The following is a 122,768-nucleotide window of genomic DNA, read 5'->3' as shown; positions in this document are numbered from 1 at the left end:
TGATCCTATTTAATTATTTTTCTCACATCTTTAAAAAGAGTGTAATCTACAGAAACTCACAGGCAGACCTGGACTCAGATGCCAGCTACACCAGCTGCTCTTTGCAGGACAGAAGGCAAGTTACCCCACCTCCTCTACCCCGACAGCCTCGATTTCCACTTCTCTAAAATTCAGGTCGTAAAATCTTCCCTGCAGGACTGTTGTAAGAATTACAGTATCCTGTGGGCTGTGGATCAAATCCCAATAAAGAGTAGTCTTATTGGCACAGTGAATTTTGAGTTAGTGGTACTGTCAGTAACTAAACAAATATTTACATTCTCCCTTACCTGCAGAACAAGCTCACTGTGGCCATATGACCAAGTTCTGACCCAATTAATATAAATGGAAGTGTTTTGTGTGCTTTCTGGGAAATGTCTTTAAAGGGAGGGATATGCTCTTTACCCTTTCCTCCATCTGCTGGCAGGAATGCAGCTGTAATAGCTAGAGCATCAGCAGACATCTTGGACCATAGTGTAAAAGTCACACATTGGGGACAATGGGACAGCAAAATAGAGGGGCGCTGGGTCCCTGATGATTTGGGAAACTTCCCTACCAGCCCTAGAATGACACCTCTGAGTTTGCAGAACATAAGAAACAAAGTCAATAAGCCATTCTTATTTGAGGTGTTCTTATTTTCAGCAAAACTTAATCCTAATCACTACAAATGGTAAAAGAAATGGAGCTACTTTTGCTTGGAGTAGACTGGGGCTTTAAGACTTATTATCAGTTTTTAAATCTCTGAAAAGCTAACACATAAGTATATGCGTAGACATGTTATATGTTTTTGAAGGCAGAAGGAAGGTTCCTATGTAGAATTTATGGAGAGACAGATTCGAACTCAGCATAAGTGTCTCTAATAAAGGAATGGCCATTTTAAGTCATCCCACAGGCAACCATTCACTGAACTCTGCCAGGTACGGTCTGAATGTAATGGATTCAGGTGACTAAAGCACAGTCCTTAGCTTCAAAAAGCTCATCTAGACCACTGCTGCTCAAAGTAGCTGTGACAAAGGACCTTTTTAAAGAAAATATCCAACCCATCGAGGACTGATATTTTATAAAATACAACAAAAATGAATTCTTAGAAAAAGGAAATCAAGACATAAAAATATAAGCTCCCATTTTTATTATAAAACAGACATAAAATTATTTTCAAAGGCATAACTAATTTCAGTTTCTATGTTGACCCCTCATTGTTGGGTGACACTGGTGTATAGACCAGCACCAGTCACAGAACATACTCTGAGAAACACTGATCTAGACAAATGCAAGTTGAGGGCCATTCTATAAAATAACTGGCCTGTACTTTTCAAAAATGTCAATGTCATGAAAGACAAAGAAAGGCTGAACAGCTATTTCAGCTTAAGGGAAATAAAAGAGACATGACAAGTAAATGCAAAGCTTGATTCTGGATTAAATCCTAGATGACAAAAAAAAAAAAATTACTATGAAGGACAGTATTCAGACAACTGGTGAAATCTGAATATGGACCAGATGTTATAATAGATCAATAGTATTAGAATGTCAACTGAAAAAAACACATAACCTAAGAGTTGAGAATTATGTTTTATTCAGTGGACTTACTGAGGACTGAAGACCGGGAGACAGCCTCTCAGATAGCTCCAAGGGGCTGTTGCAAAGAGGTAAGGGAGGAACCAGGATATACTGTATAGGAGTTTTTGTGAAAAAACAACAACAAAAACAGGTAGTCAGAACATTAAAAGATTACCGTTAATTAAAGAAAACCAGACATCTCAGGTTAATGAATTTAGCACTTTTCTATGTATGGGAAGATGCAAGAATCTGGGCTCAATGAAATCATGCCTTTGATATGCACTTCAACCCTCTAAGGACTAGTATCCTGTTTATCTCCATCCTGAGTTCCCCTCAGGGTGCACTCTTGTGGGCAGCTATGATGGCTGATGGCTTGAGGGTAGCAACATCCTTTCTTTATTGAAATGGCAGACCACATCCTTTGTCCATAGTAACAACGTTAAATTTCCTGAATTTGATAAGAGGATAATTTTTTTTTTTTTGAGGATAATTTTTTTAAATTTAATTTAATTTATTTATTTATGGCTGTGTTGGGTCTTTGTTTCTATGCTAGGGCTTTCTCTAATTGCGGCAAGTGGGGGCCACTCCTCATCATGGTGCACGGGCCTCTCACCGTCACGGCCTCTCTTGTTGCGGAGCACAAGCTCCAGACGCGCAGGCTCAGTTATTGTGGCTCACGGGCCTAGTTGCTCCGCGGCATGTGGGATCTTCCCAGACCAGGGCTCAAACCCGCGTCCCCTGCATTGGCAGGCAGATTCTCAACCACTGCGCCACCAGGGAAGCCCCAAGAGGATAATTTTTATAAGACGGTTATTATAAAAGAATGTCCTTGTTCTTAGGAGATGCTCACTCACATATTTACAGTAAAGGATCACAATGTCTGAAACTTCTGAAATGCTTCAGTAAAAAAACTAAATTATACAGAGAGAAAGCTTGAAGGCAAATGTGGCAAGCTGCTAAGAACTGATATATCTAGGGGAAGGGCATACTAGAAGTAGCTGTACAATTGTTGCAACCTTTTTGGATAGGCTTGATAATTTTTTGTCAAAGTTAACAAACACACACATGTACACACAACTAAATGCAATGTGAGATCCTGGATTTGTTCTTAGCCTAGAAAAAGTGTATTAGTGGGATAATTGGCAAAATTTGCAGATTAGTTAGTAAAATTGTATTAATGTTGATTTCCTGATTTTAATAACTTTGTAAGATGTTAACACTTGGGGAAGCTAGGTGAAGGGCTTATGGGAATTCTTTGTACTATTTTTGCATGCTTTTTGCAAATCTGAAATGATTTCAAATGGAAAAGTTAGGAAATTTTAGTTAGCAAAGTTAGTAAAAGCTCACAGTCTAGAACTTTTAGAGTTTTTTCTCCAGACACTAGGAGGAAAAAAAAAATCATATAGTTGGAGAATGACAGAGCCAGGGTCCTAACACCCAGCCCCCAGTACTTTCCACTATCCCATTATCATGATTCTTTGTCACTGTGATATCTTGCTATTAAATGGTTCTTGAATTTAAGTGGAAATGTTTCCTACACATTACAAACACTGGTGTGTGCGTGCATGTAACTGAAGTAACATTTAAATGCTTACAGAGCCTTCATAACCTCAGTCAGGTTTCCTCCCCAGCATAGATTCTCTAACGTTGATTGGTTTTCCACATGATTTACCAGCAGTTCCCAAACTTGTCTGCACATTAGAATCACCCGAAGATCTTTTAAAAATTTCATAGCCCAGACTGCACTCCAGAAGAATGAAATCACAATCTCTGGAGGTGGGACACAAGAATCAGTATTTTTTGAAGCTCTTAGGTGATTCCAATATTGGAGACAAGCCTGGAAACTACTGTGATTTCCACTTCAATCCTATCACTGGAAGCAGGGCTGGATAAAAATCTACTAGGAAATGCTGGAGAAGAGGTCCCTTCCAGGTAAATGATCTTTAAGACCCTGAGGCTCTATGACTCTACAACGTTAGTGTTTCTTGTTTGTTTGTTTGTTTTTAGAAATGATAAATCACTTCATTTGAATTTAACATCTTATAAGAGTATGGAATTATTTAGGCAGAGTTACATTTTCTAATGTTTCTATGAATATATGAAGCACTTTGAAAAGTGGAAATATATTTCCCTGTATAAAAGTTGCTGCATTATGTTTATTCTCAAGTATTTTTGTTAGCTAACTTATTTCACCTCCAAAGTAAACACTCCGTAGATAATTAAGTTATGGCTATTGTGCTGTTTGGCATTTTTTAAACTGAGGTAAAAGAAAAAGGCTCAGCCATGTTACATTTACATACATGCATATAAGCATCTATCATGATGGTTGGAAACACACACACAAAAGAAATGTTTTTGCTCAATATCTAGTGTAGAAAATAAGTACGCTAGTGATACTATTAAAATAACAATGTAGGATATGTACAAATTACAAATTTTAATATTCTAGCCAAAATGTGCAACATTAGTGTTTTGCAAACAATCCATTCTTTCAACATTGTCAAATTTGTCTTTTTCCCCAGAAAATTACAACAAATATTACATATTTTTCTGATTTTACATTTAATATAATTAAATATAAACCTATACAAATGATGACTAGAATAATATTTTCCAACAAATATTGCACTGGAAGAATTCTTACAACATATAGTCAAAAGACAAATTCAAATATAACAAAGTTGAGCTTCCCTGGTGGCCAAGTGGTTAAGAATCTGTCTGCCAATGCAGGGCACACAGGTTTCAGCCCTGGTCCGGGAAGATCCCACATGCCGCAGAGCAACTAAGCCCATGCACCACAACTACTGAGCCTGTGCTCTAGAGCCCATGAGCCACAACTACTGAGCCCACAAGCCACAACTACTGAGCCCACGTGCCACAACTACGGAAGCCTGCATGCCTAGAGCCTGTGCTCCGCAACAAGAGAAGCCACTGCAACGTGCACTGCAACGAAGAGTAGCCCCTGCTCACCACAACTAGAGAAAGCCCGCATGTAGCAACAAAGACCCAACGCAGCCAAAAGTAAAAATAAAAATAAAATAAATAAATTTATAAAAAAATAACAAAGTTGTATAAACTCTCTGTTTTCCTAATTATCAAATTGAAATCCAATTATTTATTTGTAGTTTTAAAAATAGTCCAAAATATCTAAATAAGCCAAGAAGAATTAAACTGAGGATACTTCAAACTAATAAAATTTCTTTCCAAAGTTTAAAATCAACAGAACATGTCTGGCCACATATTTATAAACGCTTACTTTTTTAACTCATTTAAATTGAAAACTTTTCAAAATCCCCCAGAATTATTAATAACAAATAAAAGATATTTAAAATTCTGACCTCAGGGCTTCCCTGGTGGCACAGTGGTTAAGAGTCCACCTGCCAATGCAGGGGATGCAGGTTCGAGCCCTGGTCCAGGAGGATCCCACATGCCGCGGAGCAACTAAGCCCATGTGCCACAGCTACTGAGCCTGCTCTCTAGAGCCCACGAGCCACAACTACTGAGCCCGTGTGCCACAACTCCTGAAGCCTGTGCAACTGGAGCCCATGCTCCGCAACAAGAGAAGCCACTGCAATGAGAAGCCGGCGCACTGCAACGAAGAGTAGCCCCAGCTCGCCGCAACTAGAGAAAGCCCGCACGCAGCAATGAAGACCCAACGTAGCCAAAAATAAATAAATTAATTAATAAAAAAAATTCTGACAAAATAGGATATATAAACCATCATTATTAAATGGTTTTTAAAACATAATAAATATTGATAAAATATGGATTATGCAACACAGGTTTCCTTCATGAGAAAGAAAAGCAATAATGAAAACATGTTTTTTATGTTTTAATTTCAGAAGACAATTTTTTTCAAAAAACACAGGATAAATAATGGTCTTCCCTTCAGACCTGTTTTAGGCACAAGCTTACATATAAACACATATTCCTTCCAAAAATATGATCTTTCAATTAGAGGCTACATAAATTGGTACACAGACGGATACTTTGAAAGTTGCAAGGGCTTAGAACTTTCATTTGCTAATAGATCCTGGACTAACTGCTTCAGAGAAAGAAACACCTTCAGCAGAATGGGGGCTCCTTCCTCCCCCTTGGCTACAGCACTTCAGCCTGCAGGGCTCTTCCATTCTTAGGCCCTTAAACCAGATAGAGAGGGGCAGACCAAACTACCTGGAAGTCACCAGAAACATTCCAAATGTATGAAACAGTCACTCTGAGCATTAACTGGCTTCAAATTGTTGTCCTTAAAATAAAAGATTTAGCCTCTATTTTATCTTTTATATAAACCTTCTGGAAATTAATCCTGTTTTAATAAAATCACCTCTAAATCTTAATTAGTAACAGACTTCCTTAGAGAAAAGATTATTATTTGGGATTGTGAGGGAAGAGGAGAATTCATTTGAAAGTCTGGATAATAAGCCCCATGAAGCTGGTGACTATGAAACCTTAAGACCTCTAACAATGGTGCTACAACATTCTACATCCCTCGAAACTCTCCAATGATTAAGGAGGTGCATTAGAAATACAATAGTGGAAAAGTCAATACAACAGTAGAAAAATGGGAGAGTACTTAGAGAGGAACTTAATTAAAACTCAGATCATCCAGGCAAAAGTGATGATGAAACAATAAAATATGCTACTTCTCTTCTAATCAGAGATTGCCAAATTCATGTCCTGGTCTTTCTGTTCCAAAAAATACTTACTTTCCTTTATTAACAACTGTAAGATGGAAAATGTCTGTTGGGATGCACAAAGTATTTTTAAATACTATTATTATTTAAGGAGGGTATAAAAAAGCTAAAGAATTGGACAACGGACATTCACCACAATCTGGATGCTTTTGCTCTGTAAGCTGTTTCACTCTGTTAAAGGGAAGGACTCAGGAAATCTCTACTCATGAGTCAGAAACTTTTTTCAGGGTTAGAAGCACTCTCCACAGTGCTCAGAAACCACTCTAGGAAGGACTGCCTTCTTGCCTAACGAGCTCTAGAAAACCTGACTTTTCTGCAGACATAGTTTTCTTTTCCCCAAGATAAACCTTGACTCTCAATGAAACATACTAGAAATATCAAGAGAGTGAAAACACATACACATCAAAGGAAACAAGAAATGAATACAGAAAAAAAAAAAAAAGCAAAAAAAAAAAAGAAATGAATACAGGATTAGAACTGAGATTTAGTCAGGAAAAAGTTAAAATACAAATTCTAATACACATTACTCTATGCTATAGAACAAGAAGGAATCACTACACAAAGATATAGGAGTTTTAAATTGTTGTGTTTGAGGAAAATGCTTCAATACTACCATAAAAATGTTTAAAACATTAAGGGGCATGGCAAATATGTCTCAAAAAAGAAATAATCTATAAGACAACACTACTCTAATAAGGAAATATTTATGAAGTAGCAACACCAAGAAAAGAAAGGATAAAGTTCAAAAGTAAAGCAAACTCAAATCACTTTAACAAGTGAAGAGTAATAGTGGACAGCAAAATAGTTAAAGTCACATGGTGCAAAACAAATATAGAATGGCATAAGCTGTACATGTGTTACTTACTCCATACACAGGGAATCTAAAGTGAGGGTGAGGATTTAATTAAATGATACATATTTTCACATCACTAAAAAGGAGATGTTAAATGGACTAAAATTAAAAAATGACATTTTAATACAATGATTCATGGGAGATGGCAAAGAGAGCTAGTAGATGGAATTTTATTTTTTCCTCCCTTATTTTTAAAACACTCAGACAAGTTATAACTTTAAAATCATTATTCATAAAAATAAATCATTATTCATTAAAAAATTTCATGGAGTAGCAAAATTATAAGAATTGTAAAATGAAATATTTTAACACTTTAATTGCAAGATATATATTCATAATCCTGGACAGTCTTAGGAAACATACTTATTACTAAGGATAAAACAAAAGGAGCGGGAATCCCCTGGCAGTCCAGTGGTTAGGACTCGGTGCTTTCACTGCCATGGGCCTGGATTTGATCCTTGGTGGGGAAACTGAGATCCCACAAGCTGTGTGGTGTGGCCAAAAAAAAAAAGAGGTAAGAAAATTTGTACAGCAAAAGTCATATCTATTGCTTACAATAGATTGTAAACAAATTATAAACAAAACTAGTTAAAAATTTGTTAAAAAACAAAACAAAACAACTTGTTTACAGGCAGGCAGAGCTTGGAAGGCAACTGGAAGGGCGAGCCTATAAGTAAAAATACTGTCAAGGGCTGACTGACAACCAAGATGGTACATGGCATTCATCATCAAGAACATGACAAATATCAATTAAAATATAAACTAAATTTGTGAAAATTGTAGATATCTGTAAACATAAATGTAAATTTTTTTTCTACATAACTCTATAGGCAATATTTGGAAAAATCCCTGAATTTCTGAAATTAAATAAAAGGTTTTATTGGTTTTGTTTTGCTTTGCTTTTATCTCACTAAACAGTTTGGTAGTGCTGGTAACCATAAATCCAAATTTTTCAGTTTGGTGTCTTCACCACTTGCTGCTGCTGCTTGTTCTGGCTCAGTTCTTAAATTTTTTTAAGCAAGGTTACTAATGCATAACTAACTACTCAGCCATAAAAAAGAACAAAATAATGCCATATGCAGCAACATGGATGGACCTAGAGATTGTCATACTAAGTGAAGTAAATCAGAGAGAGAAAGGCAAATATGTGATTATCACTTATATGTGGGATCTAAAAAAAGGGTACAAAACAGAAATATTTACAGATGTAGAAAACAAACTATGGTTATCGGAGGTAAATGGGGGGAGGGATAAATTGGGAGATTGGGATTGACATATACACACTACTATATATAAAATAACTAACTAATAAGGACCTACTGTATAGCACAGTGAACTCTACTCAGCACTCTGTAATGGCCTATATGGGAAAAGAATCTAAAAAAGAGTGGATATATGTATATGTATATAACTGATTCACTTTGCTGTACACCTGAAACTAACACAACACTGTAAGTCAACTATACTCCAATAAAGATTTTTTTTAAAAAATGAAATAAATAAATAAATAAATAAATAAATAAATAAATTATAGCACTATTTAAGTAGGAAATAGATGGGCCCCTGGGCTGGACAGCTGGTGTTTTATCAAATGGAGCAAAACTCAAGTTTTGTCCTCAGCCAGACAAGAATGATGCCCGTTTCCCTTCCTCCATTGATATGGAGGGAATGAACTAGCAGTGGGGAACTTGTTGCAGCAAAAATAGAAGTGAGGGAATTCCCTGGTGGTGCAGTGGTTAAGGATCTGCCTGCCAATGCGGGGGACATGGATTTGAGCCCTGGTCCGGGAAGATCCCACATGCCACAGAGCAACTAAGCCCATGCACCACAACTACTGAGCCTGCACTATAGAGCCCGCGAGCCACAACTACTGAGCCCGTGTGCCACAACTACTGAAGCCCGCGTGCCTAGAGCCTGTGCTCTGCAACAGGAGAAGCCACTGCAATGACAAGCCCACACACTGCAACGAAGAGTAGTCCCCACTCGCCGCAATTAGAGAAAGCCCGCATGCAGCAACAAAGACCCAATGCAGCCAAGATAAATAAATAAATGTACAAAAACAAAATAGAAATGAGACTTTTCTTTTCTGATAAACAAGGAAAATAAGGAAACAATGACCAGGCTGGGGAAACAACATAAACAGGCCTGAAAGAGTTAAGCAATCTTGGTTATTCTTTAGCTGTTACTACTAACAAACACTTGTAGCTAGACATGTTCTTCACAAAGCTGATTACTCTGATTCCATATGAATTACCCTTTGCACCTAGCATTTCTTCTCTCCCTACACTCCCTTGTAGCACTCTTCATTTCAAAAAGAACATCACGGGCTGATAACTTCAGGGACACCAGACCTGGTTGCTGAGCTGCCTGATGCCAGCTTTGGCCATGAATCTGCAGAAGAAAAGAAATGCAAGACCTTAATTACTTTGAGCCTTATCACCTACCCCAGACTTCGAGCCCCAGGCTATATCACCTTTCCCTATTCCCCAGGGAAGGGGGGCACAGTTCTGGAGGCACTAGCCTGCTGTGTTTTCCCCTTTGTCAGGCAAAGATTAAAGCCATTTTTCTTGTTCCTCCAAAACTCTGTCTCCGTATTTCTTTCCGGCATCGGTGCACAGACAGCCAAGAGTTTTGGCATCACTATTTATAATAGCCAAGCAACCTAGGTGTCCATTAACAGATGAATGGATAAAGAAGATGTGGTATATATGTATACTACAATGGAATATTACTCAGTCATAAAAGAGAATGAAATATTGCCATTTGCAGCAACATGGATGGACCTAGAGATTATCATACTAAGTGAAATAAGTCAGAGAAAATATTATATGATATCACTTATATGTGGAATCTAAAAAATAATACAAATAAATTTATTCACAAAACAGAAACAGACTCACAGACATAGAAAACAAACATGGTTATCAAAGGGAAAAGGGGGGTAGAGGGATAAACTAGGAATATGGGATAAAAAGATATAACACTATGTACAAAATAGATAAACAGCAAGGATTTACTGTATAGCACAGGGAACTATATTCAATATCTTATAATAACCTATAATGAAAAAGAATCTGAAAAGTATATATACATATATAAATATATATGAATCACTTTACTGTACACTAACATAATATTGTTAATTAACTATAGTTCAATACAAAATTTTAAAAACTGAAAAAAAGTCACCTATTAGATCTAAATTGTTGGATTTTAATTAATTGATTAATTAACTAATTAAAACACGGGTAGGGAAAGACTGAAATCCTGCTAATGATATTGTGTTAAAAAAACAAAAAGCAAGGAAAAGATCCAATTTCCTTCAAATCTCATACCTTGAAAACAAGCTGTAATTACTGTCTTCCATTGTATCACCCATAGGAACTCTGCATTTTACCTAATACACCTTAGTTTCTCAATTCCAACAAAAAACAAATGAATTATTCAAGTATCAAGTTGAGACACCAGTGGTTAAGGGTAAAGATGATCTTCTCTAGCAGCTTTTTCAGGCGACAAAAATCTTGCATGAAAATGATGAAGGTCATCATCTAACTCTGCCTCTTTATCAATTTCTTCTTGATTCATTGCACAGCTATAAAACAAAAATTAAACTTTAGGCACTAACCAGAACTAGACTTGTCAATATTTCTCCCTAAAGAAAATACATTTCTTACCCCCTTTTATTAGCTAAACTATCTTAAAAGTCACATTATCACAAATATTAAAATTTCCTTTATAATTTTCCTCATGTGAAAAACAGATCTGCATTTAGGCTTATGGTAATACAAATCTGTTCAATTAGCATGAAAAAATGCCATTGTAAACAAATCTTGGTTAAAAAAAAAAAGTAGAGCCATATCTCAAAGGGTTTTTTACCACTACTTCTAAATTGCAGTTTCCTTTAGTGAGAGTCAAATATTCTAGAGGACCACTGTCTTTTAAAATATAATTTTAATTATATATATCTAAGTATACTATAAAATGTACATGCTTCATGAAAATTCATATGGGAAACAAAGTTCCAAATTACTTACACATATCACTAAGTCAACTAAACCAAAGACTTCTTAATATCTAAGAATATGAAGAAGAATGGGATAAATCAAACACAGGATGAATACTTTCTAACAGAGCTGGAAAAAATACTATTAGCAACTCTTTAAGAAAAAATCTTTACTCATAAATGCCCAATATTCATAAGAACTGGGATTCCTTATGTCCATAAATAATCTTAGGCTAACAATTCTTTTTTTAATAATATAAATTAATAATTTGCTGGAAACTGTGAGGTATGTCTACATTAATATCTGTCCATTATCTACTCATGCCAAAAAAGCATTTTAAAAAATTTCTCTAAGTTCTCCTCCAATTACTATTGGTTTTACTTGAATATATTTGACATATACCACTGTGTAAATTTAAGGTGCAAGATGTGTTACTTTGATATATTTAATATATTGTAATATGACTGCTGTTGTATTGATATTTGTCACATTTCATAAAAGTACCATATTATTGTCTCCAATTACTTTCTGATTTGACCCCAGTCCACCATCTAAAAAAATTTATCCTAGGTGAATCCCTGTCTTATCACAATACCGCTTACAGATAGAGTCATCAACAAAAGGATATCCCAGATCATTTAAAAATATTTCCTACAATTTAAACAACAGAGATAGGAATTCTTCTCCATCTCTAAAGAAACGTAGCATTACTCTGCTGAGTGATTTCTGTGGGTTTTTTTAAGCTACATATAAGCAGAACTTTTCTAGACTGCTATATTTAATTTTGGGATCCATGATTTAAGGAAAAAAATCTGAAGTGTTCGGAGGAGTATGCAATGATTATTTTAAAATTTGTAAAATGAGAACTAAGAGTTTTAAAAATTATTAATGTTAAAAGAAACAATGTAAATTTTTGAGGTATTACAGTGGATTTGTTCACTCAACAGCTTTAAACGTGCATTCCTGTACTACAGGAGTAGGAAATTAAATATTATTTCCCAACCTCCCTTGCAGCTAGGGTTCCAGATATGATTGGTCCAAACAATCAGATGTACTCACTTGAAACTTTTACTCAGAACTGAGTTACATGGGGAGAGAAGCAGGACATGAAATATCCATTTTTTGCTGACACAAAGCAAGGCAGAGGTGGTGTGGTTCTGGAGCTGGCAACTTCATGACTTCCTAATCTGGCAGGTGGCTTCCTGATTTAGCAGGCAGCTTCTTGATTGTTCCAAAAGCAGCAGCTTCTTTGGCAGCCCAGTCTCATGATGCAGTTCCTAGAAGCTCAGCCTAAGTTCCGTTCTTTCAGCCCTCCCAAAGATTCTGTGAGCTATCTATACACTGCTCCCCCATCAATCCCATTCTGTTTAGTAGCTGAAGATGATTCTATTACTTACAATGAAGAATCTTAACCTATACAGAATTTGGTAGCTAGAAGTAAGGTGCAGCAAGTAAAAGGATCTGAAAAATGGAATTGGCTTAGTTAAGAAGGTAGGGTTTGGGGCAGTGATACCTCGTGCCAACTGAGGTTAAGTTATCAGAGAAAATGGTGGTAGAGTTTCAGAATGCTAGCATGTGTGGGCTGCGTCTTGCCTCTTTCAGAAAAGTCCTACAGGAGAGATGTGGCTCGGGCTAAGGTGAGCAAGTCTGCAGAGATGGAAGGCAATATAGCTTTGCTGAGAGAACTGCTATGCACCAAATAAATTGATAAAGTCCCAAATCTGGAGCCCTGAAGAACTGAAAAAGTCAACTACCGTACTAACATACTCCAAACTGAAACAGTTATAAGTAAAGGTTCTGAGGAAGCTGCTAAAGCTTTCACAACCTTTCCAAGAACCTTCCCTTAAGAATTTTCTGCCAAGTAATGGGAGCCATCCTAAGGAAAAAGATCAGATTAAGACTGCTGTTATCCCACCCAAGCCTATAGTTTAAAACAATCCCAAGTGGGTACCATTCATTTAAGACCCAACGGGAGAAAAGAACACAGAGGTCAGCAAGTAAAAGATGAGGTTCTTTGTTAAATATGTCTTGACAAGATCTTTGTGGTTTCTCGTGGTAATAATTGAAGAAAACAGACCAGAAACTTACAACTTTTTAGGGAACTGTTTTGCCAAAAAGCAAAACAAAACAAAAACAAATAAAACCCCTAAACCTGGCCTGAAACAGCCTGTAACTATCTGAAACAATCCCAAGGCCCCAAACCCACAATAACAGGAAGTGAAGTGCGAAGACTGTCCAGCTTTCAAGAAGAGGACATTTCCCAATGCCCACTTGTGTCCTTGAAGGTTAATGGGCAATAAAAACATCCTAGAGGGCAATGCCAAGGGCCCCTGAGGACATTAGACAAGGGAGTTCCTCCCAGAAAGGTGAAGCAGGGGTTGCCTAATAGAAAAACCAAAGAATATATTTATGGACAGAGCAGAGAGACCTTGCTATTTTTGCCAAGCAGTATTTTTTTAATTGTTATGGAAAGATGACTGCTATGTTTCCTGTTTTCCCCTTTTCTAAAAGGTTGATTTTATTGCAGTTATCCTGTACCTATCCCATTATGCATATGGTGCTCAGGGGGCAGACATGTTGCTTTTTAGTTTGCAGATGACCAGAACATAAAAAAACCATATCCTAACCTGACGGAGGGGAGTATACTCAGATGTCATGGGCTTTGAACTACATGCAATAATAGATTGGGTTTTGGTGGTTTCCTTTTGAGGTGGGGGAAGTGAGCGTTTTCTGTTTCGGAAGAATGTACATAGATATTTAGGTAACCAAAAGGCTGTTTAAATTAAAGCTGTAAGTTGCCTACCAAACGTTCCCGCTTCTCTTCTTAAAGGGAATCCTTCCTAAAAGAATCCTAACTTTTAGCTGGTCCCATTGCCACATGGATTTCTCAGCTTCCCTAGCAGCTAGATGGCCATGTGACACAGCTCTGGCCAATGAGATGTAAATTCAAATGCTATGTGGTTCTCTGGGAAAATTGCATCAAGGAAGCTGATTCAACTGGGGGACGTTCCTTTTGTTGCCCTTCCCCACTGCCTCCAAGAGCCATCTTGGACCCTGAGCATGAAATAACTCGAGAATAAAAACTATGCACTGGGGAGAGCAGAGCAGAAAGATAGGAACCTGTACACCACCTACTTCCAGATTTCCTCTATGTAAAAGGCAAAAGTTCTTATTCAGTTTAAACCACCATTATCTTTGGGTTTTCTGTTATATGTAGCAAAACCTGATATTGAATGATAGAGTATAAAGCAAAAATGTAAACGAAAAATGACCTTAAGTGGTAGCAAGAGCTGTTTGGTAGAAGAATTTCTAGCAGTTAAGATCGCTGAAAGTAGGAAAAAGTTACCAACACACACTGGGGAATACTATGGTCTTCTCAGGAGAAGAATTATTAATATCAAAGAGCTTTTATTAAGACAGGGGATGATAAGCACCCATAAAAGAGTATTTACCTTTATGAATAAGAGAAAACAATTTATCTTAAAAGCAGTGGGTGGTGCTTTCTCACTTAAATAGTTACTAATAGTTTCATTAAATTATGGCATAAAGCCACTTAATTAAATCACTAAAGGAGAACAAAGGAAAAAGAAAAGAGGTACGAAAATGAGAGCAGGTATTGAGTTTGTTTCCTTCCTGGTTCTGGTAGACTTCAATCCTTAAACATCTGTGTCCAAAAAAAAAAAAAAAAATACGTTCTCATTTAAAAAGTATCTTCCTTTATTCCACATATGCTTTAAAATATTTATTGAGCAGAGGAAAAGGAAGGGAGGTAAAAAGATGACACACATGATGATGTAACAATTTTATTCTAAGTTCTGGTGGACTTCGGACTTTAAATGCCTGTCCAAAAAAAAGAAATATGCCCTCATTTTAAAGGTATCTTCCTTTATTCTGAATATTCTTTTATACATAGATATATTGAGTATTTGCTTTTTAACTATGTTTAGTTAATCACCGATTACAATTAAAAAACATGTTCTCTGATAATATCAATAATTGATTAGGAAGAATTATGAATAATACTGAAAAAAATCATTTCACCATGCATATGGCTATCAAATTATATAGCTTTTGAAATGTACTGATGTATAAAAATTTTAGAGGCTTTTTCATTTTTCTGTAACACAAATTGCTCTATTTCCATAAATAAACAGAAAATAGCACAGATATTAATGATTTGAAATTATATTTGTAATAAATGTGAATTTCTATTTATTCAATTTTTAAATTTCCTCAAACAAACAAACAAATAAACAAAATTACATACGTGGCTGGATCTTTGATTCTCCACCAGGCACTGATGGGGAAATTTCTTGTTGTAATTTTTTTTGTTCCATCTGCTGTAAAACCTAGTGAATGGAAAAAGAATGCCTTAAAAGTAAGCGTTATTTGATTTTCTCTGATATGTATGACCTTTGACAATGCACAACAAACTAACTGAAAATTGTTTTCCAAAATGGGATATTCATGTTCTATAATTTAGATTAATATTCAACAAGGAAGTTTAAAAAAAATGCAGTTTAAAAAATACTAAAATTTAAAATATGACAGCTAATTGAAATATATTACAAAAACAGAGGCTTGTAGCAAAGCCCCTAAAATCCTTTTTAATGCCACAAGCCTTTTTACTAAATATCACCTGATGGTATTCCAGCTTCTGAGCCTCAAGTTGGTCATGCTGACGTTGTAGCTCTTCTTTTTGTTTCTGAAGCTCATCTGCCTTTTTCTTAAGTTCAGTTTCTTGTATGGAGATAATATTTTCATATTCCTTCAGTTCTTCCTCTGTGAAGAACTGTTGTTGATCCAATGTCTAAAAGACAAAAAAATGAGAAAAGAATAACCTTAGAAAGAAAACAAAAAGGTCTGATTCAGCTTTAAAATTCTATGCTTAGCAAAGTACAAAAGAATATCTATAGTATTACATCTTTTGGGTAAGAAAGAAGGGGAAATAAGAATATATACACTTGTACTTATTTGAGCAAAAGATATAACAGGAAGGAAAATCCAGAAACTAATGAGATTGGTTACCTACAGAATAAGGGGAGAACTGGGTGGAAAGGACAAAGACAATATGGGAAAGAAAATCACACTCCTTTGAATATGCCTTTTTTGCACAGATTTGATTGTTGGAAACATATCAATGTTTCACATACTCAAAGAAAAAAAGAAAATAAGTAAAAATCCACGAGGACAGAAAACCTCTCCAAATTGAATACAAATAGAAACAAATAATACTTTTATTTTAAGTGAAATAATCCACAGAAGGGGGAAGGAAAAAAGAACTAACCCAAGAAACTTTTGATCACAGCATTTGGACTATATGCTGTTAGGCTAAAACAACAACAAAAACTGTAAACAAATACTAAAGTCTGGCTTTGCAGAGGCATCAATTAGCAATTCTGAAACTCTTTGTACGTCTTAGGATTGAACAAATAAATACAATATTATTGTGGAAAATGGGAGCCAGGCTTTGTATGAAATATGGAAAGAGAAAAAGAATGTTGTACTGGAAGAAGAAGTGTTAGATTGAAATTTAAGGAGATATCAGTGTGAACTCATGAGTTTTAATACATCTTGATAGCTAAATATATAAAAATGAATATAAATGTGTAGATGTGTCTATATACATATTGCATGCATGTGTGTATATATATACACACATACACATACTATAAATATATATATTATATATATATATATATATATTTTTTTTTTTTTTTTTTTTTTAATTCCTCAACTCTGTTACTTGATAAGGCCCAGAAGCAATGGCACACCAGTAGCAAGGAGCAAATCCACTGTGCAGATCCTGGACTGTAATATTGATCTCCACTAAAAGGAACCAGTGCTCCTCCGAAAAATGTCTGATTCCAGAGGTAGGGCAGAGAAAGAACAAGATGAGCCTTGGACACCTTATTACACTAAAAATTAAGGAAGTCCTCAAAGAATGATAGGGACATGCCTGAAGGACACAAAAGCCTGTCTGAGGAAACTCCTACTAGCCAAATCAGGGACAATTTGAACATCAAAAACAAATGATAGTAAGAATTCAAGTTTACTGAATAAAATAAGAAGCCAGGAGTCTACATTGATATAAACAACTAGAGAAGGGGGAAGGAACAGCTACAGTGGAAAGCCAAGGGAATATTGGCTTTTTCCACCTACAGCAGAAAGCCAACTAAGGAATGATTAGAAAATCACCATTTGTCAACAGTCACAGTAACAATTTATTCTGGCTAGATTCATCAATGCATGCTAAACCCCGTAGATAATGAGTCTCAAAGTATATCCCCAAAGACAATACCTTTTTAAAAAGTAGAGCAATCTCATTTTTTATTGGTGGAAATGTAAATTGGTACAATTCTTTTGAAAAGCACTTTTACAAAGTATATCAACAACCTTAAAAATATTCCCTTGGTCCTGGTAATGCTACATTGAGAACTTATCTTAGAAAATAACCCTGAACACATAAAAACTTCATATAAAAATGTGTTTATAGCAGCACTATCTTTTTAAATAACAATAAAAGAATGGAAATAACCTAAATGTCTAACCCTCAGAAAACAGTTAAGCACCTCCATAGTTATTAAAACAATGCTTACAAATAGTATTTGGGAATACTTTTGATATGACGTTGAGTGATTTTTTTTTTTTTAAGCTGACTTCTGATTCTGGCAGTATGGTGGGATAGACAAGATACTTTTCAAATTACAGAAGGTAAAACAGTAATTTTACAGTGGGAAAACCTGGTAGACACCACCTTAACCAAATAATCAAAGTTAACATTGGCAGTTATGGAAATAATCAGCAGCATATGATTCTTGATATGATGCACTTAGCATCACTTCAGTGATATTCCTATCCAAAGTAGGAATCATGGGCTTCCCTGGTGGTGCAGTGGTTGAGAATCTGCCTGCCAATGCAGGGGACATGGGTTCGAGCCCTGGTCTGGGAAGATCCCACATGCCGCAGAGCAAATGGGCCCGTGAGCCACAATTACTGAGCCTGCGCGCCTGGAGCCTGTGCTCCGCAACAAGAGAGGCCACGATAGTGAGAGGCCCGCGCACCGCGATGAAGAGTGGCCCCCGCTTGCCACAAGTAGAGAAAGCCCTCGCACAGAAACGAAGATCCAACACTGCCATAAATAAATAAATAAATAAAACTGTCAAAAACATTTCCCTGTGTAGACAGTTAAAAAAAAAAAAACAAACAAAAAAAGTAGGAATCATAAGGAAACAGCAGACAAACTCAAAATGAGGGACATTCTACAAAATAACTGGTCTGTAGTTTTTAGAAATATCAATGCTATGAGATACAAAGACTCAGGAACTGTTTCAGATTAAAGTAGACTAGAAAGACATTACAACTAAATCCAATGCACGATCTTGGATTTTCTTTTGCTATAAAGACCAATACAGGAAAAATTGACAAAAATCTCAATAAAATCTAGAGATTAGAGAATAGTATTGTGTGTGTAGCATTGATAATCTTACTGTGATTATGTAAATCTTTGCAAAAAATGCACACTCAAGTATTTAAGGTTAAAGCAGCATCATGTGCAACTTACTCTCAAAAATAATTATATATGTTATATATAAATACACACACACACAGATTAAAAATAGAGAAAGAGAGAAAAGGAGAGGGAGAAAGCAAATGTAGTAAAATGGGAAATCTGGATGAAAGGTATTCAGGAATTCCTTGTATATTCTTGCAACTTTTTGGTAAATCTGAAATTATGCCAAAGTGAAAAAGGTATATAATTATCTATTGATCCAGTTCACCAGAAGCACTCAAGGGAATTCATGTTCAAATAATCTTAGCATTCTTCTTCTTCACCAATGTCCAGAAATAGTTCAAATGTTAGACAAAAACTTACAACAAAAAAGAAGCTGATTTCTTTAACCTCAAACTAAGATGACCAATTGTCCCAATTTGTCCAGGATTGTCCAGGTTGTAACAAGGAAAAGTTCCGCATCCTGGGAAACTCCACAGTCCAGGTAAACCAGGACAGTTGGCCACCCTATCTCAAACTAAGTAAAAAGGTAATCTTTTTATTTTATATAGGAAAAGACAATGTTCTTTTTTTTTTTTAACATCTTTAATGGAGTATAATTGCTTTACAATGGTGTGTTAGTTTCTGCTTTATAACAAAGTGAATCAGCTATACATATACATATATCCCCATATCTCCTCCCTCTTGCATCTCCCGCCCATCCTCCCTACCCCAGCCCTCTAGGTGGTCACAAAGCACCGAGCTGATCTCCCTGTGCTATGCAGCTGCTTCCCACTAGCTATCTATTTTACATTTGGTAGTGTATATATGTCCACGTCACTCTCTCACTTCATCGCAGCTTACCCTTCCCCCACCCCCGTGTCTTCAAGTCCATTCTCTACGTCTGTGTCTTTATTCCTGTCCTGCCCATAGGTTCTTCAGAACCACATATTTTTTTTTAGATTCCATATATGTGTGTTAGCATATGGTATATGTTTTTCTCTTTCTTAGTTCACTCTGTATGACAGACTCTAGGTCCATCCACCTCACTACAAATAACTCAATTTCGTTTCCTTTTATGGCTGAGTAATATTCCATTGTATATATGTGCCACATCTTATTTATCCATTCATCTGTCAATGGACACTTAGGTTGCTTCCATGTCCTGGCTGTTGTAAATAGAGCTGCAGTGAATATTGGGGTACATGACTCTTTTTTTTTTTTTTTTTTTATTTATTTATGGCTGTGTTGGGTCTTCGTTTCTGTGCGAGGGCTTTCTCTAGTTGTGGCAAGCGGGGGCCACCCTTCATCGCGGTGCGCGGGCCTCTCACTATCGCGGCCTCTCTTGTTGCGGAGCACAGGCTCCAGATGCGCAGGCTCAGTAATTGTGGCTCACGGGCCTAGTTGCTCCGTGGCATGTGGGATCTTCCCAGACCAGGGCTCAAACCCCTGTCCCCTGCATTGGCAGGCAGATTCTCAACCACTGCGCCACCAGGGAAGCCCCATGACTCTTTTTGAATTATGGTTTTCTCAGGGTGTATGTCTAGTAGTGGGATTGCTAGGTCTTATGGTATTTCTATTTTTCATTTTTTAAGGAACCTCCATACTGTTCTCCAAAGTGGCTGTATCAATTTACATTCCTACCAACAGTGCAAGAAGGTTCCCTTTTCTCCACACCCTCTCCAGCATTTACTGTTTGTAAATTTTTTGATGATGGCCATCCTGACTGGTGTGAGGTGATACCTCATTGTAGTTTTGATTTGCATTTCTCTAATGATTAGTGATGTTGAGCATCCTTTCATGTGTTTGTTGGCAATCTGTATATCTTCTTTGGAGAAATGTCTCTTTAAGTCTTCTGTCCATGTTTGGATTGGGTTGTTTGTTTTTTTGATATTGAGCTGCATGAGCTGCTTGTAAATTTTGGAGATTAATCCTTTGTCAGTTGCTTCATTTGCAAATATTTTCTGCCATTCTGAGGGCTGTCTTTCATCTTGTTTATGGTTTCCTTTGCTGTGCAAAAGCTTTTAATTTTCATTAGGTCCCATTTGTTTATTTTTGTTTTTATTTCCATTTCTCTAGGAGGTGTGTCAAAAAGGATCTTGCTGTGATTTATGTCATAGAGTGTTCTGCCAATGTTTTCCTCTAAGAGTTTTATAGTGTCTGGCCTTACATTTAGGTCTTTAACCCATTTTGAGTTTATTTTTGTGTATGGTGTTAGGGAGTATTCTAATTTCATTCTTTTACATGTAGTTGTCCAGTTTTCCCAGCACCAATTATTGAAGAGGCTGTCTTTTCTCCATTGTATATTCTTGCCTCCTTTATCAAAGATAAGGTGACCATATGTGCGTGGGTTTATCTCTGAGCTTTCTGTCCTGTTCCATTGATCTATATTTCTGTTTTTGTGCCAGTACCATACTGTCTTGATTACTGTAGCTTTGTAGTGTAGTCTGAAGTCAGGGAGCCTGATTCCTCCAGCTCTGTTTTTCTTTCTCAAGATTCCTTTGGCTATTCGGGGTTTTTTGTGTTTCCATACAAATTGTGAAATTTTTTGTTCTAGTTCTGTGAAAAATTCCATTGGTAGTTTGATAGGGATTGCACTGAATCTATAGATTGCTTTGGGTAGTATAGTCATTTTCACAATGTTGATTCTTCCAATCCAAGGACATGGTATATCTCTCCGTCTGTTTCTATCATCTTTAATTTTTTTCATCAGTGTCTTATAGTTTCCTGCATACAGGTCTTTTGTCTGCTTAGGTAGGTTTATTCCTAGGTATTTCATTCTTCTTGTTGCAATGGTAAATGGGAGTGTTTCCTTAATTTCTCTTTCAGATTTTTCGTCATTAGTGTATAGGAATGCAAGAGATTTCTGTGCATTAATTTTGTATCCTGATACTTTACCAAATTCATTGATTAGCTCTAGTAGTTTTCTGGTAGCATCTTTAGGATTTTCTGTGTATAGTATCATGTCATCTGCAAACAGTGACAGTTTTACTTCTTTTCCAATTTGGATTCCTTTTATTTCTTTTTCTTCTCTGATTGCTGTGGCTAACACTTCCAAAACTATGTTGAATAATAGTGGTGAGAGTGGACAACCTTGTCTTGTTCCTGATCTTAGAGGAAATGGTTTCAGTTTTTCACCATTGAGAACGATGTTGGCTGTGGGTTTGTAATATATGGCTATTATTATGTTGAGGTAAGTTCCCTCTGTGCTTACTTTCTGGAGGGTTTTTATCATAAATGGGTGTTGAATTTTGTCAAAAGCTTTTTCTGCATCTATTGAGATGATCATAAGATTTATCTCCTTCAAGTTGTTAATATGTTTTATCACATTGATTTGTGTATATTGAAGAATCCTTGTATTCCTGGGATAAACCCCACTTGATCATGGTGTATGATCCTTTTAATGTGCTGTTGCATTCTGTTTGCTAGTATTTTGTTGAGGATTTTTGCATCTATGTTCATCAGTGATATTGGCGTGTAGTTTTCTTTTGTGACATCTTTGTCTGGTTTTGGTATCAGGGTGATGGTGGCCTCGTAGAATGAGTTTGGGAGTGTTCCTCCCTCTGCTATATTTTAGAAGAGTTTGAGAAGGATAAGTGTTAGCTCTTCTCTAAATGTTTGATAGAATTCGCCTGTGAAGGCATCTGGTCTTGGGCTTTTGTTTGTTGGAAGATTTTTAATCACAGCCTCAATTTCAGTGCTTATGATTGGTCTGTTTATATTTTCTATCTTCCTGGTTCAGTCTTGGAAGGTTGTGCTGTTCTAAGAATTTGTCCATTTCTTCCAGGTTGTCCATTTTATTGGCATAGAGTTGCTTGTAGTAATCTCTCATGATCCTTTGTATTTCTGCAGTGTCAGTTTTTACTTCTCCCTTTTCATTTCTAATTCTATTGATTTGAGTCTTCTCCCTTTTTTTCTTGATGAGTCTGGCTAATGGTTCATCAATTTTATCTTCTCAAAGAACCAGCTTTTAGTTTTCTTGATCTTTGCTACTGTTTCCTTCATTTCTTTTTCATTTATTTCTGATCTGATGTTTATGATTTCTTTCCTTCTGCTAACTTTGGGGTTTTTTGTTTTTCTTTCTCTAACTGCTTTAGGTGTAAGGTTAGGTTGCTTTATTTGAGATGTTTCTTGTTTCTTGAGGTAGGACTGTATTGCTATAAACTTCCCTCTTAGAAGTGCTTTTGCTGCATCCCATAGGTTTTGGGTCATTGTGTTTTCATTGTCATTTGTTTCTAGGTATTCTTTGATTTCTTCAGTGATATCTTGGTTCTTTAGTAGTGTATTGTTTAGCCTCCATGTGTTTGTATTTTTTACAGATTTTTTCCTGTAATTGATATCTAGTCTCATAGCATTGTGGTCAGAAAACATATTTGATACGATTTCAATTTTCTTAAAATTACCAAGGCTTGATTTGTAACCCAAGGTATGATTTATCCTGGAGAATGTTCTATGAGCACTAGAGAAGAAAGTGTATTCTGTTGTTTTGGGATGGAATGTCCTATAAATATCGATTAAGTCCCTCTTGTTTAATGTATCATTTCAAGCTTGTGTTTCATTTTGGATGATCTGTCCATTGGTGAAAGTGGGGTGTTAAAGCCCCCTACTATGATTGTGTTACTGTTGATTTCCCCTTTTATGGCTGTTAGCATTTGCCTTATGTATTGAGGTGCTCCTATGTTGGGTGCACAAATATTTACAATTGTTATATCTTCTTGGATCGATCCCTTGATCATTATGTAGTGTCCCTCTTTGTCTCTTGTAATAGTGTTTATTTTAAAGTCTGTTTTATGATATGAGAATTGCTGCTCCAGCTTTCTTTTGATTTCCATTTGCATGGAGTATCTTTTTCTATCCCTTCACTTTCAGTCTGTATGTGTCCCTAGTTCTGAAGTGGGTCTCTTGTAGACAGCATATATACAGGTCTTGTTTTTGTTTCCGTTCAGCCAGTCTATGTCTGTTGGTTGGAGCATTTAATCCATTTACATTTACGGTAGTTTTCAATATGTATGTTCTTATTACCATTTTCTTAATTGTTTTGGGTTTGTTATTGTAGGTCTTTTCCTTCTCTTGCATTTCCTGCCTAGAGAAATTCCTTTAGCATTTGTTGTAAAGCTGGTTTGGTGGTGCTGAATTCTCTTAGCTTTTGCTTGTCTGTAAAGGTTTGAATTTCTCCATCGAATCTGAATGAGTTCCTTGCTGGGTAGAGTAAACTTGGTTGTAGGTTCTTCCCTTTCATCACTTTAAATATGTCCTGCCACTCCCTTCTGGCTTGCAGAGTTCCTCCTGAAAGATCAGCTGTTAACCTTATGGGGATTCCCTTGTATGTTATTTGTTGCTTTCCCTTACTGTTTTAATATTTTTTCTTTGTATTTAAATTTTGATCGTTTGATTAATATGTGTGTTGGCATGTTTCTCCTTGGATTTATCCTGTATTGGACTCTCTGTGCTTCCTGGACTTGATTAACTATTATTTCCTTTCCCATATTAGGGAAGTTTTCAACTATAATCTCTTCAAATATTTTCTCAGTCCCTTTCTTTTTCTCTTCTTCTTCTGGGACCCCTATAATTTGAACGTTAGTGCATTTAATGTCGTCCCAGAGGTCTCTGAGACTGTCCTCAGTTCTTTTCATTCTTTTTTCTTTATTCTGCTCTGCAGTAGTTATTTCCACTATTTTATCTTCCAGGTCACTTATCCGTTCTTCTGCCTCAGTTATTCTGCTATTGATTCCTTCTAGAGAATTTTTAATTTCATTTATTGTGTTGGTCATCATTGTTTACTTGCTCTTTTTAGTTCTTCTAGGTCCTTGTTAAACGTTTCCTGTATTTTCTCCATTCTATTTCCAAGATTTTGGATCATCTTTACTATCATTACTCTGAATTCTTTTTCAGGTAGACTGCCTATTCCCTCTTCATCTGTTTGGTCTGGTGGGTTTTTACGTTGCTCCTTCATCTGCCGTGTGTTTCTCTGTCTTCTCATTTTGCTTAACTTACTGTGTTTGGGGTCTTCTTTTTGCAGGCTGCAGGTTCGTAGTTCCTGTTGTTTTTGGTGTCTGCCCCCAGTGGCTAAGGTTGGTTCAGTGGGTTGTGTAGCCTTCCTGGTCAAGGGGACTGGTGCCTGTGTTCTGGTGGATGAGGCTGGATCTTGTCTTTCTGGTGGGCAGGACCACGTCTGGTGGTGTGTTTTGGGGTGTCTGTGACCTTATTATGATTTTAGGCAGCCTCTCTGCTAATGGGTGGGGTTGTGTTCCTGTCTTGCTAGTTGTTTGGCATAGGGTGTCCAGCACTGTAGCTTGCTGGTCGTTTAGTGGAGCTGGGTCTTAGTGTTGAGATGGAGATCTCTGGGAGAGCTTTCACCGTTTGATATTACGTGAAGCTGGGAGGTCTCTGGTGGACCAATTGTCCTGAACTCAGCTCTCCCATCTCAGAGGCACAGGTCTGACACCTGTAGGAAGGAAGGAAGGGAGGGAGGGAGGAAGGAAGGAAGGAAACAATTAAAATTAAAAAAAATTTTAAATTATTAAAAATAAAATAAATTAAAAAGTAATAAAAAAAAGAAAGAAACAAAGAAGAGAGCAACCAAACCAAAAAACAAATCCACCAATGATAACAAGCACTAAAAACTATACTAAAAAAACAAAAAAAACAAAACAAAAAAATGGACAGACAGATCCCTAGGACAAATGGTAAGAGCAAAGCTGTACAGACAAAATCACACAAAGAAGCATACATATACACACTCACAAAAAGAGAAAAAGGAAAAAAATATATGTATCTATATAAAAAAAAAAAGGAAGAGAGCAACCAAATCAATAAACAAATCTACCAGTGATAATAAACTCTAATTACTAAACTAAGATAAACATAAAACCAGAAATAAATTAGATGCAGAAAGCAAACCCCAAGTCTACAGTTGCTCCCAAAGTCCACCAGCTCAATTTTGGGATGATTCGTTGTCTATTCAGGTATTCCACAGATGCAGGGTACATCAGGTTGATTGTGGAGATTTAATCCGCTGCTCCTGAGGCTGCTGGGAGAACTTTCCCTTTCTCTTCTTTGTTCGCACAGCTCCTGGGGTTCAGCTTTGGATTTGGCCCCGCCTCTGCATGTAGGTCGCCTGAGGGCGTCTGTTCTTCGCCCAGTCAGGATGGGGTTAAAGTAGCAGCTGATTAGGGGGCTCTGGCTCACTCAGGCCGGTGGGGAGGGAGGGGTATGGAATGCGGGGCGAGCCTGCGGCGGCAGAGACTGACATGACGTTGCAATAGCCTGAGGCATGCTGTGTGTTCTCCTGGGGAAGTTGTCTCTGGATCACCGGACCCTGGCAGTGGCGGGCTGCACAGGCTCCTGGGGTGGTGTGGATAGTGACCTGTGCTTGCACACAGGCTTCTTGGTGGCTGCAGTAGCAGCCTTAGTGTTTCATGCCTGTCGCTGGTGTCCACGCTGATAGCCGTAGCTCGCGCCCATCGACAATGTTCTATTTTCAATCTACTTTGTTTGGTACCTCTCAACCATTCTGTTCAAGATGTGTATGCACTCACTTATACACAGTAAACTATGGTATAAATTCAAATACTTTTCAGGAGCAATTTGACAGATATATTTAGAAACTAAAAAATGTTCATAAAACTTGAGAATAGTTCTATTCCTAGGAATTAATCCCAGGGAAATCATCACAGATGCCCCCAAATGCATGAACAAATGGATAGTCATCATAATGTTATTTATCCCAGTAAAAAAAAAATTAGAATTGACCCATAATGTCTGAATCTGGAAGAATGGCTGTATAAATTATGCTATAACCACACAACTGCATGCTAAGTGGTCATTTTTTAAATCGAGATTTTGAGACATGGCATTGGAAAATGTTCATGAAATATTGTTATATTTTAAAAAAACAGAATTTCACAAACATACAAAGTCATTTATATAGAGAATATATGAAGCCATTTAAAAAAATATATAGATATGAATTTATGTGTATATGTAAGCTAAAAATGGGACAGTACACTATTTATTCACTATATGCTATATATGCATATACTAAATATACAAACGATTTCCAAACTGGCATAACACAATGCATAATTTAAGTGTCTACCTCCAGATGGTAGAATTACATGTAACCTCTAATTCATACTTTAACTGTATCCGTATTTTTAATTTTCAAGAATGAACATTATTTTACACGTAAAAAAAGTACGATTTTAGAAAGATATAATTACATGCAATGTGACTACCAATAGGGATCAATTGTCCCAGCTTTGCAAGAAATCAAGTTCATTATTTTATAGTGACATTTTATATGAAAAGCCAAGATGGTAAAACTATACATGCAAACATAACGGCGAATAAAAGTTAAAAGCAGAATAGACTGATGTAGAATTTCTTGAACCATACATCCCGTTTCACGTAGGTTCTATTACCTCCCAGCTATCTGGCTCCAAGAATTCCTTTTTTTCTGTAGCTTTCAAAAACTCTTCTAGAGTCACCAATCGGTCTTTGTTAGTATCAACCTGATTAAAGGAAAATGTACATGTAAAATAAAATAACTCTTTCACATTATTTAGATACTAGAAATTCTTCTAATAGATGCTACTACATAAACATACAGCAATTAGGGTTAGCCTAACATCCATAGAAACTGAGGGACAAAAATCAAAACAGGACACTCAACATTATCCTAGAATCAGAAAATAGATAACTTTCTCTTCTATATAATTCAAATTTGAAAATAACTGATACCCCCAAAGAGCACCAAGTTTGAGTCTGCTGATATGACTGGGTAGACTAGTATTGCTTTCCTTACTCACCATACCTCCTTTCAAAGCCAAGTGCTTGGGCAAGAAAAACAATCTTTCCAGAAAGAAAACTGTTTTAGACAAGAGTAAAGGAGTTTAAGTTAAAACGCTCCCAACATTGTTTTCCCAAAAACAAACAACTAACTGAATCAGAGCGAAAGCTGACAACCTTTCCAAACCCTGTTTAATGGCTCTTCTAGACTATGGCAAATTCAGTTACAAAAGTGAACTCTGTGATGGCCAAAGAAATTCATTTGTTACTTGGAAGCCAGCACTCAACAAGAATCCCAATTTACCATGAATAGCTCAAATATCAGGTGAAAATCACTGAAGCAAAACAGTGGGCTTGGGGAAATTCCCTGGTGGTCCAGTGGTTAGGACTCTATGCTTTCACTGCCAAGGGCCCTGGTTCGATCCCTGGTCAGGGAACTAAGATCCCACAGGCTGATCCCACAAGCCACGTGGTGCAGCCAAAAACAAATAAACAAACAAAACAAAACAAAACAACAAAAAAGTGGGCTTAAGTTACCCTGCCTATGATGGCTATTTCAGAGTTTTCAGCTTAATAATGTGAACAAGAAATAAATACTTGTTGTGATAAACCATTAAGGTATTGAGTTTTTTAATTTCTTAGCAAAAACTAATACAGCATTTAAAATATCAAATAATGGACTACATTATTTTTTACTTCTAAAAGAATGTTTTACAGCATTCTTTTATATGCAGCAGCAGCCTAATATTTTAAAATATTTTAAAGCAGTTACAAAATAATTTTATTTACACTAAGGGAACCTACTGACTGTTCTGGATCAAAAATGCAAAATCCAATTAAATATCTATTATGTATATTTATTTTCCATTTTACAGTAAGATTTATTGCAAGAACTTGAAAAATCCACAGAAGTAACAGATAAACTTTTCAAACATACCTCATTCATTACATGTTCCCTCATTCTAAGCCTTTCTTCCTCCATTTCTACCATATCATCCTCTTCATTTTTGGGGTCATATACTTTCTCCAACTAAAAAGAAAAATTTAAAACCAACATAAAAGAAAGGAAGACAATAGAAGGAAAAAAGACAGAGCAAAACCACTGAATACTTAATGAACTCATTTACCTCTTTAGTAAATAGGGCTTCTAATTCTTGTTCATCTAGGAAGCCATCACTATTGACATCTAAAGTTTAAAAGTTACAAATGCAAAAACTGATTTTAATGCCTTAGAAAATTGATAGTTAAAATATAACTAATTACAAATGGTTTGCAAAAGTATTACTTAACATGAAGCATCAACATGCTACAGAAAAAGGTGTCTTTCTTTTTTATGAAGCCTCAGATCAGTCCAACTGATAACAATTCACTACTTATTCATAATTCATCGTAGTTATTTAGAAAAATATATATATTAACCAGTTTTTCCAAAAATATAAAGTGAAGCAATATGCTATAAGACTAAAAGTAAATTTTAATATTACAGTATAAAGTCCATTAGATATAACCTAGCTAGACACAGAAATGCCTTCATTTTACAGAGAAACTTGTAATAATCATATAATGACTCAAAAGTAAAAGCAAGTATAAAGACATAGCTACTGACCTAAAATATTTTATACTGCACACCAGCAATAAAGACTACTATACTACCCTAGAGGAAAACTCTAAATGTTTACTATCAATAGGACTCAATTAGCAAACCGTGGCAGAAATCAATTAAGAGTAAAGCATCTATAATTTTTCAAACAAAAGATATAAATATTAATATTGTATCAAATCTGTTACCATGTAATTTGAAAAATGTCTTGGGGTCAAAGTCATTAGGATCCAATCCATCAGCCTCTTCCCACACTTCTTTTAGTTGATCTTTGCTTCCCTGTGAATCAATTTTAAAAAAACCACTCAAAACAAACTATAATCTATGTATATAGGCTCAAAATAAAATATAAAATTGAAAAACTTTGCAGAATTAAGAATCAAGATTTTAAGTACTAATAACTTATAAAATTCTTCTATCTGGCACAAAGAAGTATCTTCATCTAACTATGGTTTTACAAAGTCATAATCCTTACTGGATGATTAACTTTGGGATGATTTTCATGCTTTCTCTTCATTTCTTCAAATTTAGATTCTTCTTCTTTTCTCTTTTCTTCATTCAGTGTTTTTAAATATTCTCTCCTTTCATGTTCCTTCATCATTTCATATTTTTTAAATTCTTCATGTCGAGCCTTATCATAGTGTTCCAGATCACTTGTAGCCTATAATGCAATATTTAAATTAAATAAGAAGATGTGCTTGAAAAATATAAACAAAGGCTTTCTTGCATATAACATACTCTCTAACAGAAGGTAGCATAGGAGGGCCAAACCATATTTGACTTCTGTTTTAAATTTTACCCTTCTATTTTAGTCATTATTATTCTCAGAGATGTAGGCATTCAAAGAAAGTAAAAGTTCAAAGCTAGCTTCAACTTTAGGAAGTTCCTCATAAGCAAGTAACATATAAATTTATTTTTAAAAGAAGAAAAAGGAAGGGACTGTATCAAAACTGTACAGTATAGAGAACTAGAACAGTTCCTAACGACTTAACTAAATCTAGTAACACCCAGGCTAGAACATCTAATTTGCTAACTTCATACAGTACATGAGAGGTCTACAAATTATAATCTAAAATCCCTGAGGCAGGATGTGTCTAAGAATTTTCTAGATTTTAGAAAAGACATATGGCATATATGCCATATCATATAACACCCCTGAAGAGTCTGTAACCAAACAGATTAGTACTTCCTTATCAAAATCTATAAATACTCACACTAAGTAAGCTAAATAAAACCTATAAATAGCCTTACTATAATTCAAGCCAGGTTTCCATTTTTATAGTATTTTGGATTTTGGAATTGTTGGCAAGGGATTACAGACCTGTATGTCCACATTATTATCTATACTAATAAGGGTTAAGCTATCTCCCTTTAAAGATATTCTAGAGAGTATGTAAAAGTTATACTACCACTTTCTGGAATTTAGTTGTCAAATTACAAAACCTCAAAGGCACAACAAAGATAACACATTTTGAAATGAGTCTCACCGCTTTGATTAGCATATCTAAATCTGTAGATTCAAACTTCTCAGGATTCAGGTGATTTAGATGATCAAATTGTTTTAGAAGAGCGTGGTGGTCTATGCCTGTATCTGAAAGAAAATGAGAAAACTGTAAACAATAAATTATTAGAAGCTAGAAACATTAATATAAATAATACATAAGAATAAGCATTCAGGGGGCTTCCTGGCGGCGCAGTGGTTGAGAATCTGCCTGCCAATGCAGGGGACACGGGTTCGAGCCCTGGTCTGGGAAGATCCCACATGCCACAGAGCAACTGGGCCTGTGAGCCACAATTACTGAGCCTGCGCGTCTGGAGCCTGTGCTCCGCAATAAGAGAGGCCGCGATAGTGAGAGGCCCATGCACCGCGATGAAGAGTGGCCCCCGCTTGCCACAACTAGAGAAAGCCCTCACACAGAAACGAAGACCCAACGCAGCCATAAATAAATAAATAAATAAATTTAAAATTGATGTGGTGATTTCCTTTAAAAAAAAGAATAAGCATTCATATTAATTCCTATAGGATTTTATAAGAAAATTCAAAGTTTTAGATTTAAAAGTTCATATTTTCTTTTAGAATATCGTACATATTGTTATTCTAGGCAAAGGTAATGCCCTTGAATCTAGAATGGAATAAAATTTAATGTGTACATTTTAATGTTATTTCAAGAAAGACTAGTTAGCTAGCAGTATAATTTACAGTAAAAACTTTTTCATTATTGTAAAAGTACCAAATTTCCTACTTTTAATTAGATAAACTCTAATATACTACCCTCACCAAAGGTCTAAGAAGAATTTCTTTCTTTTTTTTTTTATAAGAATTTTTTTTTTTTTGGCTGCACCTGGTCTTAATTGCAGCATGTGGGATCTTTTATTTGCAGCATGTGGACTTCTTAGTTGCGGCATGCGGATGCTTACTTGAGGCATGTGGGCTTCTTAGTTGTGGCATGCAGACTACTTAGTTGAGACATGCGGACTTCTTAGCTGTGGCATGCATGCAGGATCTAGTTTCCCGACCAGGGATCGAACCCGGGCCCCCTGCACTGGGAGCACAGAGTCTTACCCACTGGACCACCAGGGAAGTCCTAAGAAGAATTTCTAAAAAGAATTGCTCTAAAATTTATATGAAGGAACTATTTGTATGCTGCTCCAATTAATCCTTTATGGAACAATAAAAATCTAATTCAGTAAATTCATTTGATTATGACTTTTTTTTTTGGCTGCACAGCACAGCATGTGGGATCTTAGTTCCCCCACCAGGGATCGAACCCTCGCCCCCTACACTGGAAGCACAGAGTCTTAACCACTGGACCGCCAGGGAAGTCCCTGATTATGACTGATTTTTAAAGAAACATCATTTTCTTTGCAAAGAACTTACAAAAAAAAAAACAAGCTACAGTGTATTGTAGTTGAATGAGTGAAGCGATTCTGGACGATTTCAGTTGTATTATAGAACTGAGCAAAATATGTACATGTGTTGATTTGTTAGAAGTCAGGGTTCTCACTTAGGAAAAAAGAACATACAAACATGAAAATCATGGAAGGCAAGAAAGAAACTTGGGGAAAGGGGTGGGAATTAGTGCTAACTGTGTGAACTTATTATTTCTAAAACATACATATATAATGTGTACACATATATGCATGTATGTTTCACACATATATGCATGTGTATGAATATATATTTATATATATGTGTGTGCATGCATATGTGTATAGACATGCATGTATTTCCTATCTCTGTCCTATGGAAGTGTCAAGAAGAAAATATATCCCAGGAGTATTGAGCACACCTAGTGCCATCTCTTGGTCTGTAACATCATTTTGCACTAAAATTAAGAACCAGGAATCCTCAGAGAAATGGCTAATTCCAGGGCTAGGGCAGGGTATAAAGTACAGGATGAGCCTGGAACATATTGTTATGCCAGAAAGTAAGAAACAGCGAAATTTAGTTCAACTAAGCTTTCACTGAATTCTCAGTATGGCCCTGTACTAGAAGTTTTACTTATGAAGAAAAGATCTGTTACAAAACCTAGCCCTAAAGGATACGACCCGTCACTGAAATACATGAAAAGACACTTAGCCTCACTCAAAATAAGAGAAATACATATTAAACCTGCACAATTATACCATCTAACAGAGTGGCAAAACTCCTAAAGTTTAATGATACTTATAATTAGCAAGGCTGTGAGAAATTATTGCTGGTGGGAATGGGTATTGATCACCCTCCGTGGAGGTGGCAGTATCTACCAAAATTACAAATACATATATCCTTTGGTTTAACAGTTTCATTGTGGGGAACTTATCCTACAGATAATCTTACATGGATACATAGTGGTATGTGTACAAGAGTGTTCACTAGAAATAACCCAAATATCCATCAACAGGGAGGGGTCTGGTAAATAAATTATGGTATACCTATATAAGGGAAATCTACGCAGTTGCTGAAAAAAAAATGATGGTCTCTATGTACTAATACAGAAAGATCTCCAAAATATATTAGTAAAGGAAAAATACAAGCTACAAACGTGTATTGCATGTATCTTTTGTATAAAAGAGAGGAAAAATAAGAACTTTTATTTGTATTTGTTTATATATGAGTAAAGAAACTCAGGAAGGATGGTATTAGGGGGCAGTGGGAACTGATAAAGTACAAAAATATCAGGGAACTTTTTGCTATATACTTTCTTACACTTTCTTTTTTTAAACCATGTGAATGTATTGCCGACTTTAAAAATTACACACACAACCCCGCAAAATTAAGACACTTTAAGCCCTTCTTCAAATTATCAGAAATTTTAATTCATAAATTTTGAATCAATGAGAAAATACTCATAACTTTTCTAAGCATATAAAACAGTTTCCTTTAGATAATGAAATTCAGCCCCTGTCTTGGAATAAAGAAAATATTGCCAAGATTAAGGGGATGGAAGTTGTCTAAGGGCAAAGAAATCTCAAACCACCTTAGGCCTGGCTTCAAGGATGGAATTACCTTGTGTGTCTGACCAGCTGAAGTAGGATGGTATGAGTTAATTCACCTCTCATTGATATCCTTAGTTTCAGGATAAAGAGTATTTGGTACTTGTTTTCTAAGTCTATTCACCAGCAGAGAGTTTACTGCTCTACACAATTTCTCCAATATGATCCATTGACCAGAGGTACGTGTTTAAAATGCAGGAACTTCCCTGGTGGTCCAGTGGGTAAGACTCCGTGCTCCCAATGCGGGGGCCCAGGTTCGATCCCTGGTCGGGGAACTACATCCTGCATGCATGCTACAACTAAGAGTTCGCATGCAGCAACTAAGAAGCCCGCGTGCTGCAACTAAGACCCGGCACAGCCAAAATAAAAATAAATAAATAAATAATAAAAAACTATTTTTAAAAAATAAAAAGATAAAATGCAGATTACTCATCCCTAGAATCAGAGTATCTGGAGGTGAGATCCAGTAATCTGCATTTTTAACTAGCTCCCTAAGGTGATTTTTATGCAATCTGAAGTTTAAGAACTGCTATTCCACCCTTAGTAAGTATTCAGATATTTATTGATGACAACGAACCACCCAGATAACCAACCTATGGGGGCATGTTACAAGGACACAGGAGCCAGCTTGAAGGGTCTCCCACCTGCCAAAGCTGGCCCTTGGATTTTGATTCATAATTAGAAAGGCCATTCCAAGACAATAAAGGAATTCACTTATGTTGTCAACTGTTGCTTTTATGGTTTTATTTTCTACACTTAAATCTTTGATTTATATAAGCACTTATTCTGATGTATATGAGATATAAATCTAACTGTACCTCTTTCCAAATGGCTATCCAACTCTATTAAGACTACTTATTTTTTTTTAAATCTTTATCTCACTAATAATGAGATACCACCTTTAATTCAAACTAAATTCCATATGTATTTAATTTTATTTCTGGAATTTCTATTTTGTTCCACTGGTCTTTCTACTTACATGACAAAACCATAGAGTTCTAATGTCTGAGGCTTAGTGATATATTTTAATATCTAATATATCTAGTCCTTCTTCTTTGTTCTTCTTCAGAGGCACATCGCTTTTCTTGCTCATTTCCCTTCTCATATGAACTTTAAAATTAACTTGGCTAGTACCAGGGGAAAAAAGTACATCTTTTTATTTGGATCATGTTAAATTTGTAAATTAACCTAAGAAGAACTGACATGTTCATAATGTTGAGGCTTTGTATCAAAAAGATGTTATGTCTTCCCCTTTTTTCAAGTCTACTTTCATGTCCTTCAGGAGCATTTTAAAGTTTTTATCTGTAAGTTTTGCACATTTCTTAATAGGTTTATTCTGGGTGTTTTATCTTTGTTGGTATCATAAATGGAGTCTTTTCTTCCATTATATCTCCTAATTGGCTGTTGTTTGTACATATGAAAAACACTGATTTCTGTATATTGTTTACCTTGTTGAATTTTCCTTTTGTATATACTAAGTTTTTCAGACAAGTTCTTTGGGTTTTCCAAGTGAATAATTATATTACCTGCAAATAGAGATGGTTTTATCCCCTACTTTCCAATTATTTTACCTCCAATTTTTTCATTTGTATAATTGCTTTGGCTAGTACCTCCAAAACAATATTAATTAGTAGTGGTGACAGTGAGCATCATTGTTTTGTTTCTGATTTTAGTGAGAAAATATATTTGTGTTTCCCCAATGTGTAGCTGAGTTGGACATATCTGATCATGTTACAGAAGTATCTATTGATTACTATTTTATTACTTTTTTAAAATTAAGAAGGGGTGTTAATTTTTGTCAAATGCCTTTTCTGAATATATGGAGATGATCATATGAACAATGAGATTACTTTCTTTAAGATATCTTCACATTTCAAAAACTCTGCTTCATAGCTATTTAATCTTCTCATAGTCTAAAATTAAAAGAATATAGAAAGATGAATAGGCAGAGCACAGAGGATTTTTAGGGCAGTGAAACTACTCTGTATGATACTATAACAGTTGATACATGTCATTATAAATTTGCCTAAACCCATAGAATGTATAACACCAAGAGTGAACTCTAATATAAACTATGGATTTGGGGTAATTATGATGGGTCAGTGTAGGTTCATCAGTAGTAACAAATGTACCACACTGTTGGGAGATGTTGGTATTGGGTGAGGCTATGAACGTTTGGGGACAGGGGTGTATGGGAAATCTCTGTACCTTACCCTCAATCTTGCTGTGAACCTTATATTGCACTAAAAAAATTGTCTTAATTTAAAAAAATACAAATTTCAAAGATTTATTCCGATTCATTATTTGTCCTTTGACTTTACAATTTCTTTTGTCACACCAAAAATTTCTTTCTTCTTATATCTATTCATATGATAATTTACAGTATTAGATTTCCTAAAATTAAGTTAATCTCGCATTCCTGAAATAAACCCACTTGCTATGATAGAATATTCTTTTAACGTCCAATAATTTTGGTTTTGGCATCAACACATAATAACAGTGTGGAACTTTCCTTCTTAATCTATGCTCTGGAATACTTTAAATAGCACTGACAATCTGATCTTTAATGATTTGGTGGAATTCCCTTTGGCACTATCTGAACCTGGTGTTTCTGTGGAGCTAGCTCTGACAATTGTTCTATTTCATCTATGGAAATTGTTCTAATTAGATTTTCTCTCTCTACTTTCTTTTGGTTTGCTTTGACGTTATTTTTCCTCTTTCATATCAGTGGATTAATTCATTATTTTTCATTCTTCCTTTTTATTGATATAATTGTTTAAGGCTAATCATTTTGATTTTTGAATGACGTGAATATATAACCTATTCAAAAAATTAAATTTTAAAAATTAAGAGAAGGTGGGACTCCCCTGGTGGTCCAATGGGTAAGACTCCATGCTCCCAATGCAGGGGGCCTGGGTTTGATCCCTGGTCAGGGAACTAGATCCCACATACATGCCGCAACTAAGAAGTCCGCATGCCGCAATGAAGATCCTGAGTGCCGCAACTAAGACCCGGTGCAGCCTAAATAAATAAATAAATAATAAATAAATAAATTTTTTAAAAAAATAAGAGAAGCCAAATCAATATAACATTAAATTTTGACTATAGGAACATGGTCTGTAAACTGACCTTAACAACCAAATATTGGAATTTTCCTGCCTTTTCTTTAGCACTTACCTTGAAGGGAATCCAATTTAGCTTTAATCAGCATTCTTAACCTTGCCACTTCTTGCCTTTTCAGTTCATCAAGTTTTGTCCTCACATGGTGACTTACTAAATCCAGTTCTTTGCTTAGCCTCCCACTCTGTTAACAAAAATAATAAATTAATTTTATCTATTCCATTGCATTTTTAGATAAGACACAATATATTAAAAATAGGGTTATAATAAAGTAGTGATACTTTTGACTATTTTAGATAAATTTGATATTACAAACAGCATTTCTTTCAGAAGATATTCAATTTGTGACTCTAAAATCAAGATGTCTAAAAACCATATAATTTAGAAAAGCATAATTAAAGCACAAAGAAGAAATTCAAAAAGTAACTTAAATTGTAAAATGGTGCAGCCACTTTGGAAAACAATTTTGACAGTTCCTCAAAAAGTTAAACCCACAGTTACCATATGACCCCGCAATTCCATTCCTAGGTATATACCTAAAGAGTTGAAACATATCACATAAAGTCTTTTTTTAAAAATAAATTTATTTATTTATATCTTATTTTTGGCTGTGTTGGGTCTTCGTTGCTGCACTCGGGCTTTCTCTAGTTGCGGTGAGCGGGGGCTACTCTTTGTTGCAGTGCGCAAGCTTCTCATTGCGGTGGCTTCTCTTGTTGTGGAGCATGGGCTCTAGGAGCATGGGTTTCAGTAGTTGTGGCACCCAGGCTCAGTAGTTGTGGCTCACTGGCTCCAGGGCACAGGCTCAGTAGTTGTGGCACACGGGCTTAGGTGCTCCGCAACATGTGGGATCTTCCCAGACCAGGGCTCGAACCCACATCCCCTGCATTAGCAGGAGAATTCTTAACCACTGCGCCACCAGGGAAGTCCTCACGTAAAGTCTTAAATATGAATGTTCATAGCACCATTATTCATACGAGCCAAAAAAGTAGAAATAACCCAAATGTCCATCAACTGATGAATTGATAAAATATGGAATATCCATACAGTGGAATATTATTCAGCCATTAAAAGGAATGAATACACCGATACATGCTACAACGTGATGAACACTGAAAACATTATGCTAAGTCAAAGAAGCCAGGCACAAAAGGCCAAATTTTGTATGATTCCATTTATATGAAATGTCCAGAATAGGCAAATCCACAGATATAGAAAGTAGATTAATGGTTGCCAGGGGCTGAGGAGAGAAAGGAAAGGGGGAGTGATTGCTTAATGGGTACAGGGTTCCTTCTGGGGGGAAATAAAATTGTTCTAAAATTAGATAGCGGCGATGGTTACATGACTCTGTACATATAATGAAACCACTGAATTGTATACATTAAAGGGACAAATTTTATGGTATGTGAATTATATTTCAATAAAGTTTTTTTTAAAGTAATGTGGCCTCCTTAAGCTTTAGTCATTCCATATATAAATAACTTCTCAAAATTCATCTTTTTTAGGTTGTCTCCTTTGATTACTTTTTTTCATAGATGAGTAATTCTATTCATGTTCCAAAATTTAAGAGACAAAATAGCTAGTGGTTTACCTTCTCTTGTTTAAAAATGCATTTTCAATCAGAAACTGCAAGTCTAACTAGCAATCAGGCACACAGACCCTTCAGGACTGAGTCAAGGGGGAGGAAGGGAAGGAAAAGAAACGCCTCAAGCAAGACCAAGAAAGAATGTTCAGAGAGGGAGAAGGAGAGCTAAGAGAATATGCTGTTACAGAAGCAAAAAGAGTAGTACATTTCAAGGAGAGAATGGTCATTATTATTAGATAAAACAATAGTCCTCAAGTGTGGTCCCAAAGTGGAAGCATCAGCATCACCTGGGAACTTTAGCTATGGAGGCCCTAGACTTACTGAATCAGAAAGTCAGGAGGTGGGGCCCAGAAATCTGTTTTAACAATTTAAAATCTGAGAACCACTGAGATAAAATAAAGGAGTCCAGTAAGAAGAGGAATAAAAGGTGCTCACTAGATCTGGCAATTAAGAAATCACTGACAGGTACTTCCCTAGTGGTCCAGTGGTTAAGACTCCATGCTCCCAGTGCATGGGACCCGGGTTCGATCCCTGGTCAAGGAACTAGGTCCCGCATGCTGCAACTAAAGATCCTGCATGCTGCAACTAAAGATCCCACATGTCGCAATTAAAGATCCCACTTGCCGCAACTAAGACCCGGTGCAGTCAAATAAATAAATAAATATATATTTTTTTAAATTAAAAAAAAAAAAATAAGGAAGTCAACTGACATCCTTCACAAAAGTACATTCAGGGAAGTGGTGTGGGCGAAGCCATAATCTTCCCAGTTAGCAGTGTTTGGTAAGTGAAGAAACATAGTATGATTCTCCTTTCAAAATGCTTAGCTGACAACAAAGGACAACTTCTAACTCTTTTTTTTCCAGTTTTTCCTGAGACAGGAGTCTTTGCTCAGCTGTTTGTAATGATTCTGTCGGCTTGATTTTTATTGTCTATTTTTACTCAATTTCTTTTTCATTAAACAACTGTTTAACTTACTTCATTTTGTCTCCCCCCACACAACCCCATAGGAAACAGAAATTGACTGTGAAAGGAAGACAGTTATAAAAGTATTCTCCTATACTGAAGAAGGCAAGCTTGTTGTTTTCTTTTCCCTGATTATCTCTATATAGTAACTCCCATTACCCACATTGTCTGTTAGCCCCCAAATAACGCTCTTAGTCCTAACTGAAGTAAATAAGAGACATTGAAAGTTCTACATTAAATATCATTCATCCCAGGAAATTAGTTCCACAGCTCAAATGAATTTTTCAAAGAAACACGAGATTATTCTCAAAACAATTCAGGGGACTGTAGATATTATGCTAAGTGAAATAAGTCAGACAGAGAAAAACAAATACCGCGTGACATATGTGGAATCTAAAAAAACAGAACAAACAAACCAACTAAACCAAACAAAAAACAGACTCATAGATACAGAGAACAAATTGGTGGTTGCCAGAGTGGAGGGAGGTTGGGGGAGGAGTGAAATGGGTGAAGGGGATCAAGAGATACAAACTTCCAGGTATAAAATAAATAAGTCATGGGGATGTAATGTACAGCATGAGGAATGAAGTCAATAATATTGTATTAAATTTGTATGGTGACAGATGGTTACTAGACTTATTGTGGTGATCATTTCACAATGTATACAAATGTCAAATCACTATGTTGTACGTATGAAACTAACATAATACTGTATGTCAAATATACTTCAATTAAAAAAAGATAATTCAAAAAAATAAAATAAAATAAAATAAAGATAATTCAAGGGAATTATTGGCATAAGGCTGTTACCATTCTCCCAGAAAAATTCACAGCCTCCAAGAGGACAGCTGTGAACTAAAAGCCACACACAGGGATTTCCCTGGTGGCGCAGTGGTTAAGAATCCAACTGCCAATGCAGGGGAAATGGGTTTGAGCCCTGGCCTGGGAAGATCCCACATGCCACGGAGCAACTAAGGCCGTGCGCCACAGCTACTGAGCCTGAGTGCCACAACTACTGAAGCCCGAGCGCCTAGAGCCCGTGCTCTGCAGCAAGAGAAGCCACCGCAATGTAAAGCCCACACATCGCAACGAAGAGTAGCTCCCGCTCACGGCAACTCGAGAAAGCCCACGTGCAGCAACAAAGACCCAACACAGTAAAAAATAAATGATAAATAAATAAATTTATTTTTTTAAAAAATAAATAAAAGCCACACACAGGTTCTGATAGTGGCCACAACCTAATGCGGGTCAGACTTTCACAGGGGCCCAGACCAGGGACAGAGACTAAAATAAGTATGTTTGATTCAGAAAGTTTCCTTCAAACAAAGTTCCAGGTAAGATAACTTTTTAGGAAAGTTAAAAACAGATAAACAAAAATAATATAAGCAAACCAATAAAACTATCTTGAGAGGTATAACTGAAACTTTAAAATTAAATCATTGGAAATTTTTTTTTACTGCTGACGCTAAGATAAACCCAACTAAGTGGATTCATTACCCTTCAAGGGTGGGCTTTAAAAGAATCTCTCACGTCAGATCTTGGTTTTTACAACCTTTCTTTATTGTGAGTACTAAGGAGGTGTCTAGGGCTAGGATAATGTCAAATAAATAGGGTTCTTAGGACAGAGGCAAATAATTAAACCTCCCCTATTGAGATAAGATGTGGCCCATTACGTCTTCTATTAATCTGGACCTGATTAAAACACCAGAACTAAACCTGTGCTAAACCTTTGAATAGCTTCCTGCTGTCCTCACATCATGATTCAAGCCCCTTACCATGATGTACAAGGCCCTCTGTCATCTAGCCCATGACTCTTTCCAACCTCATCTTTTGGCCAGTCATGGCCTCCACTTCCCAGGCCAGGTTCCAGCAACAGTTACTCCTTCCAGGTTCCTATATATTCCTGTCTCTGTTCCCTTGCACCTTGGCCTAGCATGTCTCCCAGTCTTTCTCCTTTTCTCAGCCACATATTTAAGCACAGGCATAATCTCTACCAGGAAGAAAGACTTCCCACTTTCCCCCACCGCTTCCTACTGAATTAGGTGTCCATCCTCTGTATCTCCAAAATGTATTATACACTCAGCGTATATTTATCTTAGTAATCTTTTTCTGGATATTAGTCTCCCTTGAGGGTTCTTTAAGGGCTAAGAATGAGTCTTTGTTTTTTGTTTGTTTGTTTGTTTTAATTATTTATTTTTTATTTTTGGTTGCGTTGGGTCTTCATTGCTACACACGGGCTTCCTCTAGTTGCAGCAAGCGGGGGCTACTCTTCCTTGCGGTGCGCGGGCTTCTCATTGCAGTGGCTTCTCTTGCTGCGGAGGACGGGCTCTAGGTGCGTGGGCTTCAGTAGTTGTGGCACGCGGGCTCAGTAGTTGTGGCTCACGGGCTCTAGAGCACAGGCTCAGTAGTTGTGGCAAACGGGCTTAGTTGCTCCGTGGCATGTGGGATCTTCCCAGACCAGGGCTCGAACCCGTGTCCCCTGCACTGGCAGGTGAATTCGTAACCATTGTGCCACCAGGGAAGTCCCAAGTCTTATCTTTGTAATCCCAATACTTAGCTCAGTGTCTGGCATGCTCAAGTGTTTGTTAAATAATTATTTAATTACATTTACCTTTATTTCCTCTATGTCTGCTTTCTGGAGCTTTTCTCTGAAATGATTATCTGTTTCCAGCACATCAATCACTTGCTTGAGGTATTCATCATAATAAAGTCCAGTATCCTTCAAATTAAGAAACAAACAATAACTCTTCTGAAAGTTTTTCCTTTCCTGTATCTAAAGATTTCAATCCTAAAAAAAAAAAAAACAAAAAAAAAACCGTCTCGCAAAATGGCATTGAGACATACCTACTTTGATAGTTTGGGCAGTCAAAGTTAAAAGCTGTATTTCTCAAATGAAGAGAGTTGTATCAGAACCAATGTCATGTTCTACTCTTACATAAAGGTAGATTTTCTATATGGCTTAGACAATGAATACTTAACCAATATACTAATTGGTTTTACCCCCTTGTCACCTGTCTCTCCTCATTGTTATCTGTCTCTTCTCTGAATATAACACGTTTTCTTGGTTGGTTATCTCTACATTGGAAATGTATTATGATTAATTCTTCTATACACTATCTAATATACTAATTAGATATATATATCTAATATAATTACATTAAAAAAACTTTGTCTGATATTAAAGAACATATGCTTATCCAATACTCTTTTTACTGCTATTTCAGAAATAGTTCCTAAATGTCCAATTTTATAAGTAATAAATTCTTAGCAATATTTTAGTTAAAATTCTTCCCACAAGGTTATCTTTAGCATTCACTTACTGGTGGTTCTATCTTTGCACTGTCCACAGCTTGAGCATTTTCTACTTTTGTCTTGTCTATGTCTATAGGCACAGCTTCAAGAGCAGTAAGTATACATGTAACCAAGAGAAAACAATATTGTAGTAGGATGGTCCTCCACTTCATCTGAAATAAAGGTACAATTATATTAAGGTCCTGAAAAGATGTTTTCAAACTATATATACATGCATTCCCAATGCCACATTAATAATATATTTAATTTCAGGAAGTTTAATTCAACAAAAGAATTCTAGGAAAGGGGTTAAAAATAGATTATAATATCAAAAATAATGCTTAAAATAGATCACTAAAGAAAATCAGGAAAGAAATGCTTTTCAGCTAAAATTAAAATGACAAGTAAACAAAATTTTAAAGTTTAAACTGCTTATATAGTATAAGAAAACATTTGGTTAATTATAAAAGCTTCAAATAAAGACAGTAATGAGGGACTCAATTTTTTTTTAAATAAATAGTCCAAGTTTAAGAAAGGCAGAAGGGGGACTTCCCTGGTGGCACAGTGGTTAAGACTCCACGCTCCCAATGCAGGGGGCCTGGGTTTGATCCCTGGTCAAGGAACTAGATCCCACATGCATGCCGCAACCAGAAGTTCGCATGCTGCAACTAAGAAGTCCACATGCTGCAACTAAGGAGCTGGCGAGCTGCAACTAAGGAGCCCGCCTGCCACAACTAAGACCCAGCACAACCAAATAAATGAATAATTTTTTTTTTTTAAAAAAGGGAGAAGGGAAAACTATTTATTTTTTTCTCTATTGAAATACTAAAGAGCCAAAATTATTTCTGAATATAATATTTAAATTAGCTTCAATCGAATTTTGAAAATAAGTTGCTCTATGAACACAAATTGATTAGAAGAGACAAATAACTGGCTACAAGTATTCTCTTAACCTTCCTAGACATTATTTTATCATAGCCAATAGTCTTATGTTAAAATTCTGTTTGGCCAATAATTTTTCAGATAAATAGGTCAATAAAATATCAAGCAGGATGTAACAGTGTTGAAGCAAAAGAGGAACAACTATTGCTGGTCCCGCAATATTATTCAAACCTTGCTTATTCAGTTTCTACTTCATAAGGATCTTTGTAGCTCCAGAGGATCTACTACAAGAATTAGAATGAATAAAAAGCTCATACTTAATTGATTTTATGTAGAGAGAGTGATATTAAGATCCAAGTCAAAAATAATGTTCTGACCATCAATCTGGAATATGCATTATTAATTTAGAGACTCCCAAACTTAGCTGGCCATGGACTTTTTTTTTTAAAGTAACATGTTTTTATCTACAGAACACAATTTGGAAGAGTACATTGCCTCATTTTCACCACAACCCCACGTAGTACATAGAACAGTGACTCATTTTATAGATGAAGAAATTTTTAATGGAAACAAGTCACTCATAGAGCATTGTCTTACATTAACAAAATCACTAGAATCCACATTCTAGTGCTATTTCTAGTATATCAAATTTTTTAGCATCTTTATTGAGATATAATTCACATGCCATAAAATTCACCCATTTAAGGTACAGGATTTGACTATTCTATAAAGATGCTACTCAGTTTAGTTCTCAAACCTGAAGGATAAAATCATCTGGGAGCTTGTCAGAAATGCAAATTTTCAGCCTGCACCCAAGACCTCTGAAATCAGAATCTCTGGGGTGGGGACCCAGAATCTGTTTTAACAAACAATCCAGGTGATCCCCCTACATACGTATGCTCAAGACCAAGATTCACTCTTCTCTAGGACACTAGTTCAACATGATTGTCGTGAATAAATGTTTTTTATGATGAAATGTTTGGGAGATACTGGCTCAATGAAGCTAAATAAGTTTCCATATTCGTAAGACTTTCAGAACTTCAGATCAGCTACTCTGCATTATGAATCTCTAATAGAAGGATGGTTTGTTTCTCCACAGAATCTTTCCCTAACCATGAATTACCTCCTCTTCCCACAATTATTTTTTATGACAACAAAGTTTACTTCTCATTCATGCTTCATGCCCACTGTAGGTACATGTTTTGTTTTTGCTCTTTTGAGATACAATTTACATGCTACAAAACTTACCTTTTTCAATTGTACAATTCAGTGGTTTTTAGTATATTCACAAGGCTGTGCAATTATCACCATTATCCAATTTTAGAACATTTTCATCACTCTAAAAATAACCCCCATACCCATTAGTAGTCACTCCCCACTTCCCCTATTCTCTCAGTCTCTGGCAACCATTAGTCTATATAGATTTGCCTATTCTGGACATTTCATATAAATGAAATCATATAACATGTGGCCTTTTGTGTCTGGCTTTTTTCATTTAGCATTGTTTTCAAGGTATAACCATGTTGTAACACGAATCAGCACTTCATTCTTTTTTTTTTTGGCTGCATTGGGTCTCGTTGCTGCGTGCAGACTCTCTCTAGTTGTGGGGAGCGAGGGCTACTCTTCATTGGGGTGTGCAGGCTTCTCATTGCAGCGGCTTCTCTTGTTGCAGCGCACAGGCTCTAGGCGCACGGGCTTCAGTAATTGTAGCATGCGGGCTCAGTAGCTGTGGCACACGGGCCCTAGGGTGTGCAAGCTTCAGTAGTTGTGGCACGTGAGCTCAGTAGTTGTGGCTCGTGGGCTCTAGAGCGCGGGCTCAGTAGTTGTGGCACACGGGCTTAGTTGCTCTGAGGCATGTGGGACCTTCCTGGACCAGGGATCGAACCTGTGTCCCTGCACTGGCCGGCAGATTCTTAATCACTGCGCCACCAGGGAAGTCCCAGCACTTCATTCTTTTTTACAGCTGAATAGATTTGCCATTGTATGGATATTCCACATTTTGTTTATCAATTCATCAGTTGATGGACATTTGGGTTATTTCTACTTTTTTGGCTAGTATGAATAACGCTACTATGAACATTTGTGTCAGGTTATTGTGTTAGCATATTTTGAATTCTTTAGGTTGTATACCTAGGAGTAGAATTGCTAGGTCAATTCCATAACTCCATGTTTAATTTTTTGAGGAACTGCCAAACTGTTTTCCATAGCAGCTGCACCTTTTCCCACTACCACCAGCAATATATGAGGATTCTAATTTTTCCACATCCTAACCAACACGTGCTATTGTCTATCTTTTTTATTATAGCCACCCTACTGGGTGTGAAGCGGTATCTCACTGTGATTTTGATTTGCATTTCACTGGCTAATGATGTTGAGCATCTTTTCAAGTATTTATTAGCTATACCTTTTACCTTTTAAAAAATTAATTTAAAAATATTAAGTTAGCTGTTTTTTCAAAAACTCTGAATTGAAACTTTTGTTTACCTTTGCAAGTCCCATATGCCACTGTAAACAGGCTGACCAAATGACCATTATACAACATAAAAGTTTTAAGTGTAATCATGGTTGAAAGGCCCAAGTTATGACTTAACTGCTCAAGTCAATTTTGATGTCTTCTACACACACTTCTGGAGCTTAATTAAGTCTCCGCAGCCCCTAACATGGTACCTGTACAGTCAGAAAATGAATAATTGCTAAAATGGTTTGAATAGTCTCTCTATAATGTACACAGAGAAAGTCAGCTCAGGGATATACCTCCATAACTTCATTTTGCAGACCCCATCAGGAACTGTGACTATCCCTTGATGTGGTCAATCCAGAGTTCAAAAGAATCTTTCAGGACTTCCCTGGTGGTGCAGTGGTTAAGAATCCGCCTGCCAATGCAGGGAACACAGGTTCGATCCCTGATCTGGGAAGATCCCACATGCCGCGGAGCAGCTGAGTCCGTGCACCACAACTACTGAGCCTGTGCTCTAGAGCCCGCGGGACACAACTACTGAGCCTGTGTGCCGCAACTACTGAAGCCGGCATGCCTAGAGCAACAAGAGAAGCCACCACAATGAGAAGGCTGCGCACCGCTTCGAAGAGTAGCCCCTGCTCGCTGCCACTAGAGAAAGCCCTTGTGCAGCAATGAAGACACAACACAGCCAAAAATTAAATTAAATTAAAAAAAAACACATTAGAAGAATCTTTCACACAGACTTCTCCCCTCCACCTGTGTCATCTCCAATGTCCCTTAGGCTCTCCTTTTCCCACCATACAACACACGTACACATTAATAAGCAGTTCTGTCTTAGCAATTGGCAGCTATGTCACATACCTTGAAATATGCTCTTTTTTTTTTTATAGTGTCCACCTTTACTTCAATACACAAGAAGCTGAGAGTAATAAAAATAAACTATAGATAAATCCAATCTTGGAAGTGGAATCTCTTTACCAATTTGTCACTTCTGCTCTCTCACTCTTCTTTCAAGTCTACCATAAATACGAAGAGAGTCAAGCAAGAATGTGTTTGTATATATGAATGTGTCTATGTGTCTGTGTCCTGACAGCATCTCAAAGTGACAGAAAGTCTCTGGGCATCTACTCTAAAACATTGACTGAATTTATGGTTCATAAACATTTCACTGGGTCCCAGGCTTATTATAAATAACAATAGAAACCATCTATTGAGTGTCTACTATGTAGCAAGCAGTATGCCAAACTTTTTTATTATATTAACTAATCTATTTCTTATAATGGCCCTGTGAAATAAATATTATTATTCCCATTTTATAGTACAGAAATCTGAAACATATCAGTTAAAAAACTTGATCTGGGTCACACAGCAGTAAATCGTAGATCCAGAGTTTGGACCTGGGAGTGACTGACTTCAAAGAGTATGTCTGCTTTTAAGCACTGGTTCTCAAAGTGTGGTCCCTGAAAGAGCAGCGTCAACACCACCTGGGAATTTGTTAGAAATGCAAATTATCAGGGCTTACTCCAGATCTTCTAAATCAAAGAATCTTTGAGGGGGGTGAGGAAGAGAAGGTGGGGGGGCAAAATCTGTTTTAACAAGCCCTATAGGTGATTCCGAGGCATGCTAACATTTGAGGACATACTGCCTCTCCTTAGCTTTGTTTTTCACAAACCTCTTCTACTATGAGAGACAAAGAGAATGCGTATCTGAAAAGTAAATTTGGATCCTCAAGGAAACAAAAATCAGGTGTTACATCTAAGAAGGGTAAGGCAAAACTAAATTTAGGTCTATATTCTAATTCCAGCCGTACCATTCACTTGCTATGTGATCATAGGTCAGTCAATTAACTTTCCCTGCTTGTCTCCTCATTTTTTAAAATAATGAATTTTTTTAAAGAGACTTTAACTAGACCTCAGTATTCTTTAAGCTCTTAGATTCTATTATCAGTTTATTCTTTTGAAAAATGTGTAGATCTTTTCTGTTACATTATCAGAAATACTACTCAAATTGTTTGTACTCACACCAATTGTAAGAAATTAAATTATATGATTTATAAATGTCTTTAAACCAAACATTGCTGATTCAGCCAGCTGAAAATTACCTTGGTAGATCAAAGAGAAGATCTGGGTGCTGGGATACAAAGAATACAAAAATCAACTACCAAAGAAAGTTCCTATCTAGATAAAATAAGAATGAAGTAAAGCCAGGAATGTTTCACACTTTCAATACAGAGTGTGAGACACTGTACACTTTAAAAAGAGTGAATTTTATGATATGTGAATCATATTTCAACTTTTTTTAAAGTAATGAAAAATAGAGCAAAAAATCTGAGCTTATAAAATAAAATGCGAACATTAAAAAAGGAACAAATACAATTTACAAACATCATTTACCTACAAAAGTATAGAGGTTTTAGAACTAGCCATGCTCTATAACTTTTCATAATTATCCAATTTTTATATTCTTAATGATTTTTGTCTGCTTGTCCTATCATACTAGAAAAGTGAAAATCTTGCACTTTAATTTTGGATTTATCTGTTTTTCTTTATAATTCTGTCCATTTTCATTTAAATATTTTGAGGCTATGTTATAAAATGTACACAAATTTAAGATTTTCTAGGTTCCTGGTGGATTTAATCTTTTTCACATTTGAGTGACCTTTATACCCCAATTTGCCTTAAGGTCTATTCTGACAGTAATATAGGTAAACCAGTTCTCTTTTGATTAGTGTGTAGATACACACAAACACACACACACACACACACACACACATTCTCACACACTTACTTTATTTATTTTTTACATTCTCTAATAAATTTTCTTTTATTTGTATGATAAGACCAGTTATATATAAAATATAAGTATCATATTTTGGGTTTTTTTGGTTATTTTGAAGTATACTTGGTAAGGACGAAATCTTCCTAGCTCATATTTTTATTTTATTTTTTATTTTTTTAACTTTTTATTTTATATTGGAGTATAGCCGATTAACAATGTTGTGATAGTTTCAGGTGCACAGCAAAGGGACTCAGCCATACATATGCATGTATATCCGTTCTCCCCCAAACTCCCCTCCCATCCAGGCTGCCACATAACATTGAGCAGAGTTCCCTGTGCTATACAGTAGTTCCTTGTTGGTTATCCATTTTAAACATAGCAGTTCCCAAGTTTTTTTAAAATTCAGCCTAATAATCTTTCCAATTAGAGTATTTTCTCTGTTTATATTTAATCAAATTACTGACATTGTACTTAATTCCTCAGTTTAACATCTCAGAAATCAGAGTGTTTTTCAGTTAATGGAATATTAAAATGTGGTTGACTAAGTGGCAACAGCAATATAATCTTTACTGCCTGCACATGCATGAACTTTATTATAGCTATTCCTACTGCCATCACTTCAGACTGAGTTTTTGCATTTTGGGTACTTCACAAATTGAATTTAATTGCCATTTAAAATGTCTTCAAAAGGATTAAATTATGATTTGGCATTGAAATGAAAAGCTATTCTGGGGAATTCCCTGGTGGCCTAGTGGTTAGGATTCTGGGCTTTCAATGCTGTGGCCCAGGTTCAATCCCTGGTCGGGGAATGAGATACCGCAAGCCTCGTGGCCAAAAAAAAAAAATATTTTGTAAACATAGAAATGAAGCAGCTGGTATTAGTGAAGCAAATATTTGATGTTAAAGGAATAACAGCAACTTTATATTTTCTTGTAAAGGAACATTTAAGTGCTTCACCTGACTTTAGACAGGAAGATACCAACAAATAGACAAAGCTGCCTTACATTTTGAGATGCAACAAGATTATCTATGAGCAGCCAAACAATGCAAATGAAGGCAGCAGAAACTGACAATGCCTCCAGTATATAAAAAAAAAAATTATAGAACATGAGGCTGATTTGATGGATTCATGAATCGTTAAGGCAAATGTTAATTTGTCAGAGACTTCCTACCAAGACTGAACAGAAGCTGCATAATTTCCATGTAATCTGACGAAGAAACAAAGCTGAATTTAGTCAATAGGAAATGCTGAAAAAATCCTGATGTTCTTTACAGGCCTCAAAATGATATACTAATGCTAAAGGTACTAAAAGATTGATATCCTGAGAATGGGTTACATAGGGAATAGCATATCACTGAAACACTAGCGTAAGCACCTGTGGCCAAAAGTTGCTGCCATGTTAAATTTTAAACTACAAAAGCATTTCCCAAAAACGTTACTGTATATGTAAAAGAGGGATTATGGCTGACTTAAAGGAAGGCTAGCTAAATCTGGTTTGAATGTCCAAGAGCCTTTCATGGTCTGCCAAGGGTATGAGTTTAGTTCTTGATGCATTCTGAGGCTGCGTACCTGCATATTGAAAGAATAAGTTGCTGGAAAGGTATCACAACTTGATGTTATTCCTGATGCCATGTCTAGACAAACTAAAACCCCTCAACATTTTAGTCAACAAACCACTGAAGGAGAGGTTGAGGAAAGAAGATGAATCTAACAAATTTCCATTGTCATCTTTTGAAAAGCACTAGCACCAAAGCTTGCAAAATGAGTATCATCTTTTGGAAAGCACTGGCATCAAAGCTTGCAAAATGAATGTCAGAGGCTTGGAAGAAAATTCCAGGCAAATGGTCTTAAAGAAATTCCCAGAATAAAATTACCCTCACTCTTCATAGTAGAGAGAACAATGTCGTGTGGGAAAACACAAACATTCACAATTCTGAATCAAGAAAGCATTTCAAAAGACTCAGACTATGAATGTGAAAAAGTCTTAGGAATACCTTAACCAATTTATTTAACTTGTAATTTCTTTATGTATCTGCAAAAGTGATGTGAGAAAAATCTATATGTTTAAATGAATCTTAAAAAGCACTTTCGGTAAACACAAAATGAAATTATAAGTGATAAAGCACAGTGTAATAGTTTAACTGGCAGTATGTGTTCTATATAGTATAAACTGGTGTCTTAATATCAATGGAGTCTTAGAGTTGATGAAACACCATCTTCTTTTTTGGCTTTGTATTTATCCTGCCTCTTTAATATTTATCTCCTCTTCTTTCTTGCCTGTTTTTTTAAATTTTGTTTTTGACTGATGAGGAATTTTTAAAATACATCTTTCCCTTCTATTAGTTTCTAATCTTTTACTGTTTATTCTAGAAATAATTAGGACAATTAACTTACTGAAGTCTAAAGCTAATTAAAACATTTACTCCTTAATAAGCCCTCAATAAATGTTAACTGTTATAACAAAAGAAATGAAAATTTTTCTAGCTCATTAGGTAGAAAAGTAACGATACAAAGATGTCTTTAAACACCAAGATAATGTCAAATGTGTCAGAGATAGGTTTACAGATTTTCATTAACCCAGTAATATACAAATGTCCATACAAAAGAAGGAGAGATGAACGATAAGGAGAGGCAATGGAAAGAAAGGGAGACTAATTTACTTCTCTTCCATTATCAGGTTAGTAAGAATGGCCTTCTCCTTTCTTTTATCACTCTCTTCTTCCATAAGAACAGAGTCCTAAAGAGGAAATACTGGGCCAAACTAGCTGGCTGACACAGCAGACTGATCCAAACCAGGATAGGCTGAAAATTAACGCTCTGAAGTAGCATAATGTGAAATTCTAAATCAGGCAGTGATCTCAAGACAGCATGAAGGGATTTCCCTGGCGGCGCAGTGGTTAAGAATCCACCTGCCAATGCAGGGGACATGGGTTCGATCCCTGGTCGGGGAAGATCCCACATGCCGCAGAGCAACTAAGCCCCTGCCGCATGACTACTGAGCCTGCGAGCCACAACTACTGAGCCCATGCTCCACAACTACTGAAGCCCGCATGCCTATAGCCCGTGCTCCACAACAAGAAAAGCCACTGCAATGAGAAGCCTGCGCAACACAAGGAAGAGTAGCCCCCACTCACCGCAACTAGAGAAAGCACGTGCACAGCAAAGACACAACACAGCCAAAAAAAAAAAAAAGCATGGAAAGCACTGATCCCAAAGGCATTAGAGCCTCAAGAAAAATTACAAAATAAGCAGAGTTCTTGGGACTTCCCTGGTGGTCCAGTGGTTAAGAATCCGCCTTCCAATGCAGGGGACACAGATTCAATCCCTGGTTGGGGAGCTAAGATCCCATATGCTGCGGGGCAACTAACCCTGTGCGCCGCAACGAGAGAAGCCCGTGCACCACAATGAAGACCCAGCACAGCCAAAATTTAAAAAAAAAAAAAAAAAGCAGAGTTCTTAAGCCTCTCCTAACATGCAGTAGATACAAAATAATTTCCTTAAATGTCTAAGTCCTAAAAGTAAGTTTAACTCTCCTTCCCTGTCTCCACCAAATCAAAATTCCCATTCACAAACAGAGGCACATTTCTCAACTACTGATTCGTACCAGTAATTATCCAGATTAAGTTTACTTGGGGTGTGTATGTGTGTGTGTGTTTCTCAAGAGTTTCCTGTTTTGCTTGTTTGTAGGGAGAAAAACCCTGGAAGTGGTTAAAAAGCATGGTCACGGGTGAGAAGTGTGAAGAGTACAAAAAACTGAAACTAGTTTGTCTCTCTTTCCTTTTGTTTCTCTTCTTCCTCCCTCATCCATCTCTTTCTCCCTCCCTCAACCCTCCTCTTTTACTCCTATTCCTTTTAAATTTAAGACTGAATTGAAGTATGTTTTCTTTAATCTGTTGTATGCTATTTATTAATTTAACAAATATTTACTAAGTACTCACTATATTCCAGCCATTATGCTGGATACAGAGGTAAGTGAGATAGACATGGTCCCTACCATCACAGAGTTTTCAATCTAGTGTGGAAGGCAGCCTATTAAGTAAACAATTGCAATTTGAAAAAAGCTGCTTACAAAACAACATATAGCATGATCCTTTCTGTTAATTGAACAAATTTTAAGGCATTAAAATAGTATTCAGCAAATAAGACATTTTCAGTCAGGTGACTTACAATGCTAAATGTCTTAATTTGCTCCTTATATTCCTTCTAATATCCCTAAAAGATTGACTGAATCTTTAGGTTCTTCCCCCATCCAATTTCCATTTCCTAAATTTCAGTTTCCTTTTCTCAAAACTTTATTTCAATTCACTTTCTTTACAGATATAATGGCAATTGAATCATTTCATGTGACAAGTATAGGGTATATTTACATAATATTTATCCAAAAAAGTCTGGAAGGAAATAAAATATTGGTATACCTAAGTAAGTTAAGCAAGGGCTAGTAGTTAAGTAAGAGGAAATTTCAAGACGATTAACAGTTAAGTTGTTTTAAAAAAACCACAACTTTTAACCAAGAAGAAAGGTAAAAATGTTCCTTGCGTGACAACATTGAATTTAAATGTATCTTAAGGTGGATTACACTTTTCAACATAAATTTACTTCCTGATGACTTATTATGTGATACTCTTAGGATAACTTATCTCTGTCTTTTTAGTACTTTGCATAAAGCAAGTGGCTCAATAAATGTTAGCTACACAACCAACATCTACTATTGAACATTTATGGGTAATTTTTTTTAAATAACCAGAACAAATACCCAATCAAGACAGAAAGCCTTCTATAAGGAATCATGGGATAAACATAACAAAAGAAAAACAATGTATTAGATGAAAGTTATTTCCTTCTAGAGACAATGGTCAGACTTAAAGCTCTGCCATGGCAAATTACTGAAGCTTCTTTGAGTGGTTATCACAGCTTACAGATATCAGAGATGAAAGAGAAAAAGATCCATATTGTGGCAAATACTTCTATTTCCCAGCCAATATCCAAATCCTCCCTTCCTCTTCAATAACAAAAGCCCCATTTTATTCAGGGCAGCCATGTATCCAGCTACATTTCCCTGCTTCCCTGGTAGCCTGAGCTTTGGTTCAGGATAATCTCCTTAAAGGGAGAGGATGCATCCTTCTTTGTCTTTGCCTTGCTGCCTGGAACTTTGCTTTGACAGTTAGAGCTCTGGCAGCTATTTTGGACTATGAGGACCAGGGCCACATCTTAGGAATAGCAGATCAAAGAACTGGAAAAAGTTTAGGTCCCTGGTGACTTTATGAAGCTACTATACCTATCCTAGGCTGCTTACCTCAAAAATTACTTTACATGAGAAAATAAACATTTTATGTTGAAGCCACCACTAAGTCTGTTTTCATTTTTGCTTTCTTAACTGATCACTTACCTTCAAACAGGTAAAGAATTTTTATCTCCTTTTTACAGATCAGGCAACTGAGATCCAGAGAGGTAAGATGACTTGCGCAAGATCAGTTAGTGAAGAGGTGGGTCTGGCTCCTGGCTCAATGCTTTTTCGCTAAGAACTGACTCTTAACAGGTTCTAAATATATGTAAAAAAAAAAAAAAAAAATTAAAAATAAACATAAATTTAGCCTTATTACAGTGGTAATGGCACATGACAGTGTAAACATTTGTCAAATCCTGTGATAAGAAAAGGTACCAAATTTCTATAAAGTGGAATGAGACTGTATCATATTCCAGTGAGGGAAGGGAAAGAAGTATATTAACTAAACAGAATCAAAGACCAGAATAAGCAAAGATACTCATTTATTGTACCCAGGTTTTACCATATTGCTCCTCTTTTAAATAACTAAGAAAAGTTCAAATGAAAAGCTTATTTTCCTCTGCAATGAGACTTCAATATATAGGGTAAGTTTCCCCATTAAATCCTTAACTGGAATTTTTCTTAAAATCTTTATCTGGAACCTTTTTTTACTCTTACCACCGCTTTTAAAAATTAACCTTGGCCCCAGCCTCAGACATAGTGATCAGTAATAAAGCAAAACATCTCAAAGTCTTTTTTGAAATCCACTACCTAACTGTAAAATACAAGGCAGTTAGCTCATGTGCAAACTCACCAGTGAACATAATTATTTCTAAGCAGTATGTAAAGAAAATAAGGAAATAAAATATCTTCAAGTTTTAAGAACACATATTTATTTCTTTTCATGGTACTATATTTAACATAAAATTATCTAAGCAGGAGAGTAATCATATGCATGTAATATGTCGGAAAGGCACATGACTTTTATTAACACAGCATGGTCAAAAATAAACAGCAGATTTAATCCTAAACACTCCCATTTATTGGCAAGCTATTTGACTCTCTGAGTCTCGATTTTCCTATCTATAAAATTGAACTAATACTTCTCCATAAGTTTTTGACTGGATGAAAATAAGAATGAATACAATGTAACTAGCACAGTACTGGCAATAGTAAATGCTCCATAAACAGTAATGCCCTTCCTGTCTTGAAAATTTAATATCTATATATTTAAATAATTTAAATCTGTGCTGTAAACACCCAAAGTCATTGAACTTAAAAAGCAATAAACCAGTTTGACATACAACCTTAAATGTCATTTTTTGAAAGGCCATGTTAGAGCTCTCCTCTGAGCATTGCCATAGCCAAAGTCCTGATGCAGCTGTAGGCCAATGAAAAGAATACATCCAACAAAAGAAGAACACAGTCTCTTCCTCCCTGGAACTAAAACAGAGCTTCTGGGATTCCCTGGTGGCGCTGTGGTTAAGAATCCGCCTGCCAGTGCAGGGGACATAGGGTTGAGCCCTAGTCTGGGAAGATCCCACATGCCGTGCAGCAACTAAGCCCATGCGCCACAACTACTAAGCCTACGCTCTAGAGCCCACGAGCCACAACTACTGAGGGCAGCATGCCTCAACTACTGAAGCCCGCGCGTCTAGAGCCCGTGCTCCACAACAAGAGAAGCCACCGCAATGAGAAGCCCGTGCACCTCAATGAACAGTAGCCCCCGCTCACCACAACTAGAGAAAAGCCCGTGAGCAGCAGCGAAGACCCAACGCAGCCAAAATAAATAACTAAATAAATAAAATTAAAAATAAAATATATATATGAAAAAAAGAAACTTTCTAAAATTAAAAAATTTAAAAAAATAAAACATCAGATGTATGACCAGCTGCGCTGGACTCCAACCCTTCCCTGTATCAAGATATCAGCATAGATCTTAGTGTCTTTGTTGCTCATATCTGTAGAAAAGGACACCAATCAAGAAAACCAGTATATTGCCTTTTTTTTCCAACCCTAAAAGACAGCTACAGTATTCTTTTTTTTTTAATTAACCATTCTTTTAATTGAAGTATAGTTAATTTACAATGTTGTATTACTTGCAGGTGTACAGCAAAGTGATTCAGTTATATATATATATTTATATTTATTCTTTTTCAGATTCTTTTCCATTATAGGTTATTACAAGATACTGAATATAGTTTCCTATGCTATACAGTAGGTCCTTGTTGTTTATTTTATATATAGTAGTGTGTAAATGTTAATCTCAAACTCCTAATTTATCTCTCCCTCTCCCCTACAGTATTCTTGATGATAAGCTTCTGAAAAGCAGATACTGTTGCTCATATGTATACTCAATAAACATATGAGCAACAGTAAAAATTTTAAATTTATTAAAATTACAATGTGTTCATTATTTACATATACTGTACTTCAATAACTAAAATACAGTATGTCAAGAAGCTCTGCCAAAAAAAAAAAGAAAAAACAAACAAACAAAAAACTCTGCCAAAAATAAAAGCATGCAACTGCTATCTCATTTTCCATTAGGCTGCTTTAAATTTTTAAAATCAGAGAATGCTGGGACCAGAAATGATCTTAGAGGTTGTTCGGTTCAGACCCTACTTTTATAAAAGGTTATAAGGCACAGGGAGGTTAACTGAGTTGGCCAAGATCATCTGGCAGAGCCAGCACTGGAATCTGGCCATTTAATTGTAATTAAATGTACTTTTTACCATATTGTGGTAGTTTTTAAAAATTTTAGATTGAAAATCATTAAAGTGATCAACTTTTTTCCTTGAATAAATTATTTTAAATTGTTAGGAGCCTGTTTTTTAAAGTCTATAAACTAATTGCATGTATTAAACATAAAAATAACAATTTCCCCTTTCTAGACCTTCAATTATTTAGAAAAAGTTAATCATCTATCATGCCAAATACAGTCAACTCAATTACAATACTTAGAAGATTATTGACTTTAAGAATTATTTTCAGTACATTTTGAAATCCTACACTTGATTCCTCCAGCTACCCAATACTTAAAAGGGTATTTTGCACACTTCAGTCATCTAAAGGGTCCTTAGAAAGTGGAAAGCAATTTAAATATTATTCTAAATAACACAAAATTAGTTTGGTATGTCTATAGAGATACATAACATATCCCAAAATAAAAAGACACTGGTATTGATCATGTTACTGATACTCTATATTAGTGCCCATAATAACTAGTGTTTTGAAAGGTACGCTTATTGTCTTAATTGTGCATTTCATTTTAACTGCTGTTTACAGAGCACAAACCAGCTTGGCAAAAAGTATACTGAAAGGGTATATACAAAATGTGTGGTATGAACAATAAGTACCTCAGGAGATCAGAGAAAGGTAAACACAACATGGACTTCACCCTTGCAAAATGGGTAAAACTAGAATAGAAGGAGAACAACATAGGTAACCACAAGGAGACAAATGAATTTTTCACTTATCTTGAAAAGCTGGACCAGATCATGGAGAATTTAAAGACCAAGATGAGAAACAGAAGTTCCTATGTTTACCCTAATAACAAGAGGGATATTATTTGAGATTTCATTTCTAATTCTAATTTCCATGTTTTTTCTTAAAATTTTGACTCTACTAACTGAGGAAGAATTGTTGAAACATCTGTTTGTTCAACGTTTGTTGAACTTGGTTTTCAAGTGTTATAAAACAAGAACTAACACTCGGCTTAAATCAGAATGAGTCCCGAGGCAACATCTATGAGGAACAAGATGCAAGAATCTGGATATTGGCTGACACTATTCAACAGAATTTACCAGGGAAGCTCTTAAGAAACAAGTTATTTAAGTAGGCTGTAAAAGAAGCTATAAGTTAACGGATCCAAATCTATTATACCACTAGTCATACTACTTTTAATGAATTCCTTAAAGCAAATATCTCATCAACTCTTTCAGTTCTTATAAGGAAAGTCCACAATCTCCTTCAGACAACATTGACTATCAGATATAATTGCATTTAACCTCCCTTCTCCCTCCTCCCCCCTTTTTTAACCCAGGTAATATATAGTTTGGTGTTCATAGTCACTCTTGAATTTAATAGCCTAAATAAAAGGCTTAGACGGCAGCACTTACTTATTTAATTGTGTAAATGGACATTATCCAATTTAGGAGTTTAGTGGACACTTTGAGACTTTCAAGAGGTTCTGTCTCCCAGAAATGAGAGTAATGGTTCAATGGTTTATGTTCATATTTTCTTTCTTGAGATTATAAAATAATTGCCTTCCAAGACCACTGCCAGCACCAACCACAACAATAACCACATTTACTCACTCAGTCACTATTTAGCAGGTGCAACAAGGAAGTACCATCTTTCTCAAACCCTGTACCATCATCTCACACCTAATGGTTTGTCACTTAGGGAAAACAATACCACACCTGGCACGAACTTTCTCCTCCCCTAATGTCAGCGGTTGCCGGCTGAACAGAACCGGCAGAAGAGCAGGATTCACCGGCCTATCTTAGCTCTGCGCCTCAGCCGGTGGTGAGCACCAGTCTCACCAGGGGGCACCTCCCTCGCCCATCAACCTGCCAAGGCCGGGTTGGAGCCCAGCCTGGGACTTGGTCCTGCACTCACCCCCCGCCTGCTCCTCGCCAAGAGCCTGCCACTTTCATCGACCGCAAAGAAAGCATGGGTGCCCGGCAGCGAGTGGAACGGAGAAAGAGACCCCGCGTCTCAAGCTCGAGCTGGAAGCCACTCTCCACCGTGCCCGCCCAACCGTGGAGCTCCCACCATCCTTACTGCCGGGGCAGGGTAGGCGAAGACCTGAGCTTTATCTCAGGACCCACCCCAGCCTCCCGCGGTGCAGAGCCTCACCCACCTCGAGATCGCCGGCCTTACGAAGCCGCGTCTCCACACGCGAAGCTCCGCCTGCTGAACGCTTGCAGCGCACAGACCTGCCTCGCCAGCCCCCAGCCGGCGGCTCTGCTCTGTACTTCTACCCACCGCGCGCTCCCGCCTCCTTGCTGCCATGGCGACCGCCCCGGGCCCCAGCAGCCGCTAATTGGTCCTACCCGGAGAGTGGAAGGCGCCGATTGGCAAGGGCGGAGACCAGGCCGCGCCGGAGGGCTTGGAGGCGGGCGGTGTGGAGAGCTAACGCATAGGAGCCCCGGGGAGGGTGAGCCAAGAGGGACGTGGCGCTCTGCGGCGCGGGCTGAGAAGCCGCGCCCCTTCCTTCTCTGGCTTTCATGGAGAGTCCTGTGGAGCAGGATTTGGGTGGGTGAGGTGCTTACCCGGGACGCGGACAAAAACCCAGGTATCTCCTCCCCTTCGGCCCGTGGTCCGCGCCGGCAGCTCCCGGACTGGTCAGAGACAGGCTTTTAGGCTCGTTTTCACCCACAGGCCTCGCTTGGGTCTAACACCCCGGGCCTCCTCCATGGCGGGAATCTTACTCATACTTGTAACCTCACCCACCCCTGTTTTGCTGGGCCCTGGGCCACTATGGCTTGATTGCTTTTATTTCACCTTGTCTCACACCCATCTGCGGACATCTGTCTTTTCTTCACACCCTTCTCATAGAACTGAGACATCTACTTCACAACCCTCATTTTAAAGATAGGAAAACTCAGCTTCAAAGATATTAGTGGCGAGGGTTAGAGAAGCTTTTGGAGCCTCAAGGCTGGTTTCGAAACTTAAGTCTGCCAAATAATGGCATCTTTCTCCGAGCCTTAGTTTTCTCCCTTGTGAAAAATAGTATATACCTCAGAGTTGTTAGTGAAGATTAGATAAGATTCCCGAAAACCAGTATAGAACCTGTTGCATATATGTTAGTAATGGTAGCTTCTTTTTATCAGGAAGTAATAGAGAATAGTAGCTAAGTCACAAATTTGGAGCCAGACTGCCTATGTCAAACCAATTCCTTGACTCGCAGCAAGTTACTTAAGTGCTCTGTGCCTCACTTTCCTTGTCTGTAAAATGAGAATAATAGTACTCTCCTCCTTACAGCATAAGTTAATAGAAAAGTGACAGGCACATAGTAAGTCCTCAGTAAATGTTAGCCCTTCTCACTTTAGTGGCTGAGCTACGACTATAATTCAGGTCTCTAGATTCCAAGACCAGCAATCTTTACTCTTAGACACCTCTCATCTGTATACTTACAACAGTGCCTGGAGGTTAAGCTTTTTTGAAGGTTCAGGAGGAAACACTTGTCCATTTTCTTAAAATCTCAAACTCTCTCTCTTATCATCATGAAAGTTGTAGAATGTTATGACTCTGCCTTCACTGAGGGTTTAATAGCAGAGACAAATGTGAGGAAAGTAATCATATTTGGTTCTGATGGAGAGATTGAAAAGTGAAAACACTAGAGAAAGAAAGGATATTCAAGAGGTTATGGTATAGGAGGACTAAATTTCTATTTGAAAAACATGAGAAATACTAATACGGGGGTATTGGTTATGTACCATTAGTAAGCAATGTTAGTGTTAGGTCAGGAGACAATATCACATCCCATCACTGTGGAAAACACTAAACTGTAAATACATCAAAGGCAGAAGCTATCTTCCACATTTTTATTACCCATTATCTACCAAAGGGCCAAGCACACTGTGCCTGATCTAGGCCCTAAAAATTAGGATAAACCCTTTAAGGGGAGACCCTGAAAGATCTTGTAATAATCTATCTAGATTATTTATCTAGATAAATATTATTTATTACTATTATCTAGTAATCCAATGGAGAAGAAGAATGGAAAATGAGAAATTGGATTAGTCCAACAACACAATGAAAAGAAAAAGATAACACTAGCTTGGTGACGAGATGCTGGCAATATTCTCAGCAATATTCTGGGGTGAAAGAAGAAGAAAACAAGAAAGACAGGAAAACAAAGATGAAACAGCAAGACTCAGGATTAGGAGAGATCACTGAGGAAAGTATTTAAGAATGTCGTGTGCCTGTAAAGCAGGCAACAGCATCTCTTATACTAGTAAAGACTATTTTGTGGTAGAGAAAAATAGGAATGTTGACAGTGAGCCCTGGAACTATGAGCTCATGTGAGGGACTTATAAGGAAATGTTATTACTTAATAGGTAAAACCCCAAACTTGGAGAGGGAAAAAACAAGACTTTGGAGTCAGACCTGGGTCCCAGCCCTGCCTGGATTAAAAACTCAGTTCTATCTTTATTAGTAGAGTGTCTTCTGGCAAGTTACTTAACCTCTCTCCATAGCATAGCTTCCTCACCTATAGCATGGAGGCAATAATAGTTCCCACCTCATAGACTTGTGAGGATTAAATGTGTTTATATTTGTAAAGCAGAGCAGTGCCTGGCACATAGTAAGTGCTATATTAATGTCTGATACAATATTGGTCTCAGTTTCTCCATCTGTAACCTGGGAGCATAATATTGAGCTTACTGTAAGGGTTCAAAGGATGTATGTAAACTGTTAGAGAAGAGATGCTCAATAAATATTATTTCTCTGCCCCCTCCACCCCTGCAAGCCCCCAGCCTGTTACCTCTGAACTCCTTTCTGATTAACACTGCCACTGCCATCAAGGGGCTATTGCTCAACCTGGTCTAAGCAAGGATAAAATATCTTTGCTTGATTTTTCTTGGCTCAGATGAAAAGCTCAAAATGAGTTTACTGGAGGCCAGGAGAAAATAAAAGGGAAACAACTCCAGAGAACCAGCTGATGTGAAGCCTGCCCCATACCTTGGTCTTCCAGGAAAAAAAAAAAAAAAGGTGTCAGGGAGATTCTGGCTTTTTAACACTTCAATTTTCCCCTTCTCACTTCTAGGATCCCACAGGACATCACCTGGCCAAGTTCTTCATTGTGTTCAGAATGGGGGAGAGGGAGGCAGGAGTACTTACAAGAGACAGTAAGTAATCAGAAAGAGGAAAACAACAGTACACTGTACATGGGCACCAAGACTTAACAGTTTTATTACGATCTAGGTCAGTGGTCAGCAAACCAGGCCCTTGGGCCAAATCACCCAACTGCCTGTTTTTGTAAATAGTTTTATTGGAACACAGCCATTCTCAACAGCCACGCTCATTTGCCTATGTATTGTCTCTGATTGCTTTTGAATTACAAGGGCAAGTTTGAGTGGTTGTAATGGAGAATCTATGGCCCTCAACGCCAAATATATTTACTACCTGACTCTTTACAGAAAAAAAATTGCTAACCTTTGATCTTGATAATTCACCCAGAATCTTTTGTCAATATCCGGACTGCAAAAATGTTCACCTTCGTCAAATCCCCTAATCCATCGCTTCTCAAACTTTAATGTGCATACAAATTACCTGGGGGGTCTTATTAAAATGCAGATTCTGATTTAGTAGATCTACAATGAGGCCTGAGGTTCTGCATTTATAACAAACACCAGGGTGATACCAGTATTGCTAGTCCCTAGATCAAACTTCATCCCATCAGCCTTTTCTTTAAATTTATTTTATTGAGATATAATTGACATATCATTATATTAGTTTCAAGTATACAACATGTTTCAATATTACATATTCAATATGTATATATTGCAAAATGATCACCACAATATGTCTAGTTAATGTCCATCACCACACGTAGATACAATTTTTTTTTCTTGTGCTGAGACTTAAGATTTACTCTCTTTAGCAACTTTCAAATGTGAAATACAGTATTTCAAACTACATAAAGGACCAACTGTATAGCACAGGGAACTCTACTCAATACTCTGTAATGACCTATATGGGAAAAGAATCTAAAAGAGATGGATATATGTATATGTATAACTGATTCACTTTGCTGTACACCTAAAACTAACACAACATTGTAAATCAACTATACTCCAATAAAAATTTTTAAAAAAACTAATTAAACTTAAAAGCTTTTGCACAGCAAAGGAAACCATAAACAAAACAAAAAGACAACCATTAGAATAGGAGAAAATATTTGCAAGCAAAGCAACCGACAAGGGATGAATCTACAAAATATACAAACATCACATGCAGCTCAATACCAAAAAATCAAATAACCCAATCAAAACAATGGGCAAAAGATCTAAATAGACGTTTCACCAAAGAAAACATACAAATGGTTAAAAAGCACGTGAAAAGATGCTTCAACGTCACAAGTTATTAGAGAAATGCAAATCAGAACTACAATGAGGTATCACTCACACCGGTCAGAATGGCCACCATCAAAAAAATCTACAAACAATTAATGCTGGAGAGGGTGTGGAGAAAAGGGAACCCTCCTACACTGCTGGTGGGAATGTAAACCAGTACAGCCACTATGGAGAATAGTATGGAGGTTCCTTAAAAAACTAAAAGTAGAGCTACCATATGATCCAGCAATCCCACTCCTGGGCATAGATCCAGAGAAAACCATAATCCAAAAAGACACATGGACCCCAATGTTCACTGCAGCACTATTTACAATAGCCAGGTCATGGAAGCAACCTAAATGTCCGTCAACAGAGAAATGGATAAAGAAGATGTGGTACATATATACAATGGAATATTACTCAGCCATAAAAAAGAACAAAATAATGCCACTTGCAGCAACATGGATAGACCTAGAGATTGTCATACTAAGTGAAGTAAGTCAGATGGAGAAAGACAAACATCATATGATATCACTTATATGTGGAATCTAAAAGGGAAAAATTAACTTATCTACAAAACAGAAATAGAGTTACAGATGTAGAAAATAAACTTACAGTTACCAGGGGGTAAGGGAGGGAAGGGATAAATTGGAAGATTGGGATTGACATATACACACTACTATATATAAAATAGATAACTAATAAGAACCTACTGTATAGCACAGGGAACTCTACTCAATACTCTGTAATGGCCTACATAGGAAAAAATCTAAAAAAGACTGGATATATGTATATGTATAACAGATTTACTTTGCTGTACACCTGAAACTAACACAACATTGTAAATCAACTATACCACAATTTTCAAAAATTTTTAATTAAATTAAAATATAATAAACCATATAGTCACCATACTGTACTTTACATCCCTAAGACTTATTTATTTTATAATTGGAAGTTTGTACCTTTTGACCACCTTCACCCATTTCACCCACTGTCCACCCACTGCCTCTGGCAACCACCGATCTGTTCTCTGTATCTATGAGTTCATGTTTTTATTTTTGTTTTTTAGATTCCATATATAGTGAGATCACATGGTATTTGTCTTTCTCTGACTTATTTCACTTAGCATAATGCCATCAGCGTTCATCCGTGTTGTCACAAATGGCAGGATTTTCTTCTTTTTCTAATGGCTAAATAATATTCATATATATATATATATATATATATATATATATATATATATATATATATATATATATGCCAAGAGTGCAAAGTCTTTCAAGGAGAGAGACAGGTCAGCAGCAAAGAATGCTGCTGAGCAGTTGAATAAGATGAGGACAGAAAAGTGTCCACTCAAAGGAAAGCTTAATACTGTAAGAGCCATCTCAGAGGAGTGGTGGAGATGGAAGCCAGATGGCTTCCATCTTGCATATATATATATATATATATATATATATATATATATATATATATATATACACACACACACACACACACATATATAATGCAAATGTGATATAACATATATATATTATATATATCATAATTATATATATATTGTGAAAATGTGATATAGATTCATAGATATATATCACATTTTCATTATCCATTCATTCACTGATGGACACTTAGGTTGCTTCTATGTCATGGTTATTGTAAATAATGCTGCAGTGAACACAGGGATGCAGGTATCTTTTCAAGTTAGGATTTTCATTTCCTTTGGATAAATATCCAGAAGTGGAATTGCTGGATCATATGGTAATTCTATTTTTAATTTTTTGAGGAAACTCCATACTGTTTTCCATAGTGGCTGTATGAACTTACATTCCCACCAACAGTGCACTAGGGTTCCATTTTTTCCACATCCATATCAACACATTTCTTTTTTATTTTTTATTGAAGTACAGTTGATTTACAATATTGCATTAATTTCTGCTGTACAGCAAAGTGATTCAGTTACCCATACATATACATTCTTTTATGTATATATATATCCTTTTCCATTATGGTTTATCATAGGATACTGAACCAACACTTATTTCTTGTCTTTTTGGTAACAGCCATTCTAACAGGTGTGAGGTGATATCTCATTATGGTTTTGATTTGCATTTCCCTGAAGATTAGTGATGTTGGGCACCTTTTCATGTACCTGTTGGCCATTTGAATATCTTCTTTGGAAAGATGTTTATTCCGGTCCTTTGCCCATTTTTAAACTGGATTATTTGGTTTTTTGTTATTGGGTTGTATGAGTTCTTTATATATTTGGATATTAACCCCTTATCAGGTATAGGATTGGCAAATGTTTTCTCCCATTCCATAGGTTGCCTTTTCATTTTGTTGATGTTTTCCTTTGCAGTGCAAAAGCTTTTTAATTTGATGTAGTCCCACTTGTTTATTTTTGCTTTTATTACCTTTGCTTTTGGTGTCAAATCCAAAAAATCATCAACAAGATTGATGTTCAGGAACTTACCACCTATGTTGAAGTTCTTCTAGGAGTTTTATGGTTTCAGGTCTTATGTTCATGTCTTTAATCCATTTTGAGTTAAATCCACAAACCTACATGATTCTGTAACCATTTGCTCTTCTTTCCCTCTGTAACAACAAAAGGCCATCCCTTTACCTGTACTCTGAATCCTGTTCCCCTCCCTCAGTTCTCAAGGGCTTCATTTCTCACTTGGTTATCCCCTTTCTTTCTTTTTTCATTAATCTTCCCTACCTGTTGAATCACACTGTAGGCATACAAACATGCTCTAGGAGTGTTTTTCATCTTTAGAAATTCCTTACTTATGAATAGATAAAAAGATATGATAGGGATGTCCCTGGCAGTCCAGTGGTTAAGACCTTGCCTTCCGACGCAGGCAGTGTGGGTTTGATCCCTGGTCAGGGAGCTAAGATCCCATATGCCTCATGGCCAAAACACCAAAACATAAAACAGAAGCAATATTGCAACAAATTCAATAAAGACTTTAAAAATAGTCCACATTAAAAAAAAAAAGATATGATAAAGCAAGCATAGTAAAATGTTAATGATAGAACTTAGTGAGATTTACTGCAATATTCTTTCAACTTCCTGCATGTTTAAAACTTTGATAATAAAATATTTGAAATAAAATCCTTCCCTTGACCCCAAATCATCCTCCAACTTGTTTCTCTGCTTATTGTTTATTCAAATTCCTTTAAAAAGTTCCTTTCTCTACTTGCTCCCCTCCCTTTACTCTCAGCTTGTGCCCATCTGGCTTCCATCTCCACCACTCCTCTGAGATGGCTCTTACAGTATTAAGCTCTCCTTTGAGTGGACACTTTTCTGTCCTCATCATATTCAACTGCTCAGCAACATTCTTTGCTGCTGACCTGCCTCTCTCCTTGAAACACTCTGCACTCTTGGCATCTGACACCACTCTCTTCTAGTTTTCTTTCTGCCTTTCTAGGTACTCCTTTTTTGGTCTCCTTTGCCAGCTTCTTCTCCATTACCCAACTTCTAAGAGTTGGAATGTCCCAAGGGTTGGTTCTGGGACCATTTCTCTGTCTACAGCCAATTTTTCCACACAGGCACTATTGGCATTTTATGCTGGACACTTCTTCATTGAGTAGAAGTTCCCATGTATTTCAGGATGTTTTACACTCCTAGACCCTACCCACTAAATGCCAGTAGTGTCCCCCTTGTCCCCTTAGTCAGTGTGACGACCCAAATTGCCTCCAAACAGTCCCTAGAGAAGTGATATTTCTCAGGGTTAAAAACCATTTTGTCTCTTAGTAGGTGATGCCAACCAATCTGTGACCTTAAATATCATATATATGCTAATTCTCAAATATCTCTGGCCCAAACATCTCTTGTGAACTCGCTACTACCTCCAACTATGTGCTTGACATTTCCATTTGAATGGTCTATTATAGAAGCTCAATAAATATTTGATGAATGAATGATCTAATTAACTGTCTTAGCCTCGCTCCTATCGAAAACTAAATTCTTGATCTTTTCCTACCTGTTGTTCCCTGTGGTGGACATGGAGATGTGCTTACTTACATCCCCGTTCAAGGAAGGACTGCCTGCCCAGCTGTGAGGAATGTGGTTAACTGACAGCTTCCAGCTCTTACCTGTTTCAGGGTCCACCTCACCTTTAGAGCCAAAGTTACACTCTTCTTGGGGTATAACTAATGGCATACTGTTCTTGGGGAGGCTCCCAGCCAATGAATGAGCAAGGTGGTACAAGGACCTAGTCCAACACAGAACTCTACTAACTAGCAGTCTTTGCTCTGGTACTCCCCACTGGGCTGGCAGAGACTTTGTCAGGTTTGCATCATGCTTGCAACCTCTCTGTATACAACTATGCTTCTGCCTCTTTTCCTTTTACAAGTGTTATTCGCTGAGAAACTTTGCACACCTAACTCTGTGTCAGCATCTGCTTCCCAGAGAACCTATTAGCACTCTCTCTCTCTTTTTCATTTCAGTAAATGGAATGCACCTGTTGTTCAAGCCAAACCCTATGAGTCATTCCTGAGTCTTAATGTTCCTTCACATTACATATCTAATTCATCAGCAAGTTCTGTTGACTCTACTCCGAAATACATAATCTACTTCTCTCTCTCCTGCTACCAACCCAGTCCAAGTCATCATTTCTCACTGGAATACTTCAGATAGCCTCTAAAGTAGTGTCCTACACCCACTCTGATCCCCTATATTCCATTCTCCACACAGCAGTTGGGGTGATCTTTAAAACATAGCACTGCTCTACTTGAAAACAATGGCTTCTAATCCAAACTCCTTGCTGTACCTATCAAGCCTCTTCATGAGGTCTCCTAGCTCTCCATTCAACCTTATTTCTCACTACCATTCTTCTCAATCGCTATATTCTAGCCATGTTGATTTTTTTGTTTTTTGAATTTTATTTATTTTTTATACAGCAGGTTCCTATTACTTATCTATTTTATACATATTAGTATATATATGTCAATCCCAATCTCCCAATTCATCCCACCACCACCCCCCAGCCCCACTTTCCCTCCTTGGTGTCCATATGTTTGTTCTCTACATCTGTGTCTATTATTTCTGCCTTGCAAACTGGTTCATCTGCACCATTTTTCTAGATTCCACATATATGCGTTAATATATGATAATTGTTTTTCTTTCTGACTTACTTCACTCTGTATGACAGTCTCTAGGTCCATCCACGTCTCTACAAATGACCCAATTTCGTTCCTTTTTATGGCTGAGTAATATTCCATTGCATATATGTACTACATCTTGTTTATCCATTTGTCTGTCAATGGGCATTTAAGTTGCTTCCATGACCTGGCTATTGTAAATAGTGCTGCAGTGAACATTGTGGTGCATGTGTCTTTTTGAGTTACGGTTTTCTCTGGGTATATGCCCAGTAGTGGGATTGCTGGGTCATACCGTCATTCTATTTTTAGTTTTTTAAGGAACCTCCGTACTGTTCTCCATAGTGGCTGTATCAGTTTACATTCCCACCAACAGTACAAGAGGGTTCCCTTTTCTCCACACCCTCTCCAGCATTTGTTGTTTGTAGATTTTCTGATAAGGCCCATTCTAACTGGTGTGAGGTGATACCTAATTGTAGTTTTGATTTGCATTTCTCTAATAATTAGTGATGTTGAGCAGCTTTTCATGTGCTTCTTGGCCATCTGTATGTCTTCTTTGGAGAAATGTCTATTTAGGTCTTCTGCCCATTTTTGGACTGGGTTGTTTGTTTTTTTAATATTGAGCTAAATGAGCTGTTTATATATTTTGGAGATGAATCCTTTGTCTGTCAATTCGTTTGCAAATATTTTCTCCCATTCTGAGGGTTGTCTTTTCATCTTGTTTATAGTTTCCTTTGCTGTGAAAAAGCTTTTAGGTTTCATTATGTCCCATTTGTTTATTTTTGTTTTTATTTCCATTACTAGAAGGTGGGTCAAAAAAGATCTTCCTGTGATTTATGTCAAAGAGTGTTCTTCCTATGCTTTCCTTTAAGAGTTTTATAGTGTCCGGTCTTACATTTAGGTCTCGAATCCATTTTGAGGTTATTTTTGTGTATGGTGTTAGGGAGTGTTCTAATTTCATTCTTTTACATGTAGCTATCCAGTTTTCCCAGCACCACTTATTAAAAGACTGTCTTTTCTCCATTGTATATCCTTGCCTCCTGTGTCATAGATTAGTTGACCATAGGTGCGTGGGTTTATCTCTGGGCTTTCTATCCTGTTCCATTCATCTGTATTTCTGTTTTTGTGCCAGTACCATATTGTCTTGATTACTGTAACTTTGTAGTATAGTCTGAAGTCAGGGAGCCTGATTCCTCCAGCTCCGTTTTTTTCCCTCAAGATTGCTTTGGCTATTAGGGGTCTTTTGTGTCTCCATACAAATTTTAAGATTTTTTGTTCTAGTTCTGTAAAAATTGCCATTGGTAATTTGATATGGATTGCACTGAATCTGTAGATTGCTTTGGGTAGTATAGTCATTTTCACAATATTGATTCTTCCAATCCAAGAACATGGTATATCTCTCCATCTGTTTGGGTCATCTTTGATTTCTTTCATCAGTGTCTTATAGTTTTCTGAGTACAGGTCTTTTACCTCCTTAGGTAGGTTTATTCCTAGGTATTTTATTCTTTTTGTTGCAATGGTGAATGGAATTGTTTCCTTAATTTCTTTTTCTGATCTTTCGTTCTTAGTGTATAGGAATGCAAGAGATTTCTGTGCATTAATTTTGTATCATGCAACTTTACCAAGTTCATTGATTAGCTCTAGTAGTTTTCTGGTGGCATCTTTAGGATTTTCTGTGTATAGTATCATGTCATCTGCAAACAATGACAGTTTTACTTCTTCTTTTCCAATTTGTATTCTTTTTATTTCTTTTTCTTCTCTGATTGCCGTGACTAGGACTTCCAAAACTATGTTGAATAATAATGGTGAGAGTGGACATCCTTGTCTTGTTCCTGATCTTAGAGGAAATGCTCTCAGATTTTCACCATTGAGAATGATGTTTGCTGTGGGTTTGTCATATATGGCCTTTATTATGTTGAGGTAGGTTCCCTCTACGCCCACTTTCTGGAGAGTTTTTATCATAAATGGGTGTTGAATTTTGTCAAAAGCTTTTTCTGCATCTATTGAGATGATCATATGGTTTTTATTCTTCAATATGCTAATATGGTTTATCACATTGATTGACTTGCATATAGTGAAGAATCCTTGCATCCCTGGGATAAATCCCACTTGATCATGGTGTATGATCCTTTTAATGTGTTGTTGGATTCTGTTTGCTAGTATTTTGCTGAGGATTTTTGCATCTATATTCCATCAGCGATATTGATCTGTAATTTTCTTTTTTTGTAGTATCTTTGTCTGATTTTGGTATTAAGGTGATGGTTGCCTCGTAGAATGAGTTTGGATGTGTTCCTTCCTCTGCAATTTTTTGGAAGAGTTTGAGAAGGATGGGTGTTAGCTCCTCTCTAAATGTTTGATAGAATTCACCTGTGAAGCCACCTGGTCCTGGACTTTTGTTTGTTGGAAGATTTTTAATCACAGTTTCAATTTCATTACTTGTGATTGGTCTGTTCATATTTTCTGTTTTTTCCTGGTTCAGTCTTGGAAGGTTATACCTTTCTAAGAATTTGTCCATTTCTTCCCGGTTGTCCATTTTATTGGCATAGAGTTGCTTGTAGTAGTCTCTTATGATGCTTTGTATTTCTGTGATGTCCATTGTAACTTCTTTTTCATTTCTAATCTTATTGATTTGAATCCTCTCCCTCTTTTTCTTGATGAGTCTGGCTAAAGGGTTTTGTTTATCTTCTCAAAGAACCAGGTTTTAGTTTTATTGATCTTTGCTATTGTTTTCTTTGTTTCTATTTCATTTATTTCTGCTCTGATCTTTATGATTTCTTTCCTTCTACTAACTTTGGGTTTTGTTTGTTCTTCTTTCTCTAGTTCCTTTAGGTGTAAGGTTAGATTGTTTATTTGAGATTTTTCTTGTTTCTTGAGGTAGGCTTGTATTGCTATAAACTTCCCTCTTAGAACTGCTTTTGCTGCATCCCATAGGTTTTGGATCATCGTGTTTTTGTTTTCATTTGTCTCTAGGTGTTGTTTGATTTCCTCTTTGATTTCTTCAGTGATATCTTGGTTATTTAGTAACGTATTTTTTAGCCTCCATGTGTTTGTGTTTTTTACGTTGTTTTCCCTGTAATTTATTTCTAATCTCATAGTGCTGTGGTCAGAAAAGATGCTTGTTATGATTTCAATTTTCTTAAATTTACCGAGGCTCTATTTGTGACCCAAGATGTGATCTATCCTGGAGAATGTTCCATATGCACTTGTGAAGAAAGTGTAATCTGCTGTTTTTGGATGGAATGTCCTATAAATATCAATTAAATCTATCTATTGTGTCATTTAAAGCTTGCTTTTCCTTATTAATTTTCAGTCTGGATGATATGTCCATTGGTATAAGTGAGGTGTTAAAGTTCCCCACTGTTATTGTGTTACTGTCTATTTCCTCTTTTATAACTGTTAGCATTTGCCTTATGTATTGAGGTGCTCCTATGTTGGGTGCATATATATTTATAATTGTTATATCTTCTTCTTGGATTGATCCCTTGATCATAATGTAGTGTCCTTCTTTTTCTCTTGTAATAGTCTTTATTTTAAAGTCTATTTTATCTGATATGAGTATTGCTACTCCAGCTTTCTTTTGATTTCCATTTGCATGGAATATCATTTTCCATCCCCTCACTTTCAGTCTGTATGTGTCCCTGGTTCTGAAGTGGGTCTCTTGTAGACAGCACATATATGGGTCTTGTTTTTGTATCCATTCAGTGAGCCTGTGTCTTTTGGTTGGAGCATTTAATCCATTCACATTTAAGTTGATTATTGATATGTATATTCCTATTACCATTTTCTTAATTGTTTTGTTTTTGTTTTTGTAGGTCCTTTTCTTCTCTTGTGTTTCCCACTTAGAGAAGTTCCTTTAGCATTTGTTGTAGAGCTGGTTTGGTGGTGCTGAATTCTCTTAGCTTTTGCTTGTCTGTAAAGCTTTTGATTTCTCCATCAAATCTGAATTAGATCCTTGCCAGGTAGAGTAATCTTGGTTGTAGCTTCTTCCCTTTCATCACTTTAAGTATATCATGCCAGTCCCTTCTGGCTTGTAGAGTTTCTGCTGAGAAATCAACTGTTAACCTTATGGAAGTTCCCTTGTATGTTATTTGTCGTTCTTCCCTTGTTGCTTTCAATAATTTTCTTTGTCCTTAATTTTTGTCAATTTGATTACTATGTGTCTCGGCGTGTTTCTCCTTGGGTTTATCCTGCCTGGGACTCTCTGCGCTTCCTGAACTTGGGTGGCTATTTCCTTTCCCATGTTAGGGAAGTTTTTGACTGTAATCTCTTCAAATATTTTCTCATTCCTTTCTCTCTCTCTTCTCCTTCTAGGACCCCTATAATGCGAATATTGGTGCGTTTACTGTTGTCCCAGAGGTCTCTTAGACTGTCTTCATTTCTTTTCATTCTTTTTTCTTTATTCTGTTCCATGGCAGTGAATTCCACCATTCTGTCTTCCAGGTCACTTATCCTTTCTTCTGCCTCAGTTTTTCTGCTATTGATTCCTTCTAGTGTATTTTTCATTTCAGTTATTGTATTGTTCATCTGTTTGTTCTTTAATTCTTCTAGGTGTTTGTTCTTTAATTCTTCTAGGTCTTTGTTAAACATTCCTTGCGTTTTCTCAATCTTTGCCTCCATTCTTTTTCCAAGGACCTGGATCATCTTCACTATCATTATTCTGAATTCTTTTTCTGGTTGGTTGCCTATCTCCACTTCATTTAATTGTTTTTCTGGGGTTTTATCTTGTTCCTTCATCTGGTACATAGTCCTCTGCCTTTTCATTTTGTCTATCTTTCTGTGGATGTGGTTTTCGTTCCACAGGTTGCAGACTTGTAGTTCTTTTTGCTTCTGCTCTAGCCATGTTGATTTTTTATTGTTGTTGTTCTTAGAAACCATTCCCAGCTAAGGCCTTTGCTCAAGTATACCCCCTTCAGTAGACCACTATTTCCCCTACATTTTACATGGCCAGATCCTTCTTCACTTGTACTCAGCTTGCCATTGCCTCAGAAAAACCCACTCTGACTACTCAACCTAAAGTAATTTTCCTCTCCTCCTTCCCATTATTCTCCATAATAATATGTATATATACATGTACATATATGTGAAATTCATTTACATATATAGGTATACATATATATGCACTTCTTTCCTTAATTGTTTTTTGTCTGTCTCTTTCACTAGACCAGAAGATCCATGAGAGTATAGACCATATTTGATTTGTTTTTCACCATTTACCCAGAGCCTAGCACAGTGTCTGATACATATAGTAGAAAATCAATACATATTTGTTGAATGAATGAGTGAATGAAAGGACAATCACCTAATTATCTTAGGTATTCATGTTGTTTGGGATGTTTTTTCTCAGTATTTTGACAAAGGGATTTGAATCTTGTTTTTATCTTTTTTTCCTTTAGAAGGAGAATGGAAATTGTGTCCTCTGCCTGCTGATATTAGTGATCATTGCATAGGAGACAAATATTAATAAGAGTAAATCAATAGACAGTAAAAACAATATCTAAATCCATGTTACAATGACAATAATTTAAAGAGTCCCATACTTTAAAAATTAGACTATCTCTACCCAACAATTTTATAGCATCCTAAGAATGATAATTTTACTCCCACTTAGCAATCCTAAAAAAAAAAAAAGAAGAAGAAACTAGAGACAAAGTAGTATGAAGTATTTGTTCCATAGAGTACAAGAATTTAGTGAGAAAAAAATTCAGTCATGCTGCAGTAAGGAATATTATCAAATAAATATTGTGTGCTACATTCATAATTTTTGTTTCTGTTCAGCAAAAAACCTTATAATGTGCAATGACTGTAGTTATATAAATCTTATTCCCAATCACTAGATTTTCATTTTATGAAGTTAAAAAAAAGATAACCTCTCACTCCCCCTAAGGAATAGACAGTATATCCAGAAAGCAGAATCTCTTTAGAGATCTCCTATAAAACTTCACTATGATAGATGTTTGCCTGAAATACTTGGAAAACTGAGTTTATACTTTTTCCTCACTCTAAAGAGATCTAAATCACAGTATTTACACATCCTTCTCTAACTTTTATGACCCTTTTAATGTAGACATTTTCTTATGACATCATGAAGTTTCCCAAGCAACCTCATGCTTTTGTGATGCCATACAGATTTTATCCTCCCACTTCCCATCCTATGTTGCAGTCCTGAATGAGGTTAATACATGATATCATGGGGCATGATACAAAGAAATAGGCAAATGATTGCAGTGGTATGGAGACATGAGTTGTCATTCCAAGGTGGTAGGGCAATTCATGAGGTCATAAAGAGTGTGGCCAGGGAAATTCAAGAGTGGAGGGGAAGATTGCTGGTATAGTTCATGTTATCACAAGAGAGGTTTTAAACATAAAACTTGATGCTTAAAGGAATGGGCAAACTCTGCAATTACTAGAGGGTGGTACAAAATAGTTCTTCACAAGAGGAAGAGGTTGAGTCCTTATTTGGGAAGCCAGTAATGTCAGGAGATGGAACAGTCCTTCATTCCTTTAAGTATGATATCATAGAAAACTAGAAAAGTTAACCAACTGGTGCCCAGGGGTAGAATCAGACCCATAGACATGTTGTTTGACCTGCTTATAGGGTTGGGTTTTTTTCCAACTAGTTACCAAATCACAAGTTCCCATAATAAAAATCAGGATTTCTGGCTTCTCTTTTGAAAATATTGGAGTTCTGACAGTCCTTAGCCTGTATTCCTACATGGCAACAACTGGCTGGAGCAAAGTAACAGCTTCCCTCTTTGTACAAGGCAGATACTTATTTGTTTACAATCCCACTTAGCCAGCTTTACTCATATTATCCACCTAGCACTTGTAGGCATTTAAGTTTGTGACACTAGTTTGGGGAATTCCATATAACAAAGAGGTGAGTCAATGTTGTAGGAGGGGAAGGTAATCTATGACATGAGGTATAGAGACCTTGGAAAATTCATTGTGACAAGAGTAGAAGCAGCAGGATGTTTATATCCTGCCATTTTAATCCCGATAATATTCTTTCTGATCCTGCCACTCTGACCTCAGAGGATTTTGCCTCCATTATGCAGTCTATGTATTAATCAAGGAATTAAACTGGATCGATGGAATTTAATTCATAAGATACTTTCCTCCCAAATTCACTAATGTTGGCATAATTTTTATTATATGTTTGTATATTGTCGAGTGTCCTTTGTGTCAAACATCCATGGGTCAAGTTTAGAACAAATCTCATTATCCCTAAGTGGTATAAACCATTGTGTCTCCAAAGAATAAGACATTGCATAACATCACCAACTATTTGTCCTTGGGGCATCCTATTCTCCTTACTGCCTGCATGCCTTGGCACAGACTGCTTCTTTTCTTGTAACGTTTTTCTCTCTCACTAAACTCCTAGTCATTTTTCAAAGAACAGTAGAGAAATCACTTTCTCTAACTACACCTTCCTAGCGTTAAAAAACTCTGGGACTTCCCTGGTGGTGCAGCAGTTAAGACTCCATGCTTCCAATGAAGGGGGGGAGCGGGTTCAATCCCTGTTTGGGGAATTAAGATCCCACATGCCGCGTGGCATGGCCTAAGAAACAAAAAAGAAAAAAAAGAAAAGAAACAACTCGTCTATTAGGCTCTCATAGAATTTTGAAGATACCATTATTAAGGAACTTATACCTTTATTTTAGAACTGCAGTAGTTTGTTGTTGTTTTTTTTTAAACATTTCTCAAGTTTGGGTAGTTTTTTTTTTTTATTTTTTTATTTTTAGCTGTGTTGGGTCTTCGTTTCTGTGCGAGGGCTTTCTCTAGTTGCGGCGAGCGGGGGCCACTCTTCATCGCGGTGCGCGGGCCTCTCACTGTCGCGGCCTCTCTTGCTGCGGAGCACAGGCTCCAGACGCGCAGGCTCAGTAATCGTGGCTCACGGGCCCAGTTGCTCCGCGGCATGTGGGATCTTCCCAGACCAGGGCTTGAACCCGTGTCCCCTGCACTGGCAGGCAGATTCTCAACCACTGCACCACCAGGGAAGCCCAATTTTTTTTTTTTAATTTATTAATCTCCTTGGGTAGAATTAAAGACTGTGAGTTACTTAAAGGCAGTATTTTCGTGTCTCCAGGGCCTAGCAATCTAAAGACATTTAATAAATGTGTGGAGTGAATGGTCATAAGCAAGTATAGAAATCTACTAGGTCAAAAGGTTATGGGGGAGAGCCGAGAATGGGAGAAGAGCCGGCTGTATAAGCAGCTATCCGGCCTCCTCGCCTCTCCTCTCCGCACCTCGCTCTCGCGGCCTGCCCACCCTGCCGCCTGCTCGCCGCCCAGAACACCTTCCACCATGGCCACCTCAGCGAGCTCCCTCTTGAACAAAGGCATCAAGCAGGTGTACATGTCCCTGCCTCAGGGTGAGAAAGTCCAAGCTATGTATATCTGGATTGACGGTACTGGAGAAGGACTGCGCTGCAAGACCCGGACCCTGGACTGTGAGCCCAAGTGTATAGAAGAGTTGCCGGAGTGGAATTTTGATGGCTCTAGTACTTTTCAATCCGAAGGCTCCAACAGTGACATGTATCTCGTCCCTGCTGCCATGTTTCGGGACCCTTTCCGCAAGGACCCCAACAAGCTGGTGTTCTGTGAAGTCTTCAGGTACAACCGAAAGCCTGCAGAGACCAATTTAAGGCACACCTGTAAACGGATAATGGACATGGTGAGCAACCAGCGCCCCTGGTTTGGAATGGAGCAGGAATATACTCTCATGGGCACAGATGGGCATCCCTTTGGTTGGCCTTCCAACGGCTTCCCTGGGCCCCAAGGTCCCTACTACTGTGGTGTGGGAGCAGACAAAGCCTATGGCAGGGATATCGTGGAGGCTCACCACTGGGCCTGCTTGTATGCCGGCATCAAGATCGGGGGCACGAATGCCGAGGTCATGCCTGCCCAGTGGGAATTCCAGATAGGGCCCTGTGAAGGACTCGACATGGGAGATCTTCTCTGGGTGGCCCGCTTCATCTTGCATCGTGTGTGTGAAGACTTCGGAGTGATTGCCACCTTTGATCCTAAGCCCATTCCTGGGAACTGGAATGGTGCCGGCTGGCACACCAACTTCAGTACCAAGGCCATGCGAGAGGAGAATGGTCTGAAGTACATCGAGGAGGCCATCGAGAAACTAAGCAAGCGACACCAGTACCACATCCGAGCCTACGATCCCAAGGGGGGCCTGGACAACGCCCGGCACCTAACTGGATTCCACGAAACCTCCAACATCAACGACTTCTCTGCTGGTGTGGCCAACCGTGGCGCTAGCATCTGCATTCCCCGGACTGTCGGCCAGGAGAAGAAGGGTTACTTTGAAGACCGTCGCCCCTCTGCCAACTGTGACCCCTTTGCGGTGACAGAAGCCCTCATCCGCACGTGTCTTCTCAATGAAACTGGCGACGAGCCCTTCCAGTACAAAAACTAAGTGGACTAGACTTGCAGCCGTCAAAACCCCTCCTAATCCTACATCCTGCTCCCATTCTCGCCCCTCTCACCTGTCATAATAGCTGTTAACTCAAAGGGCGGGATATCAAGGTCTTTTTTTATTTCTCACTCTTGCTTTCTTTGGCCAGGATAGAGGGGTCAAGTTCTTAATCTCTTCACACCCACCTACCCCCCCTCCATTTTTTTTTCCTATCACTGAAGCTTTCTAGTGCGTTAGTCGGGGCGGGGTTGGGGAAACATAACCACTGCTTCCATTTAATCAGGTGTGTTTGTCCAATAGGCATAGCTATCCGGACAGAGAGCATAGTATTTGTGAAGGGAGGGGGAGGACTTTCTCTGCGTGGTAGCTGAGTTGGGGGCAGGGGACTTGATTCTGTGGTAAGGTTAGGATTTCCCTTTCTTGGTGAGAAATTCCATTACTTATAAAGGTTATAACCAACTTTCTATTAAAAGTGAGAATTAGGGGAGAAGGAAGGGTGGGAAATCAGGTAGGAAAACGCCCTAGATCTCCTGGTGTGGTGCTTCCCTTGCCTGGGGCTAAATGCCCTGACAAGCTCAGCATAAATGGATGGATAGCCCTACCTTAAAAGAAAGAGTTCCGTGTTGTTTGCTCCTCCATTTATAACACAAAGCAGAGTAGTATTTTTATGTTTAAATGTAAAAACAAAAAAATTATATATGCGGGTGTGCAGATAAATGTGTGTTTTCTCCTTAGGGAGTACAAACCATTCTGGTCACGGGGAGCCAAATTTGAGTTGGTAGTCTGGTTAGGAATAAGGGTCTCCTTTTGCGGGGGGTGGGGGGGGGGTGGTGGGGTGCTTGACAAGTTGGCTGCTGGGCTCTTATCCCCTCACTACCGCTTCAGGGCTTCTCTGCCCTGCTCACCCTTCTGGGGAGGCTGACAGGGGTTGGCTGTGGCAGCCCTCGGAAGCAGCAGCAGTCACCTGAGCCCTGGGGCTTTGGTTCATAAGACACACACGTACTTGTACACACAGGGGTTTGGAAATATGAGTTGGCTGGTCAACTTGAGCATGTTACTGACAAGGGGCTTTGGGGGTTATTTTCTGGTGGGACTAGCATGTCACTAAAGAAGGCCTTTTGATATATTAAAAAAAAATTTTTTTTTTAAAGCAAAACAGAAGTTTAGATTTTAATCATATTTGTAGGGTTTCTAAGTCTTTGTTTTACAGAATTGCTTGTTTGCTTCAGCTGTCTCCTTCCCATGTCTGCTGTTGGAGGAGATGAGGACAGGTCTGGAGTCAAAACACTTGTTATTTTGTGTCCTGGTGTCTATTTTCTGAGTGTGAAATATTCCCTTCCTTTGTTAAGATTCCTGAGGAGTTTTTTTTTTTTTCTTTTATAATAAAACCAAACCCCACCTTTGTCCCTACGTTTCCCCTACTGTTTCTGGCTGTTTTTGTGTTGGCTGCAGCAGGCGGGCTATGGTTTTTTCTTACCATGACAACTTCTAATTGCCATGTACATACAGTATGTTCAGAGTTAGATAACTACTCATTGTAAACAAACTGTGTTAACTGCCCAGAGCAGCTCTTATAAATCAACCTAACATTTAAAAAAAAAAAAAAAAAAAGGTTATGGGGGGGACTTCCCTGATGGCGCAGTGGTTAAGACCCCGTGCGCCCAATGCGGGGGGCCTGGGTTCGATCCCTGGTCAGGGAACTAGATCCCACATGCGTGCCGCAACTAAGATTTCTCATGCCACAACTAAGGAGCCAGCAAGCCACAACTAAGGAGCCAGCAAGCCACAACTAAGGAGCCAGCGAGCCGCAACTAAGAAGCCCGCCTGCCACAACTAAGAAGACTGCCTGCCACCACTAAGACCCGGTACAACCAAATAAATAAAAAACCATTTTTAAAAAATTGCCATAAGGGGATTAAGCAGAATATGATGTCATGAGAAAAATCTGTGAGAATTTGTCTGATGACACTAGTCTGGAAGTGTTGACCACAACAAGAAGAGGAGCTGGACCCTACATTTACACCACTAGGGTGATTGATGCAAGCCTCTCTGGAATCCTCCCATGCCCAGATAAGCGTGAACACTTACCACAGTCCCTGAAGCCTAGTAGGCCTGCACTAAAGGCTTGTTGACTAAATTAATGAGTGAATGGGTCTGGGAATGAGCTAGCATATTTTGGGTTCTGGGCCATCAGAAACCAGGCCTTGGCTCTAATCTGGGTTAATCAGGAGTTGTTTGGTTTCTATGTCAAGGTGGACTGGCACATTAACTATGTTTTGAGTTGCGCTGATCTCTTAGCTGAGGACATGTTTGTCTACCTGTGTCAACACAACTCTGGGTACAACATTATACTGAGATGGTACTGGCTGGGATTCTGGCTGGATTGTAAACTGGTTTCTGAACTGATATGCTAGGATTGGTCAGTGCTTTGTTCGGCAGTACATATACTGAAATAGGATTGGTCAGCAGGTCTAATCTTGGATATGGCTTCCAGTTTAGGCTATGGATCAGTCTGGCACTTTCCTTGGCAATGGAATTAGCCCATAACTGAAATCATGAACTAAATAACAGGTATGAGATGATACCTCATTGTGGTTTTGATTTGCATTTCTCTGATGATTAATAACGTTGAGCACCTTTTCACATACCTGTTGGTCATTTGTATGTTTTCTTTGGAGAAATATCTATTCAGAACCTTTGCCCATTTTTTTATTGAGGTATGGTTGATTTACAATGTTGTATTAATTTCTGCTGTACAGTAAAGTGACAGTTATACATATATATACGTTCTTTTCTGTATTCTTTTCCGTTATAGTTTATCACAGGATATTGAATACAGTTCCGTATGCTGTACAGTAGGACCTTGTTGTTTATCCATTCTATATATAATAGTTTGCCCCTTTGCCCATTTTTTAATTGGGTTATTTGTTCTTTTGCTATTGAGTTTGATGAGTTCCTTATATTTTTTAATATTAACCCCTTATCAGATATATGATTTGCAAATATTTTCTCCTACTCCATAGGTTGTCTTTTCATTTTGTTGATGGTTTCATTTTGTGTGCAGAAGCTTTTTAGTTTGATGTAGTCCCACTTACTTACTTTTGTGCTTATTGCCTTTGCATTTGGTGTTAAATCCAAAATATCTGTAAGCAAGTTTTAAACTCTAGTTTGTTAGTTTGCTTTTTGCCATGGAGCAAGTTAGTAATTCTGAAACTACCTTTTGTGCATTCTAAGACAGAGAAACTTAGTAAACATATGTGAATAATTTCTAGATTTCTCACTGTCAGAAACGAGTTCAAATATGGAAAGGAAGAAGGCTAGAATGAACCCTATGGTAATAGAGTGAAATTGAGGGAATCAGTATAAACTCATGGTTCTATACAAATAGATGAATGGATGGCTGATTGGTAGTTAGTTCATTTCCTGGGTCCTCTGAAAAGCAGACATCAAGACAGGATTAAATGTGCAAGGAATTTATTAAGGGAAGTGTCTTTGAGAGAGAAAATGGGTAGGGAGCCAGAGAAGGCTGGGAGATCTGTCAGACTGCAGTACAACTCTGACCCTGAGTGAAGGAGAGAAGGAAGGAAGGAAGGGAGGAAAGAAGGGAAGAAGGAAGGAAAGAAGGAAAGGAGAGAGGGAGGGAGGGAAGGAGGAAGGAAGGAAGGGAGGGAGGGAGGGAGGGAGAAAGGGAGGAAGGGAGGAAGGGGGGAATGCTTAGACAGCCACTCAGGTCTAAGAAAACTTTTCCAGGCCATCAGGTAGCCTTCCAGCTGAAGTCTCCATAAGAAGAGCAACAAGTCTCTCAGGAAGGGGCCTGCCTTAGTATCCTTGCTGTGCTCAGTCACTGGCTAGGGAAGCATGGCCTTGGCACAAACATAAGGATGAATTTCCAAGCACAGCAGCAGAGGCCTACAGTCAGTTATGGTCCCTGTAGTCAGAGACATGAGAAGCACTTTCTCATAGCGGCCATAGTCCACCTATTGTGCCGTGCAGACCTACTTCTCTGTACTGTACAGGTTCGGGGAGCACCTCCTCCATGCTGCCCATGGGCCTCTCTTTCTGAGGGGAAACTTCCTTCCTGAGGGAGGTGTGTTGGAAGAACTACAGCATCTATTGCTGCATTTGATCTTAAGGCTTCATTTAGTACTCATCCTCTCCTTCCTCCACTATGCATTCTTTTTTTTTTTTTTTTTAATCTTTATTGGAGTATAATTGCTTCACAATACTGTGTTAGTTTCTGTTGTACACCAGAGTGAATCAGCCATATGCATACATATGTCCCCATGTCCCCTCCCTCTTGAGCCTCCCTCGCATCCTCCCTATCCCCCCTCTGTAGGTCATTGCAAAGCACCAAACTGATCTTCCTGTGCTATGCTGCAGCTTCCCACTAGCTATTTGACATTCAGTAGTGTATATATGTCGACGCTAGTCTCACTTTGCCCCAGCTTCCCCCTCTCCTAACCATGTCCTCAAGTCCATTCTCTTCGTCTACGTCTTTATTCCTGCCCTGCCACTAGGTTCATCAGTACCATTTTTTTTTTTTTTAGATCCCATATATATGTGTTAGCATACGGTATTTGTTTTTCTCTTTCTGACTTACTTCACTCTGTATGACCGTCTCTAGGTCCATCCACCTCACTACAGATAACTCAATTTTGTTTCTTTTTATGGCTGAGTAATATTCCATTGTATATATATGCCACATCTTCTTTATCCATTCATCTGTCGATGGACATTTAGGTTGGTTCCATGTCCTGGCTATTGTAAATAGAGCTGCAATGACATTGTGATACATGTCTCTTTTTGAATTATGGTTTTCTCAGGGTATATGCCCAGTAGTGGGATTGCTGGGTCATATGGTAGTTCTATTTTTAGTTTTTTAAGGAACCTCCATACTGTTCTCTATAGTGGCTGTATCAGTTTACATTCCCACCACCAGTGCAGGAGGGTTCCCTTTTCACCACACCCCTTCCAGTATTTATTGTTTCTAGATTTTTTGATAATGGCCATTCTGACCGGTGTGAGGTGATACCTCATTGTAGTTTTGATTTGCATTTCTCTAATAATTAGTGATGTTGAGCATCTTTTCATGTGCCTCTTGGCCATCTGTATGTCTTCTTTGGTGAGATGTCTATTTAGGTCTTCTGCCTATTTTTTAATTGAATTGTTTGTTTTTTTGATATTGAGCTCCATGAGCTGTTTGTATATTTTGGAGATTAATCCTTTGTCCGTTGTTTTGTTTGCAAATATTTTCTCCCATTCTGAGGGTTGTCTTTTCGTCTTGCTTATGGTTTCCACTATGCATTCTAAATTCCCCTCACCCTCAGCTACTACCCCAGCAGATCTGCATGGCTTACCTGATAGTGCAACTCAAACTTTTATCTCTGAGGGGTCTGAACCCATTGATAATCATACCCTTCTCGGTCCAGGTTTGCTACATGTAACCATTCATAGTTATAATGGATTAAAAGAATTCCAGGAGGTGCTCAAGTGGATAGAAGAGGCCTGATATACTCAACTTGCCACAAAGTGGCTGACTGCTCTCTTGGAGGAATAATGTCATAAAAGCAAGCTGTTCAAGACAGAGTGAACTTCACTAAAGCACTCACCAATTTCATAGCTTCTTTTCAAACTCAGGTAGTATAAATCAAGGTGCTATGGTCTAAACGATTGTATCACTCCCCCCTCCAAAAATTCATATGTTAAAAACCTAACCCCCAAAGATGATAATATATTAAGAGATGGGAACTTTGGGAGGTGCTTAGAATGGGATGAATGCCTTATAAAAGAGACTCCACAGAGATCCCTGGCCCCTTCCACCATGTGAGGACACAGGGAGAAGGTGCCTGCTAATGAACCAGAAAGAGGGCCATCACCAGAAAGTGACCGTGCTGGCGCCTTGATCTTGGACTTTCCAGCCTCTAGAGCTGTGAGCAATAAATTTCTGTTGTTTGTAAGCTACCCCGTCTGTGGTATTTTGTTATAACAGCCAAATGCACAGGCAAATACAATTAACTTTTAAGTTTTGCCCAGCATTATGCTCTTTAATATTCTGGAACAAACTGACACTCTGCTGGTGTTTAGGTTCTCTCTTGGATCCATGAGGTCACAGCTATTTCATAACAATACTAAGATGTTATTTATGTTAACATCAATGGAGTCATCACTGCTAACTTTAAATAAATTAATAAAAAGGTCTTTAAATTTTCTTTGGTTCCATTTCCAATATAAGTGTTAAGAAATCTGGAGATGAGAAAACCAGAGGATTTCTGCTTTAGGACAAAAGGGTTTTTTTTTTTTCCCTTGGAAAAAAAAAAGACATACATAGTTTTATTTCTCTATTACTATTGCTCCTGGAATAGTCTCAGCCATTTATGTTGGACTACCTTTAACCAAAGCAACTAACTTCTATTGTACAGAGAAAACTGGCAGATGGATAAATGAGAATTGCTTGTTGTACAGGAGCATTTTAGCAGACTAGCAAAGCTCATGAACACATATACTACACCTTTCTACAGCCACATACATCCCTTTCAGCTTCTGAAAGTGGCAAAGAAAACATGTTTATTACCATGACCCAAGTTACAGCCTCTCTATAACACATAAAAGTAAGAAGCAAAACTATGTATACTCAAAACTATGATTAGTAATAATCAACAATACAGTATTCTACATTACTTAGAAGTTATCTAGGTATTCAATGATTATCTAGTAATTAACCTAATATCAGTCCAATGTTGGGTTTTTTTTTGTTTTTTGTTTTTGTTTTTGTTTTTGGCCAAGCCACTCAACTTGCGGGCTCTTAGTTCCCTGACCAGGGATTGAACTCATGCCGCCCTGCAGTGGAAGCACAGAGTCCTAACCACTGGACTGTCAGGGAATTCCCAGTCTAATGTTTTAAGTTAAAGAACTTGAAAATTAACTTCAGGTTACTACAAAACATACATACTACAAAATATAATTATTATTGAAATAAAAATGTTGTCAGTATAATGATTCAGTTTAGTTGAGTACAAATTTACATTTCATAATCTTAAATATTGTTAATGCCCTTCAGCCAAAGACCACCAGGACCACTCCTGTAGTTGAACAAGTTTGGTTTTGTAGTAGGAGAGAACATACACCATAGGAAACTGTGGGGCGGCTCAGTAAAAGGATGTTAGAAAGGACCTATACAACTAGGGATTTGGTTGGGTGATTTTGGAGAAGGTACAGGAAGAGAGGGTTTACTCTGGGTGAAAGCGGGGACAATCTATGATTATCTCAATACATCTTATTCATAGGGAGGGCACACTAATGCAAGCATAGAGCTATGATTGGTAAAGCAGTATCAGTCATATACTAGCTGGTCTAGAGAGATATTTGGTATTTTATGGCTTGGACAATGTTCTTGTTTTGTCTATGTTCAGACATGATTATTGGAGTGGGCTTGTTTTTGTATTAATCTGTCATGGTCACAGACAGAGTGGCCTTGTCTGATGTTGACGTTCTGTGAAATAGTTCATGTCCAACAGGAGAACATTAAGACCCAGCTGTGAGTGCCAAGCCAGCTCATAGCAACACCAAGGCCCAGCAGCAGATAGCACCAGGCCAGCTCCTGGATGTCAGGGGCTGCTTTTTTTCTCTAGTAACATTATGTAGAAGTAATGTTAGCTTATTTGGTCAGTAAACCTCCAGACGTTTAGGAAAAACAAATACAAATAGAACAAAATGTAGATTTGTATTATACTTAACACTGATAAATCAGAGAAGAGATAGCTATTTCTTAAAACCAAAATTGTTAAATGAGTCTTGAAGGGGTTCAGAACATGCCACCTCAAAATATGCTGATTTGGCCTACTGATTATTTTGAGCTAAAGGCACTTGGAAAATAGCAGATGCAAGAAGGGCACTCTGACCTCCCCTTTCTTCTTGAAAGCAAGAGGTAAAACTCCCATGTGAAAGATGCCCTCTTTGCACCTGGAAGAAAAGGACATTCTTATCACCAGAGACAGGGAATGGAGGCCACAAAGAATCTGTACCTTGTTAGAAGAACCCTATTTTCCTTGAGCCTCCCCATATATTCTGTTAGAATTTTTTTAGTTTAGCACATTTAAAGTATTAGATGCTTGGTTTCCTTAGTTTAAGAGAATTTTAGGAACATTTGATTTATGTGCGTGCTTAGTTATCTCTATAAGCCAATCAGAGCAGAGCTCCTTTAATTTAGAAGTCGTTATAATCTAATTTATTTATTTATTTATTTTAAAAATTGTTATTTATTTATTTATGGCTGCATTGGGTCTTCGTTGCTGCGTGCGGGCTTTCTCTAGTTGTGGCGAGCAGGGGCTACTCTTCATTGCAGTGCGTGGGCTTCTCATTGTGGTGGCTTCTCTTGTTGCAGAGCACGGGCTTTAGGTATGCGGGCTTCAGCAGTTGTGGCACACGGGCTCTAGAGCACAGGCTCAGTAATTGTGGCACAAGGGCTTAGTTGCTCCGCAGCATGTGGGATCTTCCTGGACCAGGGATCAAACCCATGTCCCCTACATTGGCAGGTGGATTCTTAACCACTGCACCACTAGGGAAGTCCCTATAATCTAATTTATTAATATCATCTGGAGATAGGTAGACATTCTGAAACTGAGTCCCCCTAAAGCCGAGTTCCCTTACCCAATTTTTGATTTTCTTTCTAACCCAAACTTTATTTCCTTTTTTTCTTCTCTGACCTCAATCCTGTGCTAACTAAACACTAATCAACCAGAGTCAGATGACTAAAACTGATGTTGTTGATAACATCATTAATGTACTAAAATTGCTGTTGTAGATATCATTATTAACTTAAACAAACTCAGGTTGTTTCTCCAGGGCAAGATGAGCTAATAGGCCTCTGAGCCATGGACCACTTGGCCAGAGAATCACAAACCAGAGACATCCTGATTCCCAAAACTACAATTAAGAAATGTCACAAGAAGATGATTAACCCCAGCCTCTTTGTTCTCCCCCTTGAAAAAACTCCTAACTCAAAGACCAAGTTGGAGTGGAGACTTGTCTCCCACTCCCTTGCTTGGTGCCCTGCAATAAATCCTTACTTTGCTGCAAATTCCCACTGCCAGAGTTTGGCTTTCTGTACTGCTGGCACACGAGCACTTTGCTCAGTTACAATTTCACACTCATACACGGAGAGGTAAAGGCCTTTCTAAATTACACAGAGATATAGATTTATAGCTTTAAATCTACAATTTCAGCTGCAAGTCAAGAGTAAAAACAGAAACACAAAAACTTACTAGTTTGGATATCAAAGAGCTGTTTCCCATCCAGGTAGAAGTCTGTTCTCCTTCCTGGTTTGCATGGTCTTAAGGTGGACAAATAGAGAAACAAATATGACTAACAAAATTTGGGGAATAACTTATCAGCCATAAGCAATCCAGAAACAAACAAAAAGAAGCACAGAATTAATAGTGACAACAAGAAACTAGAGAAACATATATTACCTAACTCAGATTTGGCTGTTTGCCACTCAAAAGCCAATACTTGAGAGGCAAGTGTTGACTGGAAAGGAAAGATTGCTTTATTCAGGAGGCCAGCAACATGGGGAGAAATAGGACTTGTATCCAAGAACCAACTCCCAAGATTCTGCTTGACCATGAAAGCTTTTTAGAGGGAGAAAAGGGAAGTTAATCGCAGTTAATCATTCGGGGAGGGGCTCAGAGTCTTTTATCTTCCACTGTGTGCAGATTTTCTTCTGACTGGTTGGTGGTGGGGTAACAGGGTGTTGCTCCAGGAATCATACCCAGCCTGAAGTTACCATCCTCCACCTGGGTGGGGGCCTTAGTTCCTACAGAAGAACTCAAAGATATTGTTATGTATATTCCTTGAGGAAGAACCAGGACCCTGCTTTATTATTGCACTATGGTTTCCTGACTGCTCCTCCTTTGTTTCTGCGTTCCCTCTCTTCCCTGATAAGCAACTGTTTGAATCTGCCCATTGGTACTCAGGGAAGGTCTAGGAGGCTGAAGCTTCTTTCCTACAAACAAGAAATGGGGGACACAGAAAGGATTTGCATCCGAAAGGATTTCTACTGAGGAGGGCCCCACAGGATCCTGCTCAGTTTCACACAGTGTCAGCAAAGTTCTATTGCCACTTAGCATTCACCTATAGGAGCCAAAAAATAAGTGGCTGGGTTTAAGACGCCCATGAGGTTCCTTCTCCAGCAATGTAATATACCTGGCCCTTTTGAAACCGTGCACCTCAGATTGGGACTTGAACCCACGTGCCAGGACTCGAACCCAGCCTAAACCCTGATTGGAACTTGAACCCACGCGGCTGGGACTCCAACCCAGCCAAAACCCACAGTCTTCCAACTGAGATCACACACCTGGTTTCAGGACTTAATGAAGCTCAGGTTCTTGATGTCTCATCACAGAAAGAATTCAGTGAGTGACCAAATGATACGTAAGAAGTGGATTTATTTAGAAAGAAACACACTCCACAGACAGAGTGTGGGCCATCTCAGAAGGCGAGAGCAACACCAGGGTATGAGGTTGTCAGTTTTTATAGGGGTGGGTAATTTCATAGGCTAATGAGTGGGAGAAGTATTCCAGCTATTTTGGGGAAGGGGTGGGGATTTCTAGGAATTGTGCCACTGCCCACTTTTTGACCTCTGTGGTCGGCCTTGGAACTGTCATGGCACCTGTGGGTGTGTCATTTAGCTTGCTGATGTGTTACAATGAGCACATATTGAGGCTCAAGGTCTAGTGGAAGGCGACTCCACCATCTTGGACCTGTTTGCTTCTAATCAGTTTATGCCGTGTTTGGGCTATGTCATTCTTTTAAAGATTGTGCCCTGCCCCCTTCCCTCCTGTTTCAACACATGTGGGTTCAAGTCCCAATCAGAGTTGCACGGTTTCACACTCTCACCACTTGTTTGTAGTCCTTTCTTAAAGATAAAGCAAAGCATGGACTTGGGAGAAGACTACCTGGGCTCTACCACTTACTAGCTGTGTGACCTCGGGCAAGTTACTCATCTTCTTTGTGCTCCAGTTTCCTCATTTGTAAAATGAGGATTTCAATAGTGTTATTTCATAGAGTTGTTACAAGGATTAAATGACCTAATATTTATTTGGAAAGTACTTATAACAGTGCCTAGCACATATTCAGTGTTATATAAATATTACATAAAGATATGTGAATAATTTGCTGTCTCGTTTATCTATTTTCAAGTAATATGTTCAGGTACTCTAATGCTATGTACGTGATAACGTTAAAACTTTCTCAGAGGAAAAGGAGTGGGGAGGGACAAGGTATATGTACAAAAAAACAGATGTGGTTTATTTTTTTTTTCACCATCATCCCTTCTATATTCCCTGTTTGTGAGGAACTTTTTTCGAAGACACTTGACATCCCTACTCGCATATTTGTGCAGAGGACAGACTCTTGTTCGGTTCTATTGCAAGATCTCCTTCCGTAGCATGCTTTGTCCTGCTGAAAGAACCCTTCCTTTCAGTTCCTCTCCCTAATGCTGCAGATCTGCTCCTTTGCCCCAGTCCTGCCCCCACGGCCCCGAACTAGTGGGAGAATCTCCTAGATGCAGAATGCCTGCCTTGCTAACCACACAGATGGACCAGACATGGCCTCTGCCTTCAGGTCACTCACAGACCAAGAGGATCAGTACTGTGTAATCTTGAAACTAGCCATTTTGGCTGTATATGAGAACTTGACCTGCTTTCATGTGGTTCTCTAGCATAATTTACATCCACACGTCTGACTGTAATCAGTCAGTTATGTCTTATATTAAGCCACCCAGAAAAATAACCACTTCCTTAGAGGAAATTATGTTAGACCAACGTCTTCTGTGGGTTTTTTTCCTGGTGCATTTCGAGCCCTGGTCCAGGAAGATCCCACATGCCGCAGAGCAACAAAGCTCGTGCACGACAACTACTGAGCCTGTGCTCTAGAGCCCATGAGCCACAAGTACTGAGCCCGCGTGCCACAACTACTGAAGCCTGTGCGCTTAGATCCCATGCTCCGCAACAAGAGAAGCCACCGCAATGAGAAGCCCGCGCACCTCAACGAAGAGTAGCCCCAGCTCGCCGCAACTAGAGAAAGCCTGTGTGCAGCAACAAAGACCCAACGCAGCCAATAAATATATAAATAAATAAATAAATAATTTTAAAAATAAAGATAAAAAATAAAGATTATAGATGAGTTTTAATCTTGTCTATACTTAAGTTTTATATAACCCATTTATATTTTTTTTATTTTTTTATTGAAGTATAGCTGATTTGCAATGTTGCTCTAATTTCTGCTGTACAGCAGTGACTCAGTTATGCACATATACACATTCTTTTTTTATATTCTCTTCCATTATGGTTTATCTATAACCCATTTATTTTAATTTATTTCTCTCAGTTTTCAGATGAGCAAATCAAAATTTTCAAAAATAAGATACTCTCAAAAGCCTACAATGCCTGTTTCTTATTTTAACAACTCAAGTCTGGATATGGCTTGATTCAAATTTAGCTTTGCCTGTTACAGGGATTCCATCATGCAAGCCGCAAGTTCAGGGTTTGCCAGATAAGCTGAGATCTCCTAGCCCCAAAACAATCATCTACCACCATCTCTTCATCCCACTCTCGGGTGCTCTTCCCATTCACCCAGCTAATTTTGCTTCAGCTTCCCCTGGTTTGCCTTTGGGCTTCCTGTAGGACCCGTGTTCAATCAGTCTTTTCTCTCTTCTCAGCTTCAGTCCACCTCAGGCAGGATACAGCTAAGCAGCCTTAGCCAGTGCCCTTGCTGGACCTGCCCTGGATTAGAGAGAGGAAGATTTAGACACCCATTATTGCCCCATGCTGACCTCTAAGTATGGACGAACAAAACAAACGAAGCAAGTCAAAGACTTGCTCTAGTCCCTGGATGTAGAGTGCTTGGGCAGCAAGCATTAGGTTCTTAGTTGGACACTTATGACCCCCAGAAGAAAGAGAGGACGATAAATACTATTGATGAATCCTTGTGGAAAGTAGAGGGGTAACTGAAAGTGGGGGTGCATGCATTGTCTGCAGCTCTGTTATTCAAAGTGTGACCTAGGGACCAGCAGACTCAGCATCACCTGGGAGCATCTCAGGCCCCACCCCAGATCTACCAAATCTGAATATGCATTTTAGTAAGACCTGTAGGTGATTTGTGTGCACACTGTCTAAGGTGAGTCTGGCTTGATCTGTCCTTTCCTGTGAAAGGCCTCAGAGTGTCCAGGGCCTGAGAGACAGACTTGGGCACCCCAAAATTCACAGGAGCCAAATGCTAACCTAGTCATCCACAGAGAGTCACTGCCACAGGGTTTACATACTTGAAGGCTGAATGCCTGCTCATTTCCTTCCCTATCGGCAAACTTAACCCAGGAGGCTAGATCCTCATCAGGTTACCAGGAGAACCTGGGATATTTATTCTCCCCTTCTAAATAATTCAGTGTTTCTCCAAATACATTATTGCCAGCCTAAGCACACTTCAGTCTCCTTCCACTTCTGAAAAGCAATTTTACTTGCCTCATTTTCTCAAGCTTGGGGGACATCTCCTAGTAACTCCCAAACAATTTTGATAATCATGAGTCAGTCACACAACCTCATCTAATCCTCATAACAACTATGCAATAGGTACTAGTATCCCCATTTTACAAATGCAGAAACTGAGGCTCAGAGATGTTAAGTAACATGTTCAAGGTCATACATCTAATAGTAGGGGATCAGAATTCTTGCTGGCCCCAAAGCCAGTGGTTTTAGCACCTGGACCATACACAACCACCTCTTTGGCCTTTTCCTCAGACAAGCTCCAAAGATGCTTTGCAAGCTGTTATTTACAGACATACGACTTGTCTACCTGCTCGTTCGTGTGGTTCATATGTCATGTGTCAACCTCATTATTATGATTACTATCATTTTCATCATCAATTAACATTTGTTGAAAGCGGTCATGGTGCTGGGCACTATAATTTTAATTCCCTGCATGCAGTTTCTGCCTGTATACTCTTCCTTTTAAATAATCACATTGCTAGGAATATTTTCTTTTGAAAGTGTGACAAACTACAAGCAGGTGCTTGTAGTTTCCAGCAGGCATTTGTTTTAGTGCTGAAAGCTGGAGAAAAAATTTGCTCAGTTATTCACTATGTACAAAATCTGAACAATTGATGCCTGCTTTCACACTTCGTGCTTGATGGCTTCAAAGATCAAGATAAAGTCTTTCAACCAGAGGAAAAATAAATCCGTAAGAGCTTAATCTGTGGTCTATCACTACTCAATGTTGAACACCAATGCTTTTATTCTATTCTGATTTCTTTTTATTTTTTTTAAATTTTTATTGGAGTATAGTTGATTTACAATGTTGTGTTGGTTTCAGGTATACAGCAAAGTGAATTAGTATACATGTACATATATCTACTCTTTTTTAGATTCTTTTCCCATGTAGGCCATTACAAAGTATTAAGTAGAGTTCCCTGTGCTATATGATTTCTTCTTAAATTTTATTTTATTTTTTTCCCAAGGCATTTTATTTTATTTTTATTCTCTATTTTTTATTGAAGTATAGTTGATTTACAATGTTGTGCTAATTTCTGCTGTACAGCAAAGTGACTCAGTTACACACATATATACATTCTTTTTTTATATTCTTTTCCATCATGGTTTGTCCCAGGAGATTGAATACAGTTCTGTGTGCCAGAGAGTAGGACCTTGTTGTTTATCCATTCTAAATGTAATAGTTTGCATCTACGAACCCCAAACTCCCAGTCCATCCTTCTCCCTCCTCCACTCCCCCTTGGCAACCACAAGTCTATTCTCTTTTTAAATTTTAAAATGCTAAGATTTACTATTGAAGTTTAGAGTTTTGGGGTTTTTTTAATTTTATTTATTTATTTATTTATTTATTTATTTATTTATGGCTGTGTTGGGTCTTCGTTTCTGTGCGAGGGCTTTCTCTAGTTGCGGCAAGTGGGGGCCACTCTTCATCGCGGTGCGCGGGCCTCTCACTATCGCGGCCTCTCCTGTTGCGGAGCACAGGCTCCAGACGTGCAGGCTCAGCAATTGTGGCTTACGGGCCTATCTCTCCGAGGCATGTGGGATCCTCCCAGACCAGGGCTCGAACCCGTGTCCCCTGCAGTGGCAGGCAGACTCTCAACCACTGCACCACCAGGGAAGCCACTGAAGTTTAGAGTTTTAATGCCTAACCTTCAGATTGTGAATATTTATATCAGTCAGTAAATGGCAACGTAAAGGAAGTCAGGCTTATATTTGAATTTTGGTTAATACACTTACCAGCTCGGTCCCTTTGGGAATGTTACTTCACTTTGCTCAGCCTCAGTTAATCAACCTATTGAAAGAGGTTAATAACTTTTTTTTTCTTTTTTTTGGCCGCACCACACCACTGCGGGATTTTAGTTCCCCAACCGGGGTTTGAACCTGGACCCTCAGAAGGGAAAGTGGGGAGTCCTAACCATTGGACCACCAGGGAATTCCCGAAAGAGGTTAATAAACTCTTAAAAGAGTTCTTATCTTTTAGAGGTACATACTAAATGAAATGATGTGATGGATGGGATTTGCTTCAAAATAATCCAAATGTAGGGGGAAAGTTGGGTGGGTGTATAGTTGAAACAAAACTAGCTAATATGTTAATTGTTGACACAGGGTGATGGGTACCTAGGGATTCATTATACTATTCTCCCTACTTTTGTATATGTTTGAAAATTTTCAATTAAAAGAATGAAAAAAAAATCCTCATAGGTCTTTGTGAATATTAGAAAATATATGTGAAAGTGCTTTAGTCTGGAATAATAGCGACCACTTTTCAAGCATTTACTGTGTGCTATATGCCATTCAGAACACTTTACATACATTATTTCATTTAATTATCACAACACTTGCATGAATTAGGTAATTGTTATTATCTGCATTTTAGAGATGAGGAAAAAGAGACACAGAATTTAAGCAACTCACCCGAGGTCACGCAGCTAATAAGTACCAAAATCAGATTCAAACCTTAGTTGACCTCCAGAGCCCATGCTACATTGCCTCTCATCTGATAAGCATTTGAGTAATAGCCAATAATAGCTGCCATTTTTTGTGTTCCAAACATACTAGGCATCATCCTAAATGTCTGCTCTACTTTATCTCTGATTTGTTCATTTTTTCCCTTTTACTCCTTATGCCTACTGTTTAAAAGTATCTGTCCTAAAAGTTGGAGAAACACAATAATTTCCTTGAAGTCATTAGTTAACAATTAAGGAGTATTGATCAGGAATATTATATTTCTTAGAGAGGAAGAGATCAGTAAGGCTTGAAGGAGTAAGAAAAACCCTTTTGGACCTGGAGCTTCAGCATCCCACAGACCGCCTTTGAGAAGGTGATAAATCTCTGGACTTTCTTCCCCAGAAAAAGCACACATATACATACACACACAAAATTTTGCATTTGATTTCAAGAGGCTTGTGAATTCCCTGAAAGCCATCTGAGAATCCCTGGCCTAGCTAAGAGGGGGGAGAATATTCCCGGCAGAGGCCACAGTACTATTAGTCGCAGAAAGGTGAGTGGAACCATCTGCTGGATGGCCTAGTGCTTGTAAGGAAACAGGGAATCAGACCAGAGAGGCAGAGTGGTAACTAGTCTATGGAGCACACTGCCCTCTGTTCTTACACTTGGATCCCACCCCTAGAAATTTATCTTAAGGAAAAATTAATATAATCATTATTTACAACACTAAAATATCTACATAAAATAATACTATAATACTATCTAATATTGTAACTAAGAAAAAACTGGGAACAACTGAAATTTCAATGATAGAAAAATATTAAAAATTAGGGTGCTTCAAATTGCAAGAATACTATACAGCCATTAAACACAGTCATTGTAAAGCCTTTGTATAAACAAGTGTCTAGAAAAATTGTCCAAGATTTTAAAATAGGCAGAAGAGATTACTGGTGTCGTTTCTGTGGAATGCTAGAGGTTATCTAGCGGACCAACTGAGGATAAACTGATTCTATACGGATGTGCACTTCAGATTGTCTTTCTTCTAACTAGGCTGTTTTACAATTCTTCAGGAAGTTAAATTGTAGAAAACTGATAGTAATGCAAAAGATCTTTGTCCACAAAAATACATGTGAATTTTGTCTGATAGAAATATAATTAATTTCTACTCTGTAAAAAGAGGACCCAAAACATTACATTATATTGTCCTATAAGATATTAATCAGATTTGCATCTCTTAGCAAATTTATTTCATCATTCCTAATTGCCTCTATTTATCTATTCTTCAAATTCTCCTTTGAATTGGTCTTAATATCTTACTGATTCCCATATTAATTAACTAGGTGAAAAATCCTTAGCACCTGCATTAGTTACTCATTGCTTTGTATCAAATAACCCCCAAACTTAGTGGCTAAAACAGCAGACACTTATTATGTCACAATTTCTGTGAGCTAGGAATCTGCAAGTAGCTTAGCTGGGTCTGGGTCAGGGTCTCTCATGAGACTGCAGTCTTCTCAAGGCTCGACTGAAAAAGGATTTTCTTCCAAGCTCACTCATGTGGTTGTTGACAGGTCCCAGAAGATCTGCTTCTAAACTCACTCACGTGGGCATCTTCACAGGGCTGTCTCATGACATGGCAACTGGCTTCTCCCAGAACAGAGCAATCCAAGACAGAGAGAGAATAGCCATGTGGAAGCAACAGTCTTTTTATAACCTAGTATCAGATATGACATCATCATTTCTGCCATATTCTATTCCTTATAAAGGGCCCAGCTAAAAATTATTTTGAGCTGAAGGCATTTGATAACAGACAGGTACAAGAACAGGTTTTTCCCCACCCCGAACTCCCTTTATCTGCCTAAAAGCAGAGCCTCCCAAAAGAAGCTCAACTGTCATACATCTTCTTCCAAGGAGTTTCTTAACCAGGGAAGATTGACCCTATCACCAGAGAGGGCTGTCAGCACCAGGATAAGAGATTACCTAAACAAAACTAGTCTATCTCCCACCTATTCCCCTAAGGTCCATTTATCTTTTCTAAAAGTCATTTGTTTTCCCATAAGTGCTCTTTCTCCATCTCCCCTTTCCCTATTAAGATGGTATATAAGCTCCAAATTCTAACTGCCCCCTTAAGTCACATTTTTCTGTGCGCTCCTGCAAACATATGTGGATTTAAAATTTGTCTTTTCTCCTGTCGATATAAGTTTTTTATCAGTTTAAGTCATAGGCTCCCAATTAGTAAACCTGAGAGAGTGGAGGAAAAGTTTTTCCTTCCTGACACTTAGAAGCCAGTCAATAAGAGCAGCCCTGCTCAACGTGAGGGGACTACACAAGGTCATGACAAGTAGGAGGCAGAAATCATTGGGGCCATTTTAGAGGCTGCACCACAACACATGTGCACAAAAGTCATGCTTTTAAGTCTGAAAATTATACTTTAACACAAGGAAAAGTCTTATGATGTAAAATCACATAAAAAGAGCAGACTATGAAAATGAATATATACCATTATTTCAAACACAGAAATAATACTATGCCTACGGACAAATACTGGCAGAGACAGAAAGAGAGAGTAAAAGAAATGTCTAAGGATATAACAGCTGTGTGAGAGTGGAGTTTAAAATCTGGGGCTCTTCTTTATTTTTATTAATTCTTTTTTTTTTTTCTTTAAAATCACCTCAAGGGACTTCCCTGGTGGTCCAGTGGTAAAGAATCCACCTCGCAATGCAGGGGACGCAGGTTTGACCCCTGGTCGGGGAACTAAGATCCCACGTGCTGCAGGGCAACTAAGCCTGCGCGTGGCAACCACTAAGCTCACGCACCTCAACTGTGTGCCACAAACTACAGAGCCCACGCGCCCTGGAGCCCGCGCCACAACTAAGGAAGAGAAAACCTGCATGCCACAACTAGAGAGAAGTCCATGCGCCACAACGAAGAGCCCGCACTGCAATGAAAGATCCCACGTGCCTCAACGAAGATCCCGCATGCCGCAACTAAGACCCAACACAGCCAAAAAAGATAAAGAAAATAAATAAAATAAATATTTAAAAAAATAGCAATAAAAATAAAATCATCTCAAATATTATTTTGTTTTTTCAACACAAAAGAAAAAATCAAAAGAAGGCTTGACCTCACTGGTATATAAAATATGAAGTCCTAAATTAATCAAACAGGAATGCATCAGGATGAAAGTAAAATTTTTTTTTAATTTTTTTTTTTAAATTTTTATTTTTGGCTGCATTGGGTCTTTGTTGCTGTGCGCCAGCTTTCTCTGGTTGTGGAGAGCAGGGGCTACTCTTCATTGCAGTGTGCAGGCTTCTCATTGCAGTGGCTTCTCTTGTTGCGGAGCACGGGCTCTAGGTATGCAGGCTTCAGTAGTTGTGGCATGCAGGCTCAGTAGTTGTGGCACAGGAGCTCTAGAGCACAGGCTCAGTAGTTGTGGCACACGGGCTTAGTTGCTCCGTGGCATGTTGGATCTTCCCGGGCCAGGGCTCAAACCCGTGTCCCCTGCATTGGCAGGCAGATTCTTAACCACTGCGCCACCAGGGAGGCCCCCGATTTTTTTTTTATATATATAAATTTATTTATTTATTTTTGGCTGCGTTGGGTCTTTGTTGCTGCACATGGGCTTTCTCAAGGTGTGGTGAGTGGGGGCTACTCTTCGTTGCGGTGCATGGGCTTCTCATTGCGGTGGCTTCTCTTGTTGCAGAGCACGGGCTCTAGGCGTGTGGGCTTCAGTAGTTGTGGCGTGTGGGCTCAGTAGTTGTGGCTCGCAGGCTCTAGAGCGCAGGCTCAGTAGTTGTGGTGCACGGGCTTAGTTGCCCCATGGCACGTGGGATCTTCCCAGACTAGGGCTTGAACCTGTGTCCCCTGCATTGGCAGGCAGATTCTTATCCACTGCGCCACCAGGGAAGTCCCCCAAAGTCAGTTTTAAGGAATAAAGGAATTTGCTTCAGTTTCAGTTGCATTTTCTCTAAATTAATAAACTGAGGCAGGACTTCCCGGGTGGCGCAGTGGTTAAGAATCCACCTGCCAATGCAGGGGACACAGGTTCGAGCCCTGGTCTGGGAAGATCCCACATACCGCGAAGCAACTAAGCCCGTGCGCCCCAACTACTGAGCCCACACACCACAACTAATGAAGCCCACGCCTAGAGACCATGCTCCACAACAAAAGAAGCCACAGCAATGAGAAGCCCATGCACCCCGACGAAGAGTAGCCCCCGCTCGCCGCAACTAAAGAAAGCCCGAGTGCAGCAACAAAAACCCAAAGCAGCCAAAAATTAATTAATTAATTAATTTTAATAATAATAAAATAAATTAACTGAGGCAAATTTGGAGCCAGGTTGACTGAATACTCTGAACTCCTTTTGAATAAGTGAGTGGCATGTTTGGTCTGCTCCCTAGCCAACACATCAGCAATGAATAGAGGGCTAGTTCATGGTTAACAACTGTCCCTCTGCGAGGGGGAGAGAGAAAAGCCCTGATTTGTAGCATTTGCAGGGATAAATACTCCTACCATGGCCATTTTTGCAATGTCATTGAGTGCAGAACTGGGAAGAGATGTGCAGTAATACACACTGTTATATAAGATTTCCACCCTGCAGATAGTTGATGTAAATACCTTCAAGAACATAGGTAATGGTAAAATGTAGCAGAATAAGGAAGTGATGAGTTTTGATCATTTTTTTGTCTTTGTTCGTGATGTAATTTATTTAATTGTAAGTTTATAAAAGTTAATTTTTAATAATGGCATTGTTTAACAGTTGGCTCACAAAATTCCTAAAAATTGAACAGCTGGCTCTCTTGAGCTGTTACAAACCAGTTCCGACATAACAATAAAGATCAAAAGTTTGCTCTCTATCAGTTACGTGATAGTGAAAGGTAAGTGGTTATTGCCAGCAAAAATTATTGGCCTAAAAATTAGGAATTTGCAGAAGACAGTTTTATCACCAGATTTCTTTTCATTCAGAATTAGCTTCACAGGTATAAATATAAAAGTATGTGTTGATCTGAGACTCCAGTTTGGAAGGATTTGTGAGTGGAGACATGAATGACTTTAGAAAGAGGTAATTTCTGCTAGAATCTAACAACCAAATGGCTCTAAAATAGAGCCCATCAAGAGATTTGAACAGACAGTTCATAGTAAAGAACTAGAATGGCCCTTCATCATATGATAAAAAGACTAGTCTTTCAAGAGAGTAAGACAAGTCACAGACCGGGAGAAAATATTTGCAAAAGACATATGTGATGTAGGACTGTTATTCACAATATACAAAGAACTCTTTAAACTCAACAATAAGAAAACAAACAACCCAATTGAAGAATGAGCAAAAGACCTGACAGCTCACCAAAGAAGATATACAGATGGCAAATAAACATATGAAAAGATGCTCAACATCATATGTCATTAGGGAATTGCAAATTATAATATCAGTAAGATACTACTACACACCTATTAGAACGGCCAAAATCCAAAACACTGTTAGCACCAAGTGCTGAGAAGGATGTGGAGCAACAGGAACTCTCATTTATTGTGGTGGAAATGCAAAATGCTACAGCCACTTTTTGGAAGACAGTTTGACAGTTTCTTACAAAATTAAATGTACTCTTATTATATGATCCAGCAATTGCACTCCTTATCAAAATGAGTTGAAAACTTATGTTCATACAAAACCCTACACACAGATATTTCTAGCAGCTTTATTCATAATTGCCCAAACTTGGCAGCAACCAAGATGTCCTTCAACAGATAAATGAATGAAGAAACTGTGGCAGATCCTGACAGTGGAATATTATTCAGCCCTAAAAAGAAATGATCTATCAAGCCATGAAAAGACATGGAGAAATCTTTAATGCATATCACTATGTGAAAAAAGCCAATCTGAACAGTATGATTCCAACTACATGACATTCTGAAAAATGCAAAACTATGGAGAGAGTAAAAAGATCAGTGGTTGTCAGAAGTTAGGAGAGTGGAAGGAATGAATTAGCAGAGCACAGAACATCTTTAGGGCAGTGAAACTACTCTGTAGGATACTATAATGGTAAATACATGCCATTATAAATTTGTCCGAACTCAAGGAATGGACAAGAGTGAACTATAAGGTAAACTATGGAATTCAAGTGATAATGATGTGTCAGTATAGGTTCATCAATTGTAACAAATGTACCACTCTGGTGGGAGATGTTGATAGGGGAAGAGGCTGTGCATGTGTGGGAACAGGCAGTATAAGGGAACTCTGTATCTTCTGCTCAGCTTGCTGTGAGCCTAAAAGTGTTCTTAAAAATGTCTATTTAAAAAAAAAAAGGGGGAGACCTTCAAGATGGCGAAGGAGTAAGACATGGAGATCACCTTCCTCCCCACAAATACATCAGAAATACATCTACATGTGGAACAACTCCTACAGAACACCTACTGAACGCTGGCAGAAGACCTCAGACTTCCCAAAAGGCAAGAAACTCCCCATGTACCTGGGTAGGGCAAAAGAAAAAAGAAAAAACAGAGACAAAAGAATAGGGACGGGACCTGCACCTCTGGGAGGGACCTGTGAAGGAGGAAAAGTTTCCACACACTAGGAAGCCCCTTCACTGGCAGAGATGGTGGGTGGGTGAGGGGAAACCTTCAGAGCCACGGAGGAGAGAGCAGGAACAGGGGCGCAGATGGCAAAGCGGAGAGATTCCCGCACAGAGGATCGGAGCCGACCAGCACTCACCAGCCTGAGAGGCTTGTCTGCTCATCCGCCCGGGCGGGCGAGGGCTGGGAGCTGAGGCTTGGGCTTCGGTCGAATCCCAGGGAGAGGACTGGGGTTGGCTACGTGAACACAGCCTGAAGGGAGCTAGTACGCCACAGCTAGCCAGGACGGAGTCCGGGAAAAAGTCTGGACCTGCCGAAGAGGCAAGAGACCATTGTTTCGGGGTGCACGAGGAGAGGGGGCTCAGAGCACCGCCTAAACGAGCTCCAGAGACGGGCGTGAGCCGCAGCTATCAGCGTGGACCACAGAGACGGGCATGAGATGCTAGGGCTGCTGCTGCCGCCACCAAGAAGCCTGTGTGCAAGCACAGGTCACTCTCTACACCTCCCCTCCCGGGAGCCTGTGCAGCCTGCCACGGCCAGGGTCCCGTGATCCAGGGACAACTTCCCCAGGAGAACACATGTTGTGCCTCAGGCTGTTGCAACGTCACACTGGCCTCTGCCGCCACTGGCTCACCCCGCATTCCGTACCCCTCCCTCCCCCCCCACGCCTGAGTGAGCCAGAGCCCCCTAATCAGCCACTCCTTTAACCACATCCTGTCTGGGCGGGAACAGACGCTCTCAGGCGACCTACAAGCAGAGATGGGGTCAAATCCAAAGCTGAACCCCAGGAGCTGTGCGAACAAAGAAGAGAAAGGGAAATTTCTCCCAGCAGCCTCAGGAGCAGCGGATTAAATCTTCACAATCAACTTGATGTACCCTGCATCTGTGGAATAGCTGAATAGACAATGAATCATTCCAAAATTGAGGCGGTGGACTTTGGGAGCAACTGTAGACTTGGGGTTTTTCTGTATGAGACTGACTGGTTTCTGGTTTTATGTTTATCTTAGTTTAGTATTTAGAGTTTATTATCATTGGTAGATTTGTTTATTGATTTGGTTGTTCTCTTCCTTTTTTTGTATATATATATGTATATATTTTCCTTTTTCTCTTTTTGTGAATGTGTATGTGTATGCTTCTTTGTGTGATTTTGTCTGTATAGCTTTGCTTTTACCATTTGTCCTAGGGTTCTGTCTGTCCGTTTTTTTTTTTTTTTTTTGGAATAGTTTTTAGCGCTTGTTATCATTGGTGGATTTGTTTTTTGGTTTGGTTGTTCTCTTCTTTCTTTCTTTCTTCTTTTTTTTAATTACTTTAATTTTTTAATTTTTAATAATTTTTGTTTTTTATTTTAATCACTTTATCTCTTTTTATTTTCTTTCTTTCCTTCCTTCCTTCCTTCCTTCCTTCCTTTCTTTCTTTCTTTTTCTTTCTTTCTTCCTTCCTCCCTCCCTCCCTCTCTCTCTCTCTCTTTCTTTCTTTCTTTTTCTTTCTTTCTTTCTTTTTTCCTACCTTTTCTTCTAAGCTGTGTCGCTGACAGGGTCCTGGTGCTCCAGCCGGGTGACAGGCCTGTGCCTCTGAGGTGGGAGAGCCGAGTTCAGGACATTTGTCCACCAGAGACCTCCTGGTTCCACGTAATATCAAATGGTGAAAGTTCTCCCAGAGATCTCCATCTCAACGCTAAGACCCAGCTCCACTCAACGACCAGCAAACTAAGTGCTGGATACCCTATGCCAAACAACTAGCAAGACAGGACACAACCCCACCCATTAGCAGAGAGGCTGCCTAAAATCATAATAAGGTCACAGACACCCCAAAACACACCACCGGACGTGGTCCTGCCCACCAGAAAGACAAGATCCAGCCTCATCCACCAGAACACAGGCACCAGTCCCCTTGACCAGGAAGGCTACACAACCCACTGAACCAACCTTAGCCACTGGGGGCAGACACCAAAAACAACAGGAACTACAAACCTGCAACCTGCAAAAAGGAGACCCCAAACACAGTAAGTTAAGCAAAATGAGAAGACAGAGAAACACACAGCAGATGAAGGAGCAAGGTAAAAACCCACCAGACCAAACAAATGAAGAGGAAATAGGCAGTCTACCTGAAAAAGAATTCAGAGTAATGATAGTAAAGATGATCCAAAATCTTGGAAATAGAATGGAGAAAATACAGGAAACGTTTAACAAGGACCTAGAAGAACTAAAAAGAGCAAGTAAACAATGATGACCAACACAATAAATGAAATTAAAAATTCTCTAGAAGGAATCAATAGCAGAATAACTGAGGCAGAAGAACGGATAAGTGACCTGGAAGATAAAATAGTGGAAATAACTACTGCAGAGCAGAATAAAGAAAAAAGAATGAAAAGAATTGAGGACAGTCTCAGAGACCACTGGGACAACATTAAGTGCACCAACATTCGAATTATAGGGGTCCCAGAAGAAGAAGAGAAAAAGAAAGGGACTGAGAAAATATTTGAAAAGAGTATAGTTGAAAGCTTCCCTAATATGGGAAAGGAAATAGTCAAGCCCAGGAAGCACAGAGAGTCCCATACAGGATAAATCTAAGGAGAAACACACCAAGACACATATTAATCAAACTACCAAAAATTAAATACAAAGAAAAATATTAAAAGCAGCAAGGGAAAAACAACAAATAACATAAAAGGGAATCGCCATAAGGTCAACAGCTGATCTTTCAGCAGAAACTCTACAAGCCAGAAGGGAGTGGCGAGACATATTTAAAGTGATGAAAGGGAAAACCTACAACCAAGATTACTCTACCCAGCAAGGATCTCATTCAGATTTGATGGAGAAATTCAAACCTTTACAGACAAGCAAAAGCTAAGAGAATTCAGCACCACCAAACCACTTTTACAACAAATGCTAAAGGAACTTCTCTAGGCAGGAAACACAAGAGAAGGAAAAGACCTACAATAACAAACCCAAAACAATTAAGAAAATGGTAACAGGAACATACATATCAATAATTACCTTAAATGTAAATGGATTAATGCTCCAACCAAAAGACATAGACTGGCTGAATGGATACATAAACAAGATCCATATATATGCTGTCTACAAGAGACCCACTTCAGACCTAGGGACACATACAGACTGAAAGTGAGGGGATGGAGAAAGATATTCCATGCAAATAGAAATCAAAAGAAAGCTGGAGTAGCAATTCTCATATCAAACAAGATAGACTTTAAAATAAAGACTATTACAAGAGACAAAGAAGGACACTACCTAATGATCAAGGGATCAATCCAAGAAGAAGATATAACAATTGTAAATATTTATGTACCCAACATAGGAGCACCTCAATACATAAGGCAAGTGCTAACAGCCATAAAAGGGGAAGTCGACAGTAACACAATCATAGTAGGGGACTTTAACACCCCACTTTCACCAATGGACAGATCATCCAAAATGAAAATAAATAAGGAAACACAAACTTGAAATGATACATTAAACAAGATGGACTTAATCGATATTTATAGGACATTCCGTCCAAAAACAGCAGAATACACTTTCTTATCAAGTGCTCATGGAATATTCTCCAGGATAGATCATATCTTGGGTCACAAGCCACAGTAAATTTAAGAAAATTGAAATCATATCAAATATCTTTTCCAACCACAAAGCTATGCGACTAGATATTATCAATTACACGGAAAAATCTGTAAAAAAATGCAAACACATGGAGGTTAAACAATACACTACTTAATAACCAAGAGATCACTGAAGAAATCAAAATCAAAAAATACCTAGAGACAAATGACAATGAAAACACGATGATCCAAACCTATGGGATGCAGCAAAAGCAGTTCTAAGAGGGAAGTTTATAGCAATACAAGCCTACCTCAAGAAACAAGAAAAATCTCAAATAAACAATCTAACCTTACACCTAAAGGAACTAGAGAAAGAAGAACAAATAAAACCCAAAGTTAGCAGAGGGAAAGAAATCATAAAGATTAGAGCAGAAATAAATGAAATAGAAACAAAGAAAACAATAGCAAAGATCAATAAAACTAAAAGCTGGTCCTTTGAGAAGATAAACAAAATTGATAAACCATTAGCCAGACTCATCAAGAAAAAGAGGGAGAGGACACAAATAAATAAAATTAGAAATGAAAAAGGAGAAGTTACAACAGACACCACAGAAATACAAAGGATCCTAAGAGACTACTACAAGCAACTCTATGCCAATAAAATGGACCACCTGGAAGAAATGGACAAATTCTTAGAACAGCACAACCTTCCAAGACTGAACCAGGAAGAAACAGAAAATATGAACAGACCAATAACAGGTAATGAAATTGAAACTGTGATTAAAAATCTTCCAACAAACAAAAGTCCAGGACCAGATGGCTTCACAGGTGAATTCTATCAAACATTTAGAGAAGAGCTGACACCCATCCTTCTCAAAGTCTTCCAAAAAATTGCAGAGGAAGGAACACTCCCAAGCTCATTCTATGAGGCCACCATCGCCCTGATACCAAAACCAGACAAAGATACTACAAAAAAAGAAAATTACAGAGCAATATCGCTGATGAATATAGATGCAAAAATCCTCAACAAAATACTAGCAAACAGAATCCAACAACACATTAAAAGGATCAGACACCATGATCAAGTGGGATTTATCCCAGGGATGCAAGGATTCTTCAATATACACAAGTCAATCAATGTGATACACCATATTTATTAACAAATTGAAGAAGAAAAACCATATGATCATCTCAATAGATGCAGAAAAAGCTTTTGACAAAATTCAACACCCATTTATGATAAAAACTCTCCAGAAAGTGGGCATAGAGGGAACCTACCTCAACATAATAAAGGCCATAAATGACAAACCCACAGCAAACATTCTCAATGGTGAAAAGCTGAAAGCATTTCCTCTAAGATCAGGAACAAGACAAGGATGTCCACTCTCACCACTATTATTCAACGTAGTTTTGGAAGTCCTAGCCACGGCAATCAGAGAAGAAAAATAAATAAAAGGAATACAAATTGGAAAAGAAGACGTAAAACTGTCACTGTTTGCAGATGACATGATACTATACATAGAGAATCCTAAAGATGCCACCAGAAAACTACTAGAGCTAATCAATGAATTTGGTAAAGTTGCAGGATACCAAATTAATGCATAGAAATCTCTTGCATTCGTATACACTAATGATGAAAAATCTGAAAGAGAAAATAAGGAAACACTCTCATTTACCATTGCAACAAAAAGAATAAAATATCTAGGAATAAACCTACCTAGGGAGACAAAAGACCTGTATGCAGAAAACTGTAAGACACTGATGAAAGAAATTAAAGATGATACAAACAGATGGAGAGATATACCATGTTCTTGGATTGGAAGAATCAATATTGTGAAAATGACTATACTACCCAAAGCAACCTACAGAATCAATGCAATCCCTATCAAATTACCAAAGGCATTTTTTACAGAACTAGAACAAAAAATCTTAAAATTTGTATGGAGACACAAAAGACCCCGAATAGCCAAAGCAGTCTTAAGGGAAAAAGATGGAGCTGGAGGAATCAGACTCCCTGAATTCAGACTATACTACAAAGCTACAGTAATCAAGACAATGTGGTACTGACACAAAAACAGAAATATAGATCAATGGAACAGGATAGAAAGCCCAGAGATAAACCCATGCACTTATGGCCAACTAATCTATGACAAAGGAGGCAAGGATATACAATGGAGAAAAGACAGTCTCTTCAATAAGTGGTGCTGGGAAAACTGGACAGCTACATGTAAAAGAATGAAATTAGAATACTCCCTAACACCATACACGAAAATAAACTCAAAATGGATTCGAGACCTAAATGTAAGACCGGACACTATAAAGCTCTTAGAGGAAAACATAGGAAGAACACTCTTTGACATAAATCACAGCAAGATCTTTTTTGATCCACCTCCTAGAGTAATGGAAATAAAAACAAAAATAAACAAATGGGACCTAATGAAACTTCAAAGCTTTTGCACAGCAAAGGAATCCATAAACAAGACGAAAAGACAACCCTAGGAATGGGAGAAAATATTTGCAAATGAATCAACGGACAAAGGATTAATCTCCAAAGTATATAAACAGCTCGTGCAGCTCAATATTAAAAAAACAAACAAACAAATCCAAAAGTGGGCAGAACTCCTAAATAGACATTTCTCCAAAGAAGACATACAGATGGCCAGGAAGCACATGAAAAGCTGCTCAACATCACTAATTATTAGAGAAATGCAAATCAAAACAACAATGAGGTATCACCTCACACCAATTAGAATGGTCATCATCAGAAAATCTACAAACAACAAATGCTGGAGAGGGTGTGGAGAAAAGGAAACCCTCTTGTACTGTTGGTGGGAATGTAAATTGATACAGCCACTATGGAGAACTGTGTGGAGGTTCCTTAAAAAACTAAAAATAGAATTACCATATGACCCAGCAATCCCACTACTGGGCATATACCCAGAGAATACCATAATTCAAAAAGACACACGCTCCCCAATGATCACTGAAGCACTATTTACAATAGCCAGGTCATGGAAGCAACCTAAATGCCCATCGACAGACAAATGGATAAAGAAGATGTGGTACATATATACAATGGAATATTACTCAGCCATAAAAAGTAATGAAATTGGGTTTTTGTAGAGACATGGATGAATCTAGAGACTGTCATACAGAGTGAAGTAAGTCAAAAGAGAAAAACAAATATCGTATATTAACACATATATGTGGAACCTAGAAAAATTGTACAGATGAACCAGTTTGCAGGGCAGAAATTGAGACCCAGATGTAGAGAACAAACGTATGGACACCAAGGGGGGAAAGCGGCAGCGGGTGGGGGTGGTAGTGGGATGAATTGGGAGATTGGGATTGACATGTATACACTGATGTGTATAAAATTGATGACTAATAAGAACCTGCTGTATAAAATTAAATAAATAAAATAAAATTCAAACCAAAAAAAATTACAAGTGAGTGCACCCTTTGAGACAATAATTTCATTTTGGGGAACTTATTGTAAGGCTGTACTCCCCAATGCGTGAAATGATGATGGACAAAGGTATTCATTGCAACTATTTTTGTGCTAGCAAAGATTGAAAACAGATAAAATGTACATCATTAAATAAAGTTCAAACAAAACTTCCCTAGGAATGTGGAAGCTTTTATGTACTAAAACAGAAATATTTCCTAGATGGATTAATAGAAAAGGAAGAGGCAAAACTGCATGGTTATCTGCTTTAAGTTTAAAAAAGAAACACCAGGAGATATTTCACATTCCTATGTATTATCAACATAAAGACTATCTCTGGAAGGATATACAATTAACTAATAATAGTAGTTACCTATTGGGAGAGTGTGGGAATTGAACAGACAAGGGAGGGGCAGAAAGAAGATTTTCTCTGTACTTCAAAAAATTTTTCAAATCATGTGAATGTATTACATATTCAATAAAGTAAATATATAAGCACACTCCCAGAAAAAAATATATAGCCCATGCCCAAGTCATAAATATATATGCCACCCCTAATAAAATAGAAAACATCTCAAATGTCAGTTTTTGTTTGAATTTTATAGTTGGAATTTTATATGATTTTAATAGAGTTATGCGTGTATGCATATGCACACATGTGCACACACACATGCATATATATATGTAGGCACTGAGAAGGAAAAAAAGCATCCTTTGACATCCAGGAACTGACCTGGTACTACCAGCTGGTAGTACTATTGGTACTACTACTACTGGCACTACTACTATGAGCTGGCCTGACAGCTAGGTCTTAATGCTCTCCTGTTGGACATGAACTATTTCACAGACCATCAACATCAGACGAGACCGCTCTGTGACCATGATACATCAACACAAAAACAAGACCACTTCATAATCATGTCTGAACACAGACAAAACATTAACAGTATGCAAGCCATAAAATGCCACACATCCGCCTATCCTGACTAATGTGAATGATGCTGCTTTAGCTTTGCTGTAATCTGTCCTTCTAATAAATAAGATTTATTGAGATACTCAATGATAGAATTGTCCCCACTTTCTAACAGCCTGAGTGAACCCTGTCTTCTTTGTACCCTCCTCAAAATCATCCAACCAAAGCTCAGGTCCTAAATGAGTCCTTTCTAACACCCTCTTACTGAGATGCCCTGCAGTTCCCCATGGTATATGTTCTCTCCTGCTGCAACGAGTTATAAACCAAACTTGTTCAACTACAGGAGTGTTCTTGATGGTATTTGGCTGAAGAGCATTGACAAAATATATGAATAAAGATTAAATAATCTCCAGTTTAGCCTGGCATTTACACATTAGACTCTACTATAGGCAAACCTGGATCCAAACCTGTCACTAGCCCAGTCAGCCCCAAACCACCAGGGACAAGCATGCAGGTGACAAAGTCAGGTAAAATGACTCCTTACTATGAGGGAGACTGCACACCAAAGGAGCTATGGGGCAGGAAAATATAGAATTATTGTAGGATTTGAGGAAAGGGCAGAATTTTAGGTGTAACTGAGGGAAGCAGTGTTCTGATTAGGCTTAGAGTGAAACAGGGCTATTTGTAAATGGGTTAACATCAGTTTAGGACTGCTAATGGACCAAGGGTCCTGTTTCCTTGGATATTACAAAGTTAAGGTAGATATGGAATGTTGTGTCCAGAACTCATCTGAAACTCTCACCTAGGCTGAAAATCAAGGCAGTCTCTCTGTAGCAAAGCGACTAAGAACCTCTAGGCAAAAGTAGGGTGTTTCTTTTTTACTGGTATAATTTCAAGCAACGACGTTTTGGATACTCTGTGATTTTAGAAGACAAGGTTTTTCAGTGAGTAAGAAAGCAGTGGTCCCTCCAGAAGGGGATCATTTGTAACACTTTATGGTTACCGTGTATCCTTAGGAGAAACAATAGTTCTTGCCAACTTTGCAGCTAGCTTTATCTGTGTCTGTCCCCCCAACCCCTGACTTGCCTGCCAGCTTGATGAATGGAAGGACAGACTTCTACTTCCTCAGATTCTATCTGTGCCTCTTACTATGTACTTTCACCCAAGTAGCTTGACCTCTTATACTTCAGTTACCTCCACTGTAAACTGGGGATACCTACTATCTAGGGTTAATATTTAAATGAGATAATGTTTGTAAAGAGTCCAACATGTTACACGGATATAGTGCATACTCAAAAAAAAAAAAAAAAAACCGTCTGTCACCATAGAGATAGACTTCCTGGGTCAGATAAGTTGTTTCTCCTGGTCTAGGATATAAAATGAAATCCTGTCTTATGAGAGTCTGTTAGATTTCATCCTGTTGTATGATACTCCATTTATTGAGTGCCTGTACTGTTGGGGGCAATCAGGAGAGAAGCTTCATAACACAAGGAGGAGTTCAGCCCTTTTTTAGAGCCAGCAATGCAGCCTGAAAGGTGAAGAGTTTAAGACTCAGGGAAATTATGGATGCAGGATTCTTTTTATTTTCTTCCAGTTTTACTGAGACATAATTGACATATAACATTGTATTCATTTTAGTTGTACAACATAAACATCAGTATTCTGATTAACAGTTTAGCATACCCTTGAGGTCCAATAGCTACTAGAACTTACATGATGTGCTGTTGTAAGTTGTAATGATGTGTTGCTGAAAGAAAGAAAGAGAGAGAGAGAGAAGGAGGGAGGAAGGAAGGGAGGGAGGGAGGAGAAAGGAGGGAGGGAGACTATAAACACAAGCCCAGAGATGGATTTTCTTCATGATGTGCCAGAGGACAGAGCACTTCTGAGCTGTAAGGACTGATAAACATGTATTTGATCCTACCTGTAGCATTTCTGAACCACTTTATCTTGGGCATCTTCTAAGACTTTTGATCTTTTTCTTTCTGAACTGTACATAATTAAATCTGGACGTCTGGCCATCTAATCCTCTAATCCTAGCTGCATTCAAATGTAGCCAGTAAAGAGTACGAAATACATCATGACCATTTAAGTATAAGAGTGTCAGTCTCTGAATATACGTACTTGAAAGCTCGTCAAGAAAAAAAAAAATCTTCTTTCAGCCTTAAAAATGTCATATCCTTTGACTTAGTAAAAATCTATCTGAAGGAAAGAATTCCAATTATGCAAAAGCTTTTATGACAAAATATTTACCAAAACATTATTTATAATGGTGGAAAATTGGTAACAATCTAAAGATACAACAGTAGAAGATCTATTAATTACGGTACTTCAACTGGATGGGCTACTATGCAGTCATTTTTTAAAATGATATTTCTGAATAATTTATAAGCCCCTAGAAAAATGCTTACATACAATTTTTGTTTAAAATGCAGAAAATAGGTCTTCCTGGTGGCGCAGTGGTTAAGAATCCGCCTGCCAATGCAGGGGACACGGGTTCGAGCCCTGGTCCGGGAAGATCCTACATGCCGCGGAGCAACTAAGCCCGTGCGCCACAACTACTGAGCCTGTGCTCTAGAGCCCACGAGCCACAACTACTGAAGCCCATGCACCTAGAGCCTGTGCTCCACAACAAGAGAAGCCACTGCAATGAGAAGCCCGTGCACCGCAATGAAGAGTAGCCCCTGCTCGCCGCAACTAGAGAAAGCCCGCGAGCAGCAACGAAGACCCAACGCAGCCAAAAATAAATAAATAAATAAATAAATAAATAAACATTAAAAAAAATAAAATAAAATGCAGAAAATAAAATAGCATATACAATACAGTCCAACAAAAACAACAACCAAATCTAGGCTTTAAAAAAAAAGATGAGTGGAATTCCCTGATGGCGCAGTGGTTAAGAATCCGCCTGCCAACAGGCGGCGGATTCTCAAACACGGGTTTGAGCCCTGGTCCAGGAAGATCCCACATGCCACGGAGCAACTAAGCCCGTGCTCCACAACTACTGAGCCTGCGCTCTAGAGCCCGTGAGCCGCAACTACTGAAGCCTGTGTGCCTAGGGCCCGTGCTCTGCAACAAAGAGAAGCCACCACAACGAGAAGCCCACACACCACAACGAGGAGTAGCCCCCGCTCGCCACAACTAGTGAAAGCCCACATGCAGCAACAAAGACCCAATGCAGCCAAAAATAAATAAATTTTAAAAATAATATTTATTTAAAAAAAAAGAACATATTAAAAAAAAAAGATGAGAAGGAAATAGACAAAAATGTTAATAGGGGTTGTCTTCGGTTGTGGGAATATGAGAGGGCTGAGATTACTGTCCCTCATTCTTTCCACATGTTGGTATTTTTGCAACTTTTTTGTAATGAGCACACTATATTTTCCTCTTGATGTTTCTTCATCTGTTCTTATTATCCTTACATAATTCTTAGAGCCCTGAGCAATAGCACCCTCAAGGAGCTGTGCTGTGGAGGAGTGAGTACAATACTAAAGAAACGGAGACTAGAACTCACCATCCTAAGAACTCAAGTAGGATGCATCCAAAGCTAACTAATGTCAGACATTGTTTTTCACGTGAAATTTTAATTTGCTTAGAATTTTTTTTTTTTTAATAAATTTATTTATTTATTTATTTATTTTTGGCTGTGTTGGGTCTTCGTTTCTGTGCAAGGGCTTTCTCTAGTTGCAGCGAGTGGGGGCCACTCTTCATCGCGGTGCACGGGCCTCTCACTGTCACGGCCTCTCCTGTTGCAGAGCACAGGCTCCAGACGTGCAGGCTCAGTAGATGTGGCTCACGGGCCCAGCCGCTCTGCGGCATGTGGGATCTTCCCAGACCAGGGCTCAAACCCGTGTCCCCTGAATCGGCAGGCAGATTCCCAACCACTGCGCCACCAGGGAAGCCCTTAGAATTTTTTAAAGTTACTGTAACTCCAACTTCCAGAGGGAGTTGGAAGGGAAGTCCCTAGACGACAACTATGTAGCAGGCTTATAAAACAACACAACTAGATTGGAGGTGTATGAGAACAGAGGGCTCCAGAAGGAGTATCTCTAGGAAAGCATGGAGACTGTGCGTTGTCTGATATGTTTGACTCTATAAAAGCCTATAATAAGAAGCTGTTGGAGTATATGGGAAGAATTTGCAATAGATACATAGAAAATTGAGCAAATTAAAAAATGAGACAATTATTAAATCTGGAAGAAACTGAAATATATGTAAGAAAGGAAACAATTTATGTATGATACGTGCTTCAATAGTAAATTATGCTTAGTCATATTGAATTAACTAAACTTGTTTACATAATTATATTGAAAGGATGGGAGGAGTGGAAGAAGAGAATGGTTGAAGAATGCTGAATCTCTCTGCCATAATTACAAAATAATAATGACCGAAACAGGTAAATCGAGAAATAACAATCTTAGCATATTATTTAGGACTATGGAGTGGAGGATCAGAAGAACAACTAAAATAGTTGGAAAAAAAAGCTGCTCTGAGGAGCAGGATTGGGGGGCAAAAAGAGATGGGACAGGAATGAGGACATTATAACCCTTTTAGAATTGCATTATTTGACTTTTTAACCTCATGCAGCCATTTTTAAAAAGGTTTTATTTTGATTTTTTAATTAACCACAAAACCATGATGAGATATTACCTCATACTCATTAGGATGGCTACTATAAAATGAACAAAAACAAAATCAGAAAATAACAAGCGTTGGGACTTCCCTGGTGGCACAGTGGTTAAGATTCCATGCTCCCAATGCAGGGGGCCTGGATCCAATCCCTGGTCTGGGAACTAGATCCCACATGTATGCTGAAACTAAGAGTTCACATGCCACAACTAAAGAGCCTGGGAGCTGCAACTAAGGAGCCCGTGAGCCACAACTGAGACCTGACACAACCAAATAAATAAATAAATAAAGTAACAAGTGTTGATGAGGATGTGGACAAATTGGAACCCTTGTGCACTGTTGGTAGGAATGTAAAATAGTGCAGCACTATGGAAAACAGTATGACAGTTCCTCCAAAAAATTAAAAATAGAACTACCATATGATCCAGCAATTCTACTTCTGGGTATATACCCAAAAGAATTTAAAGCACGGTCTCAAAGAGATATTTGTATATGCATGTTCATAGCAGCAGTATTCACAATAGCCAAATGAGGGAAGCAACCCATGTGTCCATGAATAGATGAAGGGATAAACAAAATGTGCTACATACATACAATTGTGTGTTATTCAGCCTTAAAAAGCAAAGGAACTCTGACACATGCTACAACATGGATGAATCTTTTTTTTTTTTTTTTTATTTCAGCTTACTTTTTTTTTTTTTTAAACTTTGGGTTTATTTATTTTATTTATTTATTTATTTATTTATGGCTGTGTTGGGTCTTCGCTTCTGTGCCAGGGCTTTCTCCAGTTGCGGCAAGTGGGGGCCACTCCTCATCGCCGTGCACGGGCCTCTCACTATCGCGGCCTCTCCCGTTGCGGAGCACAGGCTCCAGACGCGCAGGCTCAGCAATTGCGGCTCACGGGCCCAGTTGCTCCGCGGCATGCGGGATCTTCCCAGACCAGGGCTCGAACCCGTGTCCCCTGCACCGGCAGGCAGACTCTCAACCACTGCGCCACCAGGGAAGCCCATGGATGAATCTTGATGACATTATACCAAGTGAAATAAGCCAGTCACAAAAAGATAAACACTTTTGTATGATTACACTTACATGAGGTTCCTAGAGTAACCAAATTCATAGGGATGGAAAGCAGAAAGGTGGTTGACAGGAACTGGAAGGAAGAGGAATGGGAAGTTGTTTAATGAATATAGAGTTTCAGTTTTGCAAGGTGAAAAGAGTTCTGGAGATTGGTTGCACAACAGTGTGAATATACTTAATGCCACTGAACTATATACTTAAAAATGGTTAAGATGGGGACTTCCCTGGTGGCGCAGTGGTTAAGAATCTGCCTGCCAATGCAGGGGACACGGGTTCGAGCCCTGGTCCGGGAAGATCCCACATGCCACGGAGCAGCTAAGCCCGTGCGCCACAACTACTGAGCCTGTGCTCTGGAGCCCGCAAGTCACTACTGAAGCCCACAAGCCTAGAGCCCATGCTCCACAACAAGAAAAGCCACCGCAATGAGAAGCCCATGCACCACAACAAAGAGTAGCCCCCGCTCGCCGCAACTAGAGAAAGCCTGTGCACAGCAATGAAGACCCAATGCAGCCATAAATAAATAAATAGATAAATTTATTTAAAAAATGGTTAAGATGGTAAATTTCATGTTATGTGTATTTTACTGCAACGTAAAAAAAATTGTAAATTAACCAAAGTAGTTGGAAATCAGACTACATATGACTATGCTATGTGCTCTGCTATTATACTCTCTTGTGGAGTGTAATAATCTTTAGCTGAGCTCTGCAATGCAACTGTACAACTTAAGATATCAAGAAATGATAAACATAGCCCAAGAGAACATAATGTATTTTTCCTTTTAAGATTAAGTGATGAATACGGCTTACAACACCTGACTAAATTTAGAATATAAAAGGAGGTAGTTTTGGTCATCCTAACTAATGCCTAGAAACTGGCTTGACATCAAGCCAGAAATCAATGTCAAATTAATTGATGTATACATTCCATATTTATTCAGCAAGTGTTAACTGAGCACTGACTATGTGCCAGGCACTGTGCTGGACAATGAAACTACCTTGTAATTCATAAGCCAACTTCAGAAAGAGAAAGGGATTAAATCAGGAAGAGCAGAGTCTGAGCCCCTACTGGGTACCAAGCACTATGCCAGCTTTATTTTTTTTTAAAGACTTATTTATTATTTATTTTATTTTATTTTTGGCTGCATTGGGTCTTAGTTGCGGCACGTGGGATCTTTGTTGAGGCATGTGGGATCTTCATTTTGGTGCGCGGGCTTCTCTCTAGTTGTGGCGTGTGGGTTTTTCTCTCTCTAGTTGAGGCGTGCAAGCTCAGAAGTTGTGGTGTGCGGGTTTCTCTCTCTAGCTGAGGTGCGCGGGCTGAGTTGCCCTGCGGCATGCGGGATCTTAGTTCCCTGACCAGGGATCGAACCCCGTCCCCTGCATTGCATGGCAGATTCTTTACCACTGGACCACCAGGGAAGTCCCTATGCCAGCTTTATACACATTATCTCCACTAAGCTGCACACCATGGTGTGTTTTTCATTAGCTGTCAAACTGTAAGCCAATCACTTTTATGAAATAAGCATCCTGAATGTCTATGATATTTTTTCCAGTCAACATACAATGGATTTGTCTATTATTGAAGAATACATATGTAAGTATACCCCATCTTTCAAATCACATTTACTTTAAAACCTTTCTAGTTGACAATTTCTGCTTCAATAACTTTTCTTTGCAATTCCCACCCCCAGCTCCTCCTAAATTCCCATAGCCCGCTGTTTATACATTCTTTTTCACAATTTTCTGCTCTATAGTTTTGAGTCTCCTTTTCATATTCCCACTGGATTGCAGGGGTCGGGGTTGATGTGTTCACTACAAGTGTCTAATCTCACACAGACCAACTGACTGTTCCAGTCTGCCCCAGGACTGAACAGATTCTCGGGTTGTGATTCAGGTTTTTGGGTTTTTTTTTTCTCATTTGTAATTTTAATCGAAGCATTGCTATTCATTTTTAAAAGTCTTTCCTTATAAGCACCAAATTTTAATATCTATGTCAATTTTGGGGGGAAAGAAACTCCATCAAGAACTTCCCTCCAGAAGAAAACAATGATGTTCCTTCCTCCAAACAACCAAATTCAAAGTCTACCAAAACAGAAACAAACAAAGAAAAAAGCCCACACAGAAAAACAAAAACAAAAATCACATTCTAGGGGTTCATTGCATTTAGCAGCCTTCACTGTGCTGTCTAATTATCCTTCAGCTGACTTTCAAAAAAGTAACAGCCTAGCTCATCAAAATATACATTTTCCATTTGATTTTTAAATTAAAAAAGTAATTTAAAAAAAGAAAAATTGAAGGGATTCACAATCAATTGCCTGACTCATTTCGATGTCATGTACAGCCTACGAAGGTCAGGAAGGCTATTTGCAGCACACATGGTTAGGGGAATTGATTTTCAAGGTTTAGCTTTCTTCCAAACAGTGTAAAATACCCACAACTCCAAGTATGAAGGGACACAGACAGTCTCCTTCGAGAATTCCACAGAACAATACAGGCACCCCAGCTGTTCTTCATAGAGTGACAGGGCTTCCGTCAAATTGACACAGTTCCCCTGTGTAAAATATTTCCCATCCGGTTTCAATACTTGCATTGAGAGGTCAAGAATCAGCCTGAGATGGGGCTTTCCTCGTGGCGCAGTGGTTAAGGATCCGCCTGCCAATTCAGGGCACACGGGTTCGAGCCCTGGTCCTGGAGGATCCCACATGCCACAGAGCAACTAAGCCCATGCGCCACAGCTACTGAGCCTGCGCTCTAGAGCCCGCGAGCCACAATTACTGAAGCCCGCGCAACCAGAGCCCGTGCTCCTCAACAAGAGAAGCCACTGCAATGAGAAGCCCATGCACCACAGCAAAGAGTAGCCCCCAATCGCCGCAACTAGAGAAAGCCCACGCACAGCAACGAAGACCCAATGCAGCCATAAAGAAAGAAAGAAAGAAAGAATCAGTCTGAGAAACTCCCATGTGGAATCTTCTTCCAGAGATGTGGATATTGGAACAGCTGTCAAATCATTATGTGATTCAGTTTTAAAACCAAGAAAGTACTTGGCAAACTCACTTTTAGCAGTTTAAGTCCCATGTTCTGGGGACCCCCTTGGTCCTGAGGTTGGGGTCATCCTAACTCTCAGCTTTCTCTTCTCATTGTCTATCTTGATCTTGTGTGTGTGTGTTGATATATTTATATAAAGTCAAGGGCTCAGCAGAGCGGGAGAGAGCTGAGCTGCCAGATGTTCAGAGTGCTCGATTAAAGCAACAGGCTAAAATGAAAGTAAGAGTCAAGCCTTTCATCACTTACTGTGATAGTATAAGCAAGAGGCTAAAACAGAGAAAGTTTTGACTCCATCTCCTTGCATTTTCCCTCATGGAACATTGCAGATCAGGTGGATCAGCACAGATCTGGAATTGGGGTGGGGGGGTAAGGGGGTTTATAGGAGGGCTAGGAGTGGAAAAGTACTGAGTACTGAGTCAGAGTGGAAAAGTACTAGTACTGAGTGAGAAGGGAGAAAGTGTCTTCATGACCTCTCCCTCCCTCCTCTCCCACCAATAAGGAAGCCTAAGCAGAGGCCCCGAGGAAAGTCCTAATGAAAGGGACCTCCAAGTGAAGGCTCCTGGTCTAGAAATGCAGATATGTAAGACCATGGGCGGCCAGAGGGTCCTGAGTCCTTGAGTAAAACTCCCATCAGAGGCTGCAGCGTACTGCCTGTGCAATTCTAATGGGGGCAGTATTCACCTGTGAGACTTGCCAAGTAAAGCCTTTGTAATTGCCTACACCTGGGCCTGAAAAAAATTACACATAGGTTTTTGGCCAGGAGCTGGAACGTATCTCTCTTCCTCTACAACCCAAAATGGACAACGATTATGATCAAATGGTCCACACAGAAAAAGAAATGTTAAATGATTCTTAAATACATGGAATGATGTTCAATCTCACTTATAAGAGAAATGCAAATTAAACCTGCACGGAGATAACAATTTTTCACTTAACACACTGTGATCCTAAAGGAATGGGGAAACAGATACTCCTACTGTAGGAGGGCATATATACTGGTACTGCCTCTACAGAGAGCAATTTCACAACTTCAATCAAAATTACAGATTCAGGGACTTCCCTGGTGGTCCAGTGGTTAAGACTCCGTGCTCCCAATGCAGGAGGCCTGGGTTTGATCCCTGGTCAGGGAACTAGATCCCGCATGCTGCAACTGAAAGATCCCGCACGGGGCAGCGAAGATCCTGAGTGCTGCAACTAAGACCCGGCACAGCCAAATTAAAAAAAAAAATTACAGATTCAGGTATCTTTGACCAGTAAATACATTCTAGGAATTTATCCCGCATATAGGCCCACACCCATGGGAAATGACAGATACACAAGTCTTTATTCCTTGCCATTCATTGGTTTTTTTTCTTAATTTTAAAATATTTATTTATTTGACTGAGCCGGGTCTTAGCTGTGGCATGCGGAATCTTTAGTTGTGGCATGTGAACTCTTAGTTGTGGCATGTGGGATCTAGTCCCTTGACCAGGGATCGAACCTGGGCCCCCTGCATTGGGAGGGCAGAGCCTTAGCCACTGGACCACCAGGGAAGTCCCCCATTCATTGCTTATAATAGCAAAAGATTGGAAACCACCTAACAGTTATGGACTGGTAAAACAAAAATATAATATATTCATACACAGAAATACTGTGCAGCCATTCAGAAGATATATCATTATGTTTTAAAAGCAAATGTGGGGCTTCCCTGGTGGCACAGTGGTTAAGAATCTGCCTGCCAATGCAGGGGACATGTGTTCGAGCCCTGGTCCAGGAAGACCCCACATGCCGTGGAGCAACTACGCTCGTGAGCCACAACTGAAGCCCGCGCACCACAACTACTGAAGCCCGCGCACCTAGAGCCCGTGCTCCGCAACCAGAGAAGCCACCACAATGAGAAGCCTGTGCACTGCAACGAAGAGTAGCCCCCGCTCGCCCCAACTAGAGAAAGCCCACGTGCAGCAACGAAGACCTAACACAGCCAAAAATAAAAAATAAAATAAAATAAAAAATAAATAAAAGTAAATGTGGAAAAATATGTACTGTATACACAGTTTGTGTGATAATATGGGGAAATAACATATATATTTTTTGTTTGTGTATAGAAGGATACATAAGAAGCTAGTAGCATTGGTTTTTAGGGAGAGAACTAGGTAGCTGGTAACAGTAACAGAGACATTTCATTGTATACTATTTTACACCTTTGGAATCATTTTGAATGTAAATCAAAATTTAAACAACAACAACAAGCAAACAAACCAACCACAGAAACATGGGCTCTGGTATCAGACTGCCTGGGTTTAAACCTTTCTCCATCACTTACCAGTTGCGTGACCTCAGGCAAATTACTTAACTTTATGTTTCTTTCCACATCTACAAAATGGGTGTAATGATAGCACTGATTTCAGAGAGTTGTTGTGAGAATTAAAGGAGATCACGTGGGTCAAATATTTATTTATTTATTTATTATTTTTTAAAAATTTATTTTATTTAGTATTTTTATTTTTGGTTGCATTGGATCTTTGTTGTTGTGCGCGGGCTTTCTCTAGTTTTGGCGAAGGGGGGCCACTCTTCGTTGCAGTGCGCAGGCTTCTCATTGCTGTGGCTTCTCTTGTTGTGGAGCATGGGCCCTAGGAGGGCGGGCTTCAGTAGTTGTGGCTCGTGGGCTCTAGAGCGCAGGCTCAGTAGTTGTGGCACACGGGCTTAGTTCCTCCACAGCAGGTGGGATCTTCCCAGACCAGGGCTCCAACCCGTGTTGCCTGCATTGGCAGGTGGATTCTTAACCACTGCGCCACCAGGGAAGCCCAAGGGTCAAATATTTAGATCAGCAGCAGAGACTCTGGAGCAAGACTTTCAGGTCTCAAATGCCAGCTCCACCCCTCCCAGGTTGTGTGACCTTGGGCAAATTATTCAACCTCACTTTTCCTCAGTTTCTTCATTTGGAAATGGGGAGAATAATCAGATTGTGTGAAGATTAAATTAGTTAATATTTATAAAGTACTTACAACTGCATTTGGAATACATTAAGTGCTATATAAGTATTTGCTGAATATTAGATATTTATTTAACACAAATATTAGTTATTATGGTTAGCTATTATCCAACACTGTTGAAATAAACTCTACTTAGGTTACTTTTCAGAATTATCTTACCTACCCTCAACCTTGCTCCTCTCCTATCTGTAATTCTACAAATACACTGCATCTGTTATTTGCTCATATTATTCTCACAGTCTGGAATGCCAGTTCCAACCATGACTGACTGAAGAATGCTTAACTGTCCTTCAAGATCCAATTCAACGATCTCTTCCTCCCTGAAGGTGGCTGCTCTCTCCTATTAGCTGCCCCATCACAGATCTCTAGTCTGACCCTTCCCTACTTTGGCTGCCTCTTGTCCTGCCCCAGACCAGCAGGCAGAGCAGGCAACAATTCGTGCTCATGGGAATAAATGGGTAAATGGAATATTGACATTTTCAAGGTAATTCAAAAAAGTGTAAGTTTTCTGTTGTGACATGTATCAAGTTCATTTTTATGCCCTAAATTCTCAGACAGAGAGGAAAGAAAGAGCTGTTCACGGACACTTAATGGAAGGTGGAAATAGAATACTTTGGAAATTAGAAGGGTTTTTTTTTAGTGTTTTTTTGGGGGCGGGTGTTGTTCTGGTTTGGTTTTTGCCTTTAATCAACATGGACCTGGCTCCCCCTGCTGGATCTAGAGTAAAACATGGATGGACTTGGAGAGTATTATACTTAGTGAAATGTCAAAGACAAATACTATATGATATCACTTATATGTGGAATCTAAAAAATAAGACAAACTAGTGAATATAGCAAGAAAGAAATAGACTCACAGATATAGAGAACAAACATGATTACCGGCAGAGAGTGGGAAGGGGGGAGGGGCAAGATAGGGGTAGGGGATTAAGAGATACAAACTACTATGTATAAAATAAGCTACAGGGACTTCCCTGGTGGTTCAGTGCGTAAGACTCCACGCTCCCAATGCAGGAGGCCAGGGTTTGATCCCTGGTCAGGGAACTAGATGCCCCATGCATGCCGCAGCTAAAAGATCCCACATGCTGCAACTGAAGATCCCACATGCCACAACTAAGACCAGCACAGCCTAAATAAATAAATAAATACTTAAAAAAAATAAGCTACAAGAATATATTGTACAGGGACTTCCCTGGTAGACTTCCCTGGTGGTGCAGTGGTTAAGAATACACCTGCAAATGCAGGGGACATGGGTTCAAGCCCTAGTCCAGGAAGATCCCACATGCTGCGGAGCAACTAAACCCGTGCGCCAAAACTACTGAGCCTGCGCTCTAGAGCCCACGAGCCACAACTGCTGAAGCCCGTGCGCCTAGAGCCTGTGCCCTGCAACAAGAGAAGCCACCGCAATGAGAAGCCTGCGCACCGCAGTAAAGAGTAGCCCTCGTTCGCAGCAACTAGAGAAAGCCTGTGTGCAGCAATGAAGACCCAAGGCAGCCAAAAAAAAATTTAAAAATAAAAAATTTATTTTTAAAAAACTGATTTGGGACCTTTCTCCTTTAAGAAAAAAAAAAGAATATATTGTAGAGCACAGAGAATATAGCCAATATTTTATAATAGCTATAAATGAAGTATATAACGTTTAAAAATTGTGAATCACTATGTTGTATACCTGAAACTTGTATGATATTGTACATCAACCATACTTAAATTTTAAAAATCAATTCATTTATGTAAAGGCAGAGGAAACAAAACTCATAGCATATTTAAAATAGTATCTAGAGCTTTCATCAAGGCTCTTATTACAGATGGCATCGTTGTAGCTATGACATTCTAGCATCCCCATAATGACTGGCTACATAACAATTACAGTTACCTCATGTATTTGGAGAGAGAAGTGTGGCTTTGAAATCTAAGCCCAGGACTGCAGGCCAGGAATTCCTGAGTGTATATCCAACTTTGACAAGAACTGCAAAAATTGGTCTCTGGCAAATAATTTAACTTGTTTTTTATGGCATTGTTAATTTTTATTTTACTGTCTGTGTGACGGGCGCAAGAATGCTACTAGCATCTCATTGCCATTGAAGCACTTGAATGATATCAGTTGTCAACTGAATACCAAATGTCTCCTATGTGCACAGCAACACTCAGGGCCCTGAGGAACCGAAGAGCAGTATAATGTTCCTCCCCTCAAGGATCTGTGTGTCTTAAGGGAACGTGGAGGCTGTGTATGGTGCTTCGAATGGTGTCTGATATACAGTTTTAAGTCTTCAAAAAACATACATTCACTTCCTTCTTCCACCTTTGAATCTGGCTTCTGCCCAGGGCTAGAATCCCTGATTCCAAGCCTGATGGGACATTTTCTGAGATGGATTCTTCCCATCTAGATTGTCTAGATTGCCTAGATTGTCAGTGCCATGAGAACAGGGACCAGGTCTTATTCATGCTCCATCCCCAGTAACTAGGACCATGCCTGGCACATGAAATGTGTTCAATACATTTTGTTGAGTGAATGATCTTCCAAGGAAACTCATTCTATTTTTGGCTTACCCTCATTGTTAAAGAAGTGAGCTGAAATCTACCTCCCTGTCACTTGCATTCACTGGTTCTTCTCTTCCCTAATCTAAATAGTTCTCAATAAATGTAAGCTCTCTTTCTACCTCCCCTTCATGCCCTTCTGTCATCATCGCCCTCATGAATATCACGAGACTATTTAAATCCCTTGCTGAAATCTAGATACTACTGACTGTACCGCCAGTGTTCCTCTAATCCATTAGCCAAATAATTAAAAACTCACAATGTAATTGAGGAAATCCATCCTGAAACATGAAACAAAGAGGAATCAAAGCCTTTAAATGTGGTGGGTGATTGTGGTCAGACAGGAGTAAATTCAGGAGTTCAGAAAAGGGAACTATCCTTAGGGTATAAAAGAGTGAGAAGAGATTTTCTGCAGTTTTGGGGCTGAAACGTTGATTCATTCATCTTATGACCTAGGTGAAGCAAACAACACAGTACTTCCCCTCACATGTTCACTCTCTAGTGGAGGAGACAGGTAACTATCAAGTGAATTAATAAAATGAACTTAAAAGATGGTGCTATGAAGAAAAAGGCAGGGTGCTGGGGGGGAGAATAATGAGATGAGGTAGGTAGGG

General features: G+C 38.4%; 1 protein-coding gene, 1 long non-coding RNA gene, 1 other non-coding gene and 1 pseudogene across 6 annotated transcripts; 3 read left to right on the top strand and 1 right to left on the bottom strand.

Annotated features, from left to right (window-relative positions):
• Positions 1-13,142: 13,142 nt before the first annotated feature.
• On the bottom strand, positions 13,143-58,839 carry NUCB2 (nucleobindin 2). 4 transcript variants are annotated; one of them, XM_068555229.1, is made up of 14 exons: positions 58,708-58,838; positions 53,964-54,116; positions 42,488-42,631; positions 41,779-41,886; positions 36,680-36,806; positions 30,514-30,617; positions 29,502-29,687; positions 29,215-29,305; positions 28,554-28,612; positions 28,364-28,456; positions 27,060-27,149; positions 15,784-15,954; positions 15,412-15,493; positions 13,143-14,808 (listed from the first exon to the last, which is right to left on the bottom strand). In XM_068555229.1, exons 3-14 carry the CDS (start codon positions 42,629-42,631, stop codon positions 14,801-14,803), a joined length of 1,263 nt encoding a protein of 420 aa, XP_068411330.1. In that variant the 5' UTR covers positions 53,964-54,116; positions 58,708-58,838; the 3' UTR covers positions 13,143-14,800. The 4 variants fall into 4 exon arrangements, with proteins under 4 accessions (XP_068411330.1, XP_068411331.1, XP_068411332.1 ...); XM_068555230.1 differs by lacking the exon at positions 13,143-14,808 and adding an exon at positions 14,838-14,984; XM_068555231.1 differs by lacking the exon at positions 13,143-14,808 and having other exon boundaries at positions 15,314-15,493; positions 58,708-58,839.
• On the top strand, positions 27,791-27,863 carry TRNAS-CGA (transfer RNA serine (anticodon CGA)). Its single transcript has one exon. It is a non-coding gene; the product is annotated as a tRNA-Ser (tRNA).
• Positions 58,840-59,009: 170 nt separating the features above from the next.
• Positions 59,010-106,909, top strand: LOC137772514 (uncharacterized). The gene is made up of 3 exons (XR_011075488.1): positions 59,010-59,142; positions 61,618-61,699; positions 101,507-106,909. It is a non-coding gene; the product is annotated as an uncharacterized lncRNA (long non-coding RNA).
• Positions 76,163-77,461, top strand: LOC137771574 (glutamine synthetase pseudogene; annotated as a pseudogene).
• Positions 106,910-122,768: the final 15,859 nt, after the last annotated feature.

Source organism: Eschrichtius robustus, chromosome 11 (assembly GCF_028021215.1).
Source record: "Eschrichtius robustus isolate mEscRob2 chromosome 11, mEscRob2.pri, whole genome shotgun sequence".
Classification (NCBI taxonomy): domain Eukaryota; kingdom Metazoa; phylum Chordata; class Mammalia; order Artiodactyla; family Eschrichtiidae; genus Eschrichtius; species Eschrichtius robustus.
Note: the sequence above shows the minus strand (reverse complement) of the source record. Positions and strands in the feature narration are given on the sequence as shown.

Excerpts from the sequence above, each read along its gene's own strand:
- NUCB2 (XM_068555231.1), bottom strand. The coding sequence starts at position 42,631 with ATGAAGTGGAGGACCATCCTACTACAATATTGTTTTCTCTTGGTTACA. Across the intron at positions 30,618-36,679 it reads TAAATTGGATTCCCTTCAAG|ATACAGGCATAGACCACCAC; the intron begins GTAAGTGCTAAA and ends ATTTTCTTTCAG. Across the intron at positions 28,457-28,553 it reads AAGCCCTATTTACTAAAGAG|TTGGAGAAAGTATATGACCC; the intron begins GTAAATGAGTTC and ends TTTTCTTTTTAG.